Genomic DNA, 144,179 nt, shown 5'->3' on the forward strand with positions numbered 1-144,179 from the left:
CAACAAAAAAACTAACAAAAAATTTAAAGTTTTATAGATATTATATAATATATATTAAAAAACAAAGTGAAATACTGTGTGTGTGTGTGTGTGTGTGTGTGAGAGAGAGAGAGAGAGAGAGAGAGAGAGAGATTTGACGATAAATTAGTTTTTGTTTACAACACTACTAAAGAAAATATAAAATGACTTGAAAGTAGAGTATAAATTTTGTATTACTTATAAATAAATAGATTTTTTTCAAAAAATATATATATATCAGAAATATTATTTTAGACAAACATTTTAAAAATACATTTTCTAAAAATTTAAATTTATATATTTGAAAAATAATATGATTAAACTTACAACAACAACAAAAACATATATATATATATATACAACATCTATGCAAATAATACATTTCTAATATTATATTTATATTAAATAATAAATATTAAAAATATAATTTTGTATAGATTAATATAAATTATATAAAAATTATAAAATAATTATGTTATATGTATTTTATTTGTTTTTCTTGCAAATATAATTAATTTTTAAAAATATATGATATCAAGTATTATATTTGAAAAATGCTTTTATTTTGTTAAAGAATATAAAAAATAATATAATATATATAATATTTATTGATTTATTTCTTGTGTGTGAAAGCAATTTAGAAATGGTTTAGAAATTCATATATAAGAGTCATATATAATATAATTTATATATATATATTATATGTGATTCAAAAATTTTATATTGGAGTTGACATAAATTGCATCAAAAATATCTAAAAAATTATATTATATAAAAATATATAAAAACTATTTGATAGCACAGAGACACAGATACACACACACACACACACACACACACACACACACACACACACACACACACACACATGCATATATTTATAGTGACTTATTGTAGTTTAACAATAGAGTATTATTTATATTATAATATTAAAATTTATACTGTTATGTAAAATATATATTTTTGTTTTACTTTTATGTTCTCTCTCTCTCTCTCTCTCTCTCTCTCTCTCTCTCTCTCTCTCTCTAAAAGTAAAATATAATAATAAAACAAAAAACACAAAAAATTTAGTGAATTATAATAATCGTAAAACCAATCAATAAGTGTTAAAATAAAATTTATTTTTAGTAATAATTAGCATTATATTAGGGCTATAAAGCACTGTATATATGTTGTTATATAATATACAGTATATGATATGCCATACATTTAGAGTTAAGAGAGAAACAGTTGACATCACTGTCTGTCTATGTCTATGTGTTTTGATGGTTGTTTGGGATGTGATGTTTGGTATAGTTTTTATAGACTTTTTGTGTGCCCTCTCTCTCTCTCTCTCTCTCTCTCTCTCTCTCTCTCTCTCCCAGTGCCCCCAAACTAACAGTGCATCACAACTAACTTTATTGTGTTGTTTGTTAGTCACACAAAAAACTCTTTAAATGTGTTTAACAGTGTCTTCTTCTTCTTCATCACTGATATAATATCATAATAGCATTGAGTGCTCTGTGTGTGTGTGTGTGTGTGTGTCTTAAGGCACTGGTTTTATGTGTGTGTTGTTGTTGTAGGCCGTCCTCACAGTCAGTCCTTTTGCACAGTCAAGTCATACACTCTGAGAGCATCTCTCTCTCTCTCTCTCTCACTCTATGATCACATGACTGTGGATTCACTGACTAACTGTGCGAATGCATTGCATATTACTGTAAGTCTCTCTCTCTGAATGTATTGAGAGGAAAGTCATATAAGCACTGACTCTCTGTCGCACTGATAGTGTGTGTCTAACCGTCTGACGAGTCGTTTGTTTTAAAACAAACTATTGACTCAATTGTTGTTTTGTTTTGTATAATAGTTAGTGAAGTGTCACAAACAAGAAGTCACAACAAAGTCTGTCTGTGGTGTTGTCACCCAAAACACTTGACATCAAATTTTGTGGATCAACTCTCTTGTTGTTGTTGTTGTTGGTATTCAGTGGTCAACACAACCACTACTTGACTATTACCCGTCAAATGACATGATCACTCGTGAACGACACTATAATAAGTCAGCCGAAGATATTTATATCTATATATATAACGGACAAACCAATCGATGCATCGCTTTGTCAGATAAACAACAACACCGACGAAGAAGAAGAACAACAACCGCTATTTGTGTCCATCACATATGTGAAGACTACTGCCACTAATTGGATCCATTGATAAACCCATTGACAACCCATACAAGTCAAAGAAGTTTTCTGAATCAAAAATTGGTGACAAATTTTTTTTGGTTGTTTTTGCGCCCAAAACTTGAATGTTGTTTATCACATAAAAAAGTCTTTGACATAACATTTAGGTTTGTTATCGCAAGAAGTGTTTAACACAAAAAAACGAAACAAATTTGTTTGATTGATATAATTGTTTCAAACATTTTGGTTACACAACTAACTAACTAATCAATTGCTTGTGATTTACTTAAGACAACTGACTGTCTGTCTTGTCTTTAAACGACTCTTTTGTGTCCAATAAAAGTCCAAATTTATTGATCGGTTTATTGCTATTTAATGAAAACAAGTTGTTGTCGACAAGTTGTTTAACTAAATAGATCCACAATTATGTTTTCGACGGCAAGTTCTCAACAAAACGGCAATTCATTGCACCATTTATCGGCCGACTGTGGCCTCAATGGTTCGGCATCGGCCGCCACTTGGCCACTACTGTCGACAGCTGGTGCCGACCCGTATGGCCTCAAATTGCATCACTATAACGACTTTCTGGTGATGGCAACTCTACCAACTCATTCAGCCAACGATCCATTGAATCATTTGTCACAATCGGCTAATGGTTCGGGTGCTCAACAAAAGGACACAACATTTACAAAGATATTTGTCGGCGGACTTCCCTATCATACGACCGATAAGTCTTTGAGACAATTTTTCGAGTCTTTTGGTGACATCGAAGAAGCCGTTGTTATAACCGATAGACAGACCGGCAAATCGCGAGGATATGGATTTGTAAGCATTTTAATAATAACTAATAATAATATAACATGTCTTTCCCGCTCTCCCTTCCCTTTCATCTTAAGGAAAAAATAATAATAAAATCATTTTCTCTCTCTCTCTCTCTTTTTAAAGACAAACAAATTATCGCTAATTTAATGCTTAAAAGCATTTTATTTTAAGTCTGTGCTGTTTTTCATTTTGAGTCTAAACTAGTCTTTAAACTCTAATTTTATTGTTTCATTGAATCATTTGATTCATTCATTTCACGATTTTGTTTGTATTCATAGCAAATGATATGTGTTTCTGAAAATTAAGTTTTCAAATATATATAATATATTCAATTGATTTAACACCAGAAATAAAAACATTAATAGAGTGTGAATGAGTAAAATGTAAATTAATTGCTATCCATTTGTGTGGAGGATATTGTTGAGGCCAGTTGTGTATAGTATAGCCAGTGTGTGCGCTACCACTACTTACTCAATATAATTGTGTTTAACACTCATTAAATTTAAATAAAAATCTATTGCATTTATTTGGTAACTTATTTGTAAAAATTGTTTAAAATTGCTCTCTTATTGCTCTCATTCATATAAAAGGTTTAGTTACAGATTATCTCATTTTATATATATATATATATATATATATATATATATATATATATGTGTGTGTGTGTGTGTGTGTGTGTGTGTGTGTGTGTGTGTGTGTGTGTGTGTGTGTGTGTAACACATAAAAACACTGTCACTTGATAAAGTACTGATACTTTGAGTACAGATTAGTAACTTCATAGACCTAAGTAATAGTACAAATGCTATGTTTTGTGCGGTCGATTGCATGCAACACATCCAATATATATATCATAGAATTGGTCATAAATCATATATATGAAAAAAGATGTCTAAATGTATGTCTATTACTATTGAATGAATGGCAGTGATGTCTCAATAATTGACTCATTGTATTGTATTGTTAGACCAAACGCCAGAAGCCATTGGCATAAGGGATATCCATAGTTTAGGTCGACGTTAATACTACTTAGTTATACAATGAAACTGATTATCGGTTTAATGAATTGCCAGTACTTCTAGACCTGACAATCGATTTTCATTGACATTGTAATCATATACTACTCTATGATATTGTATTATATTTAATGTGTAAATAATAATAATAGTATTATTTCATAGATATATTATTACATATTATTACACAATTCATTACATCTAAACTTCTCATTTTCACTCTTTATATTCATTTGACTTCAATGGTCTCATCTTTGTGTAGTCATTGAAGACACGAGTCTTTTAAGATCTAAGAGATGGATGAGTTAACACGTGTGCCATTCATGCCGTCTCTCTCTCTCTCTCTCTCTCTCTCTTTCTCTCTCTTTCTCTTTCTCTTTCTCTTTAAGAGTCTTTTGCAATGAGACACACATAAGTCTTATATAACTTTACATTTGATTTCTTGCTTTAAATATTGCAAGTTTTTAGAGTTGAAAAAACTTTTTGCTGTTTTCAGTCATATATTTTTTGTGGTGTGATATAAAAATAGAGACGTTTTTGAAGTCACAAAAATATATAAAGTAAGACATAAATTCAATGCTTAAATCATTTAAATGGACTCTCAAGTGAATTAAATATAGTTTTTTAACAAATAGGACTACACTTTATCTATAAATTATATGCAAATGTCAATGTTTTTCTTTGGTCTGGTTTGTGTGTGTGTGTGCTCTTAATATATGACATTTTATGATACAATTTTTATTTGTTTGTTTCTCAGTCGTCTCCATCTACTTAATCCCATTTTCCCCAATGATCTCTATGATTATTAACATTATTTTATCATAAGTCCTAATCCTTTTGATATATAATAATAGTAATAATGTGTAATTTTTTGCAATTGTCTAGTGATATGTCCATTGTTTCAATGATTTATTTTGTTGATATTTTTGTTGATTTTTGTTTTTAGCCCACGTTTTGTTATACCAGACGTCAAATACAGTTATAAGTAAAGTCGTGATAAAATTGAGTTATTATTATTTTTGCCATTCAACAGCATACACATAGACACACACACTCACACACATACAACTAAATGCTAGATTGGATTATATATTTGTATATATATAAGGAAAGGGAAAATATGATCAGCTATGTTATGAAGACATGACTTGATTTCATCTGATGCTAAAGTTTTGCACCATTTGTATGGATTCAATGATAAGAAGTCAAATACAGGAACACAGGATGATTGAGACAAAGTGAGAGATACGAGTGTATGTGCAGTATGTATGTGTGTATGTACTGTAAGTATGTGTGTGTATGCATATATATATATATATATATATAGTATATATGTATGTATATGTACTGTATGTATGTCTTATTGATTGTGCACAAGAGTATAGCGGTGTTGGTTCTAAATAAAGCAGAGCCTGACTGACAATGGATTGTATTCATTGAGTCCCTGAGCGCCACAACAGTACCGTTCAACCAGAACTGTTCGGTTGAGTTGTCGATCAAAAATTCATTGAATGGTTAGGTTATTATAGTATTGACAATCAAATGTTTTGTTTTTGAACCTCTTGATGGCTAAACTTTATATATATATATATATATACTGTATATACAGCGTATGGCCATTAGTTCACGGCTATCACATTTGCATCAATTTAGTAGTAGTTGTAATAGTTGTGCCATATATTCATGTTTTTTTTCAGTGTTTACTTTTGTCTTATTTGGTAAATTTGGTTTTGTTTTTCCACAAAAAAATAAAATAAAACTATTTGTTCACTATTACAGTTACAACCAAAACATTTTAGTTCCGAGATTTTTATTTATTAGATAATATAACCCTATGGAGTGTAAAAAAGAAATAGTGAATTAAATATTATTATTATTTTCTTTCATAAAATCCTATAAATATATTTTTATTTTTGATAACTACTGTCATTGAAATTACTTAAATATATAATAATTGAAAATAAAATCAAAAGCAAAACATTACTCAAATCTAATGATGACATATGTTTCACATTTAACACTCATATCTTTTACTACCAGTGCTTACTATACTTACTCCCAGTATTTCTAAAAATAATAAATTATTACTATATTAAATATGTTTTTAAGTTGACTTTATTCAATAACTGTATTATTTTTGAGGTTAACATTAAGAGAATTTAATTTATAATATATTTATATACACACATAAATATATAAACTATTTTTATTTTTAATATATTATTCTTAGATTGTTTATATTGTATATTATAAAAATCAATTGTATGAATTCATTTGCTATTTTTGATATTAACAACAAAAAAATAGTTACGCTATAATGTTGAACATTAATTTAAAGCATGTATTGCCATCACAATGACAATTGTCTCTTATATTGTTGATCAGGGTTGCTAAAGGTTTTCGATTTCAGGGGGGGGGGTATAGGGGGAGGTAAAATGGCAAAATTTTCGAAAAAGCTTGGGGGTATAGGGGGTGAACATTTTTTATTGCATTTTTAAACGACAATTTTTGCCAAATTTGAGTAAATTCCCACTAAATTCCCAATAAATTAACTAATAAAAATATTCTCAACTTAATTTCTCAATACTCAAAATGTTATTTTTAATTTTAATAAATTATTTTTTTAAAAAATAGTTAATTAAAAAATTAATGATATAGTACTGTATTTATTATAACGTTTTAATAATAATAAAAATAAAATTGGCAGAAATAATTATTAATTAGTTCTAAATAATGAATTTAATTTAAGAATATATCTTTTTATAGTTTTTTATATTGAACCATAACTAACACATTTTAATATAAAGTTTAAAAATAATTTTAAAATTTATGCTAAAAATTTTAGTTTTCGACTTTTAATAAGAAATAAAATATATATTATTTTTTTGAAAATTGGTGGGAATTTATTTTTTAGCTTGTGGAGTGCCCCTACTAGTGTATATAATGTTAAATTGATGTAATTAAGTATTTTTATCTATTAATTTTCTATACATAAGCGATTAATTTATATTTAACTAATTTAATATTTATTTTTCTGTTTAATATAAAATTTTACATAGCTGAAAAACTTTTTCGCTTCATGCCAGGGGGGGGGGTAAAAGCCAAAATTTCTCGATCTCAGGGGGGGGGGGGTAAGACGTCTTACCCTACCCTACCCCCCTTTAGCAACCCTGTTGTTGATGATTATAGTTAAAAATTAATGGATATTAGCATTAATGCTTTACATTATTATGGACAGTAAATAATGTGTGTACAGTATATGTGTACTACTGTTTAATTTGAATAACAAATTGATTCAAACAGTTATGGTTTAACTATGATTTTATGTTTTATTGAAAATGTTATCGTAAACGATGCGAATAGCATTTTATAAAAATTTATTATTACTTATATATTGTATGTGTGTATACATATATATATATATATATATATATATATATATATATATATATATATTATATATATGAATCTCATAACAAAACAGTGTGTTTTTGTTGAGGGGATGCGATTGAATGAAACTTTTAACCATTAAAAGCACATCAAAAGACATGAACAGTTAGATCTAAACGGAGAAATAGAAAGAGATTTTTCTTTTGTGTTTTACAATCCAAATGTATTTCTCTCTCTCTTTCTCTATGAATACTATTGTATTATATTATTATTATTATTATCTAAAGGGATCACACAATTGTCTGCCATTGTATGTCATACAAGCAAACAATGTTATAGCTTATAGTTGAGGTCCACTTGCATTACATCACTTTCGCTTTGATTCCTTAATATTATATATATTGTACTTTAATATCTCTGTTTGTTATATAATAATATAACTTAGATTTATATATTTATATCCATCACAACAATCATTGGTTATGTTTTTTTTATTATATTATGATTTTATCTATGATTTAGGTTACAATGGCTGACAGGGAATCGGCCGAACGGGCAGTAAAAGAGGCCAATCCTATAATCGATGGACGAAAAGCTAATGTAAACCTCGCATACTTGGGGGCCAAACCACGGACTAACATACAAAACGGTTGGTTCAATCAATTTTAAACCTATTTCTCTAAACTGTAATTAACATAGCATTTAAGTTATTGAATTATAAGTTAATTAAATTATTAGATTACGAGTAAAGCTTATTATTAATCAATCATTTTTTAGATACTATTAATATGGCTATTATTAGATTATTATTTTTTTATTATTAAATATTTAAACATAAAAAAATATACACAGAGTTACTAATTTTTTTTATCAATTATTTTGTTAATTTAACTAAATTAAATGTGAATATTTTCACCAAAAAAAAAAGTTTTAAAAAGTAATATTTATTACTTTATTATTATTTATTTTATTTTATCATAATATTATTGTAATCATAAATATACTCTTTAGAATAATATATATATATTTATATATAAAAAGCCAGGGTTAAGTAGGGGGGGGGTAGGGGGTAAGGCCAAAATACCCCCCCTAAGATCGAGATTTTGGGATTTTACCCCCCAGACTTTTTGAATCTCTGACTCTGACCCCAGACTCAGAAAATGACCCCCCTAAAGTTTCTGCGCCTTCGGCGCCGAAATTTTTTAAAACTAAAAATTTTAATTAAAACTATTTTAGTATGTGTTTTTGTTTTTAAAATTTATATAAATCTAATTATTGATTAAAAATAAGTGAAAAAGTTAAAATAACGTTAAAACTCATCTAAAAATAACATAATTTTAATTAAAATATTAAATTAAAAATTGCCTATTTTTTGAAAAGAGTAATCATATTACAATTTAAATATAAGTTTAAGATAGTTTAAGAAGTTAATAAAACAATAAATACTTATATTACAAGGTTTTTATTAATAATTTTTAAAATTTTAACTAAAAAATTTTAAAAATTTTAAATTTTATAATTAGTATTCGGTCAGTATTTATATAAAAATAACATTAAAAAATAAAAATATATCTATAAACTATAAACATTAAGTATTATTTAAAAAATTAATTATTTTAAAAGTTAAAAATTACTAAAATACTAAAAAAAAACTCTAGTGTATCATTAATGCTTTTATCAACTATTTTTATGTATTATATACATTATTTTATTTTTTGTTAAAATTTAAGTTTTTTTTGTATTTTTGGAAATTTTACCTATTTTCCTGGCAATTTATACGAGAACTTATGGGAACTTTATCGAATTTACATGGGAATTTAAGGGAATATTAGGGAATTTTCTCTTGACCCCCCTTTGATTTTTGAAAAAAATTGCCGTTTAAAAATGCAATAAAAATCTTACCCCATTCAATACCCCCCCCCCCCCCCCCCCCCAAGATTTTTCGAGAATTTTGTGAATTTTACCACGGTCTACACCCCCCCTAAAATCCAAAACCTTGCTTAACCCTGATATAAAGCATATCTATGGGTAAAAACCCATTGATTTAGCTTTAATGACATCTCATTTTTTGCGAAAACATAAAAACCTTTTTACGGAAAACATAACTTTTTTTATATGTATAGACGTGTAAAAAGTGGTCTATTTATATATATTTATATATATATATATAAATCCCTTTTTCGTATTAAATTAAAACTCTTCCGTTTGTCTGAACTTTATAGTTATTTTCAGTGCAACAAAAAGGCATTAGTTTTTAATTTGAGTAAAATTTTGTTTTTATTTTTTTTTAATTTTCAACTCTCTCTTTCTTTCTCTCTCTATCTATCTATCTATCTATCTATCTCTCTCTCTCTATCTATCTATCTATCTCTCTCTCTCTATCTATCTCTCTATCTCTCTCTCTCTCTATCTATCTATCTATCTCTCTCTCTCTATCTATCTCTCTATCTCTCTCTCTCTCTATCTATCTATCTCTCTCTCTCTCTCTATCTATCTATCTCTCTCTCTCTCTCTCTCTCTCTCTCTCTCTCTCTCTCTCTCTCTCTCTCTCTCTCTCTCTCTCTCTCTCTCTCTCTCTCTCTCTCTCTCTCTCTCTCTCTCTCTCTCTCTCTCTCTCTCTCTCTCTCTCTCTCTCTCTCTCTCTCTCTCTCTCTCTCTCTCTCTCTCTCTCTCTCTCTCTCTCTCTCTCTCTCTCTCTCTCTCTCTCTCTCTCTCTCTCTCTCTCTCTCTCTCTCTCTCTCTCTCTCTCTCTCTCTCTCTCTCTCTCTCTCTCTCTCTCTCTCTCTCTCTCTCTCTCTCTCTCTCTCTCTCTCTCTCTCTCTCTCTCTCTCTCTCTCTCTCTCTCTCTCTCTCTCTCTCTCTCTCTCTCTCTCTCTCTCTCTCTCTCTCTCTCTCTCTCTCTCTCTCTCTCTCTCTCTCTCTCTCTCTCTCTCTCTCTCTCTCTCTCTCTCTCTCTCTCTCTCTCTCTCTCTCTCTCTCTCTCTCTCTCTCTCTCTCTCTCTCTCTCTCTCTCTCTCTCTCTCTCTTCTCTCTCTCTCTCTCTCTCTCTCTCTCTCTCTCTCTCTCTCTCTCTCTCTCTCTCTCTCTCTCTCTCTCTCTCTCTCTCTCTCTCTCTCTCTCTCTCTCTCTCTCTCTCTCTCTCTCTCTCTCTCTCTCTCTCTCTCTCTCTCTCTCTCTCTCTCTCTCGTTTATCTAATTATTTATCTATAGTGTCTATCCTATTTTCTCTATTTAATTTTTTTAAACATTTAAATTAAACTTAATATATAAGATTTTAATTTTTTAAATGTTTTTTAAAAAAGGTGCAAATACTGGATGTTTGTAATTGTAATCAATTTTGTTCATTGAAAGTGTTTTTTTGTTTCTTTGCATAAAAGCATTGAATAAATTTTTTGAATGCATTATTTTTATATATATGTATATATTTATATAAAAGAATATATTGATATTTATACTTACATTAAAAGTTTGCCAACTTTTTTTTAAATGTCATTTTATATAAGAGATAATATTATTGTTTATCACTGAAAGACATGCTATAGTTTGATGTGTGATATGAGAGAGAGAAAGAGAGAAATGAAACGTAAATTGGATTTAGATTTTTTGTTATTTTTATAAATGAAATCTTTTTTATTTTATGAATAATCGTAAACATGAATTGCTTATAACAAAATCAAATTATTAAATTTTTGACATTTGATTCAAATCACATGTGATATCACACATTGACTAGTCATTTGTTTTAACGCAATTGATTACACAATTGACTGAAATTGGAAAATATATGGCTAATAATTTTTTTTAAAAAAGCTTAAACATATAATTATAATTATATTGATTTGAGGACAGTTTTAGGACCCACTAAATGATAGTGACATAAGTCATATCTGGGAATCAGTTGCAAACAAACAAAAAGTGTGCCTAATTTGTAAGTCATTTATCACTTGACAGCACATATATATATATATCCACACAATTGGCCAATAATTGTGGCAATGCTTGTTGTAAATTACACGTATAGTCAGTCTATAATTATCTAAAAGAAAAGCCTTAAAAAAATACGACTATTTTCATCAAATTTGTTTAACACTAATTCAGACTGTTTTTTAAAAACATTGAATTTATGTTTTTATATTTTTCTTATTTCTCTTTATTATTTGCTTCTCATTTTTGTTGTTATTGTTGTTGTTTTTTGTTCAAGTAATTTGAATAGTAAATTATGTATAAATATGACTTAATAAATATTTGCATTTTCAATTAGCTAGCATAATAATAATAATAATAATATAGTTTTATTTATTACTATAATTAGTTTCAGTCAAACATGTATTGGATATTCACTTTAAATTATATACAATATATAACTTATACAATATATAGTATATAAATATACGACTAATTATTAATAGCCATTCATTGACGGAGAGATAGGTTTGTCTGATGTGAACGCAAATGAGGCTTAAATTGATGTTTAAATGGCAGTCACTGTCACCCAGAGTTTGGTGTCACTGACAAACATGTTAGGGATAGACCACTCGGTTGACATCAAATACAGTTGAATGGATATTCAAGCGATATAATGGCGCCTTTACTCTACTGTTTTTTGAGATAAATTACCCCAATGTGTGTGTGTGTGTGTGTGTGTGTGTGTGTGTGTGCTGACAGGTACACCAATGCTAATGAATTTAATTTTAGACTAAATTTCAACCATTTCTATCACTGTATGAGTTATGCATACATTAATATATATACAGTATTGGGATATAAATTATTATATATCTTGTATGTCATCCAAAAAGTAGCACTAGAAGTAAATGGCAAAATATATGTCATCTTTGAGATGGTTAGACATTAAGAGTCCTCATCATCTCTCTAACAGTCGATATAAATGATTTTTATTTAAATAGAGATTTGACTTTTTTAAAAAACACTTTCTCCAAAAACAGTTTGTAATGATTTAAAAGATTTTTCTCTGTAAAATAAAATCAGTCAAAAATTGAGTAACTATACGATGAGGGACTTTGCAAATATTTTTTAATCATTTATTTTATTTTTTATTTTGACAAAAACTAACGGTTATTTAATAAAATGCTTACACATATATATAAAGTCTGTGACAGAAGGGTGCGAACTGGTTTTTGCTTAATATCTCTATAACTAATTGAGCTATATCAATAAAAATTTTATGAGAAACATGGAATCCTGGGACGTATTACTTAGTATATTTAGTTTTTATAGATTTAAGCTTATGTAGCTAAGCACCGGTAGGTGCCATATCTCTAAAACTATAATAAATATCTAAATTCTGATAATGTGAATTTAAACTAGGTGAAAATTCATTAGACACGTGTTTCAGTAATTTTTATAAAAATTAATAAATTTTAAACAAAAAGCAAAAAAATGTAAAATTTGTGATATTTTGATATTTTCTAGAAAAAAAGTGTCAAGGTATTTTGTTATGAAATTAATCTATTATTATTTGTTATTTTATTAGGAATAATTATTCTATTTACAATTTTTAATTATCATGCTTAGTTTTTGAGATATTAAAGATAATCCTTTTTACCATTATATAAATTTAGTAATAAATATAATTAATAAAATTTTATAAGAAAAAATTATATAATGGTAAAAATGTTTTTCTTTAATATCTCAAAAACTAAGCATGATAATTAAAAATTGTAAATAGAATAATTATTCCTAATAAAATAACAAATAATAATAGATTAATTTCATAACAAAAAACCTTGACACTTTTTTTCTAGAAAATATCAAAATATCACAAATTTTACATTTTTTTGCTTTTTGTTTAAAATTTATTAATTTTTATAAAAATTACTGAAACACGTGTCTAATGAATTTTCACCTAGTTTAAATTCACATTATCAGAATTTAGATATTTATTATAGTTTTAGAGATATGGCACCTACCGGTGCTTAGCTACATAAGCTTAAATCTATAAAAACTAAATATACTAAGTAATACGTCCCAGGATTCCATGTTTCTCATAAAATTTTTATTGATCTAGCTCAATTAGTTATAGAGATATTAAGCAAAAACCAGTTCGCACCCTTCTGTCACAGACTTTATATATATATTTCAATGTCTACCCTATTTTTTAACAACAAATATAATATACAGTAAGTTTGTGTGTGTGTGTGTGTGTGTGTGTGTGTGTGTGTGTGTGTGTGTGTGTGTGTGTGTGTGTGTGTGTGTGTGTGTGTGTGTGTAAAATAAAAATGCTTTAAACAAAATAATTGAAGCATAATTACGGTACACTTATATAGAGTATATATATACTAATAATATATTTTCATACATACCGTACAAAATAATTTTTGTGTTAATATATACACTAATTAAGTGAAAGTCAGAGTTCCAACACATTAGTCGTGGCTTTCATTTCTCAGCAATTTTTATCGCTATTTTCTAATTGATTCCCAAGAGATGTCTTGAAATTTTGGATTTTTTATTGTTTTTTATTTTCTGAATGTTTTCAAAAAGAAAGTCATCTGACTTTTAGGGTTTGATAGTACAGTAGTAGTAGTAGTAGTCAAACAAATGGGTTTTTATGTGATTAATTTAAATTCCCAATTTACAGATATTATTATTTTTTATTATCATTATTATTATTATCTCTTATTTTAATTCAATTAATTACTTAATATGTTTACAGCTTTTTTTGCTTAATTTTAGTGATTTATTTTTGGTGTTTTTATTGGTGCAATATTTTTATTGTTTTTTTTTATTCATCCCAATTCTACCCATTAGTTTTGTTTGTTTTCATAATTTTTATTTTATTTTTATACCTAAAAATGAAGTGTATATACAGTATATAGTACTGTATATTCAAGAAGTTGTGTTGTCTTATTATTATATATCTACAGTATATATATATATATATATATATATATATCTAATGTATTGATTTTTGCCAATTCTCTTGGCTGTAGTTTTCCGCATTTTGTGTGTTCATATAAATAGCATTTTATTGTAAAATTTATATTTGTTTCAATAGTTTTTTAAAATAATTATTTTATGAATTATATAATTCATATGATTTTCTTTCTTTTTTTGGTTTAAAATATTAGATACCATATAATAAGATAAGTATATATATATATATTTGTAGAGTAAATTATTTATATTTTAATATTAAATTTAGATATAAACTACTGTTTATATAATGTTATAATGATATCATAGAATCGTAGTCTATTATAGTCCATATAAATTATAATACATTATATTTGACATTCATTGTTACAATGCATGGATTAATTGAATAGTGATTTCTGATAAGACCTAAATAATCATTTTAACCATAACTCATAATATCTAATAATAAACTCATTTGTGTTTTCTCTCTCTCTCTCTCTCTCTCTCTCTCTCTCTCTCTCTCTCTCTCTCTCTCTCTCTCTCTCTCTCTCTTATTATTCGCGATGTTTTTAGTTTTATATATTAATTATATTACATAATATTTCCGCTCATTTTCTCGATGCGAGAATAATATTAGACGACATTTCATTGCAAGTCATTAATGAAATCATCAAAAAGTTTTTCTCTTAAAGAAAATGATTTAAAGTTACAAAATTTTATAATAATAATAATAATAATAATATGGTATAGCATTTACAATGTCATTATATGATCCCAAAATGATAGCATTTTTACAAATGTTATAAAAGCCATAAAATGCGTCTAAAAATATTTGCCGCACACAGCCATCGATCGTCACATTTGATTCACTCGTTTCCCATTCAAAAGGATTTGTCTTATGTTTTGAATTTCGTTATTTTAATTTAATAATAATATTTTATATATTAAATTATGTAGAAAACGGGTTATTTAATTTTATAATGGAAATTGTTTCCACAAATTATTTATAATTAAATTAATATACAATTCTTTATTATATAAATTAAATTGTAGTTATTTTTTAGATGAATCTAAATAATTAAAAATATTATTTTTGCATTACAAGTATGAATAATAAATAAATTTGTGTTAAACTTTTTTTTATTGTATTGTAATAATAATGATTTTTAAAAAAATCTTTTAATTTTAATCTATTTATAACTAACCATCTCTTATATAAAATTATGTAAAATTACATTTCATATCAATGAAATTAAGATTTATTTTTTTATTATCACAAAATTTAATGTGTTTACAAAATAAATATTAATTAATAATAAATTTTAAAATTTTGTTTTATGAATTTCAAGGATATTTATTAGATTTCTAATTATTTATATCATATTTTTATTACAATTTTTTAAACAATGTTCACATAACTTCATTTTTAAGAAATAGTGACTTTTGAATTGATTTATAACAGTTATTATATAATAATAATGAAAAACACACACTAACTGCTAATTTTTTTTATTATTATTATTTTACTAAAATAGTGTTTAGAATTTTTATTGAATATATAATATAATAAATAATTATCGAAAAAATTTCATTCTTTAAATAATTCAATGAATATATTGTAATACAATTTGAAAAATGATATAATTTATTAAAATTGATACTTAATTTTAGCTTTTTTAATAGTTATTTTGAATTTTATTTTAATATGGATTCTTGAATATCAAATTAGTTAAAAATAACATTCATTAATATTTTAGAAATTTTTCTAATATAGAATTACTAATTTTAAATTTATAATATTAAAATATATAAAATAAATATAAAAATTTACATTTAATTGACATTTAAATCACATTTATTTATTAAAATTATTGTCAATTTATTCTAATAAAATTAAAAATACAAAATTCAGACAATAAGACACATCCTTTGAAATGTCTATTTTAAATGTGATTTTCTAATATAAATAAGTATTGAACCGAATATGAGATACGATTGTGTGAAACGGTTTTAAATGCTTTTGGGGTTTCAAACAACTAAACTCTCAAATGTCTCACTCATTCATTCACATGGATTCACATTTTTATTTAATATCCCTTTATATCTTGATTTACTTGTATTCACTAAAATTTTTAGACACATTTTTGCCATTTTATTGACAAATGAGTTAATCGTATCAAAACATTTATATTTATACACATTATATATAATTTGTTTGTAAAAAACAGAAATTAGTAATTTGTTTGTAGAAAACAAAAATGTTTAGTTAAAAAGTTAGCTAATTATTAATTATTGTATAATAATATTATAATAAAATAAAATTATTTGTTTTAATTAATAGGTTTTTCATTTCCCATTCGGAGCGGATATCCAGCAGTAATACCTCCCGTCGGCGGACAGTTTGGGTAAGTGTTTGAGTTATATAATAATAATTATTATTGATTACACAATGATTTTAATCACTTAACAAAAAAATGATAGTATAAATCATAAATATAATATATAGTAGAAAAGTTAAAGATATAGCACAGGGAATGTGTTAAAGACAATTGAATCGATTAAATACCTAATGAATTGCTTGTTATTGAATTAATAGCCTTCCAGCGCACCATTATGTATACCATACGGCCACCACTCCCTCCTATATTCCCGGAGCGCCGAGTCTATTGTTGCCACCGACAACAGCAGCCCTATCTCCGACTCATTTTTATGACTACCCAACGGGCGCCTATCCGCCAGCGCCATACGCCACGGCTGTTACTAATGGTTTTGACGCTTACCCTCCATTTCACGCGACACACACTCATCAAAGCGGTCCAATAGGACCGGCAGCTGTTGCCGCTGCTGTAGCCGCGGCTTCCAATGGTGCTAACGGTACTACTGGTTCAGCTCATTCAGCGAGTCATCATCCGTTCAATGCATTTTCAACTCTGTCCGCGGCGGCGGGCAATGCAATTACTACCAATGGATCGGTGGTCACAACCGGAGCCAACTATTTAGCGGCCACTGTTACGCCTACCAATTCGGTCTCATATATATCGGACGCAAGGATGCAATGAATCAGTGCCTCAACAAACAAAATAATTATGTTTATATCAATATATATTATTAATTATATTAATATTATTAATACTTTAATTAACAATATTTCAGGAACAATACCATAAGCCATACATAAAGTGAACAAATTTAATATATATATGCATTTAATTTATCATATAATGATTAGTTTATTAACTATTACATACATTTATATATTATTATTACGATTATTTTCATTTATCTTTTATCGTAAATAGTTATATATTGTATTCATATAGGAATCTCATGGAAATAATTTCATAATCTTTATTACTATAAAAGCAACAAAAATATAATAATATTCTCAATATTTTATCATAAATTCATTATAACATAATTAAATACATTATTAAAAGTATATTGAATTATTATTGAATTATATATTTCATTAATAATAGAGAGGTTATTTAATTATTTATATTAACATCGATATAACTATATGAAAAAGTTATATAAGATATTTCCATTGAAAATACATAATTATTATTAATAATAATATATTATTCATTAACATTTATATAGATGTAATTGTTATTTAATTAATTTGTATAAATAATAATTTTCTCATTAGTAAGAATATATATGAATATATTTTATATTATTTTTATTTTTTAATTTATATGATTATTGATTTTATTAGTTAATAATTTATTCATATAATAGATGAATCGCTCCGTAAATAATATTATTAAGTTATTATTATTATTATAAGTTCAACATAACATTACAGACATAACTCACAAAAATATTTTCAAAAAAGTCAAATATATTTTCTAGTCTTTAGGACTGACAATCACTGAATATATACGATATATATATAAGTTATATATAATATATTGGAAATAATGTAAACAATTGTTTACATATAATTAAATTGAAAAGTGGTTTTCAGTACTAATCCCTAGTCTTTAAATGTAAAAATATTTGCTAAAAATTAGTGAAATAATAATTAAATAAACAGTAAGTAAGCCGTTTGTATTTTATCAGTGCCTTTTAAAAAGTCAAATGTATGTGCCTTATGGCCATTGAATCAATAAATAATAATAATAATAATAAATAGCAATACAACTAAACAAATTTTTTTCATATATGATTAGTATTTTAAACAACCAAAACAAATATAGCAATATTTCTTAAATATTTATATTTGTTTTTTTGTTGTCGACATACCTCTAACAAAAACATATGTAAAGTTTATATATGTATATTTCATTGTCAAATTAAAAATTAAAAAAAAATGTTAACACATTATTGATTTTTTTAAACTCATATTATTTGCCAAATTCTGTATTTTATTTTTAACTATTGGATAAAATACGAACAAATATATGATGTTTACAATCATTTATTAGATTATTATTACTATTATTATTATTACTATTATAGACACTATGTTTACTTATCTATCTTTAAATATATAAGAAAAAGATAAATATAATGTAAACTTAATTATTAAATAAAGTTTATAATAATTAATATATGTAATTAAAAAATTACTTATTTAATACATTCATAGTAATATATATATATATATATATATGCCCTGTTATATCATTATTATGTTATCATTATTATTAACCTATTTAATATGAAAATTATTGTTATTTAAAAAAATTTAATAAATAAATTTCATTGTCAATTAATAGGTATTATTTAACTAAACTACTTATATAAACTATTTTATGTTTAATATAATTGCTCAAAAATATTTACTTACTTATTATTAAGTACTATTATTATTAAAATTATTATTATTTTAAAATTTCTATAATAATACTAATAATATTAAGTAACAATTACTTATAATTTTTATGCTTATAATAATAAAAAAGAAAATAATTGATAGATGAATATTAAAATTATTTTTGAAAAATCGATGGTTTAAATAATAAAGAAAAGCAAATGTCATTATTTTTATCATTAATTACTGTTTATTGCTTTTTTGTTAAATAACAGTATTCACCATAAATATCAATATTTATATAACATTTTGTTTAAAATTTAATTATAGGTCTAATTATAAACTATTATTATTATTATTTGATAAGATTATAAAATCGAAAAATAATTTATCGCTTAATTTGTCATATATTTAGAATAAAAATCTTTTATTTTAAAAATTTATATTTATTTGTTCATATTTTTTAAATTATCAAAAATTTAGTTTACAACAAATTATTATTATAATTATTACAGTATTAATATATGACATAAAATTTTACAAATGATTCACTATTATTAATGTTATCATTAAGAGTCAAAATAAAAATGATAATCATTGTTTAATAAATAAATAAAAACTCAAATATTTATTTTACTAACAAATAATAATAACTACAGTTAAATAAAAATGAGATATACTTTTCCAATAAACAATAATACTGATAGATAGATAAACTATAGGATAAGTTAAAATTTGAGGTAATTTTATTACCAAAAAAAATCCTAATAATAATAATTATAATAATAAAATTAAAAAATAATAATTTAGTTAAAATAATATGTATTTCATATTGAAATACAACCGGATTTATTGCGTTTACTATTAGATACACTACTACTTTGACTGTCATCACTGGTGTTGTTGTTGTCGACGACGACCAAACCATCAATAGTTTTAGCAAAAGCTGGCAATAATTTGTTGATTTGTTTGTCAAAATATTTTTCAAATTTCTTGTAATTATCCAAATCTGCGTCTGTTATCTATATATGTTGTTGTTGTTGTAGTAATACATATCGCAAAATATAAACAATAAATACCATTGTGTTAATAATAATAATAAAGTCCAATAATACGATATATCATTATCTGTCAAATAATACTAATAATAAAAAGCAAAACCATTACCGGAATATTGAGGACATCTCCTCTATTCCTAAAATAAGTGAACATTGCATCGATATCTTCAATAAATTGTCTCTCATTTTCGTAGCCATTATTCTCTAAGTTCTTCTTAATAGTAAATAGACTAAAATTTTGTGGTGTTTTGTCGTTTTGCGGAAGTTTGAACGGTTCGCTCAATTTGTGGCACAACAATGATATAAGAATACGTTCGCAGATCTGGATTCAATTAAAAAGACAACAACAATAACAAAATTGATAATCAATTTCTATGTTAACAATAATAATAACAATACAATCAATCAAATAAAACTTATTATTAGCTAACCATTTGTTGTCTGACATTAAGACCTGATCTTCTTGTTCTGCCGGAGTTCACTGTTTTAGGTATATCTTTACAAAAGGTGCAAATAAAAGCCGTCCTATAAATATAACAAATTAATTAACCACTGGTTTGCAATATATATATATATATATATATATAATAAATAACATTTATCTTATATACTGACTCAGGCATTGTCTTGAGCTCCGGTACGTGACATTCTCGATGAAAAACTCGTGGACACGAACCGCAAAATATAAATTCACCGAATTCTGTATTACAAACAACACAATCTGCGTCTTCATCGATAATTGTCGTCGAAGAGTTTGAGTCGTCATCAGTCATTAGTTCATTGTTTGTTGAGACGACATCCATGTTGTCATCATTGGTTATGGGAGCAATTCTGGCTACCGGTGCTGATGAACGCGATGGAGCGTTTCTATCTTTGTTCATCTCTTTATTAGATTCATTATCTTTATTATTATTATTATCACCAATTGTTTTATTATTTACATTATCAGTATTATTATTATCATTTGTTGCCTCTATTTGTGGTTCATTAGCAACTTCTTTGGTTTTATCTTCAATATTATTATTATTTGAATTCTCATTTTTATCATTAATGCTATCTTTATTTTTATTAGACTCATTTTCATTTTCATTGTTATTATTAGTATTAGTATTACTTTTATTATTATCACTACTACTACTATTATCATAAGTGTTATCAAGAAAATCTAATGGTAAGGTTAAAAAGTCATTCAAATCAGGCATCGAAAGAGTTGATGGATTAATACTGGAAGACAAACTACTGGTAGTAGTAGTAGTGATGTTAGTGGATGTAGAAGTGGTGGTTAATGTTTGGTTAGTAGAAATGGTAGGGGAATGGGAAGGAACCGGTACAGGCGGTGTTACCGATTTGTTTGTAGTGGTATTACTTGTTGAAACATTAACCCATTGAACATTTGAAGATCCAGTTTTAATGTTCGCCAAATCGGATGAATTTCTTCTTTGATTTGACAATTGAGTTGCGGATGAAGTCGACACTTGAACCAAATGGCCCAATGACTCGGGTATGTGTAGCTGAGGAATATCATCGTTTCCCATCATTACGGAAACAGATGCCGGTCTTTGTTGAGTATTGACAGCGTTTCTCGGTGTGTGTGTATTACTAGAAGTATTGTTATTATTAGGTGTCGGCGACCGGAACTCCTTTGGATACGTTTCCTTTAATCTGTTAACAATCTGCTGACTTTCCTTTTGCTTTTCGTTATTATCAGTTAATGGTGTCGGATATCTTTGTTGTTGCATTTGTTGATAATGTTGTTGTTGTTGTTGCTGCTGCTGATGTATCTGTTGTTGTTGTAGTTGTTGTTGTTGTTGTTGTCTAATAATAGGGTACACAGGGGACCTTTGCATAAGTAATTGTTGCAAATGTTGTAGTTGTTGTGGTCGAGTTTGTTGTTGTTGTTGTTGATGCAATTGTGTTACCACCGATCCTGTTAAATGATTTGAATTTATTGTAGTAAAATTTCCTTGATGTGGTTTTGATGGCGCAATTGCTGGTCTATATTGTATTGTATTTAATTGTTGTGTCGGTCGGGATGATTGTTGTTGATGTGATTGGTTTGGATTAGTTATTATCATTGCTACGGTAGAATTGCCACCAAATTGTCTTTATTTTCCAATAATATGCAAACAAAAATATATTAATTTGAAATCAAAGTTTACTACTACTACTACTAATATTTTTTAAGTATTATATTTACGGTAATAAGTTTTTATTAATAATTACCTATTGGAAGTCATTGATTGCATTTGTTGATTAGCACCTGTATTACCTGTCATTAAGTATTGATTGGCTTGATTTTGATGTACAGGTTGGCCACTATATTGTTGTTGTTGTTGAGCATTGGATCTGTTGTCACGATAGACTTTTGGATTACCATACGCTCCTACAATACCATTATCGTTACGAGAACTGTTAGTACAGACTGTATTTGGTGGCACAGAATTTGTTAGTGTTGTTAGATTTTGTATATAAGGCGAGCTATTATTATGCAAGTTATTGTGAGATGACATTTGGGACGGTTGTGAACAAGTATAGGGAACTGTAGATAACATTTGCACTAAATTTGCATTATTATTATTATTTGTGGTGTTCTGATTGTAATTATAATAATTGAAAGAGTTTTGTGTGGTTGGGATGCTGTTGTGTGCTGGCAATGGTGCTAACGGTGCTAATTGTTTATTATTATTATTATTAGGATTATTACCTATTAGTGTTAACGGTGGTGGTAGTTGTGGTGGTGGTGTCGGTTGATTGATATTATTAGACGATGATTGTGGAGTTGTCGATTTGGGAGCAGGTATTTCTAATATCAGAGAAATGTCATCATCAATATCAGCATTAATATTATTATTGTTGATAATATTATTAATGGCATCAATATTACTGTCACTATTAGTAGTATTATTTTGATTATCACTGGTTTCGATCTTATAACACATTTTAAGGACTAAATCAACCATTTTGTCGGCGCATAGACCGGGCCGTTGATCTAACAGTCCGTCTATGACTTTAATCTTGAATGGCTTTATGAAATCCGGATGACTGCACGGCTTATTCAATAATGTATTTAACTGTTTATATAAAAAATTAAAATTTATTGTAATCATTGTTTTGTAATCAATATTATCGATAAATTATAATTTTTGTAATATTATTGAACACAATACCTGTTTGGTTAGGAGATCCTGGGCTTTCATGACACTCATGGGATCGTTGAGATCCAATACGGTTGCCATGAATTGCTCGATGTATTTGAACGAAGAGTTCAATTGTTTGAGTTCATCCTTTTTCTTTGCAAACTCTTGCTCTTTATTCGTACAGATATTGTTAATATTGTCTAACAATGTCTTTCCCAATTCAGATACTTTTTCCTGTAATTTATTAATAATATCTTTGACATTATCGATGCATAGATTTCTTTGACTACTAATGTCGGTCTCGATTGTCTCAAACTTTTCGAGAGTACTTTCCGAGTAATTTCGTTTTTCAACAATTTTGTCGACCTTTTCTCTCAGTTGGCCATAAATGGCTTCTACTTGACTTTGATCTTTGGTGTCGTTATAATAGTGGACATTATGGTCACGAAGTATACATCTGGCACAGTATGCATCGCTACATGATCTGCAATATATGGTTATCTCTTCCTAAAAAAATTAATAAATTGGAAATCAGTTAACAGTCAAAATTAGATACAAAGTTTTTAAACACAACAGTCCATACATTATGTATGTCACACATCTTCATCCTAAGACCGGGATTGGGTGTCACTTGAGTTGATTCATCCAATTCGTGTGATTTAAAAATATTAAGTTTCATATGTAGTGCCCGACACTCTTCGCAAATCCATTGACATTCATTGCATTTAATAACAGCCGACTTATTCTGTCCGTCACATGAATGACATATCTGTTGTCCGGAAGACGACAACTCTTTCTCATTCTTCGACCAATAGATCTGTTGAAATGAATTATCGATGCAATCGTTTGGCAGAAATACTTCCGAACAAAGTTTACATCGAAATACAGGCGCTTCTGTCGAAAGTAAGCCATCAATCAATTGGTTATTAAATTTTTTATAATTATTTTTCATTTTAATTACTAATTAATTAATTAATTAATTAATAATGTAAATTATGATATATTTAATTAACTATTATTTAATAATAAATAAACTATTAGTAAATATTTTTATTTTCAAGTTAATGAAAACTTTTTTGGTATTTTTATTTTTTATAACCTAAATATTATAATATTTATAATAATTTAATACTAATTTTTTTTTAATTAATAATTTTAGTCGTAGTTAAAACCAAAATAATAAATAACAACAAAATTATTTTTTTGTGACTAAATTTAGCGCTAATTATATTGAAAATTAAAAATATTTTATGTATTGGTTTTATAAAATGATATAATAATTGACAAAACAATCGCTAATATATTGTATATTTAGAGAGCAATCTCTCACTCAATAGAGAGAGACAAACGTTTTGTAAACATTGAAATGTTTGGCTAAAAGACATTAACAATTGACAGTCAAATCAAAATCAACTCATGAGGTAAGTCTTGTTTTTGATTATCAATCATAACATACCAGTGTTGGTGAAGACAACATTGAAGAAGTCGTTGACAGTATTTTTGTGGTCATCGATACACTCTTTGCACGACGAATGACAACACGGCAACAATTGTGGACAACTGGTCGGATCCATAGGTTTGCCGCATACACAGCAAGTGGACAATGCTGTCCATACAGTGTTGCTGTCTGTGGTGCCGTCGGTAGCACTCGCGGTGTTGTCGTTGTTGTCACTCATTTTGTTGGCCACTAATTGAGCGCCAAATCAAACACTATTTCAAAACTGTTTTTCTATTGAGAGTCCAATGGCTTCACAACACAAACACCTATAGAATAGCAACACATTTGTCACGTTATCAATGAATGGCTCAGAAATAAGTAACAAATTTGAAGCCAAAGTCTCGACTCATTTAAGTGAATGAAGGGATTGACTGAAACACTAAACACTACTTTGACTATAAGTGCCACTAAAGCACTGTTACCTTCAAATCAATTGCTAGTAAACTCTCCCTTAAACTCTAGCAATGAGTCTAACCTTAAAGTCTGTCAACATATTTGTCACTTATGTAATACCCGTCCCTTATATTTATATTACTTAATATTAATTATAGTATTATTATTATTTACAGTATATCTGTGCCCCACATAACGTATATATTATACGCATAACGTAAACCAATGTTACATATTATTTGCATATTAATTATAATATGGTTTTATTAATTAATTAAATGACCATGATCAATTCAATTTATCAATTTATACAGTATATATATATACATAGCATTACACACACCCACATATAGAGTATAATGTACTGTAATTATTATTGTTAGAAATTCCGTAAAATACGGGTATTTTTATTGCGGGTATTATTATTATTATTATTATTTATAGGATATATTGCCAATAAATGTAAAGTATATTACACTACTGTAAGCGACAGTTTAATTTTGAAATAAAATTTTTCTAATATTAACTTATTATTATTAATTGAGACAAATATTTAGGTCACCTATTATTAATAGATTTAGAATTTTAGGAAAAATTTGATTTGTAAATTACGGGAACCAAATCACTATACAAACATATATATAGGATATTCATATGGTTTTTATTGTTACACAATATTGATATGATTATTGTTTGTTAGTTTAATTTGATGATAGCGATGGTCTACCAGTGTTTAGTTTAAACTAAAGTACATAATGTATAGATAATGATTAATTGGCAATTAAATTGTATTGACATACAGTATGGTTGATACTATCGTATCGTTTATATATAGTTATGATGTGCTATGAATTTAATTAGCGATATATCCTCTAAATTGGACTTTAATTCTTGTTATTTGCTTGTCTTTGCATTTTTCTGTCAAACTTATATCAAATATCAAATTTATTAACACTTTATAACTACAGGACATTAATGTTATTAGAATACGTAGACATGAAATACAAAAACCGTTGGTTAAGAAAACACACATTTTTTTGTTATTTTGTGTTTTTAACCAAAAACTTTTTCTTACTAACAGTTAGTTTAAATTTAAAGAAATTGTTTTATGACTGTTAGTTTTTGAGGTCTAGATCTCTCTCTTTCTCTCTCTCTCTCTCTCTCTCTCTCTCTCTCTCTCTCTCTCTCTCTCTCTCTCTCTCTCTCTATCTCTCTATCTCCTTCATATATAGGTGCCCCATATGGGTACTATAAAATGGGGGGGGGGAGTTAAGCATTGGTAATAGAGTTGGGTTGATATACTGTATATATGTGCCAATAAATATCACATGCAATTTGAGACTAGCATTTCATATGAATATCCAGAATATGGATACAGATTTTGTTAAGACTTTAATCTTTTCAATACATATAATAACTGTTAAAAAATTACACTTTATTTAGCAACAGTTTAAAATTTTCACCTAATAAATAGCTAAATAGATAAATATTGAAAAATGATATTGATATATTAATATATCAAAATATAATATATTGATTAATTGGTTTAGAGGTTTTTATATAATAATATTTTTAATATAAACTAATAAATCATTTTGTTATATTTTAAATAAGCTACAGTTAATAAATACTGTGTTAACACTACTGTTATGCTAACATAAATAACTATAAGCTTTTTGTCGATAAAACATGAATAACACACAATTATAGACAAATATTACCGGAATATTCTGTTTAATAAAAAATCTCTTACAAAATCAATACTTATATATATTTATATATATATTAGTACATTAGTTACAAACAAGTTTTTATATGTTACAGTTATAGATCAACACAACAAAAAAATATTAATAAATAAAATCTTTGGATTTGTTATGTTTCTAATGAACTAATAATACACTAATATTATACATAATAAAAACACACAATATATCTGTCATTTTTATTTTCACTCAATATATTTATCAGATATGAATTCAAAGTGCCTTTTAATCAACTGTTTAGCACTGGTTGTGCTAATAACCAATTGTTTGGCCACTTTATCACAAAGTAGCAGAACTGCAAAACCAAAAGTAAATGTTTTTTTTTTATAACAAACTAATAAATAAATAATTTAATATATTGTTTAATGATTTACTTATATATTATTATAATAATAAATTATTGTAGAGTTATGTTGAGCCGAAAGAACCGGTCAATGAATCGCTTTATGACCGAAATCTAGTTATTACTAATCCTAAGGTTAAGGATATACTGCGCGAACATAAGGCTTACAATCTTCAGTCGACTACTGTCCGCAACTTTAACGGAACAGTTCTCGGATATGTTACGCCTGTAATCAACTATTGTTTAAGAATTTTCTGAAAAATACTTATCACTTCAATTAATTGGTTTGATTTGATTTTCAGTGGAACTCCAAAGGTTACGACATCGCTAAGACATTTGCCACAAAGTTTACACATTTGTCACCCGTTTGGCTCCAGGCAAAGCTCAATGATGACGACGAAACCATTACCATTGAGGGCACACATGATATTGATTTCAAATGGATGCAAACCGTACGCTTGATTAATCCCGATATTAAATTTGGTAAATATTTTTGTTGTTGATTTACTTGAATTTAATTATAATTTTGGTGTAATTTAATTATGGTTTTTTTCATTTGTATTAGTTCCTCGTGTGATATTTGAGGACTGGACTCACGCACAGTATACCTATTTGGGTACTCAACCTAATTTAGTGCCTACTATTGCTCGACAACTATGTGAATTTGCCAAGGTAACTTTTTTTTAATATAAAATCATATACAACTCAATACAAATTTAGAAAATACATAAAATATTTATACAGTATTGTTCAGTAGTTATTTATATGTAAATAATAATTAAGATATAAGTAAAATGAAATATTAAATATAATTAGTATAGACTGTAGTAAATAAATTAGTGTAATATTATTATAATAAATATACAGTAATTAAATTAACAAAAAAAATTGTTTATATAAAATACTAATAGAAATGGGAAATGGATGGCTTTGTGATTGAATTATGGCACGCATTTGCAGCACAGCATCGGACGTAAGTTAACTAACAATTTTTAGAGAATTTTTAGCATAATTTAAAATGTGATTTTAATAAAAAAGATTTTAAATAATAAATTAATAAAATAAATATTTTGTTTGATTTGTATCAATCAAGTGATTTGACCGCAATATTTACCAAATTTAACGCACACTTCAAGAAAAACAAATTGGAGCTCATTATAGCTGTACCGCCACCGGTCTACTACGGGTTTGTTTGTTTGTTTCAATGATAATTGAAAAATATATATAAATTTAGTAAAAATCTAATTTAAAATCTGTTTTTATTTATTTACAAAAGTGGACGAAAGGGTTCTTTTCTTAAAGAAGACGCCGAACGGTTGGCACCATATGTTAAGGGCTTTAGTGTTATGACATATGATTACTCTAATCCTCAACGGTATTGAAGATATTTTTTTAGTTTAAGATAATTATGAAAATTTAACAGTAAATTATGTGGAAAATTAATTGCATATGTAATATGCACGTAGACCTGGACCTAACAGTCCTTTTAAATGGGTTCGCGATTGTATCAAATCTTTGACTCCCAAAGACACTTCTCCTATAAGACGCAAACTATGGGTTGGATTCAACTTTTACGGCAATGACTACTCGCCTACCGGTGGCGGACCTATTGTTGGCTCACAGTATGTCTTTGACTTGAATTGATAATTAAAATGATAAGTCGCATAAATTTTTGTTTTGTTTAATCGACTCAAAGATATATTGAGATATTGGATAAATACCGACCAAAACTGCTTTGGGACGAGATTTCAGGCGAACACTACTTTGAATACAAGTATTTAATTGATTTAATTATCAAATAATCACCAATTGGTTTATTAATAATGATTTATCTTTATGTTTAGGTCCGGTTCGGGTAGAAATCGGGTCTTTTATCCGACATTATACTCACTTCAAAAGCGCATTCAATTGGCTCAAGAGTTAGGCACCGGTATAGCTATTTGGGAGATCGGACAGGGATTGGACTACTTTTATGATCTCCTTTAATATCAATACTTTTAATAGTCATTTAGTCATTTATTTATGTTAAACATAAAAAACACATTCCGTTTTTTTTAAATTTTATGCAACTATTAATTACTTGTTTGATAACAACATAATTGTTTGAAATTAAAGTTATATAAATTTTTGTTTTGTCAGTAAATTGTAATTACCGGTAATCCTGTTGTAAATGTATTCAATTAATTTGCTTGCTTCAAATTAAAAACAAATGTATTCAATAATAAATGTTAACAATATTTTTAAAAACTTAATTTTTGGTTTGGGTTTTGGTTTTTACCCCCAAAATAAAACTTATGTCATAACAAATATGTGATGCAATCATAATATTAATAACAAATAATATTTACATTACCGGTAAATTGATTTAAAAATTATATAAATAATTAAATATTAATATTTAGTTAATAAAGAAAATATATTATTACAATTTATTAAAAAAAACATTGATTGATTAATACGACAGTTATGTTGGGTTGACATCCATGACACCGGTTCACCGTTTTTTTAATTATGTAATTATACAGGTAATTTAGTAATAGGTATTTATAAAGTATTTATTTAAATCATATATAAGCTTTCAATTAATTATTAAAAATAATTTTTATAAAATAAAATTGTTCGCAAATGGTTTTTGTTGTTGTTTATTCAATTGATTAAAATTGATTTTGAAATTTTTGTAATCAATATTTACATTGATTGAATAAGTATGTATATAATTGAAATGCAAATTAAAATAATAATTAAATTAATATTAAAATTAAAGCTCATTTAATAAACCATTTTTTGTTTGTTTTGTTTAATTGATTCACAACATGTGGTCATCACTGGTATCATCACCGCCAGTGAAAGCTAACGTAAGGGTCGGTTCGTCATCGCTAGTGTCTCCTCCTCGGCCATCAGTGAGTACATTATCACTGGAAGTACATGTAGTGGACAGCAATACATTGGACACAATACCGGTGTCACAATCAGTGGTCACAATTTGTTTGGCTTTGTTTCGCAACGATTTCTTTTCTCTTTGTCTCTCATTTTTCCACCAATTTTTTAATGACTTTACGGTTACTTTGTTTCTATCATATTATTGTACAATTTATTTATTAATATCAAATTAAAATTATATCTGAATAATGTAATTATTTTTTAAAATGTTAAATTTTTTTGTTAATAGCCATACAGTTCTGATTACTATTTAATATCTAATTCAATAAACTAACAAACATATAGTGAAACTTGATTTTACTTATATTATGAAACTATGACTCAAACTATTGAAAAGTTTTTAATTTACTTTTAGTATAGAAAAAATTAATTAATAATATTTTTTTTAATAACAAAATATAACTAATAATACTGTAATAATAATAATGTGATTTAAATTAATTAAGACTTATGAACTTAATAATTATTAATATGTATTTATGACAACAATATCATAGTCAGTGATAATACCTCTCCTGTCTTAATGAGCTTTGATTAAGAAGTTCTGCATATTTAAGAAGTAGTCGATCCGATGGTTTGGGATTACAGCGAAACCATTGTCTAAGTTGTGGCACTTCAAGGCTTGAATGAAGTGTTAATCTCGTTTCGCTTGTTGTCGTCGACTGACTACTGGATGATTGGTTCATATTTGGCTCCAAATCTGTTGACTTTTCATCAATTGTTTCATCTGAATAATTATCACTTTTTCTTTGGCTTTCATTACTACTAACACCACCACTACTACTACTTGAGGCTAATGTGAATGAATTGAAGTTAAAAATTATTTTGTATAAAATATTTATATCTAATAGTATAATATGTTAAACAATACATGTAATACTGTAGTATTAAAAATGTATATTAATATTCTATACCTTATTAATATCTTAGTGTATTTAATAGGTAATACTATCTACAATATATATAAAAATTACAATAATCTCATTCATATACAATTAACATACGGTTATTTCAAAAATGATTTTATTAAGATAAAGTGCATTATATTTACTATATATACTATATATAATTAGTTTATAAATAAAGTTTTATAGACTTATTAATTAAAATATCTTTTCTATCTATTCTTTATTTAATTTATTCTATATATTAACAAAAATATTTAGAAAATATAGTTAACAATAAAATATTAGATATGTATTACAAGATTTTTATTTTATTTGAAAACACATAAAATATATAAATTATAATAAATTATATAAGAAATGATATTTATATAATTATTTATAACAAACCTTTATTTTGTGAGAGTCTATACTCAGTATACCATTTGCCAAACTCTTGGCATTTCTTTTTACCGATTTTTCCCTCAAACTTGTTGTTCACAATACTCGATAGTAATGGCTATTAAAATAATAGTTGTCATTAAATTTTGTTGAAACATCATAAGCCATCAGTTGGTAACAATTGAGTTGAGAAAAATGTATATACATTTTACATATTTTTAAAAATTATTATTAATTAAATGATTAATTAATTGTCTATTAATTTTGTTGTCAAACCTGAGATATTTGGCACAGTTTTGATAGTTTGCTTTGAGATATTTCTCGGGACAACTCGAGAACGGCTTCCCGGACAGTGTGTTGAGTCCACTCGGGTATAGTCGTCATTAAACTGTTTTTTTTGGTGTCACACAATCGGTTTAATTTTTTTTATTAATCATCATTATTTAGGATATTTAAAAAACTAATTTATGGATGTTTTCAAAACCTTATTATTATAATTATTTTTATAATAATATTAATTAAACTATAGCAAATACTGCTTAATTAACGATTCAAAATTTTTTTTAATAAGTTAGTAACTACATTTCAATTAATAAAATAATATTATTTTGTTTTCATAAATTGTGTTAAGATATTTAATTCATATAAATTTTTCAAAAAATTCAGATCAAAATATCAATAAACAAAAATAAACTCAGAATTAAATATAAACTGAAAAATCGAGATTTATTGGATAAAACTAAATAAATCATACAATTCTATACTCAATAAACTTTTTTAAAATATCAACTAAAATAAATATTATCTTTTCACTCAATATACTGTATATTATAATAATGTATTTTATATAAGAAATGACATTTTAAAAATTACTTTCTATTTATGTAAATATCAATAGAAAACTAAAAATTATCAAAAATTTAATATTATACCTATAGTACCGTATAATATTAAATTTTTGATAATTTTTAGTTTTCTATTGATATTAACATAAATAAAATGTTTAAAATATTATAGGATACTATAGGTATAATATAAATGTATTACTTATAGTAATTATAGCATAAAAACTAATACTATCAATAATTGTTCTAATTTCTAACCTATAATTACTATAATTACTTACATAAAAATCAATTTTTATTAATCATAATTAAAAATAAATAATATATTATCTATTGTTATTTTTATAGATTCATGATTTATTTTATTTTAATATGACTTACCTTTAATTTATCAAAATAATAAATATTAAGTAATTATATCATATCATAGTTAAGACATAAAGTATTATTTTATCCAAACATGTTTTAATTAATAATTATCATGATTATAATTAAAAAATTATCCTGCCCAATCAAAGTTATTGTATTAGTGTATTATTTCTAAGATAATAAAATTAGTTTAAACATTTAAGTTAGTCTAACAAATATTGAGAGCAATTTTCAATTTTTTACAATTTATTCACAATTTTTTGTTCAATCAAATTCAATGTAAAAAGTATGTCTATTAAAAATTATTATTTATTATTATTAATAATATTCATTATTATTATTAGTAGTAGTAGTAGTAGTATTCTCTAGAATAAAAACTATTATTAACAATTGTATTTCTTTTTTTATTTATTTAATATTATATATATATATATATATATAAACTAATAATAATTATTACTACAAAAAAATATAAAAATTCATTAATAAAAAAGAGAAAATTATGAATAAATAAAATTTGCAAATAATAAAACATAATAATAATAATATTAAAGATTTCCAGTATATAATTATATTAAAAATAATTGACAAATAAAAATGAGAGAATTAACAAAAGTATTTCCAGTCAATCGTTTTTGTTGTGGTATTGGCTATACTTTCATTAGTTTTGTTTTTAAAGAATCATTTTTTTTTAAATTGATCGCAATTTGTTTGATAATTTATCATAAAATTAATTTTAAAAAACATAAGAATCGTATTCATAGGTAATTACCGTAATTATAAAAAAATGATTGTAATCATAGAAAGACTAGGATTTAAAAAAAATATTTCCATAAATAATATATAATAATAATAGGATACAAGTTATCATTAATTAATTAATTAATTAAATGGAATGCATTTTATAGCTATTAGTGTTCTTTGTTTTTTTTTTTGGTCAAAGTAGTGGTCATTGAAAGTGATTTTTTGTGATATAATGTATTGTTTGTTGTGTTCAACTTTTTTTTAAATGTGTAAAACAGTTAATCAATTATATAATATATAACCCATAATTACTAATATTGCCAAAACCCAATTATAATATATATGTATATTATTTACAATTATATTACAATTATATTTAATAGTGATACTGTATATATATATTCTATGTATAATTATATATATATATATATATTTAAGACTTCATAATCTGTTAAAGCAATAATTAATAATAATTATAATAATAAAATAGATAACAAGCGTTTGTATATAAACTTAGATTATAAAGACTAGGAGGGAGAGGCTCTCATTTCAAATTATTTTTTTTAAAATCTATCAATTATTAATCATCTTATATTAATAGTTTATATAAAAATTATTAATTTATCAATTAATTAATGATAAATTCATAATATAATATAATAGTCAGTTAGTGTGTGTGTTATTATTAATTTTAATGTGCATTAATGAGACGCTCAATATTTAGTGCCGATGACTGTGGTGAGGTGTGATGCGGTGTTGTCGGGTGTTGTGTTGGTGTTGGCATAGATAGGTTGCGCTTGAATTTGGCTCTTCTATTCTTAAACCAGAACTGTATGTTTTTGGGCTCAAGTTTTGGAAACTTTCGTCTATAGGCTAAGTTATTTAGTTCTTCAGTGTAGCGGACTATTTGACTGTGAGCGGGATGGGTGTTGATTGAGAACCAGTGCTCCAAACGAGGCACCTGTAGATTTTGGTGAGTCATATAATTTTTTGTGGTTATTCAAAATGTTTTTTTTTTAAATAAAATAAATAAAACAATTTCTATTAAATTAATATGAGATATACCTCAGACATTGGGTCTATGAATGTACGACTTCGTCGTATGCGTCGACCATCAGGCGATTCGGGAAGTGATGTCATATTATTAGTTAAATTGTTATTTATTTGACTATTTGTTTGATAGGAATTATCAAAGTACTCCCTTTCCTCGTCACTGTCTTCAGCTTCGCTTAGATCACTGGATCCATCATTATTTCTATCCATTTGTTCAACTTTGATGACTGAATTTATATCGTTATTATTATTATTAATAATAATATTAGTAATAGTATTATTGCTGCAACTATTCATATCATTACTATGAATATCGTCTTCGTGTTTAATGGCGGTAATCAAATAATCGCCGTCATTATCGGTAGGACTCTCAGATCGCATTCGTTTAGATGATCTCATTGATAGATCAAGTGTTTGTGTGGCCTCGTGTGATGAATCCCCGTCTTCATCCATACTATAGTAATCATCGATTGCCGAACCATTTCTATTGGAATCATCCATACATTTGCCACTGATGTCGGAGCCAGTCTTTCCAGGACTTCCGTCATTGACCAGTCCGTCGACACCGGTCGAGTCGCCGACAAACTTCAATTCGGCTCTTTTATGAGCTGCTCTGGCATTTTTGAACCAATAGACAACATTATTGATATCCAATGGTTTTCTACCTTTTCTTGACTCTAATGAGTTCAGTTCTTTGACATATTCCATGACCTGAGCTCTTGATGGGTGTCTATTCTCTTGGAACCATCGATGAAGTTTTGGTAGTTCTAATTCTGGATCAAATGAGGTTCGTATACGTGTTCTGACTGATCCCATATTATGATGCGATTGAGTGGATGGCGGAGAGATTGTCATAAGGGCCGGGTGTTTATCAGGTGAATGTGTCGATCCATTCATCGCTAAATTCTGGTGCAATTGTTCACCATTTGTTTGGTTCATATCAATTAGTAATGGATGTGATACTGTCTGTCGCCGTGTATTTGGCTGGTGTTGGGGCTGTGGTTGTGAGGCCAGTGCTACCTGTCTGTAATGGTTGAACACCTGTTGCAAATACCATTGATCGAAACGACCTCTCGTTTCATCGTTGATCTCCTGTTCCATTCCTGGTCTACACAAACCATTCAGCATTTGCTATGAAAATTAATATTAATTAGAAAACTTGGTATTAAAACTCTAGAGTAAGTAATGTTTGCGTTAATAATGAGATTTTATTCAATAATAATGATATTAATAATTAAATGAGTTTAAAGTTAGGGATTATTTAAAAATAAAAAAAACGTTACATTTCTGTTATACAATATATTGAAAGGCTTTATAATATATATAGCCGAGAGAGAGAGAGAGAGAGAGAGAGAGAGAGAGAGAGAACTGGTTGGTATTTATTATATACAGTGAGGTTTGCAGTATTCTCTCTCTTTCACAGGCATTGGGGTATAGGGGACTGGGATGTGAGTTAACATAAAATTGATAATCACAAAAATTTGTGCACATTTTTGAAATGAAAGCTCATTACTATTGAATACATCAAACGGCACCGACAGAGACTCAAAAAGCAATCTTTAATTCCTACAAGACTTTAATCCTTCGTAATGAAGATTAAGTTTTGTGTGTCTGAATAGTATAAATATATGTATAGTAATAATATATATATATATGTTTGTGGGAATCAAATTAGGTCTCATCTCTAACTGCCTAAGCCTTTAGTACTGAATAATAATATTATAATAAAGAGTGTATTCATTACAAACACAACAACACATGAATATTCCAATACACGAATTATCACTAAATATATGTACACTCGTTTCAAACTAGACTTCAAAATATTTTAATATATAATATATGATATTATGTTTTATGCAAATCAATTTATATAGTATATATATTTTCATAAAAATGCATTTAATCTCATATTTTTCCTAACTTTAATTATTATTAAACTTTTTTGATCAAAAGCTTCCTCTTTAGTAATATTATACTACAGTATATTAAAAGTATTGTTGTTTGTATCTAAAAAGCCTACTCCTATTAGTAATAGTTAAGCTTGAGTTAGCAGCCAGTATTAAACAACATACAGTACTACTACTACTACTTCATATAAACACATATCATAAGCAAATTAATGACTCAAATTTAGCATTATTTATAAAAATTACTAAATAATAAATTGAAAGATAAATTCAATATGAAAACAAACAAATAAAAGTAATAATTTTTGCTATTTTAGCAACTCTTCAATTAATAAATATATTGAAAATTAGTTTATTATTATTGTAAAAATGATTATATCATGTATCCTCAGCTAAATAATTGTCACTTAATTGTTGCTCACAAACAGCAGCAGACAATAAAACAAAACAAAAAATCTAAGTTTACTTAATAAAAATAATTAATTATCATTTTATTTATAGTCGACACTATTGAGTGTCTTTAATGTTTGAGTCAACAATTATTAATTGAAATACAAAGTCATTTGCTATTTATTATCTATTAAGCGATTGCTTGATTTCAAATAAACTCAAATATAAAGTCAAACTATATTTGGTCTCAATGTCTAAAAATTAATACTAAACGAGAGCCCAGATTCAGTAAAAATTAATTTAAATATTATATTAGTTGACAAAAAAATTCAAGATTTAGACTAATTAACTTAGAAAACAAAATGCATAGAAAAATATAATACTATAATCTAATTAAAATAGTTAAACATGTAAAAAAAATAATAATAATTTAGATGGATTATGACATACCTGATCAATAGGACAACCAGAGTTGGCCAGTAGGCTGTAAGAGTGGGCCAATAATAGCTGAAGCAGTTTGTCCTTTAACTCATGAGCCGCGTTCATACGTGGCCTATTATCCAAATATTAACGTTTATTAACCCTTTTTTATTATTATTATTATAAAATTAACTTAAAAACATTATTACGGGTTGTTTATACTCAAAATACACACACAATAACAATACACATATCATTTGTTTTTGTTACTTATATTTTTTTGGTCATACAATACATACTCTTTAATGACATTGATAATTGATTTTTTTGTTATTTAATTTTAAAATATAGATAATAATTATGATAATAAAAATAATTTTTTAATTGTGTATTAAATTGTTTTTGAAATTTGCTCTCAATATTTAAAATAATAATAATAAACTTAAAACACGTGTAATTGTTAATCTTAATAATAAATAATACCTGTAAAGTCGGATGCGAAGAGTAGCCACCGATGAGATATCACCCAATATGTCAGCAACAGTTGCCTCACTATTATCACTGATCTGATCAAAGGTTAAAGGCTTCCAGTTCTTCAACTGAATCACACCTGTTATACATAAATACAAGTCAATCATTAATAAAGCAATTTATATGCATTTTTTGTTTGCTATTAATTTATAAGCCACAGTAACAAAAAATAATAAAAGATATATAAAATATATTTATTTATTTAATGCTATAGTTTATTGATATTAACTATGATTACTAAATAATATTTATTACTACTATAAATGCCGTAAATATTTTTCTATTGATACTACTATTACTTTTATAAATGTTTTAAAAACACATTGGGATAATTTAAGTTTATTTACAAATATATATATATATATATATATATACAATATATATAAGTATGCATAGGAATTATATTAAATAAACAGATAACACTTATTTGGAGTAAAAAACCAAATAATATAAGATCATTGAAGTCTATAAAAAATCATTATATAAAACAATACTTATTGATAACTAAAACGATTGTTATTGTCTTCTAATATCAGGTGATATATTTATAAATGCATTTCTTATATATATATTCTCTTCAATTAGTTTTAGATTATTTTATGCAAAAATTGTAATATAAATATTATATTATATATACATATATAGAAAACATAATAAAAATGCAAATAAAGGCTTTATAAGTATAATACATAAGTAAAAGGCATAAAAATAGACTGTATTTTAATTTAGAGATAAGAGAATAAAAATATTATATTCATAACAAAAAATAGTAGATTTTGATGTTATAAGAGAGAGAGAGAGAGAGAGAGAGAGAGAGAGAGAGAGAGTTATGAAAATACTATATATAAGAATTGATTTGTATTTGAAATGACTGTAAAAATAAGGAATTAGGTTTGATATGACTGAATGAATGAATGAGAGATAGTTGAGTCAGTGAGTGAGTGAGTGAGCGAGATATGGAAGAGCATTCAAATGAGTGAGTGAGTGAGTGAGAGAGAGAGAGAGAGAGAGAGAAAGAGAGAGTTTATATAAGTTTTTAAAAGTAAGAAAAAGGGGAAAACAGTAAAGAAAGAATAGGAGAGAGAAAAAAGCTTTTTATGCATTAAATTTGCCGGCTTTTAGCCTTTTTTGCATATATGCTCAACTCATACACTAAAAAGACAAGTCATACGAGTTTTTTTTTATTTAAAAAGGGAAAGTATTTACGTCTTGCATAGCATTAGCAAAAAAGCTGCTTTTCTAAGCTCAGGGAGAGTTCTCTCTCTCTCTCTCTCTCTCTCTCTCTCACTCACTACTGGTTCATTGAGTTAGATATGGGGTAAAGCCTATGCTTAAGAACTAGTAGTAGTATTGCTGTGATGTGGGGCTCATTACTTGAGGCCGAATGCAAATTCTTTGACAATACTATTTTATATACCATATTATATATAAATAAAATAATATAATTCTTTTATATAACTGTAGAGATGAAAAAAGGATACAGAATTAGACAATTTTTATATACATTTTCATAAATATATATATTATATATATAAAGATTTTAAATCCCAATATTTATAATAGAGTGTATAACTCAACTTATATTTATATTTTTTTTCTCTGATATGCCTTTCTGTCAATTGTATGTATATTATAAGTATATATACATATGTAGAGTTGAATTTATAGAAAAAATTAAACACATTTTTAAAGTATAAAATTCGTTAAAATAAGTTTAGGCAAAAAAATAAGTTGGAAGTCATTTATGCGAAAACGTAAAAACCTATTTTGAAGTCTCGATTTTGGGCTTTACTTATTAAAAATCGTTAAAAATGTTTTAAAGCCCTTAAATATGCGTAGGAATTGGGTAGACATCAGAGAGAGAAATTATGGGGAATATAGTAGTAGTAGTAGTAGTACTGTTCACTTCAAGATATATACCATTTGAATGCTATTAAATAATAATAAATTTAAAGAAAAAAATATAAAAACAAAGAGTTTTAAAGTAAGAAAAGATTAAGTTTTTAGAACCACATTATGATTATCAAAGAGTGAGTTAAAGAAAGAGAGAGAGAGAGAGAGAGAGAAAGCTTAACGACATTAACAGTGAATGAAATGCAAACATATTTTAGTGATTCACTTAAACAATCCTTTTTTGACTAATGATTTCAAGACTTTCAAAATTGTATCAAAACATATGATGGCATTAAATGAATCTTTAAGAAAAAAATATTTTCTACTTTTTTCTCCTCAAATAAAAAATAATAATATTATTAAATCTAATAAAAATAATGGTGTCTTAAGGTTTTATTTGAAGAGAAAAACAAATGAAAGTAAATTAATAAAAAATATTATTATTAAAATAGTTGTGTATTTATGCGAACGAATGATTTTGTGATAATTATCAGACAGAGACAAAAAATTATATATATATATATATATATATATAAAGACTTTAAAAAAGAAAACTAATAATCAATTTTTAAAGTCATAAAAATAATATTTAATGGACTCAGAGAGAGAGAGAGAGAGAGAGAGAGAGAGAGAGAGAGAGAGAGAGGCTTAAAAAATTTTACTTTTAAATTTATGTGATTATCATGTATTTGCAAATACAGTGTATATATGTGTGTATGTGTTAGGGTAAGTGTAGTTAAAGTACTTTTTATGCAATAAATAATTACTCGTTAGTTTTAATACAACACAAAATATTATTTGCCAATAATTAGCCATAAAATAATCTATTAATAAAAAATTACTAATCAAATGTTTTAAGACATTATTATTTAATATTTGCCTTTTCTGTGTGACATATAATCATATGCAATATCAATGCAATTGTATTTTTAAAAAGCACTTTTCCTTTACATATAGATAATACTGTGTTATATAATAATTTATATTAATAACTATATATAGTGTTAATTCTCAGAATAATCATAAATAAAATATATTTAAAAATATTATTTTTCAAAAAAAAATAAAATTTAAAAATAAAGTCAATAAAACTCATATATAGTATAGTTTACACATATTGACTGAAATAATATATTGATCTAAACAACAGTTGATTTAAGACTACTATTAAATATCAAGAGGAAGTCTTGAGCTAATGAAAGTAGTTTTACGTTTGGATTATTTAATAACTATTGACGTAATTCACTATTGGACTCAAAAAACAGATTATTTTAATATCTAATATATATATATATATAGTATATATATAGTATATTTAATACCTATAAAATACTAATTAAGTGCTAATAATAATGATTTCTATAATTAAATTGAATACATTTGCAAAACATCAAATTAAATAAATCAATAAAAAGTTATGCATAAATTATTATAATTTTATATTAAAGATATTGATATTAATTAAATTTTGATATTATAAATAACTAAATAAAAAGCATAACGAATTATTTATTATACATTATATAAATTATGGTAAATCATAATTCAATAGTCAAAACAAAAAACAACATATAATCAAATATAGACAACGATTTATTAATATCCATATATGTAATGATTAGCTATAAATTTAAGGCTTGTTATTTAGAGACACATAATATGTGTTGTAAATGTTTGAATTAGTGGTGTATTTCACAGAAAGAGAAACAAAAATGATAACAAATAGACTGTTAATCTAAAATAAGTGAGTGTTTCTGCAAAGGAAATACTGACTGATATAATAATGGCATAAATAGTAATCAGTGTTAAAAATAGTCATTTAAAGCAATTTAGTTGTGAATCGACTGATAAGTTGTATTTATATATAAATAGCATTAGACAGAGAAACACAAAAAATGCACACATTTTTAATAGCAAATGGACAAAAAATATATACATCAATACACACACACAACAAAATAAACACAAATTGTGTAATATTTATATACAGTATATATTAAGTAAGCAAATTACTACTTAAAAAGCGTCTTGTCTTACATATGAAGCGTTAAATCAATACGTAAAATGTATGATTAAAAATCGGTTTGTGCTGTCAATCAATATGTTAACATAAAAATTAGAGTTTTAATTAAGTTTAATAAAAGCAACTTTTACGACATATTTGTAGTTTTAAAATATTTAATATATAAATATGAAAAGGGTATTGAAATAGGATAAACAATTGTTGTGTCATTAAAATAAGTGAAACTTTGTTGAGGACACACACAGGCATCGATATAATCATTATAACAATAGTTATATAACTTTTATTTAGAGCATAAACTACTGTCTGTAAAGCTAAAGCCTAAATCCCTGTCATTATTATTAGAGTACATAAAATAATAATAATATAAAATCCTCACAAATAGAAAGCGTTATATAGTAGTGATGCCAAACTAGATGTGGTATATATTGAAAGCCTTATCTCTACCAATATAGTCATCCCTGTGTGTGTGATGTGTATCTCAAAACTTTATTTTATGGTTAATCCTTGCTTTAGATGACTATCTGTCAAATGATGACAGGATTAACTGTTTGTTAGACATGAAGTTGCCATACATTTCATGTCTAAATATATATATAACAATATTATTGCATTTGAATCCTACAAAATATTATATATGTTATATAGTTTTTTCTCCTCTCATTCCAGTTATAACTTATAACTCAAAAGTTTTAGCATCGGATGAGTGCTCACTCCTATTCTACCCCGTAATTAGACGGGTATTATCCGGCTCTCAGCTTCACATCGATTGCCGTCTAAACTCTACTAAAAAATCGTTTTTCATATTCAACGCATGCTTTGCTATCAAGTATTAAATATTAGGGCTGAAGATTAAGTTTTGATCCCTACCAGTGCTGAGCCAATGGCTGTCAGGGATTTTTTGGACAAAATCAAGCAAATGCTTTACAATAGATCTAAACCAGAGATTGCAGCAGACATTTAAACCAAACTAAACACTGAAATCTCGGGTTATAAAATACATAAGGGCTGCTCAGGGTATACATACAACACACTAAAGGGGGGCTAATCATACTAAAAACCATATCAAGTGTCGGCGCTCAATGTCGACCCTAACTCCCTCACTGGAAGTCCTTGAGATTAAGCATAGAGAGAGAGACTCCAATTAAGTGACTCGGAATGGGACGACTCTTGACGACACCTCATATATAAATATAAAAAACAAGAGATAGATTCACGAGTTATGCCTATAAACTTGTCTTTACTGTTAAATCCTTATATAATATGATTGTCGATGAGTTGAGGAATGTCTGGTGACTAACTCTCTAATTCAAAACTTCACTATAATACTGTACTAACAATATATAAGCAATGTTTAACTTTTTTTTTGTTTTGTTATTTAAGTTTCTAAAAAAAGTTTAATACTTTATAATTTGAGTTTTAAGTCGTTTGAGTGTCTAATACATCAAAATATGTCTGATAAGAGCTATGAGTGGTTCCATACCAATAGTTATATACATTATATACAGACAGTATTTGCAGTGTCTTTCCTTTTTTTGACGATAACACTGATCCATGTCTTTGTCTCAATGATTGAATGCATTGGGATATAATGTGGGATAAGCTTTGCTGCCTCACAATCGCAAATTTTTTTCATTACATTTAGCTTTTAAGTACATATACTTAAAGCTGCGATAAGATATGCAGTGAAGTTTGTGTCCAACAACAAAAAATCATGCATTAAATATAAAGTATTCATATTCATAGTTATTGACTGAAGGCATAGCTTGAATTAATAACTGCATACACAGTGTTTATATAGTATTTGACTGTAACAACTAGTATAGACACACACACATACAGTCTAAACTTTAAAGTCTCAAATTATACCCATAGACATGGATTTATTGAATAATGGTTAAGGTCTGGTCTCTATGCAGTACTACTACTACTACTACTACTAGAAGTGGTAGTAGTAGTGAAACAAATTCTTTACATTAACTACTGGTCACGTATTGACAGACTTTGTGGCTAAAAGATTCATACATAACAACAACAACAAATAGCACAGCATTTTCTATCATTGTATATATATATATATGTTTCACATGAGTTATCCAATGATTAGCACCAAAGCTGTGCTGCCTATCAATGGATTAACTCAATGCTGGAGATGAGGGGATGTACACTCTCTTGTCAACGTATGCCGTCATAAATGCATTTATTACTACACTATTACTACTGGTTTGCCAAACACATACATACATACACACACACACACACACTCTCTACATATGTATTGCCTTTTTCTTTTGTTGCCATTGTGTGCCTCCTTTTCAAACCACTGTATTAATCACTATTACATAACACATTCACATAAGTCATAGTCGCTTATTAACTCAAATATATTCATTGTTATTACCATTTTTTTGTGTGCCTTAATTTGTACACCCAATACATAGGCAAAACCATAGACACACCATTATTTACATATTCAGATAATTCTCTAACACTTTATCATTAATATAAAATAAACTAGCATGATAATATATAAATACTAATAATAACAATATTTATAGCTAAATCGTATATAATTTTCAACTCATGTTTAAACCTCAATTGATAAATTTGATTAGTTTTTGCAGTACATATCTAATCTAAACATTTTGATTATTAATAAAACCTACTTCTAGAGAGAGAGAGAGAGACAACTTAATGTACTATACATTTTGACTTTACAATAATTTGGGGGATTATTTTATTTAGGATTAACCTATTTTTTTATTGATATATTATTATTATTTATTTTAACTCTCATTTCAAATAGTTCACTCTATTTATCGTTATAAATAAAGTACATTATATATTACACATACTGGTAATAATATTATACACACAAAATTATACTTAATAGCTATCATAAGGATATTGACACAAGTAATAAAATTGTATTAACAAAAACCTAATACAGTAATAGCAAAATAAATAGTTGTTAGACTAATATAATAAATAATCAATGCATTGACCAATAGTAATCAACTTCTAACGTGTCAATCAATTTACAATTTATCTATTGTTAGTATTATTATTATTAATGAAAAATAAGTTATTTGTGAATAATATTCATTATTACTATTTAAATATCAAAATAAAAATTTGTATACAAAAAGTAATAAATCAATATTGGAAAATGTCTTTCCATTATTTTATTCACAAAATTGTATATACATTATATATATAAAAGGAGATAAAAATTATTTATTGTCAACATTTCTACCAATAGTGTATAACTTAAACTAAAAAATATTTAGGATATTTGAGATTAAGTTTTTCAGAAGATTAAAGTTGTTATGTTTATTGCTGTTTAGTATTTATTTGGTGACACCGGTATGTGGTATAGTAACTACCAATATATAAATATATATATATATATGCCATCACTGGAACGGTTACAGTGACAGCAATGTCTATCTAATACTATCCGAGTCTTGCATTTCGTGCTGTTTTTATTTAAGGATGGATTAGTCGTTAGGATTAACTATGGCTTCGATTCAATTGTATAGATAGTACTGTTGTTGTGTTGTTATTGGAGAGAAAAAAAGGTTAGCAAACTGTCAGACAATAGAGTAGGTTTGCCATCGCATAGAGGGCTCACACGTCAGGTGTAAGCGGATTATCGACAGTATATACACTATTGGGAACCGCTCTTAATCTTTAGATATACTCTCTCTCTCTCTCTGTATTTAACAAATTTTTATCAAACTGACGCCTTTAACATATATACTGCACAACCATTTCATACATTTTTATAAACTATCTCAACATAAATATTAAATTTATCGCTACTATAACACACAAGCTTTTTTATTATTAAAAACAACTGTCCATTAGATATGTTTTACTACAGTATATACGCTATTAAAAGCTATATACTGTAGTGTACAGCAAATTAAAAGGTATTATCATTTATAACAAAGTATTGAGTACTCATTAATTGGGACATTAGTGTCAAAAATTAGAGGCAACGATAGGTCAGTTAAATTGGTTATATTTCTCTGTACTTTATAACACATGTTAAGCCCATTTAATAGCTAATCATATCGTTGTTTTTCTTGAGACTCTTTATTTTTGGTTAGCCATTAAAACATGAAAATCGTTGCAACAATTTGATCCAAATGTGGATATTCGGGACAATATTGGATATCACATTAAAAATAGTGGATGTTTTACGCCCAATATTTTTTCAATAATAAAAAAAGCAAAACTCCCACAACTCGTTATATTATATAACAATAGACAATATATATATACAGTATATACATACAACACATAACCAGTAAAATAGACAGACAGCCAAATGTAATGAATGATAATAAAAGTGAGAGAAAAATAAATTTAAAGTATAAGTAAAAATATATAAAGAAGTGATAGAAAAGATAGAGAAAGAGAGAGAAACTAAAAGTAATAATAATAATACAAATGAAATAAAGCAGTGATTAGTCGTGTGTGAAGACTAAGACTATTCATAACTTATATTATATTTTATTATATAATAAGTGCTAATCTATAGTACATTAATGGCATCACAATTGACACAACAAACACATAAAACCTCTCTCTCTCTCTCTCTCTCTCTCTTAATGACAACAATAATCTTAACAGAGAAATGGTTTTTGAGACATACCTTTGGCGCCGACTATTTCAGCCGATGTATAGCCGAGTTTGAGTAGTGCTGTCCGCACCAGATCGTGAAAGGGCACTGCCGACGGTATTATGGCATAAGTGTCCTGTTCGACAACAACCGGCAAACTATTGGCCAAACTTGAAGCCGTAGAGTCAACACTTGACGATGAGGTAGTGCCAGATGTATGTCCAGTTAGTACATCAAATGTACCCATCGATGCCGAACTGGCCGATGTTCCCGTCAGAGTCGTATTGGTGGTGGTAGTGGTCGAGGCATTGTTTGCCGGCGACGATACTCTTTCGACCAGACAGTGAACGGGCAAATTGGTCGACGACTTGATTGTGGCCGCATTGTTTCGGCCGACATTTTCGACTGCTTCGGTTAGTGGCGTCTGGACATTGGCCGCGACCCACGCCTCGGCAAATGTCTCCATCATTGACTGGAAATCCATTGATCGTTGAGTGACACTAACATCACAACAACAACATTACTAATAACTCATAACACTATGTGAGCCACTCTTTCAATACAAACACTAACAGAAAGAGAGAAACAGAGAGAGAGAGAGACTAACACACACTCTATGTATATATTGTCTGTAATATCTGAGTCCGGATTTGTTTACTATAACATCAATAACAATGTTTTTTTATATAATAACTTATTAAATATCTAATAATGATTCAAATAAATTGTTTTTATAAATAATATAAAATAAATAAATTAGTTTAGTTTTTAAATATATTGAATATATATTAAATTAAAAAAATTAAATCAAATTATTTATGATTTAATGATTTTTATTTCTCTATTGACTTGAAAACTATCCGGACTTTGGTATATAATGTGTGTGTTTGTGATGTCATGTATTCATGCGCTACACACACACACACTAGTTATGCGCATTGTGTGTGTTATTACCAATGGAGAGTGCGATTAGTCTTTATCCCAATCGACAAACACAATGTATTTACTAATACTGACGGGTAATGTAATATGTGTACGACTATTAATACGCACACACACACTAATAGAATATAGTTCTACTCATTCACACCTATTATTCAATAGTTATTTAGATTTAATTTTTCCTTTACATAAAAAAACCACTTTATGTCTGACAAACATTTTTTTAAAAAAATTTTAATTTTTTGAAAAATAAAATTAATATTTTTTTTTATATATAAATTGCTTTATTATCTCTTTATATATTTGATTATTAAAAAATTGTGTAATCTTTATGTTTCTTTTATTCATCTCTCTCTCTCTCTCTCTCTCTCTCTCTCTCTCTCTCTCTCTCTCTCTCTCTCTCTCTCTCTCAAATTACCTAAAAAATATTTTCATAAAACTTTTTTTATTATATTAGTTTAAATCATTTATATATATATATATATATATATTTTAATCATATAAAACTTTTTTTTATATTGAACTATATTTCTAGTAAATTATAATAATAATAATAATAAAATAAAATTTGTCTAATAATTATTTATTTATTTTTGTTTAATAAAATATCTAAACCATTATATTTTATTATAAAGTATATAAAATAAAAGCTAAAAATCTGAATAATTTTTTTGGTTTATCGATTGAAAATTGTATAAATTTATTTTGTTAAAGAATAAAAAGTTTTTTAATAAATATAATCAAAATATTTATAAAAATTTATACAATAAATTGTCATCATATATATATATTGTGGTAATAATTTTTTGTATGAGTATATGATATGATAATTAACTTATAATAATAATAATAAATACCAAGAAATAGAGATTCAAGAATTTTTAACCCAATTTTCTATCTAATATCTAATATATATATAAAACTTTTATATATATTAAAACTCTTTTAATAAATATTTAAACGCCGTCTTTCATACAATAATAAGTTATATAAAATAAAATATTTTTATTTATTTATTTATAAGTATAGATAGTTTAAATTTTATTGATGGCAATAATCTTATACATATATAATATATATTTTTTAGTGTCATATTTTTCTGAGATTCACTTGTTTTTATGATAAAAAAAAGTAAAATAATAGATTGAGAGTACTATAAGCTTGCGATAAATACATTATATTGTTTATAATACAAAATATTGTTAATAATAATAATCATAATCATTATAATTATATTATTTTATGAACCACTAAAATAATGGGATACAGTCTTATGGCATATCGAGATAAGGCATATATACAGTACAAAAATGTGTGTTTTATTATTTATATATAAGTTATACGATATATATTATAACATATATTATTAACAATATAATAAAATTATCAACTCTTTTATTTAATAAAAAAAGTGACCAAAGATTTGAAAGTATTTTGCAGACAATTACTTATAATTATTATTATAAATGTATATATCATATATAAAAAAGGTTTACCGCTTTAATGAATTTCTTATATGGGATTGAAGATAAAAACAGTAGTAATAATGCAGTAATAATTATTATTATATTATATGATTACTATATAATCATAATTATTATTATTTTATTATTGTTTAGTGTGTTTGTGTGTTAACAATATGTTTAAACGTGTGGTTTCGTTAAACTTGAAAGGGATGAGATATCCCTCAACTGTTTGATATCCCAAATAATAAATGAATGATTACTTTTTTTATTATATTATATCTATATATTAAAAAATATGTTATGATTATTATTAAAGTACATAATATAATCATTTCATTTTAGCCTAACTTATGTCACCAGTCAAAGGCACAGATAGATAGATAGATATATAGATATGTCATTAAATTATTGCTCACAATTTTTTATATATTATTATTATTATTACGATAAAAACCAAACAATTTTTATATATTTTCTTATCACAACTAATATAATATAATATAATAATTGTTTATTTCTATTCATTTGATCTAATTTTTACAAATTAACAGAAAATCTTTCTGACTATACATGTATTATAATTTTCAGTACAATATGTATGATCTAATACTGTATATACAGTAATATTAAATACAAAAGAGTCAAATATACAGTATTTTTATTGTAAAACAAACTATTGATATAATATAAGAATAGAGAGAGAGAGAGAGAGAGAGAGAGAGAGAGAGAGAGAGAGAGAATAAAAAAGGTTTTGAGTTCAATCAGTATAAGTTAACAAATAATAGTCTCTTATTATTATTATAAACCATTTTACATTTCATACCTGTGCCTCCTTTTCATTGAAGATAATAATTCCTAACAATATATATTTGACTTTTATTTAAAAAACTTTTAACTCAAATATACTTTTTATTTTATATACTGTATATGTAATAGACATTTAAAACTGCGGTGAAATACTTGCTGTTATTGTATTGTATTATATTGTCAGTGAGATTAGCGGTTAAAAAAGCGGACCATTGATTGAATTTAACGATTGCTTTAATAAATAACAAATAAAAAAGTGATTCAAAAAAGTTTTTTTTATAGATAAGACAAAAGTTAAGTTACGTTTTATTATTTAAAGATAACCTATGATTTTTTGTCGATTGTTATTATTATAATTTTTATTATGATTGCTAGTATGATATTATACTTTCATGAATTTTAAAAATATTTTTTAACTTTATATACACAGATACTGTATATCTTACACAATAAATTTTAGTTAGACATCAAAAATAAAGTTATTATGCATTTATGCAAAACAAAGTGTGTTTAATGATTATTGAAATATCTGTTAATAGCTTTTTTGGTGAGACTTAAAAAGTGTCTTATTTTTCACAATAATTATTAATCAAAATTAAAAACTTCGAGACATGTTTTCCATAATAATTTAGACCCGAAAATATAGTAAATAGACATTTGAGTACCAAATTGTTTATATTTTTTTAATTATTTTCTTTTAACGGATCACTTAATGAAATGTCTTTATGTTATATTAATTACTTTTCGGTGAAAATCTTTTTACTTAACTATAGTTTAGTATTATTTTTTCAAAGCAAATAAAAATATTATATTTGATAAGACGGTTTGAAAACTAATATTTGACACAACAGTCTTATTTGACAACAATATTTGATCCAAAGTCTAGCTATCTATCTATCTATATGTATATATATATATAGTTATTATTGGTATAAACGTGTATTTAATAACTCATATAATAAACAATAATACTGTAATAATTTTTTTTAAAAAGTGTTAAATTCAATGAAGAATCCGAGTGTGAAACATATACACACATATCGATTGCATATATTTATTATTTGGCTTAAAAATTATATATTATAAATGATTTGTCTTTTCTCGTCTTTTTTAAAAAAAGCAATGAAAACATATATATATATATATATATATATATATATATTTAAAACAAAAAACAACTAACAAAAACCTATCCAACCATTAAGGCTTTCGTTAAAATGTGTAGTAATAGAGATAATTACGTAAAAATGTTTTGATTGAAAATTCAGGCATTGATTGAACTAAAACTATTAAACTCTTAAGAGAATTAAAGAGCTTTTTGACTAAATAACTATTTATTAGTAAACATTTTTTTTGTTGTGTTTTAAATGAATATTTATAATACATACACATATCATATCATTACATAATACAGTATACACTACACTCTTAAAAAACATGCACTACATTGTACTGCAAACAGCCAAAGTGTATATCAGTTTATAATAATTATATATATATTTATATATAGTATATATTTAAAAATATAAAGATATTACTATAAATTAAGTCTTAAATTATATATAAGTTCAAAGTCCCAATTGAATGACTGCTTTTGCAATACATTGCAATAAACTATAGTATAAATTACATTAAATTTATAAAATTGTATTTTAATGATTAATGAAATTTTTCATTTCCAACTCAATATTTGTTTTTTATGGCCAAAGAGTTTAGATTTGTTTTATTTGAATAATTTTCTACAATATCTATCATTTATAGCTATAACTCTCGGAGTTTAACAACAAAATGACAAAAACAAGAGCAAGAAAGAGAGAGAGAGAAACTTCAAAAAACCATTTTTGATGGCTTGAAGAGGAGGTGTTATGTCTTCAAATTCAATAGATTTGATAAGAAAATTACTTTAGATTTATTAAATACAAACTTTGTTTTTATCGATAATCAAATTTGATTTCTGAGATATACTTGAATAAATAATATCAACAAAAATAGCAGATAATATTCCTATATATATATCCATTATATGTGAAAAAAGATTACATTAACTGTTTTTTGAATTATAAAATGAAAAAAATTATATATAAAAATAAATTGTGTGCATAGATTTTTTTGTCTGTAAATAAAGTGTCTAATTTTAATAAATTTGTTTTAAATCATAAAAAAGTTTAGGAAAAAATAGGTGGAGTTTTTTTTGGAGTCTTAAACATATTTAAAATAAGAATCCATTTATTTCTGTAAATTTTTAGACATTTGTCTTGTTTTAAACATAAGAAAAATTTTTGAATAAAAAAATTAAATCTTTTATTTAATAATAAATTGCATATATTTATTATAATTTGTTAATTCATTTTACTACATTTAAATACATATTACATTTTATTGGTTTTTAAACTATATAATATTATAATGATATTGAAATCAATTTTGCTATTAAACGCTAATTCAATCACAAAAACGGCACCCTTTGGTCATTACTTAAAAGAAAATTACTATAAATTATATCCAATTTATTATACACTAGTTTTTGAACACATTTATCAAACAAAATGTTGCCTTTAATACTGTTTTGTTTTTATTGTTTATTTTTTTTTTGTAAGATAAAATGAGTTCAATAATTAATTTATTACATATGAATAATTTGATGTAAAAATGGTAAAGTAATTAATACATCTCTCTCTCTCTCTCTCTCTATGTCGTGTGTATGTATGTGTGTGTGTGTGTGTATGTGTGTGTGTGTGTGTGTGTGTGTGTGTGTGTGTGTGTATGTATGTATGTATGTGTGTGCTTCTATGTGTATAATAAATAAAATATATAAAAATATTGTTTAACAAGCTATAATACTAGTGTAAAACTTGTTATTAAAGTTAGCTTAATGACTGTCATCAGTCAAAATGTTAATATTATTATTATTATTATTAAATAATTTAATTCACATATCATAATAATGATAATATTATATATTTATTTTATGTTTTTACTCCTTATATAAAAATTCAATTATAATTGACATTTAATAGATGTGTTGCAGTTATTTTTTTAAAGGGGTACAACAAATGTCTATAAAAATAATAAATTAATAAAATATGTTTAGATTATTATAATTTAGATATAATTTATAAAATGAAAAAACAAGAAAAAACAAAACTAAAATTAATTAAAACAAATTTATACAGAACTTTGTAAAACAAATTGGAAAGTTGTTTGAAAATTACTATTAGTTTCTTATTTTTTCTTGAAAAAGATATTACAATATCCCGAGACATACAAAACTATTTGAGACAATTATGGTTTGATGTCTGACTTCAAAAAATAAGATTTAAATTCAAATATTGATAATTAGTTTGAGATTTAAAAGAATTTTTATTTTATAAGACATTTGTGAAGAAGAGGAGAGATGTGTTGATAAATAACAGTACGAGCGGTGAGGCTAACAGTGCTGTTTGAATACACGGTTGAGTTTGAAATAGCAAATAAATAATAATAATAATAAATATATTTCATAGATTTTAATCTGTTTTTTATATGCTAGACATACATAACATCACTTTTTTAAAGGCTTTAAAGATAACACACACACACATACATACAAAACCAGTGAAAGGCTTTTTGAAGTGCAAAAACTTTAGCCAACAATTAATTTGTTGAAGAAAAGGATTCCCACAGATTAACGACTGACTCGACTCTTATATAAGCATTCAATTTGAGGCTCAGATAGAGGAGAGAAAGAAAGAAAGAAAGAAAGAGAGAGAGAGAGAGAGCGACTGGAGTTTTGGGGAAAAGGAGTTTTTTGAAGTGTTAGCTAAGAGACTAGTTTTATCTTAAGGCTAAAAATATTTGACTTTGCATTTAATATTCATCATTTGAAAAAATACTGGTGTCATAATCATAATCATTATTGCATTCCTATCAGACAATTGACTTCAACAACCAAAAAAAACAAGTGTTTCATTATATCAACCATTATATTCATAAAAACCAACACAAAAAATAAATGCCAATCGCTGTATATGTATATTCATATCGCGTACTCAATGCACTCCAGCAATCAGTTTGTAAACTGAATTTGAATGTTAAACTGTATTTAATCTGTTATTACAATCATTATTATTATTATTTATTTTTATTATTAAAACTACACATGAATTCACTCATAACTCATTGATTTTGAAAAATACTACAATAGACATATACTAACAGCAAAAAGCATAGCAAATAAAAATTTAGAAAAAATTAATATACCGTATAGTATAAAAAAATGAGATCTTAAAGGAGTTATTTCATACCTTTTGTGTAAGTTATGTGTTGTACTGTAGTTATTGGGCTTCACTTGATATAAGCCATCACTCAAATTTGAATTTGAAAAGCAATGTCTTAATGTGTTTTGCTGGTTCTCTCTCTCTCTCTCTCGTCTCTCTCTCTCTCTCTCTCTCTCGTCTCTCTGTCTGTATGTATGTTTTAAGTGAAAATTTGTGGTTCAAGTTAGTAGAGCAGCAAAACAGGCCTATTGTTAGATTAGCATAACATTCCTCCGATGGCAATAGAGAACCGATTATTATATGATATGACATAAAACACCAATTCCTTGTGTGTGTGTGTGTGTTATATAATAGGTCTCCGCCGATAATACTGATAAATATCAGCTCATTATTAATGCCAGTATTTCATATTGTTTTTGTATTATTTTATTTTATTATTTTTTCGATGCAATTGTTTTGTTTGTTAGGTATATACACAGTATTTTTTGTGATTGCGATTAGCGATAGACTGATTCAAACAGATTTGATTTTGCAGGTAATACTTAGCACTGTATGTATGTATTATAAGTTCACATTTTTTTAATGTCATAAAATATTTTATGTTTAAAATAAGACAACTTTTATTATTTTAAATTATATATATATATATTAACTTATTGTTTAAATACGGTATTTGTGACAAATGACAATGTAAACTGTTTTTTATTTATTTAATAAAAATAAAATATTACAATAAATAGATAGTGACATATCTGTTATATTGTTTCTAAGGTATATTGATTTTGATATAGACATCAATATCAGTGTATAAATAATAGTAAAATGAGTACATTTTAAGATGTAATTTGAACTAAAACCTAATAAAAATATATAAAGACATGTCTGATAATTGGATTCAACATAAAAACAAACAAATTTTTGTCTATAACTTATTATTATATTGTATTATATTTGAATTAGCAATCAGATAGTATGGAAATAATATGACAGATAATTAGTCTATTAATAGTAAAAATATATATTTATTTGGATTAGTATTATTAAAATAGCAAACTACTAATAGACATAACAACAAGTTTTAAGCAACAAACAAATAAAAATTGCATTGAATATCACTGTCATTTTGATGTCAGGTAAATATATTTTTTTTATAAAGTATTAAACTTATATACATATCATATAATAATTGTATATATTTTTGTCTCTTGTATTAGGAGTTATATAATTGGAGTTATTTTAGACTTTTATGAAAAGTTTTATTTGGTTTATATATACTATTAAATATTATATATAATATAAAATACCAGACGTCAAGGTATTAGATATTGATGTCGTCTATGATTAATAATATATAAATTTACTTTTTAAATACAGTATATATATATAACATTTGAAAAAACAAACATTTATTCACGCAATACATTGGGATTTTAGGAGTTGATTAGTAATAAGAGATAATATAGACTTTACTGGCAAATAGATATGCAAACAGATATTTAATATGCTTTTTACGCATAAGGGATGAACAAATTATAATTAACTTTATGATGATATCAAACGTATGGGTTAATGTTATATAATGTATGTATAATAAATACCCCTATTTTTGTGTTTAACGTTATTATAAAATAATGTAACATAAATAATGCAAATTATATTACTGTGTGTGTGTGTGTGTATGTATGTATGTATGTATGTGTGTGTGTGTGTGTGTGTATGTATGTATGTGTGTGTGTGTATCTATGTATGTGTGTGTGTGTATGTATGTATGTGTGTGTGTGTATCTATGTATGTGTGTGTGTATGTATGTATGTGTGTGTGTGTATCTATGTATGTGTGTGTGTGTATCTATGTATGTGTGTGTGTGTGTGTGTATGTATGTATGTGTGTGTGTGTTTCTATGTATGTGTGTGTGTGTATGTATGTGTGTGTGTTTACGAATAGTAGTAGACTTGTTTACTTCACGTAAGCAAAATTTTTAAATAATTTTTCATTAATAAATGTTAATATAATTAAATAAATAAAATATTTTTTTTTGTTAAAATTTGTCTCCAATTATATACAGTAATAATAATACTTATCGTAATATGAATAAATAAACTTTATAATCTATTTTGTAAATTAATTAAATTTGAAAGAGAATTAATTATTTAAATTAATTATTAATTATTAAATATATATTTATATTTATTAATTTTAATAAATAATTAGAATAACATTTTATTTACAAATAAAATATATTTTTAATCATAACTAATCTAGTATATATATATAATATTAATTCAAATATTAAATATTATATTAATAAACAATTAAAGAACAAAATTTAATATTTTTATTAATTTTATTTTTTAAAAACAAATAAATAATTAACAACACTTTAGACACAATTATGTATAACTTTAAGGTAAGACATACAGACTTAAGCCGGTTTCATAATAAACCAATTCCTTTGGGGTAATAATGTTTAAAATAGTAATCAATTGTTTATTATTATTATTTTTAAGCAAACAAAACTATTAGAAATTAGTAAAATACCGTATTATTTAACAATTATTATTATTATTATTACTATGTTTGTCATACAGATTGTATACCTAATATACAGGTATATAAGTTATGTATACCTAAGTGTCGGTAAAATATTATTTGTAAAGTTTTTTAATTACAGGTTTATTGTTAATATGATTGAGTCACTGAAGAAAAAATAGTTGTTATCAGATCGTTGAGAGCACTAAAAATTTGTTACTTATATTACATAATTAACTAATATTTTGTTGTTATTAAATCAGAGAGAGAGAGAGAGAGAGAGAGAGAGAGAGAGAGAGAGAGAGAGAGAAAGAGAGAGAGAGAGCGAGAGAGAGAGAAATACTAAAAATAATGGGAACTAAATAACAATGATATTTATAATTTTTTTTGTTTTGTTTATTAATTATGGTATTTATTTTTTGCAATAAAATCCAGTCTTTTTTCAACACAAAGTCGTGATTATGTCTCAAATGAATTCATGTGGAAAACAATTCTCTCAAAAAAGATTAATAAATGTCACTAATATTTAAAATAAATTTTAAAAAATTTTAATATTTGATTATATATATAAAGAAACAAAAAGAAAATAAATCATATATACACTTATTTTTAAATTACTTATTAGTTAACTAATAAAATTCTACTAAATATTAGTTTTACTTTACTTTACTATAATTTTTTCTCTAAAAAAGTTCAATCATAATCATATGGTTATTAAAATATATTTTTTCTTACTTAATAAGATAAAAAATAATATATAAAGTAATCTTATTTACATTATGTTAAATATAACTATTGTCGATAGTAAAGTAGAGAAAAAAAATATTATTAAATAATTTATAATTTTTTAGTTACGATTAGAGACATATTTTAACGGAAAAGTACTAATAGTTTTTGAGAGAAACGAAAAGATATATCAATTATTAATAAATATTTAGAGACAGAGATAGAAATTATATTAATATATATTAATATACTTTATATTATATGGATGTGTGGGCCTTACTATTATAAAAGTGTTGAAAATTTTATGCTTATATATACAGTGTATATTATACACAGTATATATATATATAAATTGCTTATAAAACTTGGAAAAAATAAAAAACTAGTGTTTAGTGCAAATGTTTAGTAATAATAATAATATCATAATATGTGTGTTTCGCGATAAGCCCTAACATTGATGTGCAGTCAATCGCTTTTGGAAAGGCATTAAAATTCAAATCTTTTCTTATCCGAGACGACAATATATATATATATATATAGTCAGTAATGACCCGACAAACTAGTGATAAGCCTTCAACTTTTTTTTAAAAAAAAATTGATGACTTATATGAATATTAGGCGCACCGACACATTGTGACAAACCAGTGATGTCTACCACCACAACCATCGCAAACTTATACATTAATATCAGTGAATTATTATTTGTCTCATATAGACGAATAGTCGTTCACCAGTTTATCCAACTGTAAACTCTATGTATGTGTGCTCTATGTGTATGTGCTCTCTGAAGGAAACCAAAAGATATAAACCAAATACTACTACTACTCCTTAAATAATATAATAATAATAATAATGTTTAACAAACAGCAAAACCAGTTGACTGCTATGTTGACTGCTCTTACAATTATTATATAACCTTTTTTTCTTTAAATATCATATCTCTCTATATATTTATATAAGTGATGCCAGAGGAAGGGTTCCAAGTTTTTTATGGTTGTCCTCCAATATATCCATAATCTGTATACTATTATAATATTATTTGGCATAATTTGAATATATGATTATTTGTATATTTATTTTAACCATTAAATAAAACCAAAAATCATTTTTGATAATTGGCATCCCACTGGTGCTAACCTTTAATACCTAACCTCATTATTTAGCAATTTTAATTACTTAATATTATTAAAAAAATTTCTATAATTAATTAATTAATAAATGATATACATTTTTATTTTATATATATATACAAAATTAATTATATGAGTTTTTATTTGTTTTACACATACAGTATAACGTGAGTCACCATCACATCCCCTGTAAAAAAAGATTGTAGCAATATTGAAATATATAGCAACTTGGATACCCCTATGTTAAATAAAATTTAGGCTATAATATTATGTAACTGTGTTTTCCTATATATATAATATAAAATTTAAACTTAAAAAAACTAACATTTGATTGCTACAGTTTCCTCTATTGTAAGGTTTTTTATCTCTATGTTACAAAATTTTTAGTCAATTTGTTGTCAATGATGATGATGATGATGACAACACATTTTCATAGTACATCCCTATACTCTCTCTCTCTCTCTCTCTCTCTCTCTCTCTCTCTATTCCCTCCCCTTCCCCCCACTCACTCGCCCGCAATTCTCAACACATTTATGGACCTATTATTCAATGGTCAAATATAACACTCTCTTTCTTTCTCTCTCTCTCTCACACACATAGAAAATAATCTAAAAATATGCAGTTTATATAATCGACTAATAATTTGCGGGCAATGGATAACAACTACAACAACAATGGATAACAGGCAATGAGTGTTGTAATAAATGTGAGCCCAAAGCAAACTTTGAAAAATCAAAACCAACAAATATATAGTATATATATAAAGAACTATATTAAGCACTTATATACAGTAATATATATAAACTTTGAAATAGTTAAAATCATTGTACAGTAAGATATAGATATACTACGGTAGTAGTAGTAATAATAATAATGTAATACATCTACCGATATACCCAATATAATCACAAATATAAAAAAATATATATTTTATGAACTTAATATTTGAGCAATAATAATGTTACTAATAATAATAATAATAATAATAATAATAATAATAATAATAATAATAATAATAATAATAATAACACAACACTAAAGAAAAACTACTCCTGTCTTTACCTTAAATCTTATCTCATATTTTTTTCTCGGTTAGAGTTTTTGACGGCAATAAATGCCATATTATTGCCTGAATTTCATTATAAACATAAAAAAAATTATTTATTTTTTTCTTATTATGTGTTTAGCTCTAAAAATGTATTGATTACAACAACAACACCAATCTATTGAACAAAAAAAGACACTTATGTTATGCCTCTTTGCACATTATATTTGATAGTATAGAGTATATTACTGTATCGTTCAGTGTTTTTTAAGTTACTGGTGTGTCTTAAGATGATTTTCTTAAGACAACTACAACAACAAAAAATATCAAATATTAGATAATATTTGATTATATGATTTTCTACTATTGCTAATACCTCTATACACACACACACACTGTTAGCTTACAATCTATAGACTCGGTTCGAGAGCTTTGGAAAAGACATAACTTTTTTATTATTATTATTTGTTTTAAAACTTTAGAGAGAGATTTCAAACGACGATAATCCGAGAAAGAAAGAAAGAGAGAGAGAGAGAGAGAGAGAAAGAGAGAAAGAAAGAGATAGAGAGAGAGAGAGAGAGAGAGAGAGAGAGAGAAGAGAGAGAGAGAGAGAGAGAGAGAAAGAGAAAAAAGTTATTAAGATTAGACACATAGAGAAAGAGAGGTAATGCGTGTGTGTAGTATTCAATAGGTATGTGCTATTCAATGGTATTTGTATGGTATGGGACCCGGGAGTCACTGGCATTTCATTTATCCCTCAAATTTTATAATATGGGAATGTCTTGTCTTTTATTTTTTTATGCCATTAGTTTTAGGCTTAAAGAATTAAATGAGTACCGGTTATGTAATATCTAATGTTTGCGTTCATATATGTCAGTAATTTTTTTTTTTAGTTTTTCTGTGCACACAAAATGAGATGATATATACTTTTACTGTCGCCGACAAAATGCCTTTAAATGTTCACAAAAATTAAGGTTTGTTTCAGTTTAAAAAAATAATCGTTAGATAATAATAATAATAATACTAAACGAGTAGATATATACTGTATATATAAATATATATAATATAATAATATATGGGAAACATTCATAAATACTTAGAAATGAGCTTTCATTGAAAAAATATATTTATATCTATTGTCTTATCTATGAATTACAATCAATACAAACACACAATTTTCTGATTGAATACCGGATTATATGATAAATAAGTCAATTTTCAATAGGAATTTTTCCTTTAAATGCATTTTATATATATATATTTTTGGTAACATTGAGAGTTTCGACACTAAAAGTCAACTGTCCTTTTGTGTGTATAAATGCATTAAAAATAATTGATAATTATATTTGTGATGATAACTATATAAAGACAATAATTCACGTTTTAATCCAAAGATGAATTTCTTAGTATTATTATTATTATAGCAATTGTATATAATTTTTTTGAATTTAATTTACATATACAAAAAAACTGTGTCATCATATCTGATCCAAAGATTGAAAATCTAAACTATTATTTTTGACGATTTTATTTTTGAAGATAAAATCAAATTTAATTGTTATATTGTAAACAACATAGACTAAATTTTTTTCTACACAACTGCTATTAGTATTAACATTTTTGATAATTTAGTTAAGTATTTTTCTTTTTGACAAAAAAAACCATAAAATTTTTATCTAAAATCTAATTACAGAGATTGGCTGTAAATAAATATATAAAATGACGTTAGAGCTGACCAAAGGATATGTCATTTTTTTTGAAAAATTGTTTAATTCATTAATACATTTCCCATTAAAAAATAGTATATTTTTAAAAAATAATAAAAATATCACTAAATAAAGCATTTTTTAAAAAATTGCTAATAATTAAATAATTAAGGCTTAAACACATGAAAAGTTTTATAAATATCTAAAACACGATAAGTGAGTAAAACAAATACAAATTATTATTATTTGAAAAATAGTTTTCCGCTTATCTTTAATTTAATCAAAAAAAATTTAACAAATCTTTATGAGAAACAAACGTATGGGTCAGGCATTGGATTTACTTTTAAATTTAATCCTTTATAACCTAAGGTTGTTATATAATAAAATGTTATATGAAATTATAATAATCCAATAATATTCAAACAAAAATATTTATGTGATTTTAGTTTGACATTTGAATTTACTTGATATGACATTTTAAAAACCGTAAATTATATATTGACTTTAAATTTTTAGCTAAGATTTTATTATTTTTTATTAGCTGTGAAACATAAAAATTTTTAGCTCAATTTACTAATAAAAAGAGTTTTTAAAAAATTAAAACCTATAACAATAGTAAATTATTATAAAATAGCATAAATTTATGTTTAATTTTATTAATGATTATTTATATTATTAAATATTTAAATTTGATGATCAATATAGTTAATTAAAAATATATCAATTAAAAATTATTTATATGCCATGTTCAAAATATTTGAAAGTCAGGTAATTAAATTTTAAATTTTGATTTTTATGTTATCTTTTATTTAAGCATTTAAAATATTTTTTTAATCATAATATACTTATTCATATACTGTTTTTATCTTTTTTTTATCTACAATAAAAATTCTAAGAAATAATATTATAATTAATATAATCATTACATAAACTAATAATTTATTTTAAAAACTAGAGTTTGAATTATTACCGGTAGTTGTTTTGTAATTATAATTTCTTTTTAAATAACATAAATAGTTTAAGACATAAATATATTTTAGTCTACATGTTATTAATTTACTAAAAAATGATATAATTATTTATATTTATATATTATATAAATTTAACCATAAGCTTACAACGAAATCAATACTATGGATTAAAATTATTTGATAATTTGTATAAAAATCTATATTATTATTATTGTATTCAAGAAAATTACATAACTTTTAAAAAATAATATTTTAATTTCTAATCGATTGTCATCTATAATATTACTACTTAAATGTAACTTTAATTCCTTGAGTATATAAAATTCAATATCCATTTGCTGATAATAAAAGTTGTAACAACAATGTGTAAAATACTGTATATATAATATTATTTATAGTTCACATATTTTTTATATGATATTATTATAATATCGATAATAATAATAATATACAGTCAAACTGTATTTTCCATAATGTATTTGCCATTATAAATATATATGTAATAATAAATAATTTGCTTAAAAAACTAATAACCACTTGAAGGCAAATACTAATGTATTATAATATAAATATACAGTAGTAGTAGTAAAGTAGTATAAATTATATGTTTTTATTATCAACGCATATAACAGTAGTTTTTTAAGCGTTAAGCTTATTGAAAGACAAAGCGTATCACTAGATATGTTAGATATTGTCTAAGATTTTTATTTTGTGTATCAAAAGATTTTGCCATCAATTATAATACGATATACTTTACTTTATTTCATTTATATAAATATAAAAAATCAGTTATTTAGTGACCTCTTAAACAATGACATCAAAAATACTAAATACTTAGCAAATGACCGGTAAATGCATTCAACAACAAAAAATAACTAATAAATTATTTGTAATTTCAATGCAAAACTAACAAAAAAATATGTATAATAAAACATTTGTCTCACTTATAAACTCTCCTATTGTTAACTCAAAAGTAAATTTTATTTCTGTAAGTTTAGTTTGAAACTAAATTATTTATTTATTATTATTATTTTGTTTGTTTATCTCGTATTATTATTATTATCATTATTTTATAGTAAGTTATCTCTTAATATTAAACATTTGTGACTTTTGTGAGCTTTTTATTTAATACAAAAAACAATACAGAGAACAAACACTTGGGATTAAAGATATAAATAATTTTTTAAGGATTTATATATATTTCTCGAATTTAATACAAATATATATATATGATATTATATTAATATATACATTCTCTCTGTATATCTATTATATTATTATTATTTGATAAATTCAATGCAAATATTTCCTTGAATTGAGAGATTAAATATTACTTATTTTTTCATGAATTATGTTATATATGATATTATTATATTTAAATGATATGAAAGGCAGAAATCAGTTCCGCATTTTATGTCATTTGATCCGTTAAAACGATATTTTTATTTAAAATTAGATAAAGAATTATAATTTTTAAATATCATTTTTATATACAATTATATGTCTTTTTAGATGAATTTTCAGTCACATATCTTTCGTGTCTTTCATTTCGTTAGTTTTTATTTATTTTATTTTTTTGTTGTGTGTATAGATTTCACTGAAATATTAAAATATAATATATAATAAATTTAAATACATTTTTCTCTCTAATATTTAAAAATAACTGTTTTATGCAATAATAATAAATACTTAATGAATAGTTTTTATATATGATAAATAACGTTTTGACTTTTTTTAAATCATAAGTATCTCTAAAGCTTATATTTTGTATATAAACAGATATTTTATATAACTTCTCATTTCAATAAAACTTTTTTGTCAATCAATAATCGCATTAAATTATGAGATCAATTTACATTTTTAAACAAATTTTAATAATAATATTTAAACTTATGATATTTATGGCAAGAGTACATTATGCAATATTTCATTTTAATAAGATAAACTAAAAATTAAATGATTAATATCTTATTTAAAAAAAATTATTTATAAAATCATATTTAACTTAATATTTAAATTCATGGTTGATTAACAAATAAATATATAATTAAGATAATGGTTTAATTTTTAAATTATGTTCACTAATATATATATAGAAAAGATTATAGAAGTTATATAGAAACATGCAATAAATTTGAAATTAATATAAAAGATTATAATAAAATCATTAACTATTTACTGTCAATATAAAAACTCGATCAGAAAAAAACTTATGTAAACATGAAATCAATAAAAAAAAACATTATCTCATCATTTTTGTAACTCATATTACATTAGAAATTAAACAGAAATTGATTTGAATTTCATTTTAATGGCATAATTAGCGGCAATTTCAAGCATTTCATCACTTCTGCCAAATTGTTGGCCAATTGTTAGCAACAATTTATAGGATTCGGACGAATAGTTAACAATATTTTCATCATTCAGTGATAATAGACAATCGATTAGTTGACAATTTAGTAAATAAGTCAACATATGTGTTGAATCAATTCTGATGATTATCTGATTAATAAAATGCAAAAGTAGTGGTTGTATGAGTGTGTGGACCCTATTTAAAGACAATATGATTCCGGGTATGACATCGATTTGCATCATTACTTGGACGCCAAACAAATTATTTTCGATGATTAATACCATCAAATTGGTTACCTCTTTTATAAATCGATTGTTATTGGATTCTCGTAATATCTTTACTATATTTGCAATCATATTTGATTCCATCATATGATTAAACAAAATCTTATCAGTATTTGTATCAAATTGTAGACAAAATGTTTGCCAAAAGAATATAACCGATGAGGTTATGCTTTCATTATTTTTATTAATCAAATCGGTTAACGATAGCATAAATTTATTGTTAAGCATTTTAAATACTTTTGGATGTCTACCGATAATGACATTCAATGCCATCAATGAATTGCATATAATTTGATTATCTTTGAAATAAATCAATTTATTAAACACATCCAATAATGGAATAACTTCTTTGGTATTATTTAAGTCATTAGCCATTATTATTAGTGAATAAGAAATCCTTTGAATTAAAGTTATCTTCATATCATTGACTCGTCGACACTGTTTTGTACGCGTTTTTCTTGAATTCAGATTAAGAGTTACAGTTATTAGATCCAAAATAAACCGAAGATAACCACCATTTAAGGCAATCGTCAGAATTTCATTGGAAATACTAGTAATTTTCTGCATTACAGTCACAATCTTAATGATGAGTTCGATGTCAAACGTGTCCAAAGTCACCATAACTGCAAATATCAGACCACTAGATATAACTAAATCTTTTATATCCAAAATGTCTTCATCTAATGAAACAATAGTTTCTATTAGATCCAGAATACCGAATCGGATACTATTTGAATGGCGAGTATTGGACACAAATGAGACCAATCTTTCGAAAAATTCCATCCGATTCAACAGTTTGGCGGTCATCGGGTCGTCGTTAAACAATCTTTTGATTGACTGGAAATGATTTTTAGCCGAATTGTCACTCAATTCAATGCTACCGCTGATGTAATCAAAGAATACTTGCAATGATTTTGAGTCGTCGCACAAATTGGGACTATAATACTGATAGTCATCAGCAATGGATACATCCAAATGAAACCAATCCGATACTAATCTTCGTCTATAATTAAACAGTTCGTATCTCTTCTCTTTGCGGATCTCTTGTTGCGATAGCTTTCGATCTAAACGTTTGCAATTCAGTTGTTTCGACAAAATTCGCATTCCTTTCAATCGACTTATAATATCTTCCATTGTTTGGTCATTAAATACTTGAAGACACTGAAGAAAAAAACTAATAAATCGTTCACAACTTGCGATAATTATTCCCAAACATAATCAATGACAACAACGAAGTCACCACTTAAATGACGGCTTAAACTCTTGTGTCGACAATCGGAAGACAATGTATTTGTCGGATGTGTATTGTCTTTATAGTCAATCAAATGTTTCAAATAATAAGTCGTCGTCTTTTGAGACGACTTTTACCACTAATTTAGTCTTTTTATTTGAGACCGACTTTGAAGTGACAAATATTAATAAAGTGTTTGTAATTCAGACACAAATCAATCAAATCAGGTATCGAGACATTCATTCAATTGAATCCATTGTTGACATCGATGTCGACGAAGACAACTGTTATTTGTTTTGTAGTCAAAACAAAATAGTCATCCATTTAGTGGTCACTAATCAGTGGACAATAACTATGAGTGTCTCTTATGTTTGACTTAACTGTAGTTCACTGTACAGTATGTATGTGTGTGTAGTGTCGGCTCCAATCAAAAGCTCTATATTTGTCGGTCAGTTCAATACATAATGTAATTGAAACACATTAGACAGTTAGTAACACACGAATCGGTTCGGATAATATCATTAAAAAATATATGTCGGATATTCTCTAATAGACTACTAAATGTCTAATTAAAAAAAATCAATGTTCGGATCGGTTAGGATAATCCAAAACCATTTCTATCGATCTCTAATATACACACACAGTGTATATGTGCAGTGATTTTGTTTGATTGACTCAAATAAAAGTTGAATAAAAAAAATTTTTTAGTTATTAGTCATTAATATCACACAATTAACGTGACGTCACATACACTATAAAAGTTAAGTTTTTTTTAAAAGTATTGTTTAGTCATTTCCTGTCCGACACTTCAATAAAATTGTTTGACTTTGAAATTTAATATAGGATTTGAAAGTTTCAATTTGTTTCAAACAATAATATTAATAATATATATAAATAAAATTAAAAACCAATAATTCTCTCAATAATTTCTAATCTAATGTTTGTTTAATTAAAAAAAAATATTAATCTTTTAAACAAAATAAAAGTTTATTATTATTAGGAACAGTATATACAGTACTATATAATGATATTATAGTCCACTCTATAATATAGCAGATTATATAATAGGCAATCAATGGTGTGACCAATGAGTTGAATACATGACTGTATTTTGACTTTATTTTGTCATTCAATACACACTTGTAGTCAAACTTATGATAAAATAAAATACTTTTTTTGTGTCATTCAAAGTGATTGACATTTAATTAGTTATTAAAAATATTTATTTATTAAAACCATTTATTATTGATAGCATTGACTACACATTTATATCATATAAAAAATTATTTAGCATTTAATTTGATTGTTTGCATAGATTTTGCATTTAATTGTTTTCCAATTCATTTGATCCGATAATAAGTCCCACAAATTATTTATATCGATATGTCTTCTGCTTCTTCTTCATCGACACCCAAGTTGTCTAACAATAAGGCATTTAAGTTATTCTTAATACAAAAGGCCCGACAAATGAATGCCAGTCTTAAGGATACAAATTTCATAATTGATATGAGAAATGAATGGAAGGTTTGGATCAATTGATTGATTGATTGATTGATTGATTGATTGATAGATAGACAGACAGATGTGACCACAAATTAAATGATAAAATTGATATATTTTTTACATCAGATGATGTCGTTCTCAGAAAAGTCAGTATCGGTGCCCATGAATGACATGAATGAAGTGACTAATCGGAGCAAAGAATTGGATGATTTTGACAGAGAGAATGAAATTAAACCCAAGAATTTTGCAGAAATGTTAGTCATTAATATGTTGAAAGACAAGAATAAGGAAGAACTGATGGATCTACCGATCTATTTGATGTCTTCGTGTATTCAATGTGTGGTCAATGAAACCTATTTGCCACTGGAGATCGGTATCGTCGAGTATACCATCAAACATGGTATTCGTCGTACATATCACTCATTCATCAAATGTGGACCAATTCCTTGTGGTTACGCCTATTCAGCCATAAGTCATAAGGATGCCTATCATAAGATACCTTTAGGTAATTTTGATTTGGCTTCGGATGACTTTCAGGCTATTGGCAATGCAGTGCTCGACCTGATAAAGTCGGGTCAAAAAGATTTCCTAAAGAAGAATCCAAGGAATTCATTGGTTGTCTTCTCTGCTGAGGATCAAATAAAACAAAATCAAGGAGTATTGAAATGGTTGGCCAGTAAGTACACTACCACTGATGATAACAACGACTCAATTTATGGCAACAAATCGGCTCAAGACTGGGATATCGAAGTATTTGATATATCGTGTCTATTGCTTGAAATCTTTAAGCAAATGGGTATCAGTCGATCACCGGTTGAATGCAAGAACGATATGACAAACACTTGCTATGACTACAGTCCTGATACTGACTGTAACTATCACGAAGACATTGAATGTATATACTGTGGTCTCGGTTGGGCTAAACGTTTGGCTTATATGATGTCCGAGTCGTTGATTAAACGGCTCCGATTTGAACCATTTCCAACTCATTTCCCGAAACGAGAGTACGTTAAGTTTGCTTACCAACATTTCTTCAATTGTGGTCAACAGCCGATCGACAATAATAATAATGTCGACGACGGCAAAGAAATCAATTGGTCGAAGATATTTGAGAATGAGTTTAAAGATAAACTAAAGAATGATGGATCAAATCATTAATACTGGATTTGGATCTACATATCATATATGACTATATCTCTATAACGATAACTTTTTTTGTTTGAAAATTATTTAAAATTATAACTAACACTATGACTATAGTTTATTTAGTTAAATAATTATTAATCTTAATATAATTATCATAATATTATTTATTTATTTATTCATTAGCTTAATCACATATTTATTTTGTTTATTAGTATTATTTAATCATAAATGCATTCAAAACATGCATAATTCAAAGTACATTATTATAAATTTATTGTATTATATAATTAATATAACAAAAATTATAACCCATATTTAGATTAATCATTGAGTAAAGTACATAATAAATGTATTTTTTTAAAATGATTAAAACTTTATACGCCGTTAAATAAATTTTGTTTTATTTGTTGTTGGATTGCAATGTTTTTTTCAATATTAATTTATATTATACGAATACATTAAAAAAATTATGTGATCTATGTTTATCATGAATCATATAAACATGATAATGATATTTTGATAAATAACTATTTATTTGCTATTAGAAATAAATGAAATGATATTTAAATGAACTAAAATGTCTAAAAATAGAAACATTGATTATAACTTTTTTTTATAACACTATTACTGATAATATTAGTTTTATGTCGATTTAGTTTGACATTATAATTGAAATGTCCAGACATTAATAAACTTTTTTGTTATTATTTAATATAAATTATATTATATAATTCAGTAAATAAATAGCTATAAAACTTATACCTTTGTATTTGTACTCAATTGTACTCAAGACCTCCTCCTCCTTCTACTACATCTACTCATCCGTTAGTCATGTATTAAAAAAATCGCAAAAATTTTGACAATTGATCGCCGTTTCAATTAAGAAATATTTTGACATTAAATAAATTCACACACATTTATAAATAGATATTATTGTATTATAATTCAAATGAACAAATTTAAACAGTAATAAACGATTAAAAAAGTAAAAACATCAATAATAATAGTAATAATTAATAATATAATCATTTTCTTTGCTCTCTCTATAATCGGTTTATCTAAAAATTGGCACAAATTATAATATCAATTATTTTTATACTTAATTATATACATATTTATAGTTCAGTTTTAATCTACGAAAGACATGATCATTGGTTTACTTTAACAGAACAGAACAAAACAAAAATTAATAATTAAATATAAACTATATTTGTTTAAGTAATATAGTATTAATGAAATGGTTTTTCAGTTCAATATAACTCATATTTTTTCTCTATTTGTGCTTTACATCAAAGATGTTTTAAATGCATTTTTTATATAACAATGTATTTCTACAATTATTCAATAATTAAATAAATATATATATATATATATAAACCCACGTTTTAATATCTATATGTATCGTAAAAAATATTTTCAACAAAATATAATTATTTAAATCAACATTACACAGGTATAACAACAACAAAAAAATAATTGCGACGACTCGTTGGGTAAATAATCAATTATTATCGGCGGTAAATCATTAACCTGATAAATTAATTATTTTGTTTTCAAAAAAATAAAATAATGATAAAATGACACTATATATATATATATATAATTACTATCTATATATTCTACAAATGTATAATTAGGGTATTATTAATAATATTATATGTATAATATACTAATAAAATAAAAAGAGTAAATCAATTTATCTTTAAAATTACAATTATTTAGCTTTTTTGCGATTTGTGGGCTCACTCTTGCCATTGACTAACTTTTGGCTAATGTTTGCTTTGTTTAAACTAATTAACAGATCATCGCTATCGTCAATCTCAGGTATGGCTTCCCGCCAGTACTCAAACATATTATATTCGGTGCAATAGTCGGTTTGATCGGAATGAAGGGGTGGAAACATTTGGTCGACCAAATCGCTCAGCGATGTGTAACTAATGGCAAAATAAAAATAATTAAAAATAAATTATTATTATTAAAAATAATTATTTCAAGTCATAAGGTTTGGCACCAATTGTTAGTATTGTGAGATAAAAAAGAAAGGGTTTAATAAAGTTATAATAATATTTAAAAAATAAAAATAAAGAAAACACTTACGAAGATTGAAAGTTTTGGATTAACTCCAATTTGAGTTCTCCCTTATGATTGATTGTAAATATACGGGACGGCCGTATATCTACTGCACGATAAGCCCAGGCATCCTATATTATGCAATCAAAATAAATATATCATATAATCACATATTAATATCAATATATTTAGATAACCTTTAAAAAACACTTTTCAATAATAATTTCTAAATAAAAATATATTATCAAATAAATCCTTACATTAACTTTGTTACCAAATCCGGCATAAAATGGTGAAAGAGAAAAGAGATCACTAATATCTTGAAGACATTGAATTTTGAATTCTTCGGGCTTTTTCTCAATCACTTCCCTAAACAAAAAAATAAATAACAATATAATTAAATTCAATGTCAATATTGTTGTATCAATTTTTCAAAATACCTATGAAGTGCAGCAATCAATGAGGTGGGGGAAAGTAGTAGCGGCCCGTCGGGTAATACACAGTCACCCTGTCGTATACTTTTAAGATAGTCTAGAGTACCGGTTGCCTGACCAATGGCTCGGGCCGAGAGGTATAATAATTTATAGCCGTTTTTCTTAATCAAAGTAAACAGATTGGCGACACCCGCTTGAGCCCAGTCTTTGCCAATAATGGGCAGTATGTGACCCAAAACGTCAGACTTAGTAATTGTGCCGTCGATATCACTGATGACAATCTGGTCATCGAATCTCCATTTATATATATAACACTTGCAAGTAGTGGTTCCCTGATAGGCTGTCGTCACACTAAATACCACTTCGTTTTTATCATCTTTTAGATTCAAATCTTCGATCTGTTGCGTCGATAATCGTAACTTTCTCTTGTATTTAGTCTTTTGTTTTTTATCTTTTTGTTCGCTCGCATCCTTCATCTCGCCGTTTGGCTGTGCGTTCTCATCAATGTCGGCATCACTACCGGAGGACAAGTATGTATCGGAAAGCCAACCGTTCTCATTGTCATCAGAGGTGGGCGACGGCGCCGACTCTCTCAATGTCTTTGGCTCTTTCGGCTCCTCTTCGATAATCTCTTCAAAAAAGAAAGCTTCGCCCGAATGGCCTAATTTCATGTGCAGATCAACCGGTTGTCCATTAACTTCAATATCGACCTTAAGATATAAAAGAAGACATTAATGATTAAATAAGAAATCAAATATCATATAAACAAAAAATTATTACCATTTTTTCGCGACTCCTGAGTACACCAATTTTACCGAAGCGTACGTGAAATGGTGAGCACCTGTATGTGCCATCTGCCTGTTCAACAACAATAACATCTATAGCACCGGTCAGTGTCGCTGAGTTGATCTCATTGTAAAACTCTTTAAAATTGCTGAAGAATGACTTCATGTAATTCATTGTCAATCAAATCAAATTAACACTTCAAACCATTCAATTGATTGACCACTAAATGAATGAATGAATCAATTGATTTATTGTTGAAACACACAACTAAATCAAGAGTTGTTATTCAATGAGTTGTTATTTCTGGTGATAATCTCAAGAGTGTCACTCTGTCTGTGTGTCAGTCTGTCTGTCGACACAACAACTGTTTGAATGCAATAATCAAATCTAACGCCTAATCTGATGATCGCTTGACTAATGATTTTCAAAATGTAATAATCAATTCATATATTAATTATTATTATTTTATATTATATTATATAAACTCTATTATATAATACTGTATAACAACTAATGATTTTACAACAATATCTCTATTATTATTATTATTTATTAAATAAAATATTATTATTAATATTACATAAGTTTAGCAAATAAAAAAAAACTTTGATATTTGAACTGATATTTCTATTATATAAACATCACATTAATTAATTAATTATTATTATTATTATTCAATGATTTTTATAGGAATATATGATTTAATACATCAAATGGCATACAATTTGCTATCAAAACGTTGTCTTAAAAATCATTGGTTGAGACAAACAAACTAATAAATAGACAATCAGTTTAATAGTCATTCAAATAATGACTTAATATTCAAATTATAATTATATATTGTATTAATATATTAATAAAACTCAGTATTCAATAAAGCAATGCATTATTATTACTGGTTTGACAGGCATTACGTTAATATAATAGCGAAACAAAAAAAAATTTGATTTCAAAATACTGTACTTAAAAGTAATATCATATGATTTGGTCTGACGTTTATTTATTAAAGTGATTAAACGTTTTTATACAACAATATTACACACAATACTTGTTTAAACTGTTTATACAAATTAACACTAAAAGTATTGACCAGTAATTCAGTTAACATATTATCGAGAAAAACAAACAAAAAAATATGATATAATTTTTATTAAGATTACATTTTTATATATAATTATTCAACTGTTTAACTAATATAAACACATATAGTTTTTTGACAAAAAAAAATAATCGCTATTTTTGATTAAATTATTATTTGTTATCAGTTTTTTTTTAATATTTAGTTAAGTATAAGAAATAGTGTATTAATTTATTTAATAATGAGATTCACACGAAAATAAAATCTATTGCAGAGATTATAGTCAATAATATAATAGTAGTGTTGAGTGAATCAGACATTTAACGTAACATTTTGTCTCTACTCTACACTAGTTATTACAGTCAATATATAGACAGAAAAGTGTACTCTCTTTTGAAAACATAAATACAGTAAATAAGTATTAAATAATCGCATCATTGAATATCACGTAGACATCAATAACGTCATGTAATGCAATAATAGTAAACATTTTACTGGTATTTAATAATAATATGCAAAATAGTTGCACACATGTTGTGTATCATTGAGAAAGAGAGAGAGAGAGAGAGAGAGAGAGAGAGAGAGAGAGAGAGAGAGAGAGAGAGAGAGAGAGAGAGAGAGAGAGAGAGAGAGAGAGAGAGTAATGTTATAATGCTTTTATGAATATTATACAGTTTTATAGTAAAATTTTATTTTTTTTTGTTTGTTAATATTAAGCAAAAAAACACTTGTCTAATTTTTATTTTAAAAATTTGTTGAATAGTTTAAATGATAAAAATTTCTCTGTACATAATTTTTTATAGGCAAACAACAAAATAAAAAGTTTAAATAAAAAAAGTTGTTATTTAGTTATATGACACTACAAAAAACACACATACAATGTATTGTGCAATGAATTGCATTATATTATATGTATTTATTAGTACCAAACAGTTTGCTAATTACCTCACCTGACTTATAGAGTGATTCCTAGCCTTGAGTTTTATTTTATTTTTTTTAGTTATTTTATCACAAATACATGTATTATTATTATCTGTTTGGCATTGAATAAAAAATGCGGTAAATAAGTGGCACTTGTTTTTTTATTTCATATATTTTTTCTAATTATTTTCTATCATATTTTGCAATCAAATAATAATAATATGCACTTTCACTCTGTTAGCAATTTCCTGATATCAATATTTTAGGGTATTATTATTAATAATAATAATAATAAGTTATTATATGATAAATGTCATACAATCAAAACTTGCCATAAATGTATAAAAAAATAAAACTTATTTTTTTATTTGATTTATTATTTTATTTGAAAACCAAAATTTAAAACTCTTTTTTAAAAATACAATACAATAAATATTTATGATATAATAAATTACTTAATGATAGATATCTTATATAGATTTATGGGGGGAATTCAATGACCAAATGATTTGTTGATTAAAAAACAAACAAATGAATTATAATTATTAGAATAATTAAAAATTAGATATTTTTTGTTAACAATTTTTTTTTATTATTTAACAAATCATATGTTTTAACAAATCACTACTTGAAATACAATGTTTTCTATACAAAAAAATCTACAAATAATAAAAACCAAAATAATCGAAATAAGTTTTATTATACATTAGTTTCACTCCTGAACCTCGACACGGGTTGAGGTGGTACGGGTCGTGTTGACGGTGGTATTGCCAGTTTGGAGACCAATGGTCGTTGTGTTGACATCGATGATGTCACACCACTTAGGGCTGGTTTTGCACCAGATTTGTAACCCTTTTTTAAAAGTGATTGAAAACAAATTTAATAATAATTTAATAATTATTGTTTCACTTACTTCTTGATCCGAAGGTACTGGTGATGGTTTTCCAGACTTTCTGGTCGGTGAAAGCGCCCGATTCGGCGAAGTCGGTCTCTTCTCTTTTTTGTCTTCTGTTGTCTGCAAAGATGAGGAACTTCTGCTGAATGTCTTCGACAGTGTTTTCGAAATCTTATGTTTCAAAGAATTTTCTTTCTTTTGTCTTTGTTTAGCCAACTCTATAGGACTCTCTTCGAAGCCATGAACTGCTAGCGATGTAAGACCTGCACTGGCAATACCCCCTCCAATTGTCGAGTCTTCTATACTTCTTGTCTTTTTGATGAATTTGAATAGAGATTTCTTGGATTGTGGAACAGCTGGTAGTGATGTATCTGAATCAGCACCAAAAGAGCCTTCACGAGTGTATCTGGAATGGGATGCATCGGATTCGTAACCACTAAGAGCGGTAAATCCACGATAATGACCGGAAACTCGTAAATTACTGACACTGGATGTGGGCGTAGTGTTGGCCGAGTCTCCCGATTCCCAAATGCGCTCTTGAGATGCACCTCTCTGTCCGGATGCGCCGATTTGGTAGTCGAGAGACACACTTTTCTTGGCCAATGCCTTTGGTCGCGGCGGAGCTCTGATTATTTCTCTTGGCAGCGGAAGTGGTGCGCGAGATAATGACTGAGAAGAACCTCTCATTACAGGCATATCCTGGGCAGAGATAGTCCTCTTGAATGCCACCGAATACTTTAATCTATCGACATCTCTGGTCGGAAGCGATAAGTTTTTTATTTCGTCACTTTTTGTCTTGAGATTTGTCACCAAATTTCTTAACTCTACAATATTGATAGCATTCTGTGTTTTACGTCTCCTAACAACAGTAGTCGTCATCGTTGTTGTTGGTGTTGTCTCACTGTCCGGTGGTTTATCGGGTTCATTGGGAATCAATTTGGTGATCTCTTCGATCTCACCAAGTATTTCATGTGCTTTGTTTTGTATGTCAAAGGCAGAGAAGACAGTGTTCTTCCATTCCTCTCTTTCTCCTTCATAAGCGTTTCTCTCGCGTCTAAGTCTCTCATTTTGTGACCTGACCTTTGCGTGCGCTTCTCGAAGATCCAGTAAATCCAATTGCAATTCACTGACCCGTTTATGTGTGTCCTCCGACTCTCTATCCATTCCAGACTTCAAATCTTGTAATTGTTTTCTCTGTTCGAGTCTATCCTTTTCCCTAACCTTTTCTGTATTCATTAGCTTATCTCTCAAGTCTTGTATAAACTTTTGTGTTTCTTGTAGTAACCGTAGGTTTTCCTGTCTTTCCTTATCCCAGGCCAACTCCAGTTTAGTCTTCACATAGCTTCTGGTCGAACCTCTAGCTGTGTCCAAAAGTATACGTTCTTCTAATTGATTGATTTGTGTCTTGAGTTCAGCGCTCTGTATTTGCCAACCGCTTCGTTCGGTACCGAATTGAATCTTAAGATTTCTATTCTCAAGCAGAGCCGCCTCCAGATCCGATCTCAACGATAATAATTGTGCCGCTATATCTTCGACTTCATCTTTATATTTGGATGCCCGACGTAGACTGGGATCTCTATTTAATTGATCTTTAAATCTATCTCTTTCATTGGCCAAGAATGCTATCTGTCTCTGCAATTCATTGATTTCATCACCCATTAGTCTCATCCTTCCCTCATATTCTGCATGAAGTGCTGCCACTTCTCCCTTATGGGATGTCTGTGTGTGTTCTAATCTAATCTTATATTCTTGTAATTCCTTGTCTTTTCCCGTAATATTTACAGTTCTGGTCATTCTTTCGACTTTTTCCATATCCGCGATCTTCATCGCCAACTCATCGCAACGTTTCCTTAAGTTATCCCTTTCCGTCTTCACATGTTTTTCTTCCTTTCGATACGATTCCAATAGACTTTCCTTTTCATTGATCATCTCTTTGAGTCTTAAGTTTTCTTCGATAACAAATGACGCCCGACTGACCTTAGACTCCAGCGATGCCGACCTTTCCTGAAGATCTAATTTCTCTTTCACCCATTCTTTCTGTCGTTTCGATAGCATATCTTTCAGTGATTTAATTTCCATAAGTTTTTCGTCATAACTCTTGCGTATTGTGGACACGGCTTCAGCCAATGTTTCCTTTTCGGTCACTAATCTGGACTTCATTTCCAGAAATTCTTTTTCCAATAAATCATACTTATTGGTCAACTCTTCGTATTCCTCTCGCTCTTTAGTCAAATCTTTCTCCAGACTAACCACTTTATTGTTGGATTCGTATTCAGTATTATCCAGTTTTTGTTGACTCTTCCGAAGCTCTCTTTCCATTTGAACAATTCGTTCTCTCGTTTGAAACAATTCCTGATCTTTGCTCTTAATTGTCAATTCGTGTTCTTTCTCCAACTTTTCTCGTCGTTTACTATCACTTCTTAGCTGTGACTCTAAGTCGCTTAACCTGTTCTGGAGGTCATCTCTTTCTTTACGTACTTGAGATGTATTAACTCTTAACCTATCATTTGATTCTTTCAATTCTCTATTGGCTTTGTCTAACTGGTCGTTCAATTCGCTAATCTTTGACTTAGAATTATTAGTTTCTTCTTTCAATTGTTGTAACTCTAAGTGGACTTCCTTTCGGACACCATTGACAGCAATCTCTACTTTTTTTGCCGTTTCTTCTTTCAGTTTCAACTCTTTCTGTTTAAATTCTTTATCTAATTCTTCATTTTGTTTTCGCAAATTATCCGCTTTGATGGTCATATCATTTAATTTTTTCTTCAATTCATCGATTTCTTTCTGCATGACTGTGGTTACACCACCACCTGATTGATTGCTATTAGCATTTGATTTCAATTTTTCTCTATCAAGCTATCGATCAATTTAAACATTAAAAAACAATTTAAAAATAATTAAAAACAAACTTTACCTCAATTTTCAATTGTTGGGAAACTTTTTTCAAATCACTTAACTCTTTGGTAATTAAATCACATTTGTTTGTCATTTCTTTTAAATTGTTATCACTTTTCTTCAACTGATCTCTAGTGGAATCGCATTCGTCTTCAAACTTTTCGTTTTGCATTTCAATTGTCTTAAATTTTTTGGTCAACTCTTCTTGCAATTTATTCAAAGCAATTACCTTTTGGCTCAGATCTTCGCTCTTCGTTTTCTCACGAGTTAATTCTTCTTGAATATCATCCAATTTGATGGCCAACTGTTTTTTCTCGGCTTGTAATACATCCAAGTTATCCAATGCACTCAAATCGAAACCCTTTTCTTTGCTAAATGAATCCATTTTCATCTGCAATGTATGGGATTTTTTTCGTTCGTTTTCAAGTTCTTTGCGTAGTTTTTCGTTTACTTGTAAAACGCCGGAACCGTTTTGGGTGACACCACCCGAACCATTGTAATGGTTATCCGGATCACGTTTCACTTCACTTAGTTCTTCGTTCAGATTTTCTAATATTAAGTCTTTTCCTTTGACAGTATTGTGCAAATCATTGATGTCTTCTTCCATTTCTTTAATAATCTCTTTCAACTCTCCGCGAGTGGCCGTCTCTCGGACCACACGAGTCGGATGCCGTTTAGCGGACACCGTTTCCTTGAGTTTCTTATATTCTCTATTAAGTCGATTGCATTCAACATCCGATTGTGATAATCGGGCGTTAAGTTCAGTTATATCTGTTTCTTTGATTTTCAATTGTTTTTTCAATGTATTGATTAAATCACTTTCTGTATCACTCATCAAAAAGTTCAAATTAGGCTGCGATTTGCTGGCCATCAGATCTGATTTAATGTTTTCGCATCTGCGCTCCAAGTCTTTGATTTTATCCTTGAGCTCAATATTTTCCACTTGAAGTTGATCTGCCGGTCCGGGCGGTGGCTTTCGACTAAGTCTCAACTGATATCTCTTGTTATCATTGATTAGTTTGTCGTTTTCATTTTCCAAAGACATAAGTTTTTGTCTTAAAATACTGGCCTCTTGTTCCACAAGTTGTAACTGTCTTTTGAGATCAACCTGTTGTTCGGAATCCAAACTTCTACTTCGGATAATAACTTTAGACGCCTTTCGTCTGTGAACTTCAATCTCTGTACGCAGGCTTTCGTACTCCTTCTCTCTGTCCACTAATTTCTTGCGCAGATCTCTTGCCTCGGCTTCAAGTATGCGAAACTTGTGCTCATAGATGACATTTGGTGGCGAACCGGGCGGTAGTTCGGGCATCTCTATCTTGACCAACGGTTGCGACACAAGTTTGTCCTGTAAATACTTGATCTCTTGTTGGAAATTATCGTTTTCCTGTTCCAACTCATCCGTTTTTCTTCTCAAAACAATCATTTCTTGTTCATAGAGTTCCAGATTGAGTTTCATTTCATCGATACTCAACTCGTCTGTATCGTCGTCGCCAATATCTCCACCTTTCTTTGACTTTTGATTAACCATTTTCCTGATCTGCATCGACAGTATCTCATTCTCCGACTCCATTGTCGACAATTTTTTCCGTAAAGTTCTTGTTTCTTCTTCAGCAAATTTCATCTGTTCCTGAAGATCTTTTTCCCGTTCCATAGTGTCGTACAAATCTCTGATCACTTGTTCGTAATCTTTTCCATCGATAGATACCGATGGCGATAGTTTACCCGTCGACAACCGATTCAGCGACTTTTGTTGCGATGGATTTCTTCCTTCAGTCAACTGTTGTTCCAAAACCACCCGTTCCTCTCTTAGTGTTTCAATTTCTGCGTGTAATCTAAGCGATACTTCTTTAGCAATCGACAGTTCATTTTCCAATTCTTTCATCTTTTGTTTGTCGACATCTATTTTTGTTGTCTCCAATAGATCTTTAACTTTCTTCTCGAGTTCTAATTTATCGTTTTCCATGACTTCGATACCTCTCTCAGCCTTCTTGAGCTTAAACTGAAGAACTCGACAATTCTTTGACGACGATTCTAACTCTCGTTTCAAAACACGAAATTCTGATGACTGATCCTCTCGAAAGTTATCGTGAAGTTCTTGGAACTCAATCTCCAAAGCTTTGACATCTTTTTTAATTTCTTCATTTTCTTCCGTCAAATTCTCCACCAAATGTTCTGTTTGTTGTAATTTTAGTCTTAAATTAGTAATCGTTTCTTTGAGTTCTTTAGGATTATCCTTCTTCATAACCTCCACCTCTCGAGTCAGTTCTTTCACTTCAATTCTTAGGACATTCTTTTCATCTTTTAATTCTGTATTCAATGCTTCCAATTCTCTACATCTTCCACGAAGTTTTAATAGTTCCGATGCAGTCTTTTCGATGGCCTGTTTGTCACTTTCGGTGATTTGTTTGGCTCTGTTTTCCTGAAGTTTTTCCATTCGTTTGATTTTTGCCTGCAATTCACTGTTTTGTTTATCCAATTGTTTAATACTGTCTTCAGATTTATCTAATTGTTTCAAAAGACTAGAAATTTTTGTCTGATATTCTTCAATATCGGCAGAACTGGCGCACAGAGTTGTTTCAGTGGTATCGGTAAAAGCAATGCTTTCTTCATCAGCTTCTTTGGCTTTTGTGGCAGTTTTAACCCGAAGTATAAACTCTACATCCGGCGAATCTGTGTGATCTTCGCCGCCGCCCAGATGTCCTCCACTTTCTTCTGTTTGCAATATTTTTTGTATCCGTTTCGGTGCCGAACTCTTCGGTGATGGCGATGACGTCTTGTCGTTAAAGTCTGCTCCTTCTGGTTCCAGTCGAAGCTCCGATGCTTTAGTTCGGTTTCTTAAAGAGTTATTGTTTAATGAAACGGTTGCCGATGTTGTGGAAGTAGACGATGTAGTCGGTGTTGTTGTGTCCGTTGATGATTTAGGACGAGTAGTCCGCCGTCCGCCAGGACTTGTTTGTTGGTCAGTACCGGCGGTAGGATTGTCGTCCAATTTTGGCAGTTCTCGAGTTCGACTTCTAAGTCGAACAGTTGTTGTGTTTTCTTGTGAATCATCGCCAGAAGTGGTTGGATAGGAAACTGATGGCAGAATAAGACTATTGGACTGATTTTTTTCTGTTTAATTAATTAACAAAAAAAAATTATCAAAATTTAAAAAAATAAACTTTATATACAGTATATAGTACTGTAATATACTGTACTGTACGGTATATAACTGTCTAATTAAAATAAAAAATCTCAAAAACCTATAAATAAAGTTTGATATTATTAATGATAAGAAACAATTCCGGTATCAATATTTAATTTTAAATTAATTTAAATTATAGTTAATTGTCTTAAAGTTAATAGTTATTTTAATTAGTTAAATTAATATTTATTAAATTTTTATTTTATATACAAAGTATATATTTATAAACAATTGTATCTAACATTTTTATGTTACATACTTTAATAACAATATATGACAATATAATTGTAACTAATATTAATAAATGGCTAAATAGTTTGTATATTTGCCAATAAAAAACACTATAATTGTATAACACTATACATTATTAGCTATGCTTTTCATTTTGTAGGAGAAATTAATTTTGGAAATTAAGTCTTAGTTTTATGAACTTATTATTTGTGTCACAGCCTTATGTGTTATACACAAAAAACAAATTTATTCAAATAATATTTGTTTATATGGTATAATTTAAGGCTTACTGTCAGTTAAAGTGTATTTTTAAATATCACATTATATTATAATGGATAATTTTGAATAAAAATAAATATATACATACAGTATATATATATATATATATATATAAATAATTGTTTAGCAATGTTTTGATATCCAATGATATGTAAAAACAAATGACTAGATTTATATGTTTATTTATGATGAATAATATAAATATTTTAACGAATCATTTAATTTTTATAAAAACAAATAATCACATATATATTATATATTTGTTTTTCTAATATAAATTTAATTTTAGAAAATTTACTTAATTTGTCTTTAATGATAAACATAAAAATAAATAAACTAAAGAAATCCTGTTTAAAAAATCATACAGAATTTGGATAAAAATTTTAAATAATAATAAAAAATAGACTAAACAGACATTAGTGTAGAAAAATTTTAATTGGATACTAAAAAAAATAAAATAAAATTATTTCTTATCAATTGCTTAAAAAAATTCCGTCAAATAAAAGCAAACAAAAATTTCTCTGACACTATCAGTGCTGAGAAAAATGTATTTTTTTTTTGGTAATTGATTTTACAATTTATTAGATATTTTTATAAATAAATTATTTGACTCACTATTGGTGGTGTCGGCACCGGAAGCGCTCTTTTTATTATCAATAGTTGGCTCATCTTTGATGACATGTTCGCTATAATCCTTAAAACATCGTCGACAACGAGTAGGATTCACACCATGAGCTTTAAAACCGGGACAGTTAGCACTCATGTCAGGAGGACATACATTTGATTTTTGAAAACAAAAAATTAATCAAATATTAAACATAATAATAATAATAGATAGATATTTATGCGGAATATTCTCGCAGAATATTAAACAAATCCAGAATATCAATACATTTTTTGTGAAAAGCTTATAAAATATTTATCATTTTTATGTCAATTAACACATAATTTTTTAATCTAATATTTGATATATATTTTATTATTAAAGTGAGTGTCGCTTCAAAAAATACGACTTCTCCTACTATTAATAAAACACATTTTACTATTAAAAATATTTATCTATAGATACAAGAAATGAAGTGAAGGCTGAATGCGTTGAATATTTTTGTCGACCAAACGGTGCTATTTTTAGGCCGACACCCATTCAGGAACCGTATGTTATATTATTATATTAAATAGTTATAGTAATACTGTAAAGTGTGTGCTATATCTCCCAGTGTTATGAAGACATAAGTGGATTACCAGAGTATATAAAATAAATTATTTGTTTTTACTATTATATTATTATATAAGTCATTATATTTAATGCTAGTCTCAGACAAACATATTCTTATAGAGCTATTGTCGGGAAAAAAGGAGTTAATGAAAACTAAATTTTATTTTTGTAAATACAATGTCTTCGGGAAAAAACAAATAAATAAATAAAAAACTTTTGTTGGTTTCATTGATATTTAATCAATAAAATCTATAAACTATAAAAAAATCATTTAACTTTTTAAATTAATAATTTTTTTCTGTTTAATTCTGGTAATAAAAATTAATTAACATTTTTAGCAACTTTTAAAAAAAAAATATTATAACATTTAATATCAATAGAGAGCGCTCTCTCTCTCTCTCTCTCTCTATTACATGTGATTGTGTTGTTGTATTGAAATGCCAATTGATTGTACAAAACCATTGAATTTGCATTTAAAAAGTCTATTATTATATTTTACTTATTATTATTTATTATTATTATAATAGTAATACAGTATTACTTATACATAGAATAATGATAATACTATAATAAGCAAACAGTTATAGCGTGCCATCACTAGCATTGGTCACACATTTATTTAAGGGACACAACAAAAATGTTAGTCGACTTCATTGTATGTATTGATTAAAAATAAATAAATAAATATCAAATCAATAATTAGTTTGTGATTTGCATTACATTAAGGGATACGACAGACAACTGGGTGTCGGTCTGCTAACTGTCAGTTCACTGTCACTCATCTATTATACGGTTTGGATAATTGTTATACCAATGGTTAACGACAAGCATCTGATTCGTGAGTTTTTTCCCCGCGAATCAATGGCACTGTCATTAGGAATACCCATCGGAATCGGAACCGCTTTCTTCATGTTTGTGGCCGTCTTTGCATTCATTAAAATGAAAAATGTTTGACACAAAAAAAAACAATACAAATATTTTCAACCATAATATAAAGTCATTTAATTTATTTACCAAAAAATAAGTCACTATTTTATATATGATATATAATAGTCTCTCCACAAAAAACAAGTGCAATGAAACAGTATTTTTAACAAAAATATTATTATTACCGTAACATACGGTAAATATCGCAAACAAATAAATACTTTTTTTATACTTATTTCACAATAAATTATTTAAAATAATTATTTTTCTTTTTTTTGTTTTCTAAACTATTATTATTAATATTATTATCATTTGATGTCAAAAATGCGTCCCTTTTTCTTCTGTCTCTTAATATTCCTCTCTTTCTTATCAGTCTTTCTTTGATCAATATTTCGTTTTCGTTTCTCACTCTTGGCGTTCATCCTCTTCTCCAACGCTTCCTTCCTTTCCGACCATTTCTTAGCGCTCTTTTGTTTCAATTGTTTTTTCTTTTTAATGGATTTTTCAATCATTTTCGAGCTATTCTTAACTTTGATGCCTTCACTCCTGTCGATGGCATTCTTCCATAACTTTTTCTCTTTGAATTGTTTAGCTTTCATACTATCCGTTGCCTCCAAATGAGACAATTTGTTTTCTTCTATCTTTGTTTTTGCCAACAATTTCTTTAATTTATTCTTTTTCGACAATTTTTTCGTTTCACTTAGCGATTCATTAGTCGAAAAAAAATCAAACTTCGAGTAAACAATATTTCCGTCGCTATTATAGATTTTCGGTAACTTTTCTTTGACTTTTTCAGGAATCGTTGCTTCCGTGTCCTCATGTACTTCGCGTTTAATCTTTTTGTGATTGTTTTTGATTATTGTTTCCATAGAGTCGTCGGGCTTTTGGTCATCAGTTGTCGTCTGATTTGCATTCAATTGTTGTTCACTTTTGATAAAACCTTTCTGTTTCTTAGCTCTCATTGAATTAATTCTCTTTCTTTCAGTTTTGCTTTCTCTCAACGACTTTGCGTTTATTTTCTGACCTCTTCTCGACTTTAATTCAATAATCTTTTGGTTCAACTTTTGCTTTAATTCTTGCATTTTCTGGTCTTTTGAATTGATATTTAATTTCTTTGTTTTATTTGAGTTATTCGTCTTTTTGTTGGCATTACTATTGCCGTAAAACTCTGAAGCAATATCTGATACACGTTTGTCTGAATTGGGATCCAATTTAAACCTCAAATGTTTACCCTTTGGCCCAGATTTTGTATTGTTGGCCATTCGCTGCTTCTTCTGGCTGTCCATCGATTCCATTATCTCGTCGTTGCCCTCGAAGTAGATCTTCGGTGGAATAAAATCGATGAGCGCTGAAAAGTATTTGCCATTTTCGGCGATATCTGCCATCAACTCGTTGTTGATGTTCCCGGTCTTCACTGATTTGGCATTTGTGGTGTTGACTATCGCCGACTTATCGTCAATTGATTGAATCGTCTTCTTTTGGTCGACAATCTGGTTGTTGTCTTCATCGACATCTTCGTCAACGTCTTGATAGCCACCATTGACACCATTTGTTTGACGGCTATCTTTAACAAGTGTTTTCTTCGGTGTCGACTTTTTCTTCTTGTTGTTTGACCTCATGGTGTGATCACCGAAACTGATGGTTAATAATAATAATATTATATGATATCTGAAGAACAACTAATTGAAAGTATGGTATGATTTTGTAAACACATTTAAATCCAATGTATTATTCAATGCAATGACAAACACATGCTTTTTGAATGTAATGTAAAGTATTGTTCACTACATTGACATCAATGACGTAATCAATGAATAAGTGATGAGATTATACAGAATCGGAAACTTTTTTTTTTGAATATCAATACTAATGTTAAACCAATTTATGTATTAATTATGTAAATATAATTTAATTATATTTAATCTAAATTGTTGGTTATTTATTTGTTGTCCAAAATATATAAATTTTTTAATTAAAGTTATATCACTTTCACTAATGAGATACAATTAAAATCAATTAATACGACAATTACTGGTAATGTTTTTTGTATACAAACTTTTTACTTTTCAAAAGTTTTCAAACAATTTACTATTAAATAATTTAAAACATATATTATAGATATAAGTTAACGAAATTTTTAGTCAATAAATGAAAACTTTATTTTGCAAAACATTTCATTCATTTTTTAGTAATTCATTTGTTTAACCACTTAAGCCGTTTTGATGGCATTGTTGGTTACATCGCGTATCCATTCGAGAGTATACCTGACATCGCCAAAGATACTGGGGTTACCACTGACACAACCACTCGATGATTGATACGAATAGACACCAAACAAATACATACGACCCTCAAAATACTGCATAAGTGGTGCCCCTTCATCACCGGTACACATATCTTTTTTGTCTTCCTGAGCGCATATCATTGAATCAGTCAAGTACTTGTAAATTCTGGAGCACTGGGATCTACTCGATAGATGTAATTCGACTTTTCTCAACACTCTACTGCCGGCACTGTTAGTCGAAGTACGTCCCCAACCGGCGCCGATGATCGAAGCGCCCACTTTGTATGGCGTATCGCTTCTCGGCAGACAAACGGGTCGGTTCTGCGGCAGAAAGCCTTCGGCAGTTGACTTGAGCTCTAGAATTGCAAAATCATTGTCGAGCGGAGCGTTTTGACCAAATTTCGGATGAAATATGATTTGATTGACTCTATAGACACGTTTGTTTGGTTCACTTTTGGTCACATCGTGTGCGCCGACAATCACTTTGATATCCGGATTGCGATTTTTGTCATAAATTTCTTTGAGTTTATGTGCTGAAGTCAGCACAACATTTGCCGCAATTAGTGAACCGCTTCCCATAATTTGGTTATTGACTGCAATTACGACCTAAAATACAAAGTGATTGACAATTATAATTATGACATCCATTTATTCAATACAAATAAGTTCATACAATCCATGGAAACTCTTGAGGTATTGTCTCTGTTCCGCCGACAACTCTTTTTGATAATTTATGGTTAGGAATACCGCAACTTTCAAAGTTCGGTTGAATCGGTTGGTCAATTAAATTGGAGGTCGAGTTGTCTGCCAAACAATAGGTGCCGTCTCGGGTCTTGTCTTCAATCCATTTCAAATAAGCTGAGACTCGTGTGTAAACTCCCGGATAGTTCTCACGCGCGCATCCTTTGTCGAAGTAATTGTTTTTTTTATTGAAATAAAAAGTTAATATAATATACAGTAGATTAAGTTGACAATCAGATATGACATACCGATACCCCATGAGATAATACCAACAATATTGACTTTTCCGTTAATTTTTGACTGCAGAGGACCGCCTGAATCTCCCTGACAAGCGTCTTGTCCTTTGATACCTCCGGCACACAATTGTTTATCGCTGACCAAACCGGCGTATTTGTTCTCGCATTTGGCCAACGAGTACTGCGGTAGTGTTACCTCGTTTAGCCGATCACTGGTACGTCCGCCTTCATCAGTACGACCCCAACCGGATACCCAGAGACCGTCGGGATCGTCGAGATCGCTCGGAGGTATACAAACGGGTTCTATGTTTTCGTTGTATTGGATCGGATTCTGGAGCCGAAGCACTGCGATGTCATTTTTCTGGGACACAGAATCATAGTCATCGTGTAATTTGATCGCCGATATCTTCAATATGGGAGTCGGCTCTTGTAGACTATGCTGACCAATACGTACGCCAATACTTTCGGGATTTTCATCCACCACGCAGTGAGCAGCTGTTAATACGTATCTATAAAATATTAAAATTTTTATTATGTCTTTTTTAAAATTAATTTTTTTTATACAAATTGTTTATAAGAGCGCCGCCACAGAAGGGAGAGCCACGACTGGATCCAATTGATACCATCCATGGATAACGATGTGCAGGATTTACTTCACTACCGCCGACAATGCGTTTAAATCTCAGATTTTCTTTACCACAAGCTTTTAAATTGGATATAATAATAATAATCATTAGTTAATTAATTTGAAAATCAATAAGTTATAAGTTATACAAAGTTTATTGACTTACGACAACCCTCGGGCGTAAGCATCGGTAGTCTAGCCGGTGCTGATTCAGGTCTGTCGTGTTCAACAAACTTTGCCCGAAATCCTTTGGCAGTGTTTGCAGAGTTTGAGTTGAATTTAATAAGCATTTTGTTTGATGTGCTTATTATAGGACTGGGATTCTGGTTACCACAGAATCTGTATGTCAACATTGAATGTTATATTTTTTATTATTAATTAAAACTGTGAGTATGTTTTAACTTTTAATATAATTAATTATTTTTATATACAATATATATTTAACACGGATCTATATTATTAATTGATTTTTTATTTATCAAACACAGATAAAGTAACTTGCTAATTTTGTGTTTGAATATTATTAATAATACTATATATTTTTTAGCTTTGTATGCTTTTTTTAGATAACACATTAATTTATATAAATAGTTTAGTAGTAAAATTAAGATTAACATATTTGTATTAAAATATACATTATTAGTATGATAATTAATAAATTAAATTAGCAATAATTAGTTATTTTTAAAAGTAAAATTACTAATTGTGAACATTTTGTTAAATGTTATTTTGTGACACATGTTTTTAAATGAGAAATAATTACACTAATTAGTTATATACTAATCAATTATCATTACTAAAATGTTAAGGAATTATCATTAAACTAACAAAAAAAAAATAAGTTAAAACAATATATATATATTTTTATATACAAACCGTTGAACATCGACATCAAAATCGCCACTTTGACTGACTAATAGATAATCTTCGGCACAGATGTTGCTATTGGGGACATTGATATCGATTGGACCGTCAAATGTGAGTTTAATAAATTTCCCATTTGGCACCTCTATCTCCCAAACACAGGTAGTTTCTTCGTCATAATTGTTCGGATAGTTTGGCGATTCGATGGTAACATCTGTTTTGTTGACAAATTTTTGGGAACAATTGGATCGAATAATATCGGCGACAATCTTGAATCCTCTGTCCTGTTCTAAGTCGTTACCTTTGAACTCTACCCGAGCCGTACCCGAGTCAGAGATCATAGTTTTGCCCGCATGTAGACCACAAAATCTATACAGATTTTTTTTAATGTGAAAACATATGGATAGACAAACAGAAAGATAGTTAGAGAGAGAGAGAGAGAGAGAGAGAGAGAGAGAGAAAGAAAGAAAGAGAGAAGCTTTAAATATAAGTAAATAATTAAATAATAGATATATTATGTAATGCATACACTCTGATCTCTCCCATTGGGAATATTATTTGTAAATTAGATTCATTGCAATGATCTGATGGCTCTATAGCTATATATTCTAATTTGATTCTCAAACGTGAAGACAATTGTTGGATCCGTTCGCTTAAATTGACCTAAAATTTGTTTTTTCGTTTTATTAGTTTAAGTTAAAGTTTATAAAAAATTATATAAACATTTTAGTTGTTGTTGTGTTAAATGTCATACCTTTATATCATAGTTAACTCTATAATTTTTAGGATAATGTTTTGTTGGAAAACCTGGAGTTTGCAAAACAGTAGACGTGTTGTCATCGTTTAGCACAACCACTAGTGTTTGGTCACCACCACTAATATGGCTATTATTCTGTGCACTTAATAGTGAAATACAAATAAAACATTTGATAAAAACAATAATAGCTATGTTTTCACAGAATCTCATTATTGGAAAGTCTTATTGTTTTGTTTGTTGTAATATTATTTGTACTTTAATTCCGTAACCAATATATATATTTATTACAAACCAATTTGTGATCTAAATGATTATTTGTAAATTACTAAATAATACTAATATTACTATAATTTTTTTCATTATTATATTATAGATATTTTTTTTATAAAAATATGTTTTTTACTGACACTCACCTGATTTTACAACAGAATTATTAATTGCTTAAAAACACTTAAATGATTTAATTATTTTCCACAAAATCATTGTTATATTTTTGCAATGTCAGTAATAAAATTGTATGATATTTTTTGAATTAATAGGTTTTTTAAAATTACTTAAAAAAGGTATATGTTTGTAAATTTTAAATAATATTTTTTTAAATTTAATATTTAGTTCTTAAATTTTTCCAAAGTATATTTAAGTTATATAAAATTTTCATTAAATAATATTTGAATATTATAAATAAATTGCTATTGATTAAATTATTATTTTTATTGTTAATTTTAAATAACATGTAATAGTCTTTTTAAGGATTAATTTGGTGATCAAACAGTAATTTAGATATAATTTTTAAATAATTTATTAATGAAAAATTACAAAAATAATTCAGTATTTACAATAGTGCTATCAATGATAGTTTGTAGATTATCTATTAATTTTATTAAATAAATAATTTTTAATTAACTTTATAAAAATACTAATATAATATATATATATTAATAACTCATTGTGACCTTATTACCAATATGTACAGTAATAATGATTAATTTATTAAAAAAAAATTAGACTACATATACAGTTTTGTTTATATCATTTGATTATTTTGAAAAAACATCAACATTACAACTTTATCAATCAGTAAAATATTTATAAATATATAATATTTATTTCAAGTAAATAATAATAAGCTATAATTATATTATATAATTTTTCCATCATTATATCAATAGTTAAGATTATTAAAACTATGAATTTCTATTGAATTATAACCATAAAATTGATAATAGTTTAACAATAGGGTTATTGTAAGCTCATTGTAAGTGAAGCATTCAATTAAATCATTATTATATTAGATTCTCAATGGAGTTAATGTTGTATTAGATTTTTCAGCCTTTTATCAGTTGATATAATGAGAGTGACATTACTAGAGATCAGATGAAAATTGAAGGGAAAACTCATTAAATAAATGAATCTTTTGCTTATAATTTGAAGCTCTTATTAATTGCTTGACTGACCAAAACAGACATATACTCTAAATATAATATAAATATATAATTTATAATCAAAAACTATATATGTTTTTGTTTCCGAGAATTTTCATTATAATTTTTTTTATAATCAAAACATAATCAGTTTATAACCAGTAAAAACAATTTACCATGACTTGTAAAATTACTAATTAATTGTTTTGCTTTTGTGTATTTACACTATTTTATTGTTTTAGTAAATATTTAATATACACCGGTATTATTTTATGATATAATAAAAAACTAATTGACTTAGAAAAATAGATTCGGCGATAAAAAAAATATTTTAACTGTATTTTAAGTAATACCTATAAAAATGGTAAGTCTCTGGTGACTATACCCACTCACTCATTATAATAAATGATTTTAGTTATAAATATAAATTTAGTTGTTTTTTAATGTAATTGTTAAGCTTTTTATTGTTATCTAAAAATAGTTTTAAACTTTATATATAAAGTATATATAATATTATATAATAAAAAACATCTCATGATATTTTATAATATTCAACACATTGTTAAAACAGTTTAGTCAACTGTAATATTATTAAAGCGTTTGAATGTAAATTTAAATAAAAATAAAAAATATTAGAAAATTGAATATATTTTTTCAAAATAGTCAACGATTTTGAGCTTTTTTTATTGTTGTTTGTTTTGAATTGAAATTAGAACTATTGATTTATTAACTTTATAATTTATTTATTTTAAAACTTTTTTTATCCCCAGAAACTATATGGCTTGAAAAATTATTTTTTAGTAGTTGTTTATTTTGATGGACATTAAACCAAAATTTTTTTCTTAATATTTTTTCTGACACTATAGGTAGTGGATTCCTATTGTGATATTTTATTATTATTATTAAGTATTCAATAGGCAAATTAGATATTGTAGATTTTTTGTATAGTTTTTTTTATCAATATATAAATTTATATATAAATTATAAAAGATTGTCACATAATAGTTAGACACTAAAATATGTGATTTATTTCCAAAATCTTATTAAAATATGATAATCAATCAGTTGCTACTTAAGTGTCAAAAAAAATATTTCATTACATTACATATTGATAAAACTGGGGATTAATTTATTAGTTTTATAAATTATAATATGTGTTTAAGAAACTTTATATACAGTATATCCTTATTATTTTACACATAATTTTAAAAAAAATAATATATATTTAAATTAAAATAATAAAACATGTTGTGACCATTGAATTGTCTCTAAATCAGTTAACATTCAAAACATCGATTCACAACAACAAAAATATTTATATACTATAAAAAAGTTAAAACTTTTGTTTGTTTAGTCATCTATTTTTATGTTTTGTTGTTTATTGTATATCATTTTTCAAGGATAGCAAACTAGAAAAATAAAGGATATAGTATTTTTGACAATAGGATAAACACATGAAATGAAAATATATAAAAATATAAAAAACTAAGACATCAAAAAAAATGTTGCAATGATAATAATTTGCGATATATAATAATACAATACAAATAGTCAATATATGATATAAAATATAAAGCACAACAAAAATCAAAAGTTAAATCAAAAAGATTAAGACAAAAGAAGCGTAAAGTATTTGATGACATTTTATTGAAATAAACTTTTTTTTCTGTCTATTATATTATGTATGTTTTGCCAAAAAATAACACTAAATTTGAACTTTATATATAAAATAATATCAAATATTAGAAGGGATTTTAATCCGATTTAATAGTTATTAAGGATTTAATACTTGAAGACAAAACAAATATAAGTTTTAATATAACAAGAATTATTTATTATACAATTAATAATGTATTTAAAAAAATTTATTAAAATTATAATATTATAATAATTGTCGTGTTTTTAAACAATATTAAAACATATGAAACATTCGTTTATTACTTTCGAAATTAATCTGTGAATGACCTAAATATATAGGATATTTGATATGAGATTTAAATTAAATTTCGCCTAATTTTGGACTTTCTCTCTCTCTGAAATTAATTAGTTTTATGTGATATTTTATGTGACAAAATAAAATATACATTATATAAGAAAATCTTGTTTATCTATAGTTTTTTGGGATGTATTTCTACAGTCAAATAATATAATAACAAGACGTTATCTTAAATATTAGACATTCAATAGGAATTACAATTGATTTTCACACACTTTTAATTCATTGTTACTGTAATACGATTTATGCGAAATCATAGTATTAAATATATTTATATTAAATAACAAATGTATTGCGAAATTTTTATCAGTAAGTATTTACATAACATTTGACATTGTTATAGGGATAATGTATTAATTATAATAATAAAAAGTTATAAATAATTTCAGTACTATATAAATATAAATATTAATTTAAAATATGTAAAATAATTTTTGTATAAACAAACTTTTTACTAAATAATAGTTTAAACAAATACTAAGATATATTTTGTGTTATAAAATTTTCAAAACTACTATCAACAAATATATTAATAAATGTTATAAAACATTAAAAAATGTTTACTTATATGTTTTGATTTGTAAATTTTTTCCATACTTTTGTATAACAATTTTAATAAAATTTATGTTTTATATTTTTATTATTATTATAGGTATTATTGTAATGAATTAACATTATTTAAATCTATTTTACTTATTGTTATAATGTTATTAAATTTATTATTAAAGTCGTTTCTACATTTAAACTGTAAATTAATTTTTATAACAAAAATAATGTTAATATACTTATTACTGTATATTAATACTTATTATGCATTTTTTTAGAAAAGTAGTTAACATTTGCTAACGTTTGACATTTATTTTCTATTATTTAAGTATTATACATAATTTATGTGGTGTTTTATCTAAAAATTTTGCTTAATCTTAAATTTCAAATTTAGATTAGTTTAACTTTTTTTATACATTTGAATTTAATTATTTTTTTATTAAAATTTTTAAAATCAAAGTTATTTTGTATTATTATAATAATCTTTATGTCTTTAATATTTTTTGAAAATAGAAATCATGGAAAGGCATTAATATAATACTAATAAAAATACAAAAAAGATTGAAAATATTTGACTTAGATTAATTTTTGTTATAATAATAGTCAGCGTTAAAAATGACTATGTTTTTAAAATCAATATTGAAATTTTTAAATTTTAGTTATTTTCTATTTAATTTATAATATTATTACTTAAATTTCAAGTTTGATTTTTTAGTAGACAAAATTATACATGACTTTTCAAAATGTATATTAATATAATAGATTACATTTTTTTTAAAAATAATAATATATATTTTTAATACTTAATGCATAAAATATAACTAAAATTATTTAATATTTTTTGCTATATGATAAAATTGAAAATAATAAATTAGTATAATAAAATTATTGTATAAAAATAATTATTTTATAAATATTATATCAATGTAATACTTTTAAAAATTTATTAAAGTACATTATTATTTCAAAAAGTCAAATACTTAATTATTTAACTAAAAAGTTATACTAAATTATAAAGTAGTTATCTTAATATTAATGCATTTTTCTTTATATTATTTTTAAAAAAAAATATTGTATAATAAATTTATAAATTATTTAAAATAATTTTTTATTAATAAATAAATTATATTAAAAATTACAATTCAGTTTTAACAAATAATATATATTATAATTACATAATTAATTATTTACATATAATTACCAGTATTTTATACAATTAGAAAAATACAATTTACTGTAATATAGTTATTAGTAATAATAATAATATATTGTTTGTATGACATATTTACTATTTACAATTAAGTTAAACTTATTATTATTATTATTATCAAACATGATTAACAAATTTATAATATTATAATTATTATAATTTTATAAAATTAAACAATCATTTTATTTGTAAATATATTTTTTCCAACCAATAGACGGACGGACAACAAAATTGTAGTTCAAAATGTTATCTCTTTTTTCAAATATAATATCAGATATATATATATAAAAAAATATTTTTGTTAATTACTTTTTTTAAGATAATTATTTTATACCATTTTTCTCTTATAGTATTATTGTATATATAATAACTTTAGAAAATAATTATACTTTATTTTAAAAAATAAATAAATATTAAGTAGTAAAGATAATGTGGTAAAATTAATTTAAATAATTATCTAGTTAATTTTGTATTAAAAAAATAATATTATAAGAGATAATAGTATTTTTTTGAAACATTATAGTTTCTACAAAATTTAATAATTAAATAAAAAATAATTATTTATATGGCATTTTTGTTTAGTTATTAAAATTTATATAAAAGTAGTTTTAAAATGGTGTTTAACTGTATGATTATTATTATTATTATTTGAATAATTATTAACGTTTCGGGCTTTGAAACTGCGGTTCAATGACGAGGCGGCAGTTGTCGGTGAACTAGTCTTTCGATAGACAAGGTTTGATAGTGTATATAGAGTGGGATTGACGGCCGCATTGAGTGGCAGTACAAAAACGGCTACCCAAGCAAATGCCTAAACCATGAGAGAGAGAGAGAGACAGAGAGAGAGAGAGAGAGAGAGAGAGAGAGAGAGAGAGAGAGAGAGAGAGAGAGAGAGAGAGAGAAAGAGAGATCAATTAAATTATGAGAAAATTAATCAAAACACATGTATTTCCAGCACTGGTATTCACTGTACTGTATTAATACCGGTATTATTACCTGTGGAGGTATCTTAACGCCATAAAACGATATAATGCCTAACAGTATGATAGGCATCCAACACCAGAAGTCGGTCATTACGATAAACATCATACGCCGGGCCATACGGTTATGGATTTTATGTTCGGGTGTGCGGACAGCGCTCGACGTGTTTTTGGCCACAAAAAACATCCACAAATAGGCGACGGCTATTGTAGTGAACGACATAAAGTTGAGCACAAGAAATACAAATACCGAATACTCCCAGCCGTTTGGCCGCTCCTGAGTGATGTGCAGAGCCAGACAAACGCCGGATCGGCCGTAAAAGTTGTCAAAATAGTCAAATTGAAGCATCGGTACCACTAATGGTATAATCGATAGTGCGATACATAGTAGCCATAGTAAGCTCATTATGATTATAGCGTTTTTCATTTTAATTTTTCTGAATTTCAATGGAAATACTATTGTCACGAATCGGTCTAATGTTATGACTGTTAGTGTAAAAACTGAAAACTCTGACGAAAGGGTAGATAAAAATCCGGAGAAATGGCAAAGAGTGCTCTGACGCCACATACCATCCACTATGAAGTATATGCCACTGAAAATAATCATTAATTAATTATTAAATTAATTTATATATTATAAAATATTATTATTGTTTGTTTGTATGATTAAACAATATTATATATAAAAAAAATTTACTAAGTATTTGATATTTAAAAAAAACCAAAAACTTTTTTAGCAACTATTTAGTTATTTTATAATAAAATTATAAGTTAACAAAATAATCATTAATAAAAATTTTAATATATAATTTGTTTGTTTTTTTAATTAAAGTACAAAATAACTCTCTATTTTTTTGGATGATTTTGCTAAAATATAAGTAATCACAATTAATGATTAGACAATTTTTCCTATTGTTTATCTTAAATAAATAGTAAAGTATTTGTGTTTTTTAAGTAAAATGTTTTTTATACAACATTAATGTTATAACTTATAAGTTATTTATTAAATTACTTTTGATATAAATGTTAAATAAATGAATACTTTGGAACAATAATTAACTCATTGCTTAACAATAGATAAATTTTAAATAAATCCAATTTATTGCTATTTGAGAGTTTGTAATAAAAAATAAAATAAATCGGAGATACTATTACTGTATAGTATATTATATTATAAAATATCATTAAAATAAAACACTTTTCAAATAAATTAGCTACAAAAAACAAAACTATAAAATAAAGATTGTAAAATAATAAAGTTCACATATAAAAACTAAAATTTTAAAATTTTTAATATACAGGTAATTGTTTGTAAAAATCAAATCAAATTAATTGTGTATAAATTTTTACATAACATTAATTAATATAAAACATAAAAAATAAATTTAGATTTTATCAAATTTATAATTATTAATAATAAAATTTTAGTTCAATTTATTTTCTAAAATCCTAAAACACTGTTTCTGGACACATATAATAAATCTAATTTATTATTTAATTTTTTGATAAACACCAAAAAGTTATCTTTATAATATTGATGCTGTACAGTACATAATTCATAATACAGTATTAACAAAATCAATATTAGCGTAATAAAAGTGTCACATAATTTGATTGATAACAACTTTAGGTGCTTTTATTTTAAAAAATAAGTTACTTATATAAGTATAGTATGATATAAAACTTGTTTACTTGTTTAATCTCAATCAACATTTATTAAAAACAAATATTCTGTACTAAAATATAAACTATAAATAAATTTATACTATATTTTATTTCATAGTACAGTATATAATATTTATAAGTAAAAAAAATATTGGCTGTTATTTTTTTTTGCTACAATATAGTAGTTAAGTTTTTTCAAACTGAAAATAGAAATTTTTACGATTAATTTTGTTTATTTGTAAATAATTTATGAAATAATAATAATAAAAACAATTTGTAAAAACCCTATATAATAACTATATTTTACTATTATTAAATTTTGAATAATTTATAAGCAATTTTATTTTTACTATATACTAAATATAAAACAAATTTGTCAAATAAAAGTTTATATAGAAAAATGAGAAATAATGATATATTTTTAATAAAAAAAAAATTTCAATTTCAATTTTCACTATTGTGTATGTTTTTATAGTAGAAAATTACAACTAGTTTTGTTGTTAGCATATAATAAATATTTTATATTATTACTATTATTACTAATGATAATAATAAATGAGAAAATCTCAACAAATTTGATAAAACATTTTGCAATAGTTTACTCTAATAATAATAATAATAATAATAAAACTGATAATTCTATAAAAAACAAACAACAACAATGGGATTAAAAAAATTGTTGATCAATATATAGTAAACATTATTTTTTAGTTTATTAAAACACACACACATAAGTTTTTTATAATTATTTTTTAAAAACTTTAAATAAATATTGTGGTAAAAGATAAAAATTGAAAAACAATTTTATTGTAATTGTTAAGTCATAAATAATAAATAAAAAATTTTAAGTATTAAAACTAAATATATATATTAATATATATTAAATATATCAGACAGATTCTAATGATAAAAAATAATAATACATAAAAATATTTAATACTACTAATTATAATATAATAAAAATTATTAATAAATAGTTTAATTATTGTAAATAAGGAATTAAAATATTAAAGCTTTTCTAAATGAATGATTCGTTCGCAATGTTTTTAATTGTTTTTTTTCATTGTGTTTTCAGAAATAACAAATTATTGTGTAATTTAAGCTCAAAAAACATAATTAAAAAGATTTATTTGTTATATATATACTGTATATATATTATAAACTATATATATCTTTAATGTTAAAATGACAAACAAATGAATAAATGAATGAAATATTAATACAAAAAACCAAAAAAAAACAAAGAAAGTAATTACCGATAATAAGCGTCAACACCGGCTATAATAAGCAAATATATGCCCATTAGTAGGTCTCCCAGCGCTAGATTAATGATGAGAAAAGAGTGGACTTTATTTGTGATCCGGTATTTGATTCGCCAACATATCACAGTTATATTGCCGACCAGTGCCACCACTCCCAGTACCCAAATACAGATCCTCAGTAAGGCATTGGACAGTAAATCCTCGCACGAGGAGAACTCCATGTTGTCCGGAGCCGGGTTACAGGTCTCCACGTGTCGGGCCAGACAACAGAAACGAAATTCATCGGTTGTCCTAAAATTATTTGCAACAATTCAGATAAATATTATTATTTATGTTATGTTTTTTAAATGCTAAAATTAATATTTTAAATTCATTATAAATATATATATTTATTTTTCGTTTAAATGCAATAGAAATTTAAAATCCTGTAATTAATAAATTCATATTAAATATAATATATATTAAATTCTATTATTTTTTATTGTTATTATATACAATGTTATTAAATATTTGCAATTGTCAATAAAAAAATAGTATATTTTAATTATTATATGATATTATAGTTGATGAATTTTTTTTTAGTAAATGTAATAATTTTTAACACTTATAAACACTATTATTATAAATCTGCATAAAATTGTCCCTGAAAAATAAATGTGTACATATTCTGTACAAATAATAGACTTAATTACAAACAAATAATATTATCAATCATACAAAATATGATGAATAAATAAGAAAAAAAATATTTTTTTTTTGAATTATAAAAATTTTTTAAATTAACGATTAAAATAAATTTCTTGTGAATTTAGGTTAAAACACTTGTAATTTTCTAATTAATTAATTTATCTGATTTATCTAAAATAATCTATTATTTGTGATAAATTATAAATTACAAATGTTCATATAATGATGTGTACAATAGTATATTGTATCCAGGCTTACGTGTATTTAAGTAAAGGTATGGTATGTTTTTTATTAATATTTTCATATATTAGATAATCATTAATCTATTTCAGTCCATGAAATAATGTAAAATCATTAATGGTTTATGTAATAAAAATAATCATTAAAATAAATATTTAATATAAATATTACTGTATTATTTACTATAAATATTATTATTTACAAAATTATGATATTGTAAATTAATATTGTTAAAAATTTGTTTCGTACAAAAATTGATAATATTAATAATAATTGATTATTATTACTATTTATTTTTATTTCAATAAATAATAGAGTTCAATGTTTTCTCCAAAATTTTGTAATAAGTAATGAATAAATAAAATTACAGTTGTAATTAAAATATTATACAAAAGTATAGATACTAATAAATGATAAATAAATTTATTAAATATAATCCGTAAAATTTTATAAATCTATTGTCAAAAAGTTTTTAATTAATAATTTTTCATCACTTAATCTCACTATTATTTAATGTCTTTTATTATTCTATATAGAAATGATATAATTCTTTAATATTTTCTATATATTCTATAATATTAATTAATATATTAATACATTTAAACACTCAAACATATACTGTAATCTTATGTATAAAGCGCAACGTTTTGAACTATAAGCTATAATATAATTATCAATAGACTTAACAAGAAATTAAAATCAATTGTTTTCTGGGTTCACTTGAAAAGTATTTTGATTCATCTCATTTGATTAAATAAAATAAATAATTAATACAAATCATTATAAGCAAAATAATGTTAAGTGTTTTATGTGTGTTTTGTGTGTGTGTGTGTGTGTGTGTGTGTGAGAGAGAGAGAGAGAGAGAGAGAGAGAGAGAGAGAGAGAGAGAGAGAGAGTTTACTATAGAGTAATTATAAACAATAAAAAGTTTAATATTAAAAATTTGTAGAAACATTACTAATTAATAATGAATTGCATTGAAAACAACAATTATCACACAGTTTTGTCAATATTAGTTATAAATTATTATTATTAAATATGATTTTTTTAATAGAAATATTAATTCATAATTATCATTAAATATTAAATAGCATTATTTTATAATAAATACATTTGAAAAACATGTTGTTTATCTCCAGATAGAAAGTGGTTGAAACTGATTATAAAAAACAGTTGTTTAAAAAACAATAATATACCTTATTTTTATGTCACACAAAATTAATTAGATTTACAAAAACGACATAAATTATATAAATCTATCGATATTTTTCTATAAATGTATTGATAATTGAAATCCGTTGTCAACCAAACAACAAAAATAAAACAGTATATAAAGGAAGCAATATTTTTCTAACAATTTTATATTTGATAGAAAAATCTATTTTTATCAAAAAAAAACTCAAATATGTTATTTAATTTGATTGTATTAGCTATTGGTCTATTGAGAGGCGCCGAGTCCGCCGGTTGGCAGTTGGTCTGGTCAGATGAGTTTAATGGATCGGGCGGTCCTAATGATGGCGAATGGAGCTATGAGGTCGGCGGTGGCGGTAAGTGTCTCAACAATTTTTGAGCTATTTTTTTGTTTAATTTTTGTTTATATTATTTGATTTAATTTCTAATCAAAAAAATCTTGTCGACAATAAGGTTGGGGTAATAACGAGTTAGAGTACTATACATCGCACAATACGGGCAATGCTCGCCAAGAGGGCGGCCATTTGGTCATCAATGCCCGCGTCCAGGAAGAGGGAGGCAGACATTTTACATCGGCTCGATTGACATCGAAAAAGTCGTGGACATACGGCAAGTTCGAGGCCAGAGCTAAGCTGCCGAAAGGCAAAAATCTGTGGCCCGCTATCTGGATGATGCCGAAGGACAGCAAATATGGCGGATGGTATGTATACCCTATTGCTTGTCTAACAATTAGTTAATATAATATAAGGATTTTTTTCTCTGACAAATGATTTATTAATTGCGATGACAGGGCTGCCAGCGGTGAGATCGATATCATGGAAGCCAGAGGCGAGAGACCGACCATTACTCAGGGAACCATTCATTACGGCGGTTCGTGGCCTAACAATATCTACAGCGGTTCCGGCGAACGAAATTTCAATAAGGATTTTACTGCCGATTATCATACGTTTGCCGTCGAATGGGACCAAAATATGATTCGTTGGTATGTCGACGGCCAGGAGTATCACAGAGAAAATATCAATAGAAATATGTGGTCAGGAAAGGGAGCCAATCCCTACAACCATAACGGTGCCCCATTTGACCAGGGATTTTTCTGGATTCTCAACATTGCCGTCGGCGGCAATTTTTTCCCGCAAAATGTTTACGGACCGCCCGTCACTCCCGACGAAGCCCGACGATGGGAAAAGCCTTCGATGGAGATCGACTACCTTCGAGTCTACCAATGGAAGTAAAATAAAAAAAACAACTAACTGTCCCAACATTTTTTGTTTTTACTGTTACTAACTAACAGTATTTAACATTTGTCATTGTAATTAATTTTTTTAAAATTCAATAAAAACTATTTTCTAATTTCTAATTGTTTTGAATTACTGATATTTTTTAATTTTTAATTATTTATTATAAAATGAAAATATTAATCAAATTTTTAAAACATACGGTATTAGTTTTGCAATATATTTGTTAGTATTAATTTATTAATTAAATTTTATTATATCATTGATACTTATAATAATAATAATAACAATTATAATTAATGGTTTAGTTGACATTACAAATTGAAAAACAATCTTACATTGGGACACCGTATCACTGTATTAATTAAATTAATATTTTATATATTTATATCATTTATTATTAAGGTAATAATATTCAATATTTTTATATATTTAAACAACTGTATATAATGTACTAGAACAATTTATATACAGTGTAATTTATAATATTTACTGATTAAAGTGCAAAAATTTGATAAATACATTTATATGAAATTGAATAATTTATTTATAATAACAAAAATAATAACCTAGTTTAGCATTTGAATAATTAAAACATGAAATACAAAAGCATTTATGTTATATTATAGAAATGTATTATACTAAACATGTTATATATAATTATATAATATTGTACATAAAGTGATACCACATTGTACTGTAACCTTGTTTATAGCTTTCATATAAAAATAAAATTTTATATAAAAAATTAATATATATTGTATATATATTAATTAATTATTTATAATTATAAACAAATGTTTTTTTATCATTAATCCAATATTTTAAGATGAAAGCAAAATTTTGACATGTATTATATTTATCTTATATATCTAATTATATAAAAATATTACAGATAAAAAACAAAAGTATAACTATTTTGGCATTAAATTTGAAAAAATTGTCTATAATTTAAATGTCTCATTAATATATAAAAAAAACTCTGTAAATAATCTTTTCTAAGATAAAAAAAATAATAAATTTGTTTTACTAATAATAAAATATAATAATTAATAATAGATATCAACATCAACAAAATAATGTTACATTGTGTCAATTTTTTTGTGAAAATTGTCATATGTTTTGATTTAAGATGAAATATTATATAATAATATTGATATCATATCGTATATATAATTAATAAAATATATACAATGTTTCAGTTTTTTTTCTATGGTTTCACTTTAAGTGCCATTAGTAGTACAGCAGTAGTAGTATTTTTATTATGCTTTCAATATTTAGTTCAACTTAAAAGTTACATATAATATGAAACTCACGACAAATCAAATAAATTATACCAAAAATAGACCCAAAAAAATATGTTGAAATTCATCTCAACAATACTATTAATAATATAGACAATATCGACTAATTTTGTAATAATATAAAGGTGATGAATTATATTTATTTGGACATCATATTTATTAAATGTTAAAGTTGACAATCAATGTGTGTGTGAGAGAGAGAGAGTGAGTGAGTGAGAGAGAGAGAGAGAGAGAGAGAGAGAGAGAGAGAGAGAGAGAGAGAGAGAGAGATAGTGAAGTAATACAATCGTTAGACCAGCGGTTAAGTGAAATATAAAATCATGATTTACTACTTCTATGGATAGAAAAATAGAGAGATATTATGAACACAGAGTTTTAAGATGAATGAAAAGTTCATATAAAGTAATCTTTAGTTATGAAACACAACTCTTATCTTTCAAACATCGAGTATATATCACAGTTGGGGTAAAATTTTTTTTTTTTTGAAATTAAACTTAATAACATTTGGCACACGTATATAATGATATAGCGATGGGATCAACATCAGTAATATGTGTATGTGTGTGTATATATGTGTGTATATATGTGTGTATGTATGTGTGTATACATGTGTGTATGTATGTGTATATACAGAATGTATTTGTGAAAAATGACAACAACTATAACATACAGCAACTGAGATATACTATGAATTATATGAACAGTGATGAGAATATCATACTCATTGATCAGTTAATTTCATTGACTTAGCCGTACATTCAATACATACATTAATACTGTAATCATTAATGAAAACTTAGTTTTTTTTCTGAATCACCGATTGATACAAAAATAATTGGCACCTAATTAGAGTCGACAGTTATAATAATAATAATAATAATAATAAAGGCAATGGAAAATTAACTAATTGTTTGATTGATTATCAATAATATTGTGTATATAATCTCATAAGAATATCATATGTCATAATCAAATAAATTACAAAAATAGTAACTATAATAATAAGTTTTAATTAAGTTTTAATGTCAAAATAGCTAATAATTTAGTGTATATGTACATGTACTGTAATGTTTTTATTATAATATACTGTATGTAAATCTATTTATTTATTTACTTAATACACTTTTTGAATAACTAACTAACAAAATTAGAAAATAACTTAAATATATATACAGAATAATAATAAAAAAATTATGTTTATTTTATAGCAATTTTACGTTATGCTTATTTGATTTTATTTAAAGTTAATGTCAAAATATTAAAGTCAACTATAATAACTGACAAATTTTATTTTTAAAATACATTCAATAATATCAACTATAATAACTATAATAATATAAAAATATAAAATCACACTTAAATATCGCAGTTATATTAAAATTTGATTTAGTTGTTAAAGTTTAAAGTTTAAACATAACATAAAATGAATGTTAAATAACTAAACACATAAACAACAGTTAGTTATTTATTTAATAAATTTTTAGAAATACTATAAAATATAGAAACTATAATAGATATTATAATTATATATATATATTTAATTTATAATACGCTATATCGTTAGTACAAAAAAGGAGATTCAAAATTTGAAAAATTAAATAAATTTCAATAATTTTGTCCTCAAACCTGTCATATAATGCATAATTTACTGTAAATATAATACAATCTCCGAAATAATATTTACAGTAAACTTTTTTCTATGGTTATTAAATAAAAAATGTGTAAATATTTTATATAAACATAAAATATTAGATTTTCTCTGTAAATTTGTTTTTTTTATTTGCAAATATTTTTTTCCTCTCTCTCTCTCTCTCTCTCTCTCTCTCTCTCTCTCTCTCTCTCTGTAGTATAAATAATTAGCAGACAAAATTATCAATATGTACACAATGTATCCAAGTATACTGTATGTATAAATGATGAATCAAAATACACATACATATACACACACGCAGTCAAAATCATGTTATAAATAAAAAGTAATAAATAAATTCATTAATTTTGTATAATAATAATAATAATAATATGATATGAAAAGCTTGAATATAAAGATAATCAATGGTAACAAACCATACAATAAGTATTTGTCAAATACAATACAAAGTGACAATAAAATTGGTTATTCAATGGCAAAAATTACTTACAAAAGCCTCAATGACTGTAATCCGAGAAAAGTTTTTCCGCCCATTTTGTTCAATGAATTTTTCGATAAGTCTCTGCATTTAATTTTTGTTTTTATTTTTGGTATTTTGTTTTTGTTGTTTCCAATAGAAATAAAATTAAATACATCATTAAATTAAATCAAACACAACAATATATATATATATATATAAATTTAATGTTGTATAGTATGTATCTAATTTGGTGGTGAAATAACGGATACTAAACATTGGATATAAAAACAGTAGTATTATTATTATTAAATTAAGTAACGGTGCTTACAGTGACGCCAATTTGATTAAACCACTGAATACTCCGTCTTCAATATCAGTAATCACATTGTTTGATAAATCACTACAAAATAATATATATATAAATATAAATATAAGACAAGAAAAAAAACCAAAAATTATAAAGTCATTAAATCTGATAATTATAATTTTGTTTAAAAATAAATTAACAAAACAAACAAAAATTATTAGTATTTTTCTTACTTTACTTTACAGTAAGTCATAAAAATCAATAATATTTATTACTGTTTGTTGAAAATAATATTTTTCATAAAAAAGGATTTATTATATAAATAATTTATATAATTTATATGAATTTATATAATAAATATTTAATATAATATATAAGTTAAATTGTAAGATTATTTTTTGAAGTGATTTTTTTAAATATAATTAAAATTTTTATATATTTTATTCTCATATATAATAAATAAAAATGACATAATATTTAGGTATTCATTATATTTTCAGATGAATAACTTTATTTGACTTAAAAATTTAGATCATTGTTTTTAAAATAAAATATTTAATTTTAGTTAGAGTTGGTAATTCATTTTAAAAATAATATATATTTTGAAGTAATCAATAGAAAACAATTAGATAATAAACTATTTAATCAATGAATATTTATAAAACTTTTAATGTTTAATTACTTTTTCATATTTATATTTTTAAAAATAAAATAACAACTGTTTTAATGATAAATTCTATAATCTAAGAAAATATAAATGTTTATGTTTATTTAATATTAAAATTATTTATTTTGTGATTTTATGATAATATACAATATCAAGTTTTTTAAAACTAATCTTTTATAATATTGATTAACTGTAAATGTAAGTTAGATAATATGAATCTTGTATTGTTTTTTGTTTTAAATTAAATATTAGGACATTTTTCAACCCTATTTTTTAGTCTATATACGTGTTTTGACTAGACATTTGAAACTTTAATAATAGCTTCTAATAAATGATGACTTTTAAGGATACACTTTGGGAATTGATTTGAAAAACTTTTGCTGAGTATATACAGTATATAAACAATTTATACAATATTTATTGATTATACATACTTTATACAGCATTATTTATATACAGTAAATATCATGCAATTTATGGTTTGGTATTCATAACTGTAAATCACAATTACTATTATAATAGATTCACTAAACTGTTATACACGTGTCTTAAAGTAATAGTCTAAAATTATAATAATAAAAATCAAATTAAAGCGAATATTGATAACATTATATTTAGATTATATTTTTAAAAGTTAAGTAAACAAAAAATATTATTTTAGTAAAGTATCATAAAATTATTTTTAAAAACTAATATATTTATTCATACATACAGTGTACTCAATGAACGTAAGCCGACAAATGAATTTTTATAGAGATGTGCTATATTTTGATGACTTAAATCTCTGTAATTACAATACAAATCTCAAATAGTATCACATTTTGCATGTTTTATAAATATTAATAATACTATACAATAGTTTATAAGTATTACTAATAATACTGTATTAGCATAAGTATAAAATTATAAGTATTAATGTTTGCTAATAGTATCATAAACACTATATTTATGTACAGTACTATAAAAATTACTTACAAATTCAAATTTTAAAGCAATTTTTATTTTAATAATGTTTATTCTAATACTTAATATGTTTTTATTATAATAAATATGATATTTTAATAAATTTATAAAATATATTAATACATACAATGAATTCAATGAAGTCAAACCACTAAATGAAAATTCATGTATTATTCGTATTCTGTTTCCAATTAATGTTCTGTAAAATTAAGAAAAAAAGTTTAAAAAATAATTATAAATTTAATTAAAAAAAATAATCTACAAGTAAAACAATTAAATTATTAAAAGTCTATAAGGGATTATCATTGCTAAGTATGTCTTTTAAAAATTGGTTTTAAATATTAATACTCTATCATACAGTATGGTTGATGTTTTAATACATTTTTAACATAAACAACATAATTGTATTATTTGTTATAAAATTATATTTTTATGTCATTCATTTACTGTAAATATAAATATATATATAAAGTAAATTATACATAATAAAATTTTTATAAAATATGCAAATATAATTTATTAAGAAAATTTTCATAATTAATTTAATTAATTAATAATGTTATAAATAATTGTAATATATTAAAATTCAATGAATATTAATATTCAAAAGTTTCTATCAACTCAATTATTCCTTAGATTCATTAAGAAAAATTATTTACACATCAATTTATTATATAATACATTATTAATTAAATTTGTAATATTTTTCATGTATATATATAACAATTATGTTATTATTTATCTAATTAGCTAACAAGTAAATTAGTTATTAAAAATATTTATTAAAAATTATATAATTATATAAATTATATAAAAAATTATTAATTAATTAATGTTTAGCATAACATACACTGTTCCCAGATTTGGTAGACCAGCAAATGTGTGCGGATCCAGAATTTCAATCATATTATTCTTTAAATGCCTTAAAGTGAAAAAATATCAGATAATTAAGTCAAAGATAGCAAAATGATTAAGTTTTTACCAATAAAATATTTTTTTTTTGGTAAAATCAAATGCTTAATGCATATGCACATCATTTATTATTAACACAAAAAATGATATATTAATGTATAAAACAAAACAAAAAAAAAATCTCATTTACAATATTCTTAGTTTCCATAGATTCTTGAATAGTCCGGGGGGTAAATATGTGATATAATTGTCGCTTAAGTCGATTGTATGCATCCGCTCGAAACCGGCAAACATTTTAGGCTTCAAACTCTTTCCCAAATAATTGCCTTTCAGTATCCTATTTGATATGTTTTTTGTTGTTTAATACAAAAATATATATATATATATATATATACTATTGTTTAGATATTGTAATAATAATAATAATAATAATGCTGATGATAATGTTTAAATTTAATAATGCTAATATCAAAGTAAATTATATATATATTAAAGATATTGTTAACAAAAATTTAAGTATTTTAACATTAAATTCAATAATGCATAAAATTTTTATATACTAAATAAAAATATCTAATAAATAATTTCATTCATAACTTTTCATTTAACTTTTAACGCTTAATTTTTCAAACAAATTGTAATTTATTATAAAAGTTATATACTTTAGTAGATACAAAAATCAATGTACTATAAATACTAATTTCATATTAGGTATATAATAGTAAATACCAATAAATTACTAAAATAAACCCATAATAAGTGTTATTCTCATATGACGTTCATAAAGTTTAGGGAAATAATTCAATGATAATTATATATTAATTTATATTTAAATGGATCTGACACTAGTAAACTATGTAAATAAGCTAATTAGGCACCAGTGACATTTTAAAATATATCTAAAAATTAAAAAAAAAATATTAATATAAAAAAGTTCATAATAGATAACTAAAAAAATATTTATTAAATAAGATATTTTCAATTTAAAATTAATTGTATTGTAATATTGGTATTTCTTCTAAACTAAAAATTATTTAATCAAATAAAATCTATTGAAATATACTGTAAAAATCATTTTTTAAAAATTGGACGTCTCTCGTGAATAACCCTTTAGTATAATTTATTGTTTAAAATAATAATTTATAATAAAATATTAACAAAACGCTATATTGCTATATAAATTTTTAATTAATATAGAAAATACTGTAAATATTAGTAAAATAGAAAATATAGTATGAAATTAATAATTAATATATTTAAAAAAGCATTGAAATGTAAAATTAAAAATTAGTCTTATTGTTAATAACAAAACATTTTAATATACGATTATATGTCAAAAAATTAATGCTATTGATTTTATAAAACAAAACATTTTGTGCTAGATTATGTAACATGTTTAATATTTTTATAATGTTTAATATTATAAATGGTTGCTTTTAAATTTAATCTATAAAAACACTTTAAAAATTCAAATTTACATTAAGATATTTATAAATAATTATAAATGTCGGAAAATGCAAGAATATAAAAATACAATAATTTATTTTTTATTTTTCTTTAGTTTACTATAGTATATATTTTTTAAAAATTAGTCTAAAAATTTTAGATATTAAACTATCTAGTTAAATTTTGAATTAACATAATTTTAATCAAACTAATTACATATATATATATTAATTATTTTTATTTTAAAAATTAAAAAACACTTACATTCTTAATATTTCTAATTCAATGTTATCGGGAATTGTTTGGAGACCAACATCTGTACAGTTAATAGTAGTGTCAATACACGGGCACCGGGTGTCCGATGAACACGTAAAAGCTATTATATTATTAAATTACAAATTATACATAATTTTTAAATTGCAAAACTTTATATTAGTATTTAAAAAGTTTACTAGAAAGACAATAAACTATAATTACAAATATGACTTTAGATGTAAAATAATGACTATTTATAATCTAGAAATTAGCTGTAATTATCATTAAAATTTTGTGCTATAATTATATAAACTAAGCATTTAATTAATTTTTGGTGTTATTTTGTAGAAGTTTATGTGTTTTAAACATAATTGATAGTAATATTAATAATAATTTCTTTATTTTTTAAAAAAAAATAATGATTGTTATTTAACAATTGCGGTGCTTAAAAAGTTTTATAGTCAACTATTTGTAGAAAAATGATAAATTATCTGAATATAATTAAATTATAGATTTATATTAAAAATAAAGTCGTACCCAAAAAAATTATAAAATACTAAAACATAAAACTATTAATAGATATTTATAATTGAATACAACTATCATAAACAAAACAAAAATCTAGTTTAATACTAATAGTGTGACATTAATTGAAATGTTTTAGTGGCCCTAAAATGGATTACATTTAGCAAAAAAAAGTTAATTTAAAAGTCATCTCAAATTGTTTTGTTTTTCAGTTTTTTTCTTTGTTGGTTAAAGTCATAAAAAGTTTTTATTTTGATAAAATATATATATACGAAAAATTTGAGCTAAAATTGATTTTATTTTGCAAAAAAAAATATTACTTTTGGACTTTTGAAGTAATAAAAAACAAAATCAAAATAAAGACAAACAAAACTCAATAAAAGCAAAAGTTAAGTATTTATTTATCGATAAATTGAAGGCAAAAGTAATGTTTGGCGACAATATACAGTATAGACAGACATTAGGATAAGTGAGAGCTAATATAACTGTATTTTTTAAATGCCATATTTTTTTTTAAAAAAATCTTATATTTTTTTATTATTATTGGTTTTTAATTCTGATATCAATCTTACGGCAATTTTCCTCATCGGCCCAATCGGAAAGCATTGGGCACTCAATTTTGCCGTTACATTTGAGCTGTCCGTCCACACAGTAACTGTTGGCACACTTGATCTGATCGGTGGCGCACTTCCAATGCGAACAGTTCCTCAAATTGGATCTATCGGCGCAACCGTATCGATGATCGGCGGTTACCAAACAGCGAAACTCTAGACCAATACACTGACCGTTATCGCAGCGAAACTCATCGGTAGAGCACTCGGAGTACTTGTCCGGACAGTTCAGTTCATCCGATTTGTCGGGACAGTCGTCTACATAATCGCACCAATAGTTTTCTATAATTTGTGATTAATTGCAAACATAATTATTTTTAACAAAATAATTTCAATAATTTTTTTTTAATTTTAATTACTAAACAAAAATTTATATTATATTTAATGATAATTAAGTGATACACTTAAATAAACACCAGATTAATTGAATATCTCATTCAAAGAAAGTGGTGGTTAATATATTTAATTTAATAAAATAAAATTAATTAAATCCTAAATATTAATGATGCCATTGGTTTAGGTATTCATGACTACTAAACAATCAGCAAATAATATAATCATAAATTTTAAACATTTATATCATTACATGTTTGTCATGAATAATGTTTAATTAAATTCTTATCGTTTGGTCTAAACTTAATTAAAATGACATTTAATATAATGTCTATTAAAAAGTTTTGCGAAATGTTTTTTGTTTTATTTAGTTCAATGCATTTTATTTAAATAACTCAAAGTTTAGATTAATGATATTATAATAATAAATTATTGTTGACATGATTTATAATAATATTTTAACTTAAAAATTTTTAATAATTAATAAATCACTTTACTTAAGTAAATCATTATAAAATTAAAAAATTTCCTGATCCCTAAAATATTTATTCAAGTTTTATGGTATTAAATTAATTGCAAAAAAATAAATTCCATTAAAAATTTTAATAATAAATTTTGTAATTATTTTAAAGTTAATTTAAGCAAAATATTAAGCAATATATAAGCAAATTTAATAATAATAATGAAAAACAAAATATTAAAATTTTAATAAATCAATAATAAAACAATCAAACATAATAAATATCATGTTTAATAAAACTTAAATATAAATTATATATTTATTATTAGCAAATCAAAAAGTATGATAATTTTATCTTAAAATATTAACATTTGTTTCAATTTTTTACTATTATAAGAAAAAAAACAAAACAAAAACTTTATATTATCTCAATATTTGATTTTAAAAAATAAAAATAGATTCTCTCATATCTTTATAAAATAAAATAATATATAAAATATAAATGTATACTGAATATCATATATTATTTTATATAAAATCTACACTACTTTTATGATATCAATTTTGTTTAAAGATAATATTTTTGAATGCATTTCAAAAATGTTATAATTTTATGAATATCTTATAAAATTCAATTCAATAACAAGTATCCATAGAACTTTATAATCAATATATAATATGAGTTTAATAAATGTATGATATATTTAAGATTTAATTTTTCATTGTTAAATTGAAAATTTATATTAAAAAATATTTTATGTATGAATCAAACAGCATTTTAAAAATATCTGATCCAAAAATAAATAATATTATTAATATAAATTTTAATAGGAATTTAAATCAGCATTATTTTTTATTATGCATACTTTCAATTATTTTTTAACAATAAAACTACTACAATATTTATATAACAATAGACATAATCATATTGTATATATATTATCAACAATACTTGACATTCAATTACAATATAAATCAAAATTACTGAAATTTTCGATATAAAAATAAATTGTAATATTTCTAAATAACGCTTACTTGGAATGCATTGACCGGAATTGCACTTATGAGACCCATTCATACATTTGTAGTCATCTATAAAAAACAGTTAATGTGAAAAACAAATAATAATAATATAAAAACAAATGATATTAAGTTAATTTATTTTTCAACCAAAACAACAAAAATTAAGTAAATAAATAACAAATCATAAACAACTTAAATCGAGAGAGAAATAGAGAGAAATAGAGAGAGAGAGAGAGAGAGAGAGAGAGAGAGAGAGAGAGAGAGAGAGAGAGAGAGAGAGATAAAAATGCCAAAAAACTCGTTGTTAAAAGGCTTACCACAAAATGTTTCATCACTTTTATCATAACAATCGATAATACCATTACATCTATTAGTCGATTCAATGCACTGACTGTTTGTGCACAAAAAGCCATCGCATTTATTGTAATCTATTATATCCAAAAAAAATATATTTAAAAATATATAAAATTAAAAGTTTTAACAACACTACAGTAGTAGTAGTAATTTAGCAAATAAAATATTAGATATTAATTGATAATAATAATAATAATAATAACCGCAATTGACTTCATCGGCACCGTCTAAACACTCGGGTATATGATTACAACGGATTACTTGTGGTTGACAGCGCTTTTCGGTCGGACACCAAAAATGGTCGTCCAATGATTTACAACTATCTTCAGTATATCCTATTAAAAAACATTAGGTTGAAAATGTACAGTACAATCAATTAATTGATTATTGATAAAATATTTTTTTTAAAAGCAAACAAACAAATGAATTACCAGAAGGCTTTTATATGGAGATATTAAATCCATATAAAGTTATATTTTTTAGAAAAAATATACAATATATTTATATGAAATTCTATGTATGTATAATATTGTATATAATACATTGTTACATATAATATATATATATATATATATATATATATATATATATATATATATATATATTTAATTCTCAACGGATACTTATCAATATTTTTTCAAATAATTTTTAAAAAAATAACATACAATATATCGTATCCATTACAATAAAAACTACTTCGACTATATTTTCAAAAAAAAAAGATATATATATTTTTTTATACTTTAAGTTTAAAAATAGCCTTATAATACTGTATTTGTTACATTGTGTATATCAATACATAGTTCAGGTTAGGTTACATTCAAAATAAAAATAAGTAACTTAATGTTAAAGTCAATGGGGATTATTATATATAAAAATATACCGTATATATACTGTATATATATATATAGTATATATTTTATATTGCTGACACACTCGTCAATTTGCAATGAAGTTAATAGGTTGACTGAACTAAAATCTCAAATTTAAAAATATATATATATATTTTGACAAGCTGATTTTGTGAATGAGATGATAATCATATAATGTATAGTTTAATGTATAGTTTTTATTTTTATAAATTTACTGAATATTTACCTGTATATTATTTTTTTATTAGATAAAATACTAAAAATATAAACACATTTTAAAATTGCTTAAATTTGATAATTATATATATACAGTATGTAAATCTAAAGACGGACGATTTAAATGTTTAATAACTTAAAAAGTATAAAAGATATTTTAAACAAATAACGTTTAAAATAATAAGGAATAGTTATAGTTTATGAAAATAAATTTTGATAAATTTGACCTCCTCAAACTTTAAGGAGGCGGGGACATTTTCAAAAATTACATACAAAAATATCTAAATTTTCTTAATTAATAAATGTCTTGGTTTTAATTGATGGTTTGAAAAATTAATTAAAGTATACTTTCCTTACACTATAGACACTAAAAGAAATAAAATAGAAAAAAAATTTGATTATTTATCATGGTCAGATTTTCTATTTTTTAGTATTTTTATCTAAATTACATGTAAACAAAATCGACTATATTTTTTATTTTTAAAGGAGGTGGAACCTATTAAATTTTAGTTTCATAAACTATAACTATTCCTTATTATTTTAAACGTTATTTGTTTAAAATATCTTTTATACTTTTTAAGTTATTAAACATTTAAATCGTCCGTCTTTAGATTTACACACTGGTATATATATAAAGCTACAAAATACCAGTAAACTGTTGTTTACAATTATAATTTGTAAAACAACTAAATTTTTGTTGCGTCAAACAATTGTCTTATTAAACAATACCTATACTATATTGATGGCTATTAATGGCTATAGTTAGTGACAGTTTGATGAAACATTTTGAAGTAATTTATAACTAAAAAAAACCCAAACGACAAATGTTGTCAACACAATAACAACCACTATCATTGTCTCAACACATTATTTATCAATAAAACCCAATCAATCGTTTAATTTTTTGGATAAATAAAATAACTTTTTTTGTAACAATTTAAGTGACATTTAATTTCACACCAAAATATAATAAATAGTTTTCATTTTATTTACAGCGCTTTTTTGTGTCAATTATATTAAACGTCTAAATGTTGTAAATGTTTTGACAGTATTTTAATATTTTACTAATTACTACATTACAACCCATTAAAGACTATAAAAACTATCAATTATTTTGTTTTGATTTATACATCTAATAAATTGCAACAATAATTTTTAAAAATATTTTACCTAAAGCTAATGTTGGTTCAAATACATAATGTTTGCATAAATATTTCAGTAAATACATTATATATATGTTTAATCTACTAAATTTTATTAAACCATATTATCATACATTTTTGTATATCATATTATATCATATATTACAAAATTTTCAAACTTTATATAAATTAGATGTTCAAAAAAATAAATTATTTATTATAACTTATCAATATGATTATTTTTTCAAGGTTCAAAATTTTATACCTATATATCACACATTGTTAGTCAAAATTACTATTTGAGTTGTTATTTAGATATAATTGGTGGTCAACCAATATTTATGATATTTAAAAAACAAATAAATTACTATATTTTTTCCAAAAATACAAACAAATTTACTTAATGTACTTTAATCAATCACTTAAACTATTATATAATATATCAATATAGTATAAACTTTTAACACACACACACACACACACACACACACACACACACACACACACACACTAATGATTATCAAATTTTGATTTCCGATAAATAATTTTTCATTTTAAGTGAAAAACATTTAATAAATAAAGTAAATTAATAACAAATTTTAGCGATTTGTTGACACATAAAAAAGTAACAAAAAAAACTTATTGTAGTTGTTAGTAGATTTGATGTTTCAATTTGTTGAATTACAACAAAAATTTCATACAATATATATATATAAAATATTTGTCATCAATTTAAATTGAACAATTTAATGTCAAACATGAAATATATTTTTTAATGATTTTTTTACCCAATTACAAAATATTTTTTTTTTTAAATATATATTTTTAACAATTAAAGTGCTTAAATAAAATAAAAACTTTAAAATTAACTTAAAACGTTTGTGGTTACACAATTGCAAAGATACTTAAAAAAATAAATTTAATAAAATTGAAACTAAAACTAATTACATTAAATTTATATTGGTATAACATTATACAGTATTATATGAAAGTTAATCTATAAAGTAATAATAATAATATTATTATTAGTATTAGTTAATGTGAAATGTGATGCACTACAGTTTATAATATACAAACTAAATATTAGTTACTAATAATAATTGACATTTTAAAAATAATTGAATAAAAATTGAGAGATTGGTTTAAAATAAGCCATAATTTATGATTGTTTTAATTAAATATTAAATATATCCTAAAATTGTTTTTCCATTTAATTTTTCCCATAAGTTATGGGTTTTATATTTCAAATCTATTGTAGTTTCAAATTTACTTTATGTTCAGTAGTAATAAAAACGTTAAAAATATGTTATACTATTATAGTTAAGTATCCATAAATTTTTTTGATCATATTGTAATACTGTATCAAACACATTAATAGTCATATACTGTATCTTATTATTATTATTATTATTACTAATAATGAAAAAAAGTAATTTGCAAATTGAATAAAATTAGATTTCTTAAAAGAAAATCTAATTTTTTTATTTGTCAATATTAATAATATTAAATATTTGATTTCATCATAATATATGAATATATGTCAGTATATGAAATAAATAATATAGTCAATGAAATATGTGCAATATTATGTACAAATAAATTATGACATAAAATTTTCCTAAAATTTTTTAATAAATAACAAAACTATAATTTTACTTTATTAAAATATAAATTTTTATAAATGAAAATACTACAGGTATCAAATATCTAGCAAATAATGATAACCATAATAGATAAAAATATTTAAAATAATTATCATTTTTCTAACGGAAAAAATTATAAATAGTACAATATTATAACGTTATATCATATTTACTAATATATTGGAAAAATTAGTTAAAATGCTATTTGTTTTATATTTAATATTTATGTAAAAGCTTGATTAATTTTTTTTATAAATATCTATTTATATTTTGACAAAAACATATTACATATAAATAATGTAAAAGTATGATATGAATCAAATTTACAATTTATTAGTATCAGTATATATTTGTAAAATATGATAATAATATTAAATGATTTTTTAATAGTCTATTAATTATTTATTAACTATTTCGATAATTATAGCAACAATTCACTTATTATACTAGAAATCATGTTTAATGTTTGTACTAATAATTATTTTTATTATTAGTATTTAAACATAACAATAAAATATTAATTATTTAATAATAATTGTTCAAATATTTTAAATACTGCATAATTAAACAAAATGTCATAAACTATTTACTTACGCAATAAATTAGAAATATTTTTAATAATTAAATATTACAAATTAACATAAATACATTTTTGGTTAATAATTAATATACAATATACTACTACTACAAATACAAGTTACTATATTAATATTTGAAAATATTGATATAATTAAATTCAATATAACTGTATATATATAACTCTTGTTAAAACCAGCAGTTATTTAATTGAAAAACATTGCTATACAAACAAAATTTGTTTAATTTGATTCCGGAAATAATAATAATAATATACTGATAATTGAAAAATAACTAGTAATAGAGTTTTTTTTTGAGAGGATATATTGCCATTATTATAGCCATTTAAAGTCTAGTGTTATTATAACTTATTTTTAATAATAATAATATAATAGTTTATTAACTATTTTTAATTAAATATAAAATATTGTATTACTGTTATTTAATATAAAATTTACATAAAAAATAAGTAAATAGATGTCTATATATAAAGATGGTCAAATAGACATTTCTAATAAATTTCCATGAGAAAATTTCTAGTAAATTTTTCATGAATAAATTTCTATAGTAATTTAACTTTATTGTTATACTATGGGATCCCTACATGTAATCCCTTATTGTAATACTTTATATATTAATGAGACATAATATACACTACAGTATATTTACCGAATAGGAATATACTACATGTGGACAACTAATTAAAGATTATAGATTTTTATAACAATTTTACAACTATTAATAAAATTTAATTTAATATTTATTCCCATAAGTTTATCCCATTATCTTAGATTTCAGTGTATTAACCCTCGGTTATCAAAAATATATTTATTGGTAATCAAAGATTATTGAAAGATATTTTATTAAATAAAAATATTGTTTTAAAGTAATTATTAATAAACAAATATTTTAATTATCATTTAATAATATCAGTAAATAAAATAAGTTTTCATTATTTAAAGTAACTTTCCTCCCGTCACAATGTAGTCAAATGTTTTTGTATTAGATTTTTGTTTTTTACGCTTAATATATGGTATAAGTTTAGCAAAAATAGGCGACAATAAAAAACAAGATAACAAATTCTTTCTTTTAGAAATTTTCTAGAAATTTCTCTATTATTTTTATAATTTTCTATTTTTGCCGACATTATAGATGAAAATGGGTTAGAAATAATATATATATATATACCGGTATTATATTATTATTATTATTATTACTACATTGGTTAAACAAAAACAAATATTTATTAATTTATAAACTAAAATATCGTAAACATTGGTATTGTTGGAGAAAATCATTGGGGGATTTGTACAAAACAAACACACATTTATTTTAAATATATTTATTTAAAAAACTTGGTCTCCATTTGGTTTGAAAATTTTATTTTAAAAATTTGCACAAAAAATAAAAAACAATAATAAAAAAATTCTCAAAAGATTATATTGTCATAAATGTTTGTTAACGTTAAAACCAAAATGATATCAAATATTTGACAATTTTATTTTATAAAGTAGTTTAAAACTTTTTATCATAAAGTTAATCATATTTTATGTTGTTTTTGAGTGCAAAATGAAATTTATTATACAATACACTAAATATAGAGATTTTCTATGATGTAGTAAATCTATTAATATTACAAAAATTATTTTAAAAATTAAAATTTATATATAAACAATTTAGAAATTTAGAAATAATAAAAATAAATAAACTGAATATCTAAATAATAATCCTTAAAATAAAAGTAATAATTTTTATACTAATACATACAGTATATGATAAATATAAATATAATAAATAATTTATTAACCAAATTTAGTAATATGATTTAATATAATCCATCATATACTATCATTATTTTGATTAACTAAAATATTTTTAAATTTTAAACATAATTTCACATGAAAAATATAATTTATATTATTAAGTTATTTTTTTCTGATATCAATAATTTATACTTTTGTTTTAAAACTAAAATTTTATTTTTATTAGAAAAATATCATAAAATTTTTTATGCATAATGTATTGATGTATTGATTGAAACATAACAAAATTTTTAAATAAATAATGATTTTGCTAAAAAAAACATAGTGTAATATTAGTGTTTTACTCTCTATTATTTTATTTTTACACTCTATTATTAAAACTAATGGATATACAAAAATGCAATGAAGAAATCTAAAATAATTAATGATTAAAAATAATATATATTTTTTTGTGCTTATTATAGCTGTTTTTGTGATCGACATTTGGGTTTCGCTTAGTGTTCATCAATAAGTAATGATAGACTAGAAGTAAAAACGGACTCATAAATTGTCACTTCATTTGTCAATTGATTAAACCATTTCACTTCATATATAAACTATTATCTAAGTTTCTATGTAAGAGTGTATGTATGTGTGTGTGTTTGTATGTATGTACGTGTGTGTGTGTGTGTGTGTGTGTGTGTGTGTGTGTGTGTGTGTGTGTGTGTGTGATTGTATGTATGTACGTGTGTGTGTGTGTGTGATTGTATGTATGTACGTGTGTGTGTGTGTGTGTGTGTGATTGTATGTATGTACGTGTGTGTGTGTGTGTGTGTGTGTGTGTGTGTGTGTGTGATTGTATGTATGTACGTGTGTGTGTGTGTGTGTGTGTGTGTGATTGTATGTATGTACGTGTGTGTGTGTGTGTGTGTGTGTGTGTGATTGTATGTATGTACGTGTGTGTGTGTGTGTGTGTGTGATTGTATGTATGTGTGTGTGTGTGTGTGTGTGTGTGTGTGTGTGTGTGTGTGTGTGTGTGTGATTGTATGTATGTACGTGTGTGTGTGTGTGTGTGTGTGTGTTTGTGCTCACCATATGTTTAATATCCAGTCATGTTATAAATCAATTGATTTCTTATTGATTTCATATTATTTCTATAATATTGATATAAATTGTTGTATATATTATAGAAAATTTTAATACAAACTTATTTATCATTTCAATTTAATATACAAGTTTATATACAGAGTATTCAGTATTATCATTGAATTGAATCATTTATCAAAATGTTAATTTAAATATTTTGATAGAAATAATTTAAAGATAATCATTAAATATATTATTTTATTCTATAATTTATATAAGGCTTGAATTATTAGAATTATATTAATTATATTCAATACAACTATTATATTGAATGGTTTTGATATAAGATAGTGTTAAATACCAAATAATTAATAAATAAAATATACAATACTCTTTATAATTTATTTTATACAGTACTGCTGCTGTATACTATCTATTGCTTAATAAAATCATTTAACTGTTATAATAAAAATAAATTATATAAATTCAATTAAAATTGTGGTTATAAGTGATAAAAGTGATGATAAAAAAGTAATAATAAAAATGTTATAATAATTGAATTTAACAAATATATTTTTTTATACAATTAATAATGTATATATATATATATATATATAAAAGATCTTTATATTAAATGTTAAAAACAGCTATTGATAACTATTATGTTAAGTGTCTCTCGAATGATATTTTTAATGTATTCAATGATTGTTATGTTTGAATGTATGTATGCATACAATACAATGAAATCGATATTCAATATACTTATTGTATTGTATATAACATTATAGTCAATAGTTTAGCAGAAAATTAATTTGGAAACCAAAATTATATAAAAAAACAATTGTAACAAACATAGACAACAACAATAAAGTTTTCAGATAATTGTTTCACAAACCGAGACTATTGGCAAATACAGTATTTTCACACAAATATATATATATATTAAATGACATAAATATCTCGGAGACAAACAGTCATTGATCGAAATATATTATCAACAATATATTAAAGGAGAAGCCATTTATTATAAATGCAATAAATTTAATTAAAAACAATTGAATGAGAAATATATTATATACATGTATATACTATGCATTTTGTAATGCATCTATTTGTTTGTTTATTAGGCTTAGTTAGCTAAATAAATAACACTTGTGCTGATATTTGAGAGCAGCCATAGATTTGTTTGTTTGTCTGAACGATCCCTTACCTCCATATTCGCAGCCGTACTCATCGTCGGCAAAATTTCTCAGACAATCATTGAATCCATTGCACGTGTAGTTGATGGCAATGCACCGCTCGACTACCTTTCCATTATCCGATAGAGTACAGGCAACTGTCGATGACCTCTTGCATACACTGAGACCTAAAAAAAATTTAAAGATAGAAATAATAAATAATAGCTAATTTTAATTCATTATACAAAAAACAGTGTTATCAAATAGTGATCAAAATAAGATTAAATAAAATAAAAAAGTTTTTAATTAACTTTTTTTTTATCGACTAATGTTTTGTAAATATATTATAATTTAATAAACGGTAATTTGATGTTTGAAATAGAGATAATTATTATACAGGTATCTGATTTTTATGTTGTTTGGTCGTATTGTTACTATTATGCAATTTAAATTACAAAAAAAAACAAACAACATAAATAAATATATAAATAAATTATCATGATAATTTAACATAACAAAATATATTAGTTGTTTTTATTTATCTAAATGTTTAGTTTGTTTAATCTCTGTTAGTCTGCTATAATGTACTGTATATTTAGTCGTTGATCCTCTAATAGGATGCACTCATAACATGCACTTAATTATATAAAATTATATCTCTTATAACTCATCTTATATTTATAATATCAGAGATCAGTTTTTTTGGTTTTTGCAAATAGTTTTTTTGTGGTTTGCTATTAATATGCTTATAATATTATTATTAATAATAATGTTATGAGATTTAAAACATCAGAAACTATATGCAATAAAATTAATTATTTAATTTTAAATAAAATTATGATATTTATATTAGTAATAAATAATTTAATTAATTATCACTATTGTAATTTTCTATATTATAATATAATCTATTTATAATTATTTTCTAAGTAATTAATAAACAATTATAAATCGGTTCAGTTTAAGTCATCAAAAAAAAAATCAATTCAGATATTATAAGTTTTTTTTCTCTCTAATACTTAATACGATATACAGTTATATTCAATTGAATCCAATCATTTTTTTGAGGGTTAATATCTTGAAAATTATAAAGTAAAATTTTACAAAAATTTTCCCTAAAATGAAATAAATCTTCCCAAGAATATCCCATATATTTTTCAAAAAATTATCTTTAATACTTTTATAATTATATCTAAATAAATCTAATAAAATAAAAATAAAATTAAAAAAAAATCTAATAAAATAAAAATAAAATTAAAAAAAAATCTCCCATTAAATTCAATATTGATGTCAACAATATTTAAGTTCATTTCAATAGTTCACTTGAATTTGAACATAATTTTTTGAGAATAATTTTTTATAATTTCTTTTATAATTCTAAAACTATTAAATATAATTTGATGAAAAATTATGGAATACTTTTGGGTAAAAAATTTACTTCTTTATTGGAAAATTTGATAAAATTTCACTTTATATTTGTCGAGATATTAACTATCAAAAAGAATTGAATGTAATTGAGGTATTACTGTATATAATGATTACGATTTATTAAGATTTAATTTATTTAACTATAGATTTACTTTCGATATCTATAAATAATTGTATAAATTGTAATCTGATTTATTTAGCAAATAAAAATTTTAAGTAAAATTTTAAGTACTCTAATGTTTCACTTTATATGAGTAATAGTTAATAAATAGTTTTTATATTTATAAATTTATTAAATTATAAAATGAAAATATTTCAATTAAAATTTAATAAAAATGCAATAATTATGTAAATGTTTTAATTTGTCATAATATCGTAAACATACTGTATTAAAATATGTAGACATATCTAAAAATTATAACAATTTAAAAATTATTTTAATTATAAAAACATGTTGCAAAAGTTAAGTCTAGCATTGCCAGACTAAATAATAGGCACATTGTTTTTTCATTGTAAAATATTACAAATATTTACTGTATACTATAAATTTAATTTATACTAAAAAATAATCTGTACATTAATAATATGCGCTTATATTATATTATTACATAAATATTTAATGTTAAATAATTAAAAAAGTAATTTTTAGATTATTTGTATTAAAAAAATCTGAAATATTTACAGATTTATTAAGATTTAAATAATAATTTAATTTTTAAAAATTTTAATTATAAATATTTTAAATCGAAATTGCATTGTTTGATAATAAATAAAAATTTTATTTTAAGTGCTTTTTTATTAAAATAATTTAAAGTTGATGTTTATACTTTTAAAAATATATTTCATACATTTTAGTTGAAATTATTCATTATAATTCAATTAAATTTTAATTTTATTTACGTAACATTTTCAAAATAGTTAACTATAAAAATATAACAATAAATAGAGAAAATTTACAATTTTTCAATAATTGTTGATAAAAAAATATAAACATTAATTTATATATATATATATATATATCTATTTATAAATATTAGTTAAGTATTTAATTATATTACTTTAAGATAGTTTTAATTAAATGTATTTTACAATTTTTAATTCTATAAATAAATATATATATATAAATTATAACATATATTAATATATAATACTTCATTAGATGATTTGTTATTGTATTTTAGGTTTGTTTTGTAATTATTTATAAGAGATTTTTATGTAAGATTTTTTATATGACCTTTTTTCACTTAATGATTAGCGCTTACTAAACATATAAAATATAATTATTTATTTATAACTCAATATATATATATATATATATATATTGTATATAAGAAAATAGTCTAATGTTTTTTGTTGTACTTCTAACACATAAGCGATAAAACCAAAAAAAAAAACATCAATTCGATACTCAAATGAAGATTAAGTAAGATTTCAGATCACAAAAAATAACGAAACATTTGTATAATTTTTTTTATTACTTAAAAACTTCTAACAGATAGTTGCGTTAAAAAAGTGTATATAATATATAAAGTTTAGATATATCTATAAATATATAGTAAAATAATATCAATGAATTTTCCAAATTGTGTAAAATATTAATGAATTGACAAATATTGTGTGAGTGAGTGAGTGAGTAACTAACCATTAATTTGTGTGTAATAGTTGTGACAATCGGCCAACTTTTCATCTTCACACGTGTCCGCACAATCGCATACAGTATCGCACAGATTTCCATTAGGAATGCACCGGGAGTTAGAGCACCGGTACTCATATTCGGTACAATTTCGACCTGTAATTTGAAAATTGAGATAAATTATTATTATTTTCAAATACATATTACAATTCAGTATAAAATTATTTGTTATAATAATAACGATGTTGTAATTGGTATTATCAGATGCTCATTAATATTAGCAGTAATAGTCGTAAAATAATAATAATGACAAATACTGTAAAACATAACATTATATTAATAAATAATGCGATTGTAATATATTACACTATAATATGCCGTATCTTTCTGTATAATCTAATCTAACAAAAATTCATATATATATATATCTATTTTTAAAAATTAGATTATTTCTTAATACATAATTTGCATAAAATTTGAATTTTAAGATATGTTACTTATATTGTTTTATATTTGTTGCATTATATATATATATATATATAATACCGTATACACTTTATATATTTCCCATTGAATTATTTCACAACTTATACATTGTAAGTCAAATTGTAAAAATATTATGTATGTATGTATTCAAAAGTAAAATAAAATTGTACATTTATTTTACAAAAATTCAAAATTAACTAAAACATAAGACATAAGACATTAACAAAAAAATAATAATAAGAAAAGTTATGTTAATCACAAACTTTATATTAATGCTGTTTATATTTGTTAGATAAAAATATATTTTATTTAAAAACAACAACAAAACAATTGAACAAATATTTTGATATACAAAACTATATTGAATGTAAATTTGTTATTTAAATTTTGCTAATGTTTTGTTAGATTATGTTGTATTATAACAACTTGTATAGTATTTGTAATACTTGTTGATATTATTGAATTTATATATTTTTCTGATGATAAATACTCTTTTCATTAAAACATTTTAATACTATTTTTGTTTTTATAACAATACGATAATAATAACACAGAATTATAACTATTTTTATATTATTGTTTTAACATTATTTACTTAAACTAAGTTATTATATTGTTTTAATAACCTTTTTATTTAAAGTACTTCAATTTGTATTACGGTTTATTAGTTGTAAATTTTATGTTTTCTTTTATTTGCGTACTTTAAATCAATTGATGATATTTTAATGTTATTTTTATTGTTGAATATTTATAACAGAATTTTATTATAATGTATATGAATTTAGATAAAATATTTCGCAATAATTCTTTTACAAACACATAATTAATTAATTTTTTTAAACTATAACTGTTTGTATAACTGTAATTTATTATACTATCATTGTTTTTAGATAAAAAAATAACTTAACGCAACATAATTTCAATAATAATTGTATAATTTGTTAAGTAATATTTAGTCATTGATAATAATAAAAAAAATTATTAATTAAATATTTGACATTTTTTAAATAACTGAGTTAGATATGCGTTCATATAATCTTGAAATAAACATAGGAGTCAATGAAATTAGAAATATTTATTAAAAATAACTTGATAAATTGATCAAGGAGATTCAACAAAATAATAGCCAACAAATAGTCTAGACATTTTTATCTGATAATCTTATCTAAATTAATTATTTAACTAAAGTAAATAATACAGTATATTAGTTAATTTTTATTTATTAAACATTTACAAGTTTATTATTGAGAATAATTAGTAAAATAGATTTTATATATATAGTGTATAATTAATTTATATATAGTAAATTAAAAATATCTAAGATAATGCTATAGATAGATAAAATAAAGTAATTTATATTAAAAGTCTATAAATCAATAGTCTATTTTTGTGTCAAAAAAAATTACATCCCGTTTCTATAATTGTATCAATAATAATATCTAATGTATTTAAAAATGTTAATGGTCAGATAAAACTAATACTAAAATCTATTGGAGCAAAAAAATACAAACAATAAAAATAAACATTTATATTAATTTATAACAAATTATTTATAAATATAAGTACTATTGGATTAATAGATATTCACTTAAAGGTTAAATGAAATTTGAAACAAAAATAATATTAATGACTAATTATACTGTATTAGCAAACACTAACTAATTATAAATAGATTATATATAAATATATATTATTTGAATAAAGTATAACAAATATTACACACACACACACACACACACACACACACACACACACATACATACATACAGCTTAAAGCAATATTGATTTTTTGGACAATTTTCAAATATTATACAATTTTAAATATATGTAATACACATTTTTACCAATTAATATAATAATAATAATAAAATAAACTTACAATTTTGTTCATCAGCGTGATTATCGGGACAGTCAGGTTTGCCATCGCACCTGTATGTTTCAGATGATAAACTTTTTAAATATTCTTATTAAATATTTTTAATTACAATTTAATATTACCATAAACTTCGATGTATTAATGTTCCGGATCCACATTTTACAAAATCTAGTTTAATATATTTATACATTATTTTTAGTATATAATAAATAATATAATTGTAAATTTTCTGCCAAAAATAGTCTTTAATATTCAATTTGTTATATTTAAATCTCTGTATATTTCTATACACTTTATAAATTCTAACAACAAAATTGAATAAATAAATTGTTTTGTAGTTTATTTTTAGACACTTTTAAAATAAAATTTAAATCTTGATTCATTCAATATGACTATTAAAAAATAAGATTTTAAATTGTGTTTGTTTTTTAATTACATAATACAATGTGTAAATTCAATTTTATGTTTTTATTTGACAACTAAGTTATAAATTATAACCATTTAAATTAATTAAAAAAATAATATAATAAATGATATTTTAAAAAAATCTAATACCGTTGGGATGACATCTCTTTTCGTCGCTGCCATCGATGCACTCATTATTGCCGTTACAGACGGCGTAGGCCTGAATACACTGTCCGCTATCGCACGTGTACTCACCAAACCAACAGCGCCGATGTGCTTAATAATAATAATAATAATAATTAAAAAATAAATTTTATGCAATCAATCATAATTTAATTATATTTATTAAATATACTGTATTCATATAATCAGTAATTAGTAAACCTATGTTAATACATATATGTTGACACATGTTATTTTGTTATTTTCTAATATAGTATATTATTAGTAAATCATATATAAAATTGTACAACAAAATTATCTAATTTAATATATAAATTTGTGTTTTAACTAATTAAATATTATTATTATATATATATCATATATATAATATTAGTACGGTTTTTATTTTTATTTGTAAAAATAATAGTATAAATATAGAGGGTTTATTATATAAATAAAATTAAAATAAACAACTTTATATATAATCTATTAATGATCTTTTTTGTAATAGATATACTGTATTACAAAATACTTGTGCAAACTGTATGTGCAATTTATATGATATAAAAAAAGTTGCTCATCGATTGACTGTCATTGTTAAATAAAAAAAAATCTATCGATTTGCAAATGAAAGCAAAACTAATAAGAGATATCTCTTTCACAATGAAATTGTGATTATTTTTAGTTTAAATATATGAAGAGTTTCATTATTATATACTATCTAATATAGAAATTTATATTTTTATCGGAAAAAAAATATTTATAACTTAAAGATTTTATGGTAACACGAGATTTTTTTTCCCAATGAGTAATGATTTACTGTTCAAACATATGGTCATATTATTTAGCCAATAAATGCAATATTTAAACCTACAAAATAGCTAACAAAAAAATTGATATAAAATATATGACTAAATTCAGATAAAATGAGAGCTGAAGTTTTTATGTGCTCACATTAACCGTATGAAAAATGTATAAATAATCGCCAATATAAATCTATAAATAAATTATTTTATTTTTTTGGAAAAATTTTTATATAAAAACTTTTTTCTTAAAAGAATATATTTTATAAATAGGCTTTTAATACAAAAACCAAAAATATTGTATAATTTTTATATAATTTAATATACTCTATATTACTGTATTTATTGTATAAAAGCCGTATAATAATATGTATAAATCTATAATAATTTTATATGATAAAAGCAATCTTAGCTATTTTATTTTTTATTAGTTCAATATCTTTTTTTATAAAAATTATTTAAAATAAAAATGACATTTTTTTGTTTAATTAATATTTAAATTCACAAAACATTTTATTTAAAGAAATATATTATTTTCTGGTTATTATCCATTTATATATAAGATATTGTAATTAAATTGAAAAAAATCAAACAAACATTGTTTGCTTGTTGTCAATGACAAACATTTTCATCAATAATACTGTCAATAAATATTTTGCTTATATATATATATATATATATTATTTGTTGATTAATTTTCTTTTAACATATAAGACAAACAATAACTTTTATACAGTATTTATTGAATACCAATACATGAGTGACACTCACAGCAATTGGATTCATCAGAATTGTCGCCACAATTGTTATGAAAATCGCAAACATTTTCTAAGGGAATGCAGTAATGATTGTCGCACTTGAAGTGTGTCACCGGACAGACGTATCCCTCTGTAAACAAACATATAATATATTTTAACATAAATTTACATTTCTTTATATAATATATAGTATTATAATAAATAAATTTTATATACATGTAGTACAGTATATGTTATTTATTCATGTTTTATGTTTTTTTATTTTATATGTTATTTTTATTTATATATATTTTATTTATTTATGTATATATTTATATCTACAGTATATAGTCTTATATCTCTATAAATATATTATATATATATTAAACTAAAGAATATATAATTTTTATATACAATCAACTCATAGATTCTCCCCCTAACTTATACGTACAAATTGAATAAGTAATATGTATGTATTAGTTATAGCGCCTGAAAGATAACTTTCTTTTAAAACAATTTCTAGCATTGACTGTAAAGCATTAGTGATAATAATGACAATAATATACAGTAGTACTACTGTTTAATATACTGTTAAATTAAATTAATGTTATTAATAAAATATTTGATTATTTTGTTTTCTACAATAATTAACTAATACTTATAATGTTAATAATGAAATTATAATCAAAATAAATTATCTAAATAATATCACTAAAAGTTACATAAATGAAGTTAATAAATCATTGTTAATAATATAGTTAATTTTAACATTATTTAGTAATAATATTAATTTTTTGTTAAATTTACTAAACTATTTTTATTTTTATATTTTTATGCAAATTTAATCTATATATATAAATCTTTTCTTTATATTAACAAATAATAACATAGATATTAGCATAACAAAGATCATTCATAAATAATAGTCTCTGAAATTAATATTTATAAAACAAGACAAAATAAAAGTAATTTTTATTTTTTGTTAGTTTTTATATTAGTAGTGAAAATTTTTTAATAAGGATTTTTTTGTGATTTTAAAAATTTAAATTGATTTTTATGATATATTATAGATATATTAATATATTATACTTAATATAATGGAAAACAACTTATATTTAGTTACTTTAAAAATAGCATTTTTCAAAAAATAAACTTTGAAAGATCACTGAATAGCAACAAACTAAATGATACTAAATATTAATAAATTTTAATATTATTTTTGCTCAAATAAATTACTCATTTCATTTTAATCTATTATATTTAGATAAAAAATATTGTTATATATAAAAAACTATTGTTTATCTAACTAAAAGATCAATATTTAATAGAAAATAATAATACAATATATAATTTAAAATTTTTTAAAGGATGCTAATACAATATCATTTTAATATTGTTTTATTCAGCAAAAAAAATAATCAATAAACTTTTTAAGAGTTACAATAATTTTTAAAAATATTTTTCCTTATCCAATAAAATCAATAAAACTATATACGATATTCAATGTTTTAAAACATTAGTTTTATTTATTTATTTTTTGTTTTTTCACACATTTTTTAATATTTGTTTATTATCTGTTATTACCATAAATCCGATGTCAGAATATTTACCAAAAAATCCCACTTTTGATCTCACATTTTATACACAAAAATGTTAATATTTTGTTGCTTTCAAAATGATAAAAATTGTTTGTATTTATTTTGATTTGTATTGTTTTTTTGTAATTCATATCTTTTTGTGTATAGAAAACTTGAACCACAACTCTATATGTGACACGAATTTGTGAATCATTTGAAGCATAAAAATGATATTTTCTACGATTATGTGATACAGTTATTGCCATTTCAAACACTATGTATATATGTATGTATTTGTGTGTTTGGATAGATAGACATTAAATAGGAAACATATATATATATAATAATATATAACTTTTATAACATATATATATTGTTTATAGAGATATAAATAAATCGATAAAAATAATTAAATTTATCTCTATTATCTATAATTTAGCTAATATAAAATTTTGTACTCAAAATAAAACACTATTACTGTATTACATAATATACAAATAATTTTATTATATAATAACTTTGTGATAATTTAGTGAAAATTTTTCTGAAAAATTAAATAGTAAAATAATGATCTGAAAAAATTTGAAAAAAAATCTGATAAATTAACATAAATTACATTTAGAGAATTTATATTTAATATAATTAATAAAATTATTAAGTTTAGACAATAACTGACCGCAATTGAGTTCATCAGTACCATCGGTGCAATCAATTTTAGTGTCACATCTCTTGATACTATCAACACACGTGTCATTACAGGGAAACTCGTGATCCATACAACCTATTGTACATAAAATATTATTATAGTTAATACAATAAATACATTAAAATAATAATAATAATAATTAATAGAAAAAATGGTATTAATTTAAGTAATAGTAACAACATTTTTTATCTATAACTATATCTAAATTAATATTAAATATAAAATTTGTTATATTGTTATCAATTTTTAAAAAATACAATTGTTATTATTCTTTATATAGATTTTTTCTAATATTTAATGAATTATTTATTTCAATGACAATAACATTATATTAAACTTAAAAATACAATATTAAAATATATTATTAAGATTTTTACAAAATTTAGTATCTTTTATAGCTAGAAATGACTAAATAGAAATTTTAATCAATTTCCCTAAATATATGTTATATTATATAATAAAAAATATTATAGAAACTCTATAAAGATAATTTTACTTTTATTGTTAACTTTATTTTTAGTAAATTTATTTTGTGCAATGTTATAATTCAAAGGTTATAATTAAATTTAACAAAAATATATAAAGTGTAAAATAAATTTTGTATATATTTCTACAATAAAGTCAACTATTGATAACCAAAGTTTACATTTTTGAAGAAATTGTAAAATAAATTTACATTTATTTAAATTAGCATAAAAAGTAAAAAACAGATTTTATTTATAAATATATTTTAGATTTAGTCGAAACGGACTGTTTTGAGACAATTTAATTATGATTTAAATTTTACACAAATTATTATTAAAAAAATAATGATATATAAGCTTTGTTAAATAAATAATGACAAAACATTTATAACATAAAAATTCATTGTTAAAAATAAGTTTATTTTATTGTATGCTTAAGTATGTTAATTTAAAATATATACAGTAAATAAATACATATATATACACTGTATTATAGTGATTATAAATTACTATACTTATTCAATTATATTATTATAATTGATTATTTTAGTAATTTTTTTTAATTAAAATATATCAATTGTAATAATTTTTCAAATAAATTGAAAACAATAAAAATATTAACTTTTGTATTATTTCTAATTACAAATAATTGTTAATTTATAAAATTGTAATTAATTAAGATATAAATTCATAGAATTCTATAATTATAATCTACTAAAATAAAATTTTAGTAATAATTTTAATTTATTTTATTCTTACAGTAAGTTAGGATTTATACTATTATATTAAATTCAAATTAGAAATATGATTTTTTTAATAAATTTAATTTGTTATATGAAAAAGCAATTTAGCGTTTTATATTAAAAAGTACTCAATAAAAAATATATATATTAATTTCTATAATAATCTCAAATAAATAAAAACTTTAAAATAATCAAATTTTAAAACTTTTTATTTGATAAACAAATAAGATTCTAAAAAACAAAATATAAAATATATAAATATTTTTTATCTATCTCATAAAACATAATAATAATAACAACCACAACAATATAGCACAATTTGAATAATAAAACATTTTTGTAAATTAAATCAATTTAAAAATAAATATATTACATAATGTTTTTTTGCAAATAAAAATCAATTTCATAACAATATAACATCTAATAGTTATAATAGTTTAATACTGTAGTCTTGAAATCTATTGAATAATCAAATAAATTTATAGATAATATAATAGAATTTAATAAAATAACTTTTTAATTATTAATTTAATTGGACAGTCAAATTAATTTTTGAATTTAGTTAAAAAAATTATATTATTTTAATAAAATATGAAATGAATGCATAATTTGTATAATTACTATAAATGCATTTTTGGTAATTACTTAAAAACAGACAAAAATTTTTACATGATGATAATATTTAAAAAAAACAAAATTGTTATCTATTAATTACTAAATTATTTGAATAATTTTTAAAATAATCTTATTTATCTTTTTAGTATTTAAATAAAAGTTCAAATATTAAAGTTTTCATATAAATATAATATTTCAGTTTAATTTTATATTGTTTTTATAAATTCTAGATATATACAAATAAAATCTTATAAGATAACTCTAAAATAAATTTATAAAAATATTTTTATTGATAATATAATCTAGCATAAAATTTTATTGATTGAAATTTATTATCTAAAACAATAACATTTTGACTCTCAATCTCACTCTTATGCTTCAAACAATTCAAATAACTACAGTATTTATTGATATAATATGTTAAACAAAAAACATATTGATTTGTGTTATCGATAACCAAAAACAAAAAAAAACAAAAAATTGTGAAAATTGTGAAAATATTATTGATTTCGTCATCTTTTCAAAACATTGTGTTTTACTAGAGAGAGAAAAAAAGTCAATTTAGATAAAAATAAAAAATTATTATTTGGATCACATATAGACAACAATTTATTTTAGAAAATTTCTTCTAAAAACTTTCCACTACTTTAATAAATTTCCTCTACATTTACTATTTATCTATACTTATATTACAAGTTTATACAGTATACTAAATTACACTATAATACTCTACAAAAATGATTATATAATTTTTATGAATCAATAGTTTTAGTTATTTATGATATATAAGTTGTTTTTATTTATTTTTTAAAGTTAGATTTAATTAAATATATTAATTTTTATTTTTGACAGTAACTTTTTTATATATTTTATGAAATATTTTTACTAATTAAATACAATAATAAATATACGTATAAATTAACAAATTAATTTTAAATGAAAATACAGACACAATATAAGTATTAAATTTAATTAAATGGAAAAATACAATCAGTAACACACACACAGACTAAAAATATTTCAAATATTTAGTTTAAATATTTTTATTATAATAAAAATATATTGTTAATATTATAACATTTTGTAATACAAACAGAATGTTAAATAAGAAAAATATATAATTACTGTATATATATATGATATAAACAATAAAAATTTAAAATTAATAAAGTATTAACATAATAAAATCATAAATATTAATAATAACATTGTTTATGTTTATATTAAATAAATAAAAATAGTACAAGTATATATAATGTATATACTATATATTGTGTATATTATGTATTTACATACTAAAAGCATAAAATTTATTTTAAAAAATATGTTTTTAATAATAATTATATGTCGTATTTGTCAAAAACTAATTAAGTTAATTATTTATGTAAAATAAGCATTTGATAAAATAATCTTATTTGAAATAATGTTATTGTCGTACAGTATTATATTTATTATCTATAAAATCTATGCAATATACATATATATATATAAATAATACGTACAGTAAATTATATACTGTTTATAAATATAAAATGGCATATTAAATGTTATTATGTTATTTTTAAACAATACAGAATTATATATTTAAGAATATAAAATCTAAAAAAACTATTGAGTTTTTATAATGATTTCAAATTTTTTTTTATTTAATTGCTATAATATGTGATTATGTCTACAATATAAAAATATATAATTAGTGTTGGCAAAAAAGAGAAATTTATAAAATAATAGAGAAATTTCTAGAAAGTTTCTAAAAGAAATTTCTATTTATGGGATCCCCATGGTTAATTTTGTTTTCTCGATATTTGTTATCTTTAACATTGTTTTTATAAGTAATATTTAAATATTATTATTAGTATTTTAATTATTAATTAAAGTAAAAACTTTATTTATTTAATTATATTAAACTATGATATAATAAAATGGTGAATAAAATTTTACAAAACTGATTATTATTAAATAATTATAATTATTTATATAGGTATCCCATTTGTATAATATAGTATTATACAGTAATCTACATTATATAGTATAATATTATATGTATAGTATTATATGTCTCATTAATATATTTGGCTGATCTACATTATACTATATAAATCCGTATAAGCAGTATTGTTAGTATAACTCATATTGTATAAGGGACCAATTATACGGTTCATTAATAGATTATGTTGCTAAATTATAGTCTATTAGTAATTAGTATTAAACAGTCTAATAAATTAATAGTAAATTCACTTAAATATTAGGTTTAGTTAGTTTGGGTTAGGTTAAGTGGATAGTTTTACAATATCTATAGATATGGGGATCACATAGTATAACAAAAAAGTTAAATTTCTATAGAAATTTATTCCTGAGAAACTTTCTAGAAACTTTCTCAGTGAAATTTATTAGAAACTTTCTATTTGCCCATCTCTATATATAATTCATCCATAATACATTATTATAAAATATCTAAAGATATGACAATTCAATTAATTTTAATAATCTTAAATGATATTTATGTAGACACACACACATGCTTAAATAAACATATATAAACATTAATTTATAATATAGTTTTAGCCAATCAGTACTTAATTATTATTTTATAGTTAAACATTTTTGGTTCACAATATATTTTTAAATGTTAATTAAGTATTCATCACAAGTTTCAACACAAAAAAGCGTTTATTAAGTTTTTAATATACAGAGAAAGCAAATATATTACTGAATGTAATTAAATGTTTAATAGTAAATGACAGCATAAAATGAGACGAAAAAAAACTAATATTGTTTGTTTAATACTAGTAATAATACTACTAATATTAATGAATAATAATTTAATATAATTTAAAAACATAAACACATTTTATTATAATTAAATTATAATTAAATCGCTAAATAGCTTTGCATAACATTTGAACTTTTTAAATGAAATTTAGTAAATTACAATAAAAACTAAATTATAATAATAGTTTAAAAAATACAGTATATATTTATATATACTATAATATATATATAACTAATAACTAAAATGCTATTTTATGATTGAAAGCACAGGGAATTTGAGACATTTATCTGTATTATAAATGTAATATTAGTATTGTTATAATAACTTAAAGATAATATTCTATACAACATATATATACAGTTATATAAAAGCAATAAAGAGTTTGTTAGCAATAAATAATAATAAAAAAGATATTTTACAATTGAAAATTTACGATTTTTATATTATTATAGTATTGAATGTAATTTTTTTAAAAAGTTTTTGCGTAAATATTCTTAAAATCTATGCTAAAATTACAACTTTTAATATTAGTAAACAATTCATATTTTTTTAAACATTATTATTTATTTTTTTATTAGAAAAATATTTTATTTTCAATTATTCATTTTCATATTTATTTTCATTTAAATAAAATATAGAAAAATATATGATTCATATATTTATAAAATTATAATTTATATAAAAACCACTGAATCGGCTCTTAATTAAACAAACGATTCAATGCACTAATGGATTAATAATATAAAACATTTAATCACATGATTCTCTTATAATGATTGTTATATAAATAAAAAATAGTTATCATTAAATACAGATAAAAATAATTATTGGATTTTTATCTAATAAATTAATAATGACATAATTTTAATAACATATATACTGTATATATATAAATAAAATAGATAATTAACTACTGATTTGTTTCTAAGATTTAATTTTTCAATATGTTTAGACACTTTTTGAAACAAAAACAAATTTAAACAAATTATATAAAACGATATTTTTATCATTAATAAATCATTATATTACTCTCTCTCTCTCTCTCTCTCTCTCTCTCTCTCTCTCTCTCTCTCTCTCTCTCTTACACAAACATACAGTATGTAAACTGTATATATCTTTTTACTTAATTTTTAAAAATAATTTAACAATAAAGAGTTTAATATTCAGTAAGCTATGATGTTATGTTTAAAAAAGTAAATCATATATTATAAGAATAAAAGCTTGTTTTTTGTTTTGCTTTTTTTTAAATATTATATTATATAATAAATTTAAAAAAATAAATATTTTGATAGTTTAGTAAACAATATAAGCCTCAAGTTTAATGATATAATTTTTTTAAAGTTTATAAAATGTAATATTAAAATCATTTTTACAATAAATTATATTTAAAAAAAACTAATTGAATATTTTCTAGATTAGCTATTTTGTAATTACAATTTATTCTTAATGTTTGTATTAGTTTAAGGAATATAAAAATTTAGGTAAAACACAGTATATATTATACATTATATATTCTATAGTATATTATTAAGTAAATACTGTTTTGTAAAAACTTTTAGTTAAACTCTAATCAAATTATTTAATTTAAGTGAAATATTTCGTGCAAAATAATTGATAGAATATTCACTTTAAGTATAAATAAGTAAATTTTTTGTCATATAATTATGTAATCTAAATTATAATCAATATATTCAAATTGTTTCTACAAAGTTATATAATTATTGTTTAAAACATTTTTTATATATATTTGTACGCTTAGGGAGATATAAATTATATCATATAATATATCATTAGGATTTAAACACTACTATATTTATAGAAAACTATTGTTAAGTCGCAATGTTTGAATGAATTTTTATAATCTAGATGTAAACTAATGGTATATATAAAAAACTTTTATTTTCTTTAAAATTCTTGCAAAATATTTGAATTTTAAATAAATAAAATGCACATATATTTTTTATTACAATTGATTTAATCATAAATAAAATACCATATATTTTGTTGTCAGTGATAATGTAGCGTAATATTATAAGTATATTTTTTTGGGTGATAATATCCTGCTTTTTTTTTGGTTTCAAGTTATAATATTAAAATATTATTATCATTTGTTGTAATATAAAATAATATATATAATAACCTAGTTTTAAATTGTTAAAATATTTATATTGATAAATATATCATATATGATTGCATTACAAAAACTTTTTTAGTTTTATCAAATATATATATCGATTCAATTCACTGCTTGTTTTTTACATAAATCACATAAAGCGTATAAAATTTATACAATAAATAATAATATAATGAATAATGTGTAGGTGTAAAGTTTTATGATAAAATTTTATTAATAATTTTGCTTTTAAATTATTAACATATTAATTTAACATGTGTAATTTTATAAATTAAATTATTTATATAAATCTGTAGATATAAATAATTATTTAAGCAGGTTTAATAAATTTATATTAGACAATATAATGGTTGTCTACTATATTTTTTACATAAAAAAATATTATCTTGTTTAATATAAAATTTATTGCACAATGTTATATATAATAATTATTAATTTAAATTTAGATTATATATCGGAGTATAATAATTATTTTAAAAACTATGTATTTAAATGTTGATTATATTAATTAGAATCATATTTATCTTAATTAACACAAAATAAATTTTTATTATGGCTCTTTTATAACTTAGTTAATAACAGTATTAAATGTACAATAATTTACTATTTTAATAATGTCATAGAATATATACACAACAACAACAACAACAAACAAAAAACGAGTTAATTAAAACATTTAGTTAAAAATAATAGATTAAAACGATTGTAATTTAATCCGATATCTAAAACTCTAATCAATAATAAGGTCTATTAGAAACAGTAATATATAATAATTTTAAAAATTATTATCTCAAATGAGAAACCAGTGGACTTATAGTCACAAATAAAGTTAATTGATTTTTTATTATTATAAGAATAATCTATAATAAACTTGAAAACATTAGTCTATATTATATTTTATTTATTGTTATAGAGATTTTGCTTATTATTATTATTATTTTTATTATTATTATTATTATTATTACCAAACAATATATAATATAGTTTTGCATATTATTTCCTAACTGGAAATGAGAGAAAACATTAACAAAAATTCTATATTCTTATCAAAACATAAGCATAATGTCTAACGAATATTATCCGGTTTGCCTAACATTCATATACAGTATATAAATATAAATAATTATCCTTATTATAGATTACTACCGGTATATATAATAATAAAATAATAATAAATAGAAATAAATTACTATCATCAAGTCTATATTTTATAAATTGTATAAAAAATACAAAGAAATATCTGAAATAATAACAATTATTATTATTATTTTTAATGTTAATAAGTATTATTAATTAATCTTATTTTATAAAATTATTATTATAATTTTTACTATTTTTTATAATTATAATAATTATTATTATACGTAATTGTAATAAAATATATACATAATGAATTTCATTAAACTAAATATTTAACATAACTTATTCTAAATTTAAGATATGAAATTTTATTTTTATTTTTAAGTTATGAATTAATATTAGATTATACTATATATATATACTGTATATAGTACTGTACAAAATTACTCTATCAAAAAATATAGTTTATTTGGCAAAATTTCTAATTTATAAAATTAAACTTTAGATACATTATATTAACATTTCATATCTTATTATAAATAACATTATAAAAATAAAAATGTTGAATACCATAGATATGTATAATAAAAGTAATATACATATAGTGATAGAAATCTAATTAAACAAATTGTGTCTCAATGTTGGTGTCTGGGGCCTCACAAAACTTGAAACTTATTTTATTTATATAATTGTTTTCACTAATTGACAAACAAATTGTTATATATATATATATATATTTTTGTTGAATTCATAATAAGAAACAAACAAAACAAAAATAAAAAGTTATGTTCAATAGTGTTAATTGAGTGAAAAGAAAATAATGAATGCAAATCTCAATATTGCGAAACAAATAATAAAAAAAAGTCAATTACAACAAAACCTAACATTATTTTAGTCTTTAGTTTTTTTTCTCTCTAAATAAGATAATATATATATAAACTAAATATAAATTTTGTGTAACGTTTCAATTAAAAAACATTAGTAACAAACAGTGTTTGATATATACCGTAACTTATGCTTATGTTGACAATATATATATATATAAATTGGTATATATATACCGGTAAAATAAAGAGGTGCCAAAATTTTATACTAATTTATGTAAACTTTTTGTTTTAAAATAAAGCTAAATAATTTTAGTTAGAAAGACATAGAAAAATTAATGTAACCTATTATTAGCATCACTGTTAGCAGTTTATCATATATAATTTATATATAATCTATATTTTTTGATATGATATATTTTATAATGTAATACTATTTTTATAAAATATTAACATTATATAAATTTAATGTAAAATTAATTTTCTTATTTGCGATATTTATTTTTAAATAGATTTTATAGAGTTAATTATTTTTTGCTTTCAATGTTTTACTAAAATTTCAATATTAAAAAATAATTATTTTGTTTTTGTTTACTTTAAATCAATTTACTTAATCGCATACATATTGAAAGTAATATCTTCAAAAAATCTCATTATTTAAATTATACAAAAATTGAGCTAAAATTGAAACATTCAATTTTTTTATGTAAATGTTGTAATTTGAGACAATAATGTGTTGATTTAAAGAGATTGCATGGTATGTATCTTTTTTTTAAATATTTTGCTATAAAAATAAGACAATAAATCATTTATCACACAATCATTTTCTTATGCAATTTTAAGCTGTTTTTATTATGATATATTGATTATAATAGACTTGGAAACTATTTTAAACCAAACCAAAATATAATTTTGATTATTTTTTTTCTTAATTTGCCATTTTCTTAATTGATTCAAAAATTTTATCTAAATAGTGTCAAAAAGTATATTGTATTACTTAAATCTAATTAATTATGATATTATGATATCAATCATATAACGTTTAGTTTTTCCAATAGTGTATAGATATAAACATTTATTTTTGATACACAGTAGACGTTAAGATAATACTTGAAATAGTTTATATTATATTACTGTAAATAAGGTATTATTAATAATATTACATTTAGGTTAGGTTACAGTATTAGTATACTAAATGATGCAAAATACAATATATTATTATTATTATTATTCAATATTACAGTCAAACTATAAATATTTAAAATTTAAGAATATTCATGAAGTGTATACCGAAATAAATAAAAAAAACCGAAACTGCTTTCTAGTCTTAACATATAATACAGTATATTATTCCGGTTCACTGAATATTTCAATTGATTTATTATTTTAAAATCATTATTTTAAATAAAAGAAAAATATAAAATTATTGATAATTTCAATTTATTGTTTAATATTAGTTAAAATGATTGATTGACTTATCTATATGACTATATTATGCAATAACACTTAAATTATGATATATTACTAACAACTTATCATCTCTGATGTGGAAAAATATTGATAAAATTGTTAAAATTCAAGTTTTTTTGCATAGATATCTGTAAAATATTATGATATTTAAAATTGATTCATATAATAAATAATATACAATATTGTACATATTTATTACCTAAATTATATATTACACAAATAAATTTATAAAATTAATATGAATTTAGTTTGTGATATAATATACTAAAATCAATACATTAAATATAATCAAGTAATTGCAAAAATATAAAATATATTATTATTTAAACAAAATAATAAAATACATTAATTAAATTAATTAAAATTAGTTATTTGGAACTTTATATATATTTCTAATAAAATAAATATAAAAGCTATAGATAATATTTTTTATTATTAATTATATAAATTTTATATTGTATTATATATAATATATATAATTGTGATTATGAGACTGTTTTATTTAGTATATAACATTGAATTGAAGGCTTAATTTGTCATTTATTTAAAAGTTTGGTTATTAGTAAAATTATATTTTGTTTTTTTATTGAAATACAATTGTTTTTATAGAAACAATCTCTCTCTCTCTCTCTCTCTCTCTCTCTCTCTCTCTCTCTCTCTCTCTCTCTCTCTCTCTCTGGGAGATCTCTACACAATAAATACATTACTCATTATCTTATTTTCAATACAATACTTAAATTTATGTTATAATACCACCTCATATGAATTGACACACTAACTGAAACAAAAATTAATGCTAATTATTTGCTTAAATAATTTTTCATATTTTATATATATTACTAATAATTTATTGTAAACTATTGTTTTGATATTAATTTAGTTAATTGCGGGCTTACTTTATAGCATAATAATATAATACTGTATAAAATGTCAAAACAATTTATTATATATGATTAGAAATTTTAATTTAATTTTTTATCGCAGTTTTTTCAATAATTTTTTAAATTTTAAGTTTTTAAGTTATTTATCAAACTTGATTTAACTTGTTATCTCATTGAATGATTTTCAATATAATTTTAAAAACATTTCTTTACTATAAATTTAATTTATATTTGTGTTAAATGTGGCTTAAAAATACATTTAACGGTCTATTAATTAATGAAATAACACAAAGCTATGAAATATAAATTACATTATCATTTAGATAAAATACAAATACAGATAATATTGATATTATTAATAATTTATGAATTAATAAATGTTATTATAATGTAAATATTATATAAATAGTATTTATATTTTTAGAAACACACACACTGTAGTAGTAAAATAATAATAAAAATATATTTTTGTCAATTACACGTTGTATTAATTTTATTATTTAGTTATTAATATAATTAGAAGATTATTATTTTGTATTATACAGTATATCTACTATTTATTAATTATATATATATATATATATATATATCTAAATATTATTAGTCAGACTATTTAGAGGATAAATTAAAAAAACAATTTTTAAATAAAAATGTAATGATAATTATTATATTCAAATCACATACACAATTTAGACATTAGGAAAAAATAAATTTATATAATGATAGGTTAATTATTAATTAATTTTATTACAATTTAATATGTTAGTAATATTAATAAAAAAAAATTATGTCAATCACTTACCACATAGTGACACATTTTCATCATAACCATCGGGACAGTCACTAATACCATCACATTTGGCATTGGAGTGAAAACAAAGATCAACTGAATTATTACACTTAATCACACTTTCATCCAAACAAAGCGCACGTTTAGTCTCCAAAACAAATGGAGGATTGGGTTCACCGATACCTCTATCAAAGGTTGTCTCTAAATGTGAATCAATAGTTTCTGAAACAAAAATTGTTTGTTATGTTAATAATATTAGTTTAATTAAATTCAATTGCATTTTATTGAATTAATTAGTAATATATCTGGAAAAATAATTAATTAATATTCATAAATATCTTTGTATTATATTTGTTGTATTATTAGTTTTATTTAACAAATATTTTTATAACTTTTTTTATTATACAGTAAACACTTTACATACTATACATATTACAATGTAATAAATAATAGAAAATGATTTAAAAATAATAGAAATTATACTTATATTAAAAAATATTGCTAAAAATAAAAATTTTATACTTAATAAAATACAAAATATATAAATACATTTTATAAAGTTAATTAAATTTTACTATATTAAGTTTTAATTATATTTAAAATTAATTAGCAATATTTTGTAAAATTTTTTTGTAATTATCTGAATATTTAAAATTAGTATTATATAATACTTTATATTTTGAACTAAAAATAAAAAATAGCAAAAATGCAATATAATATAAAACTATTAGTCATTGTAATGATAAATTATTTTTGATTTTTTTTAATACAAAAATTCAAAAAATTTATTTTGAAAATTTTTTAATTTAAAGCACAGCAAATATTTTCAATGAATAATTGTCTGAATTATAATATAATTTGTATAAATCAATAGTTTTAAACAAAAAAATTATTTCACATAAAATGTTTATATATAATTAATTAATAGCCTAAAGTTCAATAATATTATAACAGATATTGCATTAAACATAAAATATTTTATATTTTATTTTATTTAAATTGTGGGCTCGATTTTGACTATGATTAATGTTATCGTTTGATAGTTAATAAAATTTATAAAATTTACTTTTGTTTGTAATTAATTTTTAAATATATTAATTTTAATATATATACAAAATAAACAATTATAAAATACAAATAGACCAACGATATAAAATAGTAATTATATTTATTAGATTTTATTATTTTTGATATTTACAACACATATATTTATAAATACAGATAAATTATCTGAGATATTATAAATGTTTTTTATATATTATTATTATTGAATTAATTAAATTATTACCCAAAAATTTAATTATTTCTGTCTCTAAATGTTTAATGAAATTAATCAGAAGTTATTTAAGATTTAAAGTTTTTAAGTAAAATTACATTTAAATAATATTAAATTCATATGTTTTTTAAAAAAAATTATTCCATTTATTAAATACATAACAAATGTTATTATGATAATTATAGATATAATTATTTATTTGATTAAATAATATTAATAAAATTAATTTTAATGAGCAATTAAAATTATTTAAGAAATAAATAGAAATTTGTGCAAAAATATAAATAATTTTATTTGTGTAAATTACAAATTTTGTTATATTATTTTAATGATATTGTAATAGATGTTTATTATTATTATTA

The 144,179-nt window shown here is 23.9% G+C and overlaps 10 protein-coding genes across 10 annotated transcripts in view; 4 read left to right on the forward strand and 6 right to left on the reverse strand.

The window, feature by feature from the left end:
• Nucleotides 1-1,784: 1,784 nt before the first annotated feature.
• On the forward strand, nucleotides 1,785-17,392 carry LOC128955257 (RNA-binding protein 24-B-like). The gene is made up of 4 exons (XM_054300906.1): nucleotides 1,785-3,004; nucleotides 7,927-8,053; nucleotides 16,625-16,688; nucleotides 16,880-17,392. The coding sequence occupies exons 1-4, from the start codon at nucleotides 2,606-2,608 to the stop codon at nucleotides 17,340-17,342; spliced, it is 1,053 nt and encodes a 350-aa protein (XP_054156881.1). The 5' UTR covers nucleotides 1,785-2,605; the 3' UTR covers nucleotides 17,343-17,392.
• A 2,472-nt stretch (nucleotides 17,393-19,864) lies between these two features.
• Nucleotides 19,865-21,018, reverse strand: LOC128955483 (E3 ubiquitin-protein ligase TRIM33-like). Its single transcript, XM_054301159.1, has 4 exons — nucleotides 20,719-21,018; nucleotides 20,535-20,628; nucleotides 20,213-20,425; nucleotides 19,865-20,067 (listed from the first exon to the last, which is right to left on the reverse strand). Exons 1-4 carry the CDS (start codon nucleotides 20,982-20,984, stop codon nucleotides 19,873-19,875), a joined length of 768 nt encoding a protein of 255 aa, XP_054157134.1. The 5' UTR covers nucleotides 20,985-21,018; the 3' UTR covers nucleotides 19,865-19,872.
• Nucleotides 21,019-24,559: 3,541 nt separating this feature from the next.
• LOC128956315 (chitinase domain-containing protein 1-like) lies at nucleotides 24,560-29,392 on the forward strand. The gene is made up of 11 exons (XM_054302016.1): nucleotides 24,560-24,661; nucleotides 27,103-27,206; nucleotides 27,304-27,468; nucleotides 27,543-27,723; nucleotides 27,806-27,912; nucleotides 28,152-28,213; nucleotides 28,334-28,426; nucleotides 28,517-28,615; nucleotides 28,707-28,862; nucleotides 28,937-29,014; nucleotides 29,085-29,392. The coding sequence occupies exons 2-11, from the start codon at nucleotides 27,105-27,107 to the stop codon at nucleotides 29,224-29,226; spliced, it is 1,185 nt and encodes a 394-aa protein (XP_054157991.1). The 5' UTR covers nucleotides 24,560-24,661; nucleotides 27,103-27,104; the 3' UTR covers nucleotides 29,227-29,392.
• Nucleotides 29,393-34,021: 4,629 nt separating this feature from the next.
• On the reverse strand, nucleotides 34,022-46,865 carry LOC128956311 (homeobox protein dve-1-like). The gene is made up of 5 exons (XM_054302012.1): nucleotides 46,308-46,865; nucleotides 37,681-37,807; nucleotides 37,228-37,330; nucleotides 34,490-35,608; nucleotides 34,022-34,385 (listed from the first exon to the last, which is right to left on the reverse strand). The coding sequence occupies exons 1-5, from the start codon at nucleotides 46,756-46,758 to the stop codon at nucleotides 34,116-34,118; spliced, it is 2,070 nt and encodes a 689-aa protein (XP_054157987.1). The 5' UTR covers nucleotides 46,759-46,865; the 3' UTR covers nucleotides 34,022-34,115.
• A 6,396-nt stretch (nucleotides 46,866-53,261) lies between these two features.
• LOC128954881 (protein maelstrom homolog) lies at nucleotides 53,262-68,423 on the forward strand. Its single transcript, XM_054300486.1, has 3 exons — nucleotides 53,262-53,271; nucleotides 67,012-67,244; nucleotides 67,350-68,423. The coding sequence occupies exons 2-3, from the start codon at nucleotides 67,104-67,106 to the stop codon at nucleotides 68,379-68,381; spliced, it is 1,173 nt and encodes a 390-aa protein (XP_054156461.1). The 5' UTR covers nucleotides 53,262-53,271; nucleotides 67,012-67,103; the 3' UTR covers nucleotides 68,382-68,423.
• A 1,501-nt stretch (nucleotides 68,424-69,924) lies between these two features.
• LOC128954927 (phosphatidate phosphatase LPIN3-like) lies at nucleotides 69,925-72,111 on the reverse strand. The gene is made up of 5 exons (XM_054300544.1): nucleotides 71,654-72,111; nucleotides 70,880-71,583; nucleotides 70,700-70,808; nucleotides 70,467-70,570; nucleotides 69,925-70,303 (listed from the first exon to the last, which is right to left on the reverse strand). Exons 1-5 carry the CDS (start codon nucleotides 71,831-71,833, stop codon nucleotides 70,084-70,086), a joined length of 1,317 nt encoding a protein of 438 aa, XP_054156519.1. The 5' UTR covers nucleotides 71,834-72,111; the 3' UTR covers nucleotides 69,925-70,083.
• A 2,246-nt stretch (nucleotides 72,112-74,357) lies between these two features.
• LOC128955990 (kinesin-related protein 4-like) lies at nucleotides 74,358-85,042 on the reverse strand. The gene is made up of 6 exons (XM_054301671.1): nucleotides 83,603-85,042; nucleotides 83,153-83,284; nucleotides 81,761-81,839; nucleotides 77,468-80,562; nucleotides 74,572-77,409; nucleotides 74,358-74,510 (listed from the first exon to the last, which is right to left on the reverse strand). The coding sequence occupies exons 1-6, from the start codon at nucleotides 84,905-84,907 to the stop codon at nucleotides 74,358-74,360; spliced, it is 7,602 nt and encodes a 2,533-aa protein (XP_054157646.1). The 5' UTR covers nucleotides 84,908-85,042.
• A 455-nt stretch (nucleotides 85,043-85,497) lies between these two features.
• Nucleotides 85,498-89,126, reverse strand: LOC128955991 (ovochymase-2-like). The gene is made up of 8 exons (XM_054301672.1): nucleotides 88,793-89,126; nucleotides 88,568-88,701; nucleotides 88,051-88,407; nucleotides 87,341-87,513; nucleotides 87,114-87,252; nucleotides 86,562-87,058; nucleotides 86,246-86,475; nucleotides 85,498-86,178 (listed from the first exon to the last, which is right to left on the reverse strand). Exons 1-8 carry the CDS (start codon nucleotides 89,003-89,005, stop codon nucleotides 85,498-85,500), a joined length of 2,424 nt encoding a protein of 807 aa, XP_054157647.1. The 5' UTR covers nucleotides 89,006-89,126.
• A 957-nt stretch (nucleotides 89,127-90,083) lies between these two features.
• The window catches only part of LOC128955992 (G-protein coupled receptor GRL101-like), a 56,893-nt gene continuing 2,797 nt past the window's right edge, over nucleotides 90,084-144,179 (reverse strand). Inside the window, exons 2-24 of the mRNA XM_054301673.1 lie at nucleotides 142,554-142,763; nucleotides 130,738-130,842; nucleotides 128,519-128,635; nucleotides 126,933-127,058; nucleotides 126,500-126,545; nucleotides 126,381-126,430; nucleotides 124,025-124,171; nucleotides 120,987-121,142; nucleotides 112,703-112,834; nucleotides 112,463-112,573; nucleotides 112,158-112,214; nucleotides 110,291-110,611; nucleotides 109,203-109,314; nucleotides 107,683-107,829; nucleotides 107,431-107,502; nucleotides 106,708-106,779; nucleotides 106,330-106,401; nucleotides 104,972-105,043; nucleotides 104,674-104,745; nucleotides 97,870-98,166; nucleotides 94,965-95,541; nucleotides 94,633-94,779; nucleotides 90,084-90,125 (exon numbers count right to left, since the gene is read on the reverse strand). Of these exons, the coding sequence (XP_054157648.1) occupies nucleotides 90,084-90,125; nucleotides 94,633-94,779; nucleotides 94,965-95,541; nucleotides 97,870-98,166; nucleotides 104,674-104,745; nucleotides 104,972-105,043; nucleotides 106,330-106,401; nucleotides 106,708-106,779; nucleotides 107,431-107,502; nucleotides 107,683-107,829; nucleotides 109,203-109,314; nucleotides 110,291-110,611; nucleotides 112,158-112,214; nucleotides 112,463-112,573; nucleotides 112,703-112,834; nucleotides 120,987-121,142; nucleotides 124,025-124,171; nucleotides 126,381-126,430; nucleotides 126,500-126,545; nucleotides 126,933-127,058; nucleotides 128,519-128,635; nucleotides 130,738-130,837 (3,045 nt within the window). The 5' untranslated portion in view covers nucleotides 130,838-130,842; nucleotides 142,554-142,763. The remainder of the gene's footprint in view (nucleotides 90,126-94,632; nucleotides 94,780-94,964; nucleotides 95,542-97,869; nucleotides 98,167-104,673; nucleotides 104,746-104,971; nucleotides 105,044-106,329; nucleotides 106,402-106,707; nucleotides 106,780-107,430; nucleotides 107,503-107,682; nucleotides 107,830-109,202; nucleotides 109,315-110,290; nucleotides 110,612-112,157; nucleotides 112,215-112,462; nucleotides 112,574-112,702; nucleotides 112,835-120,986; nucleotides 121,143-124,024; nucleotides 124,172-126,380; nucleotides 126,431-126,499; nucleotides 126,546-126,932; nucleotides 127,059-128,518; nucleotides 128,636-130,737; nucleotides 130,843-142,553; nucleotides 142,764-144,179) is intronic.
• On the forward strand, nucleotides 100,142-101,344 carry LOC128954928 (glucan endo-1,3-beta-glucosidase-like). Its single transcript, XM_054300545.1, has 3 exons — nucleotides 100,142-100,349; nucleotides 100,447-100,693; nucleotides 100,784-101,344. Exons 1-3 carry the CDS (start codon nucleotides 100,208-100,210, stop codon nucleotides 101,223-101,225), a joined length of 831 nt encoding a protein of 276 aa, XP_054156520.1. The 5' UTR covers nucleotides 100,142-100,207; the 3' UTR covers nucleotides 101,226-101,344.

This window comes from Oppia nitens, unplaced genomic scaffold (assembly GCF_028296485.1).
Source record: "Oppia nitens isolate AA-2021 unplaced genomic scaffold, nextdenovo-longstitch-racon4-pilon3 scaffold2_pilon_pilon_pilon, whole genome shotgun sequence".
In the NCBI taxonomy this organism is placed as follows: Eukaryota; Metazoa; Arthropoda; class Arachnida; order Sarcoptiformes; family Oppiidae; genus Oppia; species Oppia nitens.

Coding starts and splice junctions, on each gene's coding strand:
- LOC128955257 (XM_054300906.1), top strand. CDS start 2,606: ATGTTTTCGACGGCAAGTTCTCAACAAAACGGCAATTCATTGCACCAT. Junction 8,054..16,624: donor ACGGACTAACATACAAAACG/GTTGGTTCAATC, acceptor TTTAATTAATAG/GTTTTTCATTTCCCATTCGG. Junction 16,689..16,879: donor CCCGTCGGCGGACAGTTTGG/GTAAGTGTTTGA, acceptor TTGAATTAATAG/CCTTCCAGCGCACCATTATG.
- LOC128955483 (XM_054301159.1), bottom strand. CDS start 20,984: ATGAACAAAGATAGAAACGCTCCATCGCGTTCATCAGCACCGGTAGCC. Junction 20,629..20,718: donor GAGCTCAAGACAATGCCTGA/GTCAGTATATAA, acceptor TTATATTTATAG/GACGGCTTTTATTTGCACCT. Junction 20,068..20,212: donor GAGATGTCCTCAATATTCCG/GTAATGGTTTTG, acceptor CAACATATATAG/ATAACAGACGCAGATTTGGA.
- LOC128956315 (XM_054302016.1), top strand. CDS start 27,105: ATGAATTCAAAGTGCCTTTTAATCAACTGTTTAGCACTGGTTGTGCTA. Junction 27,469..27,542: donor TTCTCGGATATGTTACGCCT/GTAATCAACTAT, acceptor TTTGATTTTCAG/TGGAACTCCAAAGGTTACGA. Junction 27,724..27,805: donor TAATCCCGATATTAAATTTG/GTAAATATTTTT, acceptor CATTTGTATTAG/TTCCTCGTGTGATATTTGAG.
- LOC128956311 (XM_054302012.1), bottom strand. CDS start 46,758: ATGGATTTCCAGTCAATGATGGAGACATTTGCCGAGGCGTGGGTCGCG. Junction 37,808..46,307: donor TGAAATAGTCGGCGCCAAAG/GTATGTCTCAAA, acceptor TATGTATAACAG/GTGTGATTCAGTTGAAGAAC. Junction 35,609..37,227: donor CTGGTTGTCCTATTGATCAG/GTATGTCATAAT, acceptor TAATTTTCATAG/CAAATGCTGAATGGTTTGTG.
- LOC128954881 (XM_054300486.1), top strand. CDS start 67,104: ATGTCTTCTGCTTCTTCTTCATCGACACCCAAGTTGTCTAACAATAAG. Junction 67,245..67,349: donor ATATGAGAAATGAATGGAAG/GTTTGGATCAAT, acceptor TTTTTACATCAG/ATGATGTCGTTCTCAGAAAA.
- LOC128954927 (XM_054300544.1), bottom strand. CDS start 71,833: ATGAATTACATGAAGTCATTCTTCAGCAATTTTAAAGAGTTTTACAAT. Junction 71,584..71,653: donor TCAGGAGTCGCGAAAAAATG/GTAATAATTTTT, acceptor TTATATCTTAAG/GTCGATATTGAAGTTAATGG. Junction 70,571..70,699: donor GATTTGGTAACAAAGTTAAT/GTAAGGATTTAT, acceptor TGCATAATATAG/GATGCCTGGGCTTATCGTGC.
- LOC128955990 (XM_054301671.1), bottom strand. CDS start 84,907: ATGAGGTCAAACAACAAGAAGAAAAAGTCGACACCGAAGAAAACACTT. Junction 81,840..83,152: donor GTATAACAATTATCCAAACC/GTATAATAGATG, acceptor CGATGTTTTAAG/GATTATAGCGAACATGTCAT. Junction 77,410..77,467: donor CCCAACAATTGAAAATTGAG/GTAAAGTTTGTT, acceptor ATTGATCGATAG/CTTGATAGAGAAAAATTGAA.
- LOC128955991 (XM_054301672.1), bottom strand. CDS start 89,005: ATGAGATTCTGTGAAAACATAGCTATTATTGTTTTTATCAAATGTTTT. Junction 88,408..88,567: donor CCAATGGGAGAGATCAGAGT/GTATGCATTACA, acceptor AAATCTGTATAG/ATTTTGTGGTCTACATGCGG. Junction 86,476..86,561: donor TATTATCTCATGGGGTATCG/GTATGTCATATC, acceptor ACTTCGACAAAG/GATGCGCGCGTGAGAACTAT.
- LOC128954928 (XM_054300545.1), top strand. CDS start 100,208: ATGTTATTTAATTTGATTGTATTAGCTATTGGTCTATTGAGAGGCGCC. Junction 100,350..100,446: donor CTATGAGGTCGGCGGTGGCG/GTAAGTGTCTCA, acceptor GTCGACAATAAG/GTTGGGGTAATAACGAGTTA. Junction 100,694..100,783: donor GACAGCAAATATGGCGGATG/GTATGTATACCC, acceptor TTGCGATGACAG/GGCTGCCAGCGGTGAGATCG.